Here is a 144,179-nt window from a genome sequence, read left to right as displayed (position 1 = left end):
GAAGACAATTAAGCTCAATTTCATCTTCTTTTAATACTTCACTTCAAGTGTCACAAGATTGTGCTTCTTCAATGTCATCTGTAATATTTGACTGATACTTGTGTACAATTTCAGCACGGAAGTCAATTGAAGAATGTGCTGTGTGATTTCTAGACCTAGATGCAAAGGTTCCTTTAACATTTGTCTCATAATGACAGTCTTTGAAGACACAGCGCACAGTTTCCTTTTTTTTTTAAAAGATGAACTCCAAGATGTTGGAAATAATCCTTCTCGTTGGAAAGAGTAGAACTGCAATATTCACACTTGAAACAAATGCCTTCGGTAGTTGACTTGTTGAATGTTTCCTTGACAAGTGTAACTTGAGGGCACCCCAGGTTTTGAAGGAGCAGGGGCAATCACATTGTAAACAGTAGTGATGCGCGGATCGACCCGGTGCCCCCACCCGCCAACCCGCCCGCACGCGGGTGGGTGGGTCGAGGTTTTCAGACTCAATTGGCGGGCGGCGGGCGGGCGGGTTATACCACTCTCATGTGCAAAAAATAAATACGAATAATCTCCTGTTCTTATTTGCCTTTTATTCTTAATAAGAGTAGGCCTATAAGAATAAGAATAGGCTACAACGTTTGAATACGAGCACGAGCGAGTGAGTTTTAAAATGCGCCAGAGAGGAGCGAGGTTTCTCCTCCGCTCCTTGGTGCGAAGACCGTCCCAATTCCGCTCCTTTTGGGACCGCGAACCACAGTTTGCCAACATTTTACACAACGTGAGGTCGTGAGCACAGCAGAGAAGATGCACAAACAATTCAGCGTGTGTCGCTGATCAGGATTTCACTTATATGTCTCTGTCATCCACATAAGTCCGTTTATAAATACTTTGTGTCGGTTAAGTTATATAACCAGCCAGTCAACGGATACGATTTGAAACACAACTTTCGCATATGAGATGGATTTTTTGACTGCACGCTCACCTCGAGACTCCAGTCGCTCCCATGCATCTCTCCAATCTGGTGATTAATCAATAACCAACAGGATTTAATATTGTCCGTCTTTTGCTGTCTGTTTAAGTGCGAGGCGCTGTATAAATATGATTGACATGAAACCTGAAACGCCATTCTTACCCCGACGATGCCCCAGAGAGAATGAACGTCTTTGAATGAATGTCTTATAGGCTAAACCCCAATTTGAACACCACGTTTGTTTATTTAATTTAGCCCATGACAATATTGTGCTACTGTAAAAGTTTCTGTAAAGCGACTTTGGGTACTTAGAAGAGCCATATATAAAGATGAGCTATTGTGGAGATGATATACCATCTTTTTTTTAAATGCGGGTTGCGGGGCGGGCGGATTTGTTGATTTATATATTGTCCTGCGGGGCGGGCGCGGGCGGGTTACGTTCCGTGCGGGCTGTGGGTCGTGCGGGTTATGAAAAAAACATGACCCGCGCATCACTAGTAAACAGTGAAGAACTTCACTGTGGCTGTGTCTTAATCTATACTGCTTATAAGTTCCTTTGCTTCTGGCCCAACAAAAGAACATAAACTAAAAATGTTACATTTAAGGGAAAATAGATGTTGAAATGTTGGAACTAGCCCTGAGGGCTAGCCTCCATGAAACAATTAGGCCCTACTGACCTTTAGAACACTTATATATATTTGTAACCAGCCCTGAGGGCTGGCCTAGTCCTTTAATTTTGGACTTAAATCATACACCTACACAGTCTTCTTTGCATCCAGCTCCAGAAATATCTTCTGGAAGACCTCGAATATGAACTTCAACGGGTTCGGGTAACTGAGTTCCAACGAGTACATGAGGCCCATCAGGCATGTGCACACCGTAGTTCCAACATTTCAACATCTATTTTCACTTAAATGTACAATTTTTAGTTGTGTAATATGAAATGTACAATTTTTTGTTGTGTAATATGAAATGTACAATTTTTTGTTGTGTAATATGAAATGAAGCTCTGCACTGTAGCTGTCCTGAAGATTCAATGACGAATAAATGTTATTAAACCTGACTCATGCTGGTGGTGTTCATAGGACAATATAAGCATTTACAGTATTTTCAGAAATGGCATATAATTACAATTTAAAAAATAAGTTATTCTTTAAAATGTATATTAATATTTATTACATTAATTAATTTTATTATACTTGTAGATTTTACGGGACAATTATTGTAGATTTTATGAATGCAGACTTTACTTAAAATGTGTTGTATATTTTACTGTGACAAACATTGTAGAATTTACTTGATAATTCTAATAGATTTTATTGCCTTAGATGTACTGCCGTAGATTTTAGTGGAGAAGATAAGTTGACCACTTAAACAAATTAAGTATTTGATACAAGACATATTCTAGTATAATTTACATAATTCAGTGATGCAATTGGTTGCATGGATTTTTTTTTTTGTAAATGGGAAGAGAAATGTTTCTCAGTGTTCCCATCACAAAGGGTTAATAATTATAACATTGTACATCCCACCTGCACAATCTGCACTTTTGTGTTATTTGGGTGTGTACCTCCTCTTCCACATGCTCTTTTATTTTCACTGCTTCTGTGTGACTCTGTAATGTACACAGGAGGTTTCTATAGGAACTTGATTGGCCTTGAATATGTCTTAATGGCTCTGCTTGAATAACAAGGTGAGGACATTGATAGTTGTTTAACATGCAGGGCATGCATAATGAGTAACAATGACCTTTACAGAGTTAAAGCCAGGGTGAAGTTGTCCCCCATTACTCTTTAAGATCTCCAAGTCCACACTGTGACATTAAAATTGTACTTCTAATCTTGTAGTCAAGTTATTTCACCTTTAGTCATACGATGGTTACAAAAAAAAGGCTTCAGTAGACTAGACTCTCACTGTCCATGTTAGATAATACCTATACCTGGTTTCATTCCCACCACAAAGGGTTAATAATTATAATAATTAGAACATTGTACATCCAATCGTATCTGCACTATTGTGTTCTTTGGGGTTGCAGACTCCCACACACATTTAGCTGTAGATAGGATCTCAACATTATTTAATCTCAACCTGAAAATGGTGTTTTAAAACAGCTTAGTAGCTCAAATGCTTTATAGTTTTTCTTTATTTTTTATAAGTTTATAAGCTGGCAGCCAGGGTGATGGAGAAAGTCTGTATGTGTACTTTGCTGGTGTAAGATGTGATGAGGATGTGAAACATTAAACAATCTGCATTCTTGTATATAAGAAAATAAACAAGAAAGCATATGCAATAGTATAAACGTGTGAACATGGCTGACTAACGTGTATCACAAAGTGGGAAACATGTACATACATAAAACAATCGTTATAAAAGAATATAGGTCTACATTGTGTAAGGGTCAAAACTCAGCAAATCAATATTTTATATTTAAAATGAGCTACCTCAGAGCAGGTGTGAAAACCTTCCTAGATCCTCAGGTCACCTCTCCTAATCTCCTACCCCAGCACTAAAGCTCAACAGTAAAATAATATTCACATTATTGATGTGCATAGTGTATACCCATACATGTATTAATTGGATATTAATTGGAAGTCATTATTATAGATAGATTAGTATATTGAAACTAACATACATTTAAGTTATTTAATTCTTTATTTTTCTCAGAGATTGTTATTTTATTTTGTTGCCACTGTATTTGTAGAAGGTTGGATGGAGCATGCATGGGGGAGGAGGGAGGGGTGGAGCACATTATGTTAAACTGTGATTGGTGGAGAGATGGTTCTATTGTTGTCGTTGGCCAATCATTCATAGCAGTCAGTGTTTTCACCCCAGACTCTCTAGTATAAGAAGAGTTGGTCTGTGTCATTTCTCCACAAGTCTTCCAGGATATCCATCATTGCTGATCAGATCTTACTGTGGACTCCAGACTTCAGGGGAAGATGAACTCTCTCAACTCTGCCGAACAGGAGGAAAATAAAGACTTTGGTATGTTACTTACTTTTTTTCTTCAAAAGTCTGAATATGATATCCATTCGAGAGTGCAATTGATTTTAGCACAACTTAACCACTCAATACCTATAGTTTGTGTCAAGCTATGTATTACGTTGAAGGTAATGTCTACACCTCAATGATTTTTCCTTTGTCTTTGTTTCCAATACAGTGTTGCATCATCAGCTCGTCCTACCAGAGGTGAATGAAAACAGGCGATTGGTTAAGCAAACACAACATTGCTGTGATCAGTGTGGAAAACACTTCCTTGGCATCTCCAAACTTGATATACACCAGAGAATTCACACTGGAGAGAAGCCATATGGTTGTGATCAGTGTGGACAACACTTCTCTTGCATGTCCAGCCTTAAAAGACACCAGATAATTCACACCGGAGAGAAACCATATGGTTGTGATCAGTGTGGACAACACTTCTCTCACATGTCCAGCCTTAAAGGCCACCGGAGAATTCACACAGGAGAAAAACCATATGGTTGTGATCAGTGTGGACAACACTTCTCTCAAATGTCCAGCCTTGAAAGCCACCAGAGAATTCACACTGGAGATAAACCATATGGTTGTGATCAGTGTGGACAACACTTCTCTCAAATGTCCAGCCTTAAAAGCCACCAGAGAATTCACACTGGAGAGAAACCCTATGGGTGTGATGATTGTGGACAACACTTCTCTCAAATGGCACACCTTAAACGCCACCAGATAATTCACACCGGAGAGAAACCATATGGTTGTGATCAGTGTGGACAACGCTTCACTCAAATGACAAATCTTAAAAACCACCAGATAATTCACACTGGAGAGAAACCATATGGTTGTGATCAGTGTGGAAAACACTTCTCTGGAACGAAGACCCTTAAAAACCACCAGAGAATTCACACTGGGGAGAAACCATATGGGTGTGATCAGTGTGGACAACACTTCTCTCAAATGTCCAGCCTTAAAAGCCACCAGAGAATTCACACTGGTGAGAAACCATATGGTTGTGATCAGTGTGGACAACACTTCTCTCAAATGTCTAGCCTTAAACGCCACCAGATAATTCATACCAGAGAGAGGCATGAAAGATAAAACTGATTGGTGTGAACAGACTAGAGCTTCACTATAGAGGACGAAACATAAGCCCATTCATATACCAAGTGTAGCATTATGATCATTTTTTCCATCAATACAGCGAAATTGTTATACACACATTATACGTATATACTGTATGCATCTTTTTTTGTGGAACATGTCCCTCAGACATGTTGCTGTATATAGAAATAAACACATCTCAACCTTATTTTCCTTCTCAATGGCATTTCTTTGTTTCTGTGTAATGACCTGTAGCTTAGTACCTCAAATGTTTTGTTGTTTTTCTTTCTATACAGTCTTATGTCAAACTAACATAAAGTTTGGCATATAGAGGGTATCTGCACATTTCTAAAGCTTACTAAAGTTCACCTTTAGTAATACAATGGTTACAAAACAAAGGCTTCAGTCGACTAGACGTTCACTGTCCATGTCAGATATTACCTTGACCTGGTTCATTCCCATCACAAAGGGTTAATAATTATAACATATTATATCCATATTATATCCATTCGAGAGTGCAATTGATTTTAGTATGACTTAACCACTCAATACCTATAGTTTGTGTCATGCTATGTATTACGTTGAAGGTAATGTCTACATCTCAATGATTTTTCCTTTGTATTTGTTTCCAAATGCATCATCAGCTCATCCTACCAGAGGTGAATGAAAACAGACGATTGGCTAAGCAAACACAACATTGCTGTGATCAGTGTGGAAAACACTTCCTTAGCATCTCCAAACTTGAAATACACCAGAGAGTGCACACTGGTGCACATTATATGTACTGTGTATATATATGAGGATTGATATAGAGAAGCATGCTTTGGGAACCTGTCTGCAAACGTTATCTGTCTATGAAAAGTATGAGCAATTCATGGATATGCATGCCTTATTGTGCAATGATGTGCTGTCACATGATTATGATATCCACTGTGTCCAACGGTGGTTTGTAAAGGTAAATATTTCTTCTGTTATACCTGCAACATTTTTTTTGCAACAAAGGTTCATATTTTAGGTTGTAATTAGAACAAAATAAAAGAAGAGCGTTAAAATGTTTTCATTAAAAAATGCTCAAAATTCATCCAAACATGTTGATGAATTTTGTGGCTAGGGGCATGCGTACAAGTGGCCCTTAGTCTGATCTGTCCTATCTGCTGCATCCTAGCTCCTACAGGAAGTAGAATCCTGTAGGTGGTCTAGAAACTTTAATGGCCTTGAATAACAAGATGGGGATGAGAGACTCTTTCACACGTGAGGTTATTGATAGTTGTTTAACATGTGAATGCAGGGCATGCATAATGAGTAGTAATGAACTGTATAGAGTTAAAGCCAGTGTGAAGTTGTACCCATTACCTTACATTAAATTTGTACTTCTAAACCTGTAGTCAACTTATCTAAGTTATTTCACCTTTAGTAATATAATGGTTACAAAACAAAGGCTTTGGTCGAGTAGACTTTCACTGTCCATGTCAGATATTACCTAGATCTGGTTTCATTCCCATCACAAAGGGTTAATAATTATAACATTGTACATACCACCTTGTCTGCACTATTGTGTTCTTTGGATGTGTACCTCCTCTTCCACATGCTCTTTTATGTTCACTGCTTCACAAAGGGTTAATAATTATAACATTGTACATACCACCTTGTCTGCACTATTGTGTTCTTTGGGTGTGTACCTCCTCTTCCACATGCTCTTTTATGTTCACTGCTTCTGTGTGACGCTGTAATGTACACAGGAGGTTTCTATAGGAACTTGAATGGCCTTGAATGTGTCTTAATGGCTCTGCTTGAATAACAAGGTGAGGACATTGATAGTTGTTTAACATGCAGGGCATGCATAATGAGTAACATTTCTGAACCTGTGGGCCAGGGTGCTTCATCATCAGAGCGAGGAGCTGTGGGAGTCGAGAGCGTCTGACTGTTGCCAGAGCAAGGACTGCACGAGCTGAGGGCGTCTGATTGATGTTCACGATGGCAGACAGCGAGAGGAAGAAGCTGATTTGGACCGTCAAGAAGAAGCTGTTCCACCTTTCTTCAGATGAACTGCTACAGCTTGCCACGGTCATCTCACAAGAGCCTGCTCAAGCTAAGTTGGTCAACCAGGATGAAGAGAGCTGTATTGATTATTTGTGTTCATACATGGAGAGCAGCGATATGCTATTATTGGATGATTGTGGCATGTCAAAGTTAATTGATATGCTGAAGGTTATTGAAGAAATCATTGCTAAACGTAATAAGAGTGATGTTACTACAGGGGCTAGTGCAGATGTTGTATTTGATGCTTTTTCTGATGCTAATGTTTCATCACACTTACCTGAGGGTGTTCACACTAACACAAACGTTACTGAGGGTGTTCACACTAACACACATGTTACCACACATGTTCTAGAAACACACTCTGACACCGCATCAGTTGATTTGGTTGCTCAAACTGAGGCCCTTGAATTGCAAATAAGTAAGCTAATGTCCACTTATGATGCTTTGCGCCAAAAGGTTAAACAGGGTGGGGCTCCACTTACTCCAGACTAGAGATTCACTATAGAGGACGAGAAACTTCAGACCAATAATATAACCAAGTGTAGCATTATGGTCATTTGTTTTAATTAAGACATTAAGACAGCAAAACTGTTATACGCTCATTATACATACTGTATATGTCTCTGTGTTTTGTGGAACATGTCCCTCAGACATGTTGCTGTGTATAGAAATAATGAGCACAGACATTCAAGGTATATAATCAATCAAATTGTTGTTGTGATTTTATTTTGTTTTTTATACCATACTAATGTTTGTTTTATATTCCAAACCTCTTTAGATTAGATCAGATTGATTTTAGTGTCAGTGTTTATTTATTTTGATTATTTGAGCCAGTTCTTATTCATTGATGTTTTCTGGTTATATTGAGCCTGACAGTCCAGTGTTGAGTCCAGTGGTGCAGCTGACTTGCTACAGGGGCTTCAATATAGGTTTCACTGTAGTCCACTTTAAAGGTTTGTTTTTACTGTGTGATAGTGTGAACCTCTCTTCACTGTGGCACCTTTTATATTAGCTGCATGCTTTGTGTAATTTCTTCTGTGTGATTATAGTTCTAGATTGGGCATAAAGAGAAACCTGACTTTTATCCTTTAGCTTAATGGCCCCTGTGCAGTGTTAAGCCGCCCACTATTTGACTCTGGTCGTACCTTTTAGTGCATCCATCACTTTATGTTACCTGGGGTTTTATGAACTGTATAGACAACACTTCTCTCAAATGGCACACCTTAATCGCCACCAGAGAATTCACACTCGAGAGAAACCATATGGTTGTGATCAGTGTGTACAACACTTCTCTCAAATGTCCAGCCTTAAAAGCCACCAGATATTCATACGAGAGAGACATGAAAGATAAAACTGATTGGTGAAGAGACTAGAGCTTCACTATAGAGGAGGAAACATCAGCCCATTCATATAACCAAGTGTAGCATTATGATCATTTTTCTATTAAGACAGTGCAACTGTTATACCCTCATTATACGTATTGTATATGCATCTGTTTTTTTGTTTGGGAGCATGTCCCACAGACATGTTGCTGCATATAGAAATAAACACATCTCAACAATATGTTCCTTCTCAATCGCATTGCTTTGTTTCTGTGTAATGACTTGTAGCTTAGTTCAAATATTGTTGTTTTTTATCTTTTTTTCTATACAATCTTATGTGAATAAGGCAAAGTAAGTAAACAAAACAAAATTGTTTTCTCTCAACAGTAAACAAACTAATATAAAGTTTAAGTTTGGCATATAGAGGGTATCTGCAGCTTTCTAAAGCGACAATTTAACCTCTAATGACACATTTTTCATTGGCAAAGACTGTCATGACACGCTTAAACTAAAAACACACACAAGGGCTCATACACGCGAAAAGCCCTTTGCGCGTAAAGTTTGTGCAACGGCTGTAGTCAAAAGGGTAATCTAAAGACACATGAGTACTCATACAGGGAAAAGACCCTTTACTTTTATACTTTGTGGCAAAGGCCATATCTACTGAATATACACATGAGGAGTCATACGTAGGGGGAAACAATAAATCTCTAGATATATGAGGATTGATATAGAGAAGCATGCTTTGGGAACCTGTCTGCAAACGTTGTCTGTCTATGAAAAGTATGAGCAATTCATGGATATGCATGCCATATTGTGCAATGATGTGCTGTCACATGATTATGATATCCACTGTGTCCAATTGTACTTCTAAACCTGTAGTCAACTTATCTAAGTTATTTCACCTTTAGTAATACAATGGTTACAAAACAAAGGCTTCGGTCGAGTAGACTTTCACTGTCCATGTCAGATATTACCTAGACCTGTTTTCATTCCCATCACAAAGGGTTAATAATTATAACATTGTACATCCCACCTGCACAATCTGCACTTTTGTGTTATTTGGGTGTGTACCTCCTCTTCCACATGCTCTTTTATTTTCACTGCTTCTGTGTGACTCTGTAATGTACACAGGAGGTTTCTATAGGAACTTGATTGGCCTTGAATATGTCTTAATGGCTCTGCTTGAATAACAAGGTGAGGACATTGATAGTTGTTTAACATGCAGGGCATGCATAATGAGTAACAATGACCTTTACAGAGTTAAAGCCAGGGTGAAGTTGTCCCCCATTACTCTTTAAGATCTCCAAGTCCACACTGTGACATTAAAATTGTACTTCTAATCTTGTAGTCAAGTTATTTCACCTTTAGTCATACGATGGTTACAAAAAAAAGGCTTCAGTAGACTAGACTCTCACTGTCCATGTTAGATAATACCTATACCTGGTTTCATTCCCACCACAAAGGGTTAATAATTATAATAATTAGAACATTGTACATCCAATCGTATCTGCACTATTGTGTTCTTTGGGGTTGCAGACTCCCACACACATTTAGCTGTAGATAGGATCTCAACATTATTTAATCTCAACCTGAAAATGGTGTTTTAAAACAGCTTAGTAGCTCAAATGCTTTATAGTTTTTCTTTATTTTTTATAAGTTTATAAGCTGGCAGCCAGGGTGATGGAGAAAGTCTGTATGTGTACTTTGCTGGTGTAAGATGTGATGAGGATGTGAAACATTAAACAATCTGCATTCTTGTATATAAGAAAATAAACAAGAAAGCATATGCAATAGTATAAACGTGTGAACATGGCTGACTAACGTGTATCACAAAGTGGGAAACATGTACATACATAAAACAATCGTTATAAAAGAATATAGGTCTACATTGTGTAAGGGTCAAAACTCAGCAAATCAATATTTTATATTTAAAATGAGCTACCTCAGAGCAGGTGTGAAAACCTTCCTAGATCCTCAGGTCACCTCTCCTAATCTCCTACCCCAGCACTAAAGCTCAACAGTAAAATAATATTCACATTATTGATGTGCATAGTGTATACCCATACATGTATTAATTGGATATTAATTGGAAGTCATTATTATAGATAGATTAGTATATTGAAACTAACATACATTTAAGTTATTTAATTCTTTATTTTTCTCAGAGATTGTTATTTTATTTTGTTGCCACTGTATTTGTAGAAGGTTGGATGGAGCATGCATGGGGGAGGAGGGAGGGGTGGAGCACATTATGTTAAACTGTGATTGGTGGAGAGATGGTTCTATTGTTGTCGTTGGCCAATCATTCATAGCAGTCAGTGTTTTCACCCCAGACTCTCTAGTATAAGAAGAGTTGGTCTGTGTCATTTCTCCACAAGTCTTCCAGGATATCCATCATTGCTGATCAGATCTTACTGTGGACTCCAGACTTCAGGGGAAGATGAACTCTCTCAACTCTGCCGAACAGGAGGAAAATAAAGACTTTGGTATGTTACTTACTTTTTTTCTTCAAAAGTCTGAATATGATATCCATTCGAGAGTGCAATTGATTTTAGCACAACTTAACCACTCAATACCTATAGTTTGTGTCAAGCTATGTATTACGTTGAAGGTAATGTCTACACCTCAATGATTTTTCCTTTGTCTTTGTTTCCAATACAGTGTTGCATCATCAGCTCGTCCTACCAGAGGTGAATGAAAACAGGCGATTGGTTAAGCAAACACAACATTGCTGTGATCAGTGTGGAAAACACTTCCTTGGCATCTCCAAACTTGATATACACCAGAGAATTCACACTGGAGAGAAGCCATATGGTTGTGATCAGTGTGGACAACACTTCTCTTGCATGTCCAGCCTTAAAAGACACCAGCTAATTCACACCGGAGAGAAACCATATGGTTGTGATCAGTGTGGACAACACTTCTCTCACATGTCCAGCCTTAAAGGCCACCGGAGAATTCACACAGGAGAAAAACCATATGGTTGTGATCAGTGTGGACAACACTTCTCTCAAATGTCCAGCCTTGAAAGCCACCAGAGAATTCACACTGGAGATAAACCATATGGTTGTGATCAGTGTGGACAACACTTCTCTCAAATGTCCAGCCTTAAAAGCCACCAGAGAATTCACACTGGAGAGAAACCCTATGGGTGTGATGATTGTGGACAACACTTCTCTCAAATGGCACACCTTAAACGCCACCAGATAATTCACACCGGAGAGAAACCATATGGTTGTGATCAGTGTGGACAACGCTTCACTCAAATGACAAATCTTAAAAACCACCAGATAATTCACACTGGAGAGAAACCATATGGTTGTGATCAGTGTGGAAAACACTTCTCTGGAACGAAGACCCTTAAAAACCACCAGAGAATTCACACTGGGGAGAAACCATATGGGTGTGATCAGTGTGGACAACACTTCTCTCAAATGTCCAGCCTTAAAAGCCACCAGAGAATTCACACTGGTGAGAAACCATATGGTTGTGATCAGTGTGGACAACACTTCTCTCAAATGTCTAGCCTTAAACGCCACCAGATAATTCATACCAGAGAGAGGCATGAAAGATAAAACTGATTGGTGTGAACAGACTAGAGCTTCACTATAGAGGACGAAACATAAGCCCATTCATATACCAAGTGTAGCATTATGATCATTTTTTCCATCAATACAGCGAAATTGTTATACACACATTATACGTATATACTGTATGCATCTTTTTTTGTGGAACATGTCCCTCAGACATGTTGCTGTATATAGAAATAAACACATCTCAACCTTATTTTCCTTCTCAATGGCATTTCTTTGTTTCTGTGTAATGACCTGTAGCTTAGTACCTCAAATGTTTTGTTGTTTTTCTTTCTATACAGTCTTATGTCAAACTAACATAAAGTTTGGCATATAGAGGGTATCTGCACATTTCTAAAGCTTACTAAAGTTCACCTTTAGTAATACAATGGTTACAAAACAAAGGCTTCAGTCGACTAGACGTTCACTGTCCATGTCAGATATTACCTTGACCTGGTTCATTCCCATCACAAAGGGTTAATAATTATAACATATTATATCCATATTATATCCATTCGAGAGTGCAATTGATTTTAGTATGACTTAACCACTCAATACCTATAGTTTGTGTCATGCTATGTATTATGTTGAAGGTAATGTCTACATCTCAATGATTTTTCCTTTGTATTTGTTTCCAAATGCATCATCAGCTCATCCTACCAGAGGTGAATGAAAACAGACGATTGGCTAAGCAAACACAACATTGCTGTGATCAGTGTGGAAAACACTTCCTTAGCATCTCCAAACTTGAAATACACCAGAGAGTGCACACTGGTGCACATTATATGTACTGTGTATATATATGAGGATTGATATAGAGAAGCATGCTTTGGGAACCTGTCTGCAAACGTTATCTGTCTATGAAAAGTATGAGCAATTCATGGATATGCATGCCTTATTGTGCAATGATGTGCTGTCACATGATTATGATATCCACTGTGTCCAACGGTGGTTTGTAAAGGTAAATATTTCTTCTGTTATACCTGCAACATTTTTTTTGCAACAAAGGTTCATATTTTAGGTTGTAATTAGAACAAAATAAAAGAAGAGCGTTAAAATGTTTTCATTAAAAAATGCTCAAAATTCATCCAAACATGTTGATGAATTTTGTGGCTAGGGGCATGCGTACAAGTGGCCCTTAGTCTGATCTGTCCTATCTGCTGCATCCTAGCTCCTACAGGAAGTAGAATCCTGTAGGTGGTCTAGAAACTTTAATGGCCTTGAATAACAAGATGGGGATGAGAGACTCTTTCACACGTGAGGTTATTGATAGTTGTTTAACATGTGAATGCAGGGCATGCATAATGAGTAGTAATGAACTGTATAGAGTTAAAGCCAGTGTGAAGTTGTACCCATTACCTTACATTAAATTTGTACTTCTAAACCTGTAGTCAACTTATCTAAGTTATTTCACCTTTAGTAATATAATGGTTACAAAACAAAGGCTTTGGTCGAGTAGACTTTCACTGTCCATGTCAGATATTACCTAGATCTGGTTTCATTCCCATCACAAAGGGTTAATAATTATAACATTGTACATACCACCTTGTCTGCACTATTGTGTTCTTTGGATGTGTACCTCCTCTTCCACATGCTCTTTTATGTTCACTGCTTCACAAAGGGTTAATAATTATAACATTGTACATACCACCTTGTCTGCACTATTGTGTTCTTTGGGTGTGTACCTCCTCTTCCACATGCTCTTTTATGTTCACTGCTTCTGTGTGACGCTGTAATGTACACAGGAGGTTTCTATAGGAACTTGAATGGCCTTGAATGTGTCTTAATGGCTCTGCTTGAATAACAAGGTGAGGACATTGATAGTTGTTTAACATGCAGGGCATGCATAATGAGTAACATTTCTGAACCTGTGGGCCAGGGTGCTTCATCATCAGAGCGAGGAGCTGTGGGAGTCGAGAGCGTCTGACTGTTGCCAGAGCAAGGACTGCACGAGCTGAGGGCGTCTGATTGATGTTCACGATGGCAGACAGCGAGAGGAAGAAGCTGATTTGGACCGTCAAGAAGAAGCTGTTCCACCTTTCTTCAGATGAACTGCTACAGCTTGCCACGGTCATCTCACAAGAGCCTGCTCAAGCTAAGTTGGTCAACCAGGATGAAGAGAGCTGTATTGATTATTTGTGTTCATACATGGAGAGCAGCGATATGCTATTATTGGATGATTGTGGCATGTCAAAGTTAATTGATATGCTGAAGGTTATTGAAGAAATCATTGCTAAACGTAATAAGAGTGATGTTACTACAGGGGCTAGTGCAGATGTTGTATTTGATGCTTTTTCTGATGCTAATGTTTCATCACACTTACCTGAGGGTGTTCACACTAACACAAACGTTACTGAGGGTGTTCACACTAACACACATGTTACCACACATGTTCTAGAAACACACTCTGACACCGCATCAGTTGATTTGGTTGCTCAAACTGAGGCCCTTGAATTGCAAATAAGTAAGCTAATGTCCACTTATGATGCTTTGCGCCAAAAGGTTAAACAGGGTGGGGCTCCACTTACTCCAGACTAGAGATTCACTATAGAGGACGAGAAACTTCAGACCAATAATATAACCAAGTGTAGCATTATGGTCATTTGTTTTAATTAAGACATTAAGACAGCAAAACTGTTATACGCTCATTATACATACTGTATATGTCTCTGTGTTTTGTGGAACATGTCCCTCAGACATGTTGCTGTGTATAGAAATAATGAGCACAGACATTCAAGGTATATAATCAATCAAATTGTTGTTGTGATTTTATTTTGTTTTTTATACCATACTAATGTTTGTTTTATATTCCAAACCTCTTTAGATTAGATCAGATTGATTTTAGTGTCAGTGTTTATTTATTTTGATTATTTGAGCCAGTTCTTATTCATTGATGTTTTCTGGTTATATTGAGCCTGACAGTCCAGTGTTGAGTCCAGTGGTGCAGCTGACTTGCTACAGGGGCTTCAATATAGGTTTCACTGTAGTCCACTTTAAAGGTTTGTTTTTACTGTGTGATAGTGTGAACCTCTCTTCACTGTGGCACCTTTTATATTAGCTGCATGCTTTGTGTAATTTCTTCTGTGTGATTATAGTTCTAGATTGGGCATAAAGAGAAACCTGACTTTTATCCTTTAGCTTAATGGCCCCTGTGCAGTGTTAAGCCGCCCACTATTTGACTCTGGTCGTACCTTTTAGTGCATCCATCACTTTATGTTACCTGGGGTTTTATGAACTGTATAGACAACACTTCTCTCAAATGGCACACCTTAATCGCCACCAGAGAATTCACACTCGAGAGAAACCATATGGTTGTGATCAGTGTGTACAACACTTCTCTCAAATGTCCAGCCTTAAAAGCCACCAGATATTCATACGAGAGAGACATGAAAGATAAAACTGATTGGTGAAGAGACTAGAGCTTCACTATAGAGGAGGAAACATCAGCCCATTCATATAACCAAGTGTAGCATTATGATCATTTTTCTATTAAGACAGTGCAACTGTTATACCCTCATTATACGTATTGTATATGCATCTGTTTTTTTGTTTGGGAGCATGTCCCACAGACATGTTGCTGCATATAGAAATAAACACATCTCAACAATATGTTCCTTCTCAATCGCATTGCTTTGTTTCTGTGTAATGACTTGTAGCTTAGTTCAAATATTGTTGTTTTTTATCTTTTTTTCTATACAATCTTATGTGAATAAGGCAAAGTAAGTAAACAAAACAAAATTGTTTTCTCTCAACAGTAAACAAACTAATATAAAGTTTAAGTTTGGCATATAGAGGGTATCTGCAGCTTTCTAAAGCGACAATTTAACCTCTAATGACACATTTTTCATTGGCAAAGACTGTCATGACACGCTTAAACTAAAAACACACACAAGGGCTCATACACGCGAAAAGCCCTTTGCGCGTAAAGTTTGTGCAACGGCTGTAGTCAAAAGGGTAATCTAAAGACACATGAGTACTCATACAGGGAAAAGACCCTTTACTTTTATACTTTGTGGCAAAGGCCATATCTACTGAATATACACATGAGGAGTCATACGTAGGGGGAAACAATAAATCTCTAGATATATGAGGATTGATATAGAGAAGCATGCTTTGGGAACCTGTCTGCAAACGTTGTCTGTCTATGAAAAGTATGAGCAATTCATGGATATGCATGCCATATTGTGCAATGATGTGCTGTCACATGATTATGATATCCACTGTGTCCAATTGTACTTCTAAACCTGTAGTCAACTTATCTAAGTTATTTCACCTTTAGTAATACAATGGTTACAAAACAAAGGCTTCGGTCGAGTAGACTTTCACTGTCCATGTCAGATATTACCTAGACCTGTTTTCATTCCCATCACAAAGGGTTAATAATTATAACATTGTACATCCCACCTGCACAATCTGCACTTTTGTGTTATTTGGGTGTGTACCTCCTCTTCCACATGCTCTTTTATTTTCACTGCTTCTGTGTGACTCTGTAATGTACACAGGAGGTTTCTATAGGAACTTGATTGGCCTTGAATATGTCTTAATGGCTCTGCTTGAATAACAAGGTGAGGACATTGATAGTTGTTTAACATGCAGGGCATGCATAATGAGTAACAATGACCTTTACAGAGTTAAAGCCAGGGTGAAGTTGTCCCCCATTACTCTTTAAGATCTCCAAGTCCACACTGTGACATTAAAATTGTACTTCTAATCTTGTAGTCAAGTTATTTCACCTTTAGTCATACGATGGTTACAAAAAAAAGGCTTCAGTAGACTAGACTCTCACTGTCCATGTTAGATAATACCTATACCTGGTTTCATTCCCACCACAAAGGGTTAATAATTATAATAATTAGAACATTGTACATCCAATCGTATCTGCACTATTGTGTTCTTTGGGGTTGCAGACTCCCACACACATTTAGCTGTAGATAGGATCTCAACATTATTTAATCTCAACCTGAAAATGGTGTTTTAAAACAGCTTAGTAGCTCAAATGCTTTATAGTTTTTCTTTATTTTTTATAAGTTTATAAGCTGGCAGCCAGGGTGATGGAGAAAGTCTGTATGTGTACTTTGCTGGTGTAAGATGTGATGAGGATGTGAAACATTAAACAATCTGCATTCTTGTATATAAGAAAATAAACAAGAAAGCATATGCAATAGTATAAACGTGTGAACATGGCTGACTAACGTGTATCACAAAGTGGGAAACATGTACATACATAAAACAATCGTTATAAAAGAATATAGGTCTACATTGTGTAAGGGTCAAAACTCAGCAAATCAATATTTTATATTTAAAATGAGCTACCTCAGAGCAGGTGTGAAAACCTTCCTAGATCCTCAGGTCACCTCTCCTAATCTCCTACCCCAGCACTAAAGCTCAACAGTAAAATAATATTCACATTATTGATGTGCATAGTGTATACCCATACATGTATTAATTGGATATTAATTGGAAGTCATTATTATAGATAGATTAGTATATTGAAACTAACATACATTTAAGTTATTTAATTCTTTATTTTTCTCAGAGATTGTTATTTTATTTTGTTGCCACTGTATTTGTAGAAGGTTGGATGGAGCATGCATGGGGGAGGAGGGAGGGGTGGAGCACATTATGTTAAACTGTGATTGGTGGAGAGATGGTTCTATTGTTGTCGTTGGCCAATCATTCATAGCAGTCAGTGTTTTCACCCCAGACTCTCTAGTATAAGAAGAGTTGGTCTGTGTCATTTCTCCACAAGTCTTCCAGGATATCCATCATTGCTGATCAGATCTTACTGTGGACTCCAGACTTCAGGGGAAGATGAACTCTCTCAACTCTGCCGAACAGGAGGAAAATAAAGACTTTGGTATGTTACTTACTTTTTTTCTTCAAAAGTCTGAATATGATATCCATTCGAGAGTGCAATTGATTTTAGCACAACTTAACCACTCAATACCTATAGTTTGTGTCAAGCTATGTATTACGTTGAAGGTAATGTCTACACCTCAATGATTTTTCCTTTGTCTTTGTTTCCAATACAGTGTTGCATCATCAGCTCGTCCTACCAGAGGTGAATGAAAACAGGCGATTGGTTAAGCAAACACAACATTGCTGTGATCAGTGTGGAAAACACTTCCTTGGCATCTCCAAACTTGATATACACCAGAGAATTCACACTGGAGAGAAGCCATATGGTTGTGATCAGTGTGGACAACACTTCTCTTGCATGTCCAGCCTTAAAAGACACCAGCTAATTCACACCGGAGAGAAACCATATGGTTGTGATCAGTGTGGACAACACTTCTCTCACATGTCCAGCCTTAAAGGCCACCGGAGAATTCACACAGGAGAAAAACCATATGGTTGTGATCAGTGTGGACAACACTTCTCTCAAATGTCCAGCCTTGAAAGCCACCAGAGAATTCACACTGGAGATAAACCATATGGTTGTGATCAGTGTGGACAACACTTCTCTCAAATGTCCAGCCTTAAAAGCCACCAGAGAATTCACACTAGAGAGAAACCCTATGGGTGTGATGATTGTGGACAACACTTCTCTCAAATGGCACACCTTAAACGCCACCAGATAATTCACACCGGAGAGAAACCATATGGTTGTGATCAGTGTGGACAACGCTTCACTCAAATGACAAATCTTAAAAACCACCAGATAATTCACACTGGAGAGAAACCATATGGTTGTGATCAGTGTGGAAAACACTTCTCTGGAACGAAGACCCTTAAAAACCACCAGAGAATTCACACTGGGGAGAAACCATATGGGTGTGATCAGTGTGGACAACACTTCTCTCAAATGTCCAGCCTTAAAAGCCACCAGAGAATTCACACTGGTGAGAAACCATATGGTTGTGATCAGTGTGGACAACACTTCTCTCAAATGTCTAGCCTTAAACGCCACCAGATAATTCATACCAGAGAGAGGCATGAAAGATAAAACTGATTGGTGTGAACAGACTAGAGCTTCACTATAGAGGACGAAACATAAGCCCATTCATATACCAAGTGTAGCATTATGATCATTTTTTCCATCAATACAGCGAAATTGTTATACACACATTATACGTATATACTGTATGCATCTTTTTTTGTGGAACATGTCCCTCAGACATGTTGCTGTATATAGAAATAAACACATCTCAACCTTATTTTCCTTCTCAATGGCATTTCTTTGTTTCTGTGTAATGACCTGTAGCTTAGTACCTCAAATGTTTTGTTGTTTTTCTTTCTATACAGTCTTATGTCAAACTAACATAAAGTTTGGCATATAGAGGGTATCTGCACATTTCTAAAGCTTACTAAAGTTCACCTTTAGTAATACAATGGTTACAAAACAAAGGCTTCAGTCGACTAGACGTTCACTGTCCATGTCAGATATTACCTTGACCTGGTTCATTCCCATCACAAAGGGTTAATAATTATAACATATTATATCCATATTATATCCATTCGAGAGTGCAATTGATTTTAGTATGACTTAACCACTCAATACCTATAGTTTGTGTCATGCTATGTATTATGTTGAAGGTAATGTCTACATCTCAATGATTTTTCCTTTGTATTTGTTTCCAAATGCATCATCAGCTCATCCTACCAGAGGTGAATGAAAACAGACGATTGGCTAAGCAAACACAACATTGCTGTGATCAGTGTGGAAAACACTTCCTTAGCATCTCCAAACTTGAAATACACCAGAGAGTGCACACTGGTGCACATTATATGTACTGTGTATATATATGAGGATTGATATAGAGAAGCATGCTTTGGGAACCTGTCTGCAAACGTTATCTGTCTATGAAAAGTATGAGCAATTCATGGATATGCATGCCTTATTGTGCAATGATGTGCTGTCACATGATTATGATATCCACTGTGTCCAACGGTGGTTTGTAAAGGTAAATATTTCTTCTGTTATACCTGCAACATTTTTTTACAACAAAGGTTCATATTTTAGGTTGTAATTAGAAAAAAAATAAAAGAAGAGCGTTAAAATGTTTTCATTAAAAATGCTCAAAATTCATCCAAACATGTTGATGAATTTTGTGGCTAGGGGCATGCGTACAAGTGGCCCTTAGTCTGATCTGTCCTATCTGCTGCATCCTAGCTCCTACAGGAAGTAGAATCCTGTAGGTGGTCTAGAAACTTTAATGGCCTTGAATAACAAGATGGGGATGAGAGACTCTTTCACACGTGAGGTTATTGATAGTTGTTTAACATGTGAATGCAGGGCATGCATAATGAGTAGTAATGAACTGTATAGAGTTAAAGCCAGTGTGAAGTTGTACCCATTACCTTACATTAAATTTGTACTTCTAAACCTGTAGTCAACTTATCTAAGTTATTTCACCTTTAGTAATATAATGGTTACAAAACAAAGGCTTCGGTCGAGTAGACTTTCACTGTCCATGTCAGATATTACCTAGACCTGGTTTCATTCCCATCACAAAGGGTTCATAATTATAACATTGTACATACCACCGTGTCTGCACTATTGTGTTCTTTGGGTGTGTACCTCCTCTTCCACATGCTCTTTTATGTTCACTGCTTCTGTGTGACGCTGTAATGTACACAGGAGGTTTCTATAGGAACTTGAATGGCCTTGAATGTGTCTTAATGGCTCTGCTTGAATAACAAGATGAGGACATTGATAGTTGTTTAACATGCAGGGCATGCATAATGAGTAGCAATGACCTTTACAGAGTTAACGCCAGTGTGAAGTTGTCCCCCATTACTCTTTAAGATCTCCAAGTCCACACTGTGACATTAAAATTGTACTTCTAATCTTGTAGTCAGTAGACTAGACTTTCACTGCCCATGTTAGATATTACCTAGACCTGGTTTCATTCCCACCACAAAGGCTTAATAATTATAATAATTAGAACATTGTACATCCAACCGTATCTGCACTATTGTGTTTTTTGGGGTTGCAGACTCCCACACACATTTAGCTGTAGATATAATTAACACATCTCAACATTATTTAATCTCAACCTGAAAATTGTGTTTTAAAACAGCTTAGTAGCTCAAATGCTTTATTGTTTTTCTTTATTTTTTATAAGTTTATAAGCTGGCAGCCAGGGTGATGGAGAAAGTCTGTATGTGTACTTTGCTGGTGTAGGATGTGATGAGGATGTGAAACATTAAACAATCTGCATTCTTGTATATATGAAAATAAACAAGAAAGCATATGCAATATTATAAACGTCTAAACATGGCTGAATAACATGTATCACAAATTGGCAAACATGTACCTACATAAAAAAAATCGTTATAAAATAATATATGTCTACATTGTGTAAGGGTCAAAACTCAGCAAATCAATATTTTATATTTAAAATGAGCTACTTCAGAGCAGGTATGAAAACCTCCCTAGATCCTCAGGTCACCTCTCCTAATCTCCTACCCCAGCACTAAAGCTCAACAATAAAAGAATATTCACGTTATTGATGTGCCATAGTCTATACCCATACATGTATTACTGAATTTCACCCTTGGGATATTAAAGGTATCTATCTTTCTGTCTATTAATTGGATATGTTAGTATATTGAAACTAACATACATTTAAGTTATTTAATTATTTATTTTCTCAAAGATTGTTATTTTATTTTGTTGCCACTGTATTTGTAGAAGGTTGGATGGAGCATGCATGGGGGAGGATGGAGGGGTGGAGCACATTATGTTAAACTGTGATTGGTGGAGAGATGGTTCTATTGTTGTCGATGGCCAATCATTCACAGCAGTCAGTGTTTTCACCCCAGACTCTCTAGTATAAGAAGAGTTGGTCTGTGTCATTTCTCCTCAAGTCTTCCAGGATATCCATCATTGCTGATCAGATCTTACTGTGGACTCCAGACTTCAGGGGAAGATGAACTCTCTCAACCTCAACTCTGCCGAAAAGGAGGAAAATAAAGACTTTGGTATGTTACTTACTTTTTTCTTCTTCAAAAGTCTGAATATTATATCCATTCGAGAGTCCAAGTGATTTTAGTATTACTTCACCACTCAATGCCTATAGTTTGTTAAAAATGCTGGGTCAAATGTTCAATCTTTTTGCTGGGTTGACACTGTTGGGTCAAAGGTTGGGTCAGTTTGACCAAACAATGGATTAAAAATACTTAAAATTAGTAAACCATCTGTTGGGCTATGGATGGCCCGCCCACATCATCAGATAAAATGCATTGAGTTCATAACCCAAGTGTTGGTATAGGCTTTTGAATTCGAGTTTACCCATCACATGGTTCACTGCATTGCACCAACTTGGGTTAAAATAGATTTAGTTTGTGAATTGCACCACTATTGGGTTAAACTAAGTGGGTGGGTAGTTACCCAGCATGCAACCGTGCTTTACAAACTTTTCCATTATTTTATGGTTTTAGATAGAGAAAACAACATTGTATTGTAGATGATCGCAGTGGATGTAGCCCAGTCATAATCCCTAATTAAAAAAAATATATAAAAAAACATAGTTGCTTACAGAAACAGAAACCATGACTAAGATGGTCCAGACTGACACATACGAACAGGTGTGCTGTTCATTAAAGTGAAGCACCACATAATCTGTTGTGTTCAAAGTTATGACATATTGCCATGACTAAATGCATAATTTACTCAGCATGCATTCTTCCTTGAGTAGATTAAGCATGAAAAATGTCATTGAAGAAAATGATGTAAAAAAAAAAAAAAAGAATAGATTTAATGTGATTGGGCGTACAACCCCAACCCAACAACAATGTCACTTTTAAGCCATTTTTTGGGTGTAAGATTCCAACCCATCAGCAGTATCACATTAACCCAACAGCAAAGTCACTTTTAACCCATTACTTGGTTGTACAATCCCAACCCAACATGCAGGGTCACAGCCTTAACCCAACCCTGCTGGTTATCAATAGCCCATGCTGGGCTGGTCCAAAACAGCGTTGCGCGTTGGGTTACCTAAATAAACCAACTTGGGTTGTTGACCCAGCATTTTTAAGAGTGATGCTATGTATTACGTTTTGAAGGTAATGTCTACATCTCAATGATTTTTCCTTTGTCTTTGTTTCCAATACAGTGTTGCATCATCAGCTCGTCCTACCAGAGGTGAATGAAAACAGACGATTGGCTAAGCAAACACAACATTGCTGTGATCAGTGTGGAAAACACTTCCTTAGCATCTCCAAACTTGAAATACACAAGAGAATTCACACTGGAGAGAAACCCTATGAGTGTGATCAGTGTGGGAAACGCTTCACTCAAATGGCACATCTTAAAGGCCACCAGAGAATGCACACTGGAGAGAAACCACATGGTTGTGATCAGTGTGGACAGCACTTCTCTCAAATATCCGGCCTTAAAATACACCAGAGAATTCACACTGGAGAGAAACCATATGGTTGTGATCAGTGTGGAAAACACTTCTCTGAATTAAAGACCCTTAGAACACACCAGAGAATTCACACTGGAGAGAAACCATATGGTTGTGATCAGTGTGGACAACACTTCTCTCACATGCCCAGCCTTAAAAGCCACCAGAGAATTCACACTGGAGAGAAACCGTATGGTTGTGATCAGTGTGGACAACACTTCTCTCAAATGTCCAGCCTTAAAAGTCACCAGATAATTCATACCAGAGAGAGACATGAAAGATAAAACTGGTGTGAACAGACTAGAGCTTCACTATAGAGGACGAAACATCAGCCCATTCATATAACCAAGTGTAGCATTATGATCATTTTTTCTATTAAGACAGTGCAACTGTTATACACTCATTATACGTATTGTATATGCATCTGTTTGTTTGTTTTTTGTTTTGGAACATGTCCCACAGACATGTTGCTGTATATAGAAATAAACACATCTCAACACTATTTTCCTTCTCAATTTGCTTTGTTTCTGTGTAATGACTTGTAGCTTAGTAACTCAAATGTTTTGTTGTTTTTCTTTCTATGCAATCTTGTGTGAATAAGGCAAAGTAAGTAAACAAAACAACATTGTTTTCTCTCAACAGTAAACAAACTAATATAAAGTTTAAGTTTGGCATATAGAGGGTATCTGAACATGCAGAACACATGCAGCTTTTGAACTTTTGAATGGCCAACTTTTGAACTTGGGCCAAATATGCCTTACAAATAACCTGAAAAGTGTCAGATTTGACTGACTGCCAAAGCCATGGGGGTTCTTTGAAGAAACAGTGGTACAAACAAAGAAGTAGCAAAAAGTAATTTTAGCACATGTGGAAATTCCATTCGATTTTTCTCAGAAAGAAACTGAATGCATACGGAATAATACTAATATTTGTCAATGAAATGAATGAAACCTATATATATATATATTTTTTTTAATATTTCTCCATAAACCCATTAAGACCGTGAAAACATGTGTCGTTTTCTTGTATAGCAAATTTTACAGGAGTGCCAAGACATTTGTATAATCAGCATCAGGTCTGATACGGTTTTTTATCACGTTTTATCGTTTACCGATAGGGAAAGGAAGGGATCATCATCAAATGGTTCATTCCATGATGCTACCACATATGGGTCCATGGTGACTGCATCCAATCCCTGTTAAGTTGTAATATCTTTTCAAAAGATTTAAATTAAATTATATCTTAACAGAATCACAACTTACTTGGTAAATGGTAAATGGTGCATTTATATAGCGCTTTTAATCCAAAGCGCTTTACATAGATTGTGCATTACATTCACCCATTCACACACACATTCATACACCGGTGGCGGAGGAAGCCATGCAAGGCACCAACCTACTCACCGGAGGCAATTAGGGGTTCAGAGTCTTGCCCAAGGACCCTTCGACATTAACTCAGGGGGAGCCCGGATTCGAACTGGGAACCCTTCGGGATTCATACTAGTAAGGGGATTTTATAACATATTTGACCAATCTGCGAAGTAAATCGTTACCAAGAAATTTCTTCACCAATGTGTTTCTAAAGGTTGTGTAATAATATGTACTAAAAGGTTGAAATTCAACTCCCGGGGGAAATCTCATAAAACAACTGATTTGTGTTTGTGTCCCATTAATTTACTATACAGGATAAAATACAAAAAATAAATCTGCTTTAAGTAACATGTGAGGGGTCAAACTAGGGTTTTTTCATGATGCTGAATCCATTGCAAGCATTTGTTTTGCACGAAAAACATTCCTTGGGCTAAAATCGGACCCACAAAACGATGGTTTAGTGATGAATCATCACTTTTCACCGTTTTGTGCGGGCCATTTGTCGCCCATGGAATGTTTTTCGTGCAAAACAAATGCTTGCAATGGATTCAGCATCATGAAAAACCCCTAGTTTGACCCCTCACATGTTACTTAAAGCAGATTTATTTTGTGTAGTTTTTCCTGTATAGTTAAGTTAATGGGACACAAACACAAATCATTTTTTTTATGAGGTTTCCCCCGGGAGTTGAATTTCAACCTTTTAGTACATATTATTACACACCTTTAGAAACACATTGGTGAAGAAATTTCTTGGTAACGATTTACTTAGCAGATTTTCTTATGTTCCCCTTACTATACCCTTCGTGCTCTAATACCAGTTTCTCTACCCCTGAGCTATGCCGCCCCACTTGACATCTGGCAATGTCCACAATCATTGTGAGACAGCATTTGAGAATCTGTAACGTTGCATGAAGCATAATTTGGGTTTAAGAAAAAACGCATTATCTGATCTCAGCCCCCTATCTTCTGAGATCATCATATAGTTCTTACCGTGGCTTCAACCTCCCTCTCCAACCCCAAAGTCTGGAAATCTGAGCGCTTCAGGGTTATGTTACCAACATCAACAATTTCCTCTTCAGAAGGTCGTTGCTCATCCAGAACATAGTCAAGCTTCAAAGTAAAGGAAAGAAATTAAATACATTATGGTTGCAATCAAACATCATATCTTATGGATTACTGTAATTTCAGTCTTTTTACCAGTTTCTGCTGTCCCTCATGTATTGTGCATTTCCAGCTTGTTGCACGGATGTGTTCCAGTGCTGTCAGAGATAATAATAATAATAAATTGTATTTGTAACGAACTTTACATTTGAAAACAAATCTCAAAGTGCTACATTAAAATGGAAAAACATTAAGATCCAAGCTAAGAAATAAAACGAGAACAAAGAAGTGAATAAAATCAGAACAATGTTCACCTATTTTACACAGCTAAGAAAAAGGATTAAAAGCACATAAAGCAACCATAAGACTGTCTAGGCAAACGCCTTGTTAAAAAGACATGACACTTGAGCATGTCTTGTCTTGAGATTGGCAGCCCTCACCACAAACTGACATAAGATAAAAGAGAAAAAACAGGCATCAGCCATAGAAAAAAAAAAAGCATGCCTAAACACATACATGTGTTACCGGGTTACACACGGTACGAGTCAGGCTCCATTGCCACAGGATGACCCATCTCCCAGGCGCCTTGGTCTTGTCCAGGGGATGCTCGAGTGTCTTGTCCATTAGAGGACGTTGCCAGACAGTCTTGATCAGAGGACACGATACGAGATGGAATTGCACATTTAACAAGCTTAATAGTTTCAAAGATATGAATAACATTTAACCCGTTTACACATTTATTTTCAAGAGAAAAAGAGGTACCCATGACTGCCTGGTTGTATTCATTTTAGTGAACAGCTTGTCCAAAGGTGTTCTCGATGTGTTTGGTGGTCTCTTTGTTCAGCATGGAGTTTCGGTGATGTAACATATTTCTCAACATGAACACGTACGTTGCTGGTGCTGTGTTGTTGAGGAAGTAGTTAGCTTTTCTCATATGAGAGAAAAACTGTTCCACTATTTGAGTGTTGAGAAGCCAGCTGTGGCACCAGACCCACACATCGCCGAAGATCCTTAGGATCTGTGGAATTTCCCTCATGAAATTTGTCATTCAGGGCATAATGGTCATTGGACCCTGTATATGGATGATACTGAACATCTGGTGGATTTTTCCTTTCCGATAGCCATGGAAGATGGACATCGAGTGTACCCTCCACAGCATCTCAGAGGTTTTCTGGAGTTGGATCCAAGAGCAGGCCCTCGTGTGGACTGATAGGTAACCGATTCCCATGTTACACATAATCACAAGGGTGTGATGATTGTGGACAACACTTCTCTCAAATTGCACACCTTAAAATCCACCATAGAATTCACACTGGAGAGAAACCATATGGTTGTGATCAGTGTGGACAACACTTCTCTCACATGTCCAGCCTTAAAAGCCACCAGAGAATTCATATCGGAGAGTGACATGAAAGATAAAACTGATTGGTGTGAACAGACTAGAGTTTCACTATAGAGGATGAGAAACTTCAGCCCATTCATATAACCAAGTGTAGCATTATGATCCATTTTTCCATTAAGACATAGAAATAAACACATCTCAACATTATTTTCCTTCTCAATGGCATTTCTTTGTTTCTGTGTAATGACCTGTACCAAATGTTTTTTCTTCTTCTATACAGCCTTATGTCAAACAAAGTTGGATCTTCACATTTCTAAAGTGACAATTTAACCTCTATAATGTCAAATTATTCATTGGCAAAGGCTGTCGTGACGCGAGTAAACTAAACACACACATGAGGGCTCATACACGCGAAAAGTCCTTAACGCGTACAGTTTGTGGCAACAGCTCTAGCCAAAAGGGTAATCTAAAGACACACAGGGGAAACAGGGGAAAGACCCTTTACTTGCACACTTAGTGGAAAAGGCCATATTAACACAAGTAATCTAAAAATAGATATACATGGGGAGTCATACATAGGGGGAAACAATAAACCTCTAGAGATATGAGGATATAGAGAAGCAGGGAACCTGTCTGCAAACCCTGCCAAATACAAACGTTGTCTGTCTATGAAAAATACGAGCAATTCATGGATATGCATGCCATATTGTGCAATGATGTGCTGTCACATGATTATGATATCCACTGTGTCCAACGGTGGTTTGTAAAGGCAAACATTTCTTCTGTTATACCTGCAACATTTTTACAACAAAGGTTCATATTTTAGGTTGTAATTAAACAATAATAACAATAATAAGAGCATTAAAACGTTTTCATTTTGATGAATGATTTTGATTTCAGTGTCCAGGGACATGCGTACAAGTGGCCCTTATTCTGATCTGTGCCATCTTCTGCATCCTAGCTCCTACAGGAAGTAGAATCCTGTAGGAGGTCTCTATAGAAACTTGAATGGCCTTGAATAACAAGATGGGGATGAGAGACTCTCTTTCACACGTGAGGTTATTGATAGTTGTTTAACATGTGAATGCAGGGCATGCATAATGAGTTGTAATGACCTGTATAGAGTTAAAGCCAGTGTGAAGTTGTCCCCCATTACCCTTTAAGATCTCCAAGTCCATAAAGTGAGTTTTACCATGTGTCAAAGAGAAATTAAAATTGTACTTCTAAACTTGTAGTCAACTTATTTAAGTTATTTCACCTTTAGTAATACTATGGTTACAAAACAAAGGATTCAGTCGACTAGACGTTCACTGTCCATGTCAGATATTACCTAGACCTGGTTTCATTCCCATCACAAAGGGTTAATAATTATAACATTGTACATCCCACCTTATCTGCACTATTGTGTTCTTTGGGTGTGTACCTCCTCTAACACATGCTCTTTATTTTCACTGCTTCTGTGTGACTCTGTAATGTACACAGGAGGTTTCTATAGGAACTTGAATGGCATTTAATGTGTCTTAATGGCTCTGCTGGAATAACAAGATGCGGACATTGATAGTTGTTTAACCTGCACGTCTAATCAGGCTAGGGGAGTTAACTCAAATCAATATGTAACCAATTCCCATGTTACACATAATCACAAGTGTCACACGGTCACAGGGCTTTATTGCCCATCACAACACTATAGAGGAATTAGTAATGTTACTGTAACGTTACACTTTTAATCATCAAGATGTATGCATTTTTGATTGTTGTTAATATCAAGCTAATTATTTGAGTTGAATTCTAATGGAAGAGTTCCTTAACTTTATCCACACATTTTCTATTAAGCTCTGTTTACTGTGTAGGTAGGCCTATTTCAAATACCTTTTCCACCATTGATGTTCATGTAATTAAACACATGAAATTAATGATTGTGAGTGGGTTCACAAAACCCATGCTTCAATGGTATGTAGGCTACCTGTATTTGATACAATGGGTCTATCTGAGTATCGTCTCGCTTGTTATTCAAGCACAAGCGGAGTCAATGAGATAGATAGACCAGTCCCTATAGAAATCCTGTTTGTGCACAATTGCTGCACATTCCTTCAGAACAATAGAAGCTAGTCAATGATACTGTGTTTATAACATACACCACAGTATCTAATCTGGCACAATGTTACAGTGTGGGTGCACCATAGCATGTGACTGTAGTGTACACCACAGCATCTATTTAATCTGACACAAATTGATTGACTGAAGACTTTATTGGAAGTTTGAATAGGAAAAGGTACAGTTTCATGACAGTATACAGAATATAGACAGTATATAGTGTACTGCTACAAGGTCAACTAAAATGATACCTAAAAAGGCTCTTCTATTGTGAATATTAATGAAATAAAAAGCAAAACATGAAGTCGGCTAATTAGGACTCACTTAATAAAAACAAATGAAAAGGCTGCCTATTTGATTGAACCGAATTCCATGTTGTTTACACCCATAGTGTTTCTCACCATTGTGAATTATCTGGTGTTTGTTTAAGTCTGATTTTGTCACAAACTTGCCCCCACACTGGTCACAGTGGTATGTTTTTTTTCCAGTGTGGAGAAAACCAAATGTGTCTCTCTGGTGTCTTTTAAGGTGGGACAGTGTTTCCACTGGTCACAGCTGTGATGTTTTGGTTTAGCCAAGCTCCTTCTTTTCTGTACTGCTGGTATGACTTTCCACCCGGCATTATCCACGCTGCTGTTTACACTCGTGTCTTTGTGTATGCATCGTTACCTGCGGCGGAAGAATCAGATCTTCAAGTTTACAATCCATCGCAATGTAACGTGGACTTGTAGATCTGTGTTATTCCCGCAGGACAGGGGCAGGCACTGCAGGCAGCTTATGTACTGTTCACATTCACAGTTTCCACACTGGTCACAGCTGTGATGTTTTGGTTTAGCCAAGCTCCTTCTTCTCTTTACTGCTGGTAGGACTGGTCGTAAGTTATTTTTAATAAAACAGTGCCGTGATTACCTTTGCTCTCGGCAACTTGAGGGGATGTTCTGACTGGTGTAATATTCGTGTAAAATCCAGACTTAAGATGGTATCCTACGCCTTAATAGTTTCCACCCGGCATTATCCACGCTAAATGCTAAAATCCAGTGAACCAATTCATAACTTTAGGACCGAACCATCGACCGATTCAGGCACTATTATGACCAATCCAGATATACGTGCATCAATGTACTCGCATCTTTAATGTTAAAAATCGATTCATATCGATATTTTTTACACCCCCAATACATACATACAAATATACATACATGCTACACCACACATGAACAAACACAGCATCAGACAATATCATTTAAACATCTGTATCTTTCAATCAAATGTAAAACGACCCAGACATAAATGGTCTTTCCGCTGTATGAGTCCGCATGTGTCTGTTTAAATCACGCATGTCCCTGCAGCCTTTGCCACACTCTTTACAATTAACGCTTTTCTTCCTAGTTTGACTAGTTGGTTTTGTTGGTTTCAGCTTTTTTATCAAATTAATTATCTGTCCTCCCAAATTATTTCTGTGCGATTTTAATGCTGACTCACCTTCCCCTTTCTCCCAGTCATCACTGTCTTCAATATCAGATTCAGAACAATGTGAAGGAGGGAGCTGATCATCACTAGTTGGTTGTGATGTTTCTTCTACATGAGCTTGTGTTTTCATGTGTTCCGTGCTGTTCAGAGGCCCTGCCTTTAAATGTTCATAACTTTTCACTGCTAGCAATGTCTCTGTTGACCCATCAGCCTCCTCTTGTCTTTGAAGTAGCCTCCCCTGTTCCTCTTTAATCTGTGGAGGCTCTGGTTCCTCCTGGACCAGACTGGAGCTCCTCTCTTGCTGTTCCTCTTTAATCTGTGGAGGCTCTGGTTCCTCCTGGACCAGACTGGAGCTCCTCTCTTGCTGTTCCTCTTTAATCTGTGGAGGCTCTGGTTCCTCCTGGACCAGACTCCAAATCCCCTCCTGTTGTTCACATGCAGGGAGGAGCCAGGTGTCTAGGAAATAATAATAAAGTGTTACATCTTTGATATTTGCTCATGAAGTGTCACCTCTGTTTTGTATGTGTTGTGGTTGGAAATTCTGATGTTGGAACTAGATGTTTAAAATTGTTTTGGTGAATCTTTTGAATCTTACAATGTCATATACAAATATCTAAATATGAATATATACCCAGGGGGCAAACCAGCCTTTTTTTTAGGAAACCTGCATTTGCCCCGACATAAAAGGTTGTCCACCAGAAATATTATCTATGACCCAGTAGGATCACAACCTATATGGACAACCCGGTCAATTTGTACAACAAAGTCCAATATGGCCGCCTCAATATTAGCCCCTATTAGTTTTAATGGGGGGTGAATAGGGCAAAGTTTTAAACTGAGGAATATTTCCACAAAACTTCACAGGTTGATCAATGGTATACATATGAACATTTTTTGTATTGCAAGTTTCCATGAAATCCAATATGGCCGCCACAATATGGCCGCCATAATGTAAGGACCCAGAAAATAGGTTTTGCCTCTAACTTCTGAACCAGATGAGCTAGAAACGCAAACTTGGTGTCTATTTCATGGTGTCTGACCATGGGAGACTCAATGGAATAGCTAATTTTATTATTGGGTGTGTCTGGACCTTTATTGTGCATATTTGCAAGATGGTGGATTCCCAAAATAGAGCTTTAACATAATTTCTACCATGATTGTTGACTGCTTTTGCAAATACAAGCAATATGAATCCATTTGCTAAGATGTATGGCACAGAAGGGACTTATACCTGTATTATTCTTGAGTTATTATATGAGTTATTATATTTCCTGTCCGATTCTACTGTATGTAGTTGTAGCAATGACTTCAGATAAAATCAGAGACCAAAACAATGTATCTTAGAAATTATTCTTTTATTAAAAAAAAATAAAAAAAGAGAGAGATTATCTCAATGAAATGAATGCAACTGCCTTTTTGGGTCTTTCACACATAGACATGCACATGCTTTCCAACAACTTCAGCTTCAGGGAAATTATAATGAACACATGATTAAAACAGGCTGCATTATAATGCAAATAATTGCTAGTCACTATCACTGTCATGTGTACCTACCCTGCTGCATCTTGTCTCCAGTCCTTGGCAATGGCAACGACACCCCAAGTAGCATGCAATTCCCTTCTTCGCACATGAACAGTTTTTCTGGCAGCCTTTGATACAGCTACATGATATTGCCTTGTCCATTGATATAGGCCAGGCTGGCTCTGTAGATGGACAGGGGACTGCCTTCCCATGGCGGCAGCATGATATAGGCATCTATATCATGCTGCCACCCACCTCCTAGACCTTCCAGAGCTGTGGGTGAGAACAGAGCAGGATGCATATCTTCCTATCCATCACATGGTCTCAGCCCTTGGACTCGCACAGTGTCGTGCCCTGCCCTTTATTCACAGCCTGAGTGGCAGAGATACCACCAGCTATCCCTTTTTCACTGGAAAGAAGGCATGGTTCAAGACCAGCATGGGTCTAGATCTCCCTGCACTTCAGGAGTTTGTTGAAAATTCCTCTTATTCCCTCTCAGAGGATGTCAAGAATTAGGCTAGAGACCTCACAATAGCTGTATATGCATCAAAAGCTGACCATTCGGAGGACTTTGACCTGGCGAAGCTGAGAGTGTACAAGTTCCTAAATAACCGATCAACCCTGTTGAAGCTGCTGCCACCTACAGAAAATGCCTTTGGCCTGCACCTGAAAAGAGCTGCTCTTGCAGCCATAATAGATAAAACTGCACGCATCGCGAAGCCAGACATCCCTTGCTTCACTGAATATGGATGGTCTCTCAGTAATGGGAAGGCAGTCCCCTGTACATCTACAGAGCCAGCCTGGCCTATATCAATGGACAAGGCAATATCATGTAGCTGTATCAAAGGCTGCCAGAAAAACTGTTCATGTGCCATCCATCCATCCATCTTCAACCGCTTATCCGGAATCGGGTCGCGGGGGTAACAGTTCCAACTGAGACTTCCAGATTTCCTTATCCTGCGCAACTTCCTCCACTCCCTCTGGGAGTATACCGAGGCGTTCCCAGGCCAGTCTGGAGATATAATCCTTCCATCTGGTCTTAGGTCTGCCACGGGGTCTCCTCCCAGTGGGACGTGCATCGAGGACCTTCCTAGGAAGGCGCTCGGGGGGCATCCGTACTAGATGCCCGAACCACCTAAGCTGACTCCTTTCCAAGTGAAGGAGCAGCGGTTCTACTCCAAGTCTCTCTCGGGTGATTGAACTTCATGTGCGAAGAAGGGAATTGCATGCTACTTGGGGTGTCGTTGCCAAGGACTGGAGACAAGATGCAGCAGGATAGGTACACATGACAGTGATAGTGACTAGCAATTATTTGCATTATAATGCAGCCTGTTTTAATCATGTGTTCATTATAATTTCCCTGAAGCTGAAGTTGTTGGAAAGCATGTGCATGTCTATGTGTGAAAGACCCAAAAAGGCAGTTGCATTCATTTCATTGAGATAATCTCTCTCTTTTTTTCTTTTTTTTTTAAATAAAAAAATAATTTCTAAGATACATTGTTTTGGTCTCTGATTTTATCTGAAGTCATTGCTACAACTACATACAGTAGAATCGGACAGGAAATATAATATCTCGTTTACAGCCATTTTGACAACATGCAAACTCAAGAATAATACAGGTATAAGTCCCTTCTGTGCCATAAATCTTAGCAAATGGATTCATATTGCTTGTATTTGCAAAAGCAGTCAACAATCATGGTAGAAATTATGTTAAAGCTCTATTTTGGGAGTCCACCATCTTGCAAATATGCACAATAAAGGTCCAGACACACCCAATAATAAAATTAGCTATTCCATTGAGTCTCCCATGGTCAGACACCATGAAATAGACACCAAGTTTGCGTTTCTAGCTCATCTGGTTCAGAAGTTAGAGGCAAAACCTATTTTCTGGGTCCTTACATTATGGCGGCCATATTGTGGCGGCCATATTGGATTTCATGGAAACTTGCAATACAAAAAATGTTCATATGTATACCATTGATCAACCTGTGAAGTTTCGTGGAAATATCCCTCAGTTTAAAACTTTGCCCTATTCACCCCCCATTACAACTAATAGGGGCTAATATTGAGGCGGCCATATTGGACTTTGTTGTACAAATTGACCGGGTTGTCCATATAGGTTGTGATCCTACTGGGTCATAGATAATATTTCTGGTGGACAACTTTTTATGTCGGGGCAAATGCAGCACACCTTCCTTTGCCCCCTGGGTAATATATTTTAACCACAATCCTTATTAATTGATATGTTTTCAGCAAGAGTGATTACACTTAAGTTGTATTGTGGAACCTGAACACTAAATATGCACACACTAGTCAGAATGGTGGTCACTAGGATGCATTGATTATAATACTTACATACAGTTATGCTGTTTACATCCAGACCTAATCTCCACAGAACTCCCTCATAGACATTACAACCACAATGGAATCTTACCATTAAAGAACCACAGATCTTCTTGACTCTGACACTCATTTCTGCATTACAATATGAATTAATTTAAATGTATTTCCACTAACCTGCTCTGTGTAATTTACCGCACGGTTTCAAAATCCTATCCAGGAGGTTGCGTTTGTGGTCAATTTCTCGCTTCAGAGAAAGAGCTTCGTCCTCATACTCTGTCAGAATTCTTCCAACGGTCCAGAGTATCTCTTCAGCAGCTGCAGATAGTCGCTCATTGAGCAAGGACTTCAGTGTTAGTAAGGAAGCCATTTCTCAAAACACCCCTGTGTTCTTGTGACAAATAGACCAATAAGAAAGTCCAAAATCAACTCCCTCCTCAAGTCAAGGACAGATAATGATCAGAACGCTGCTTACTTCACCTATAGTCCAGAAGAGAGTTCATGCAGCCTCAACAACTTGCACAGATGTCATGGAACTAAACAGAGCTCTGTTAAATACACACAAGCAGTCTGATGGACCAATCAGAATGATGGGGGGAGGGGCTCCAACAATAGACAGAAACTGGATAATGGTTGGCTGAGCGGCTCCACTTAACCCTTCAAGTCCCTGCAAGTGTGTGTGTGTGTGTGGTGTGCATGTGTGTGTGTGTGTGTGTGTGTGTGTGTGTGTGTGTGTGTGTGTGTGTGTGTGTGGGGGGGGGGGGGGGGGGGGGGGGTCCAACAATAGACAGAAACTGGATAATGGTTGGTCGACTGCCCCCACCGTTCCCTGCTAACAAACATTATAACAATATTACTACTACTATTACATATTTATTATATGAAGATGTGGCTGCATTTGAATGGTCAGCTTGAACATCCACTAGGGTTGTGGATTTAGAACAAGGTGTGTGTTTACAAGCTTCCTGTTTTTACCCTAAAAGGGACCATGACTGAAGTCTTCAACAGTATCCATAGCTGTAAAAAGAACATAATTGCAACCGAAGCTTTTTGTGCCGAAGGTCTCAGTTTACCATGAGAAACGTCACAGCTTGTCCGCGTCTGTGTAGACGTGTACAGTACAGTAGGCTCTGATGTCACTGTGATGTCAGGCGAACCACTCTACCATAATGGGTTGCCACTCTGACATCACGCTCTGGCTTCACTGTGATGTCACACTAACAGAATCCCTTTTTTGCCCATATATGGAGTTCCCTGATGTCATCAATATCAATGATGCCGTTAGAGAGATCCCTGTGATTTCAGGGGGAACAAATCCCTTTTATGCCCATATATGGAGATATGGAGATCCCAGTGATGCCAGGGGAACACATCCCTTTTATTCCCATATATGGAGATCCCTGATGTCCACATACCTGATGTCCACATCACTGTGGTGCGACCTCGCCACTTGTCGCCCTGAGGCGTCTTACTAGTACTATGAGAAACGGCACAGCTTGTTGATCTGTGTGGACGTGTACACTTTTTTACAGTCTATGGGTTTCTCGCTCTGACATCATGCTCTGATGTCACTGTGATGTCAGGGTAACCACTTTGCCGCTCTGACATCACGCTCTGGCTTCACTGTGATGTCACACTAACATAATCCCTTTTCTGCCCATATATGGAGTTCCCTGATTTCATCAATATTAAGCCCATATCTAACAGGACTTGATATGCGATTGCCCATGTATGGAGGCCACATCGGCCACATACCACACTAACATAATCCATATGGCCAACACAGCCCATATCTGTGTGGCTGGTTCTACAGACAGGGATCTCCATGTATGGGCATAACAGGGTATGATGTCAGATAACGAATAACTGAGTAAGCATGTTTGGGATAGCATATCTCCATATACAGTACACGGATCTCCATATATGGGTACCAGGGGTCTCCCTATATGGGTAACTGGTCCGATATAGATCACTGGCGCGAACTCGCTCTCATGTCGCCCTGAGTCATCATACTAGTGTATATTATATTGCAGAAAAACACTTACAATAGCAGTCATAGTAACAGTAATGGTAGTCCCAGCAACAACCGTACAATAAGTCTATTATGAAAATGTCTGAACCACGGCCATAATAACCTATTGTTGTGTGTAAAATACAGAAAGGGTAAATAATAATGATAATTACACACACACACACACACACACACACACACACACACACACACACACACACACACACACACACACACACAAAATGTTTTGCTACTCGAGGCCCATTAATGCCAGGCTTGGCATCTGCATACAGACCCGTAAGGGTCCGTGTGGTTCCATTTGTACACACTCAGACTTACAGATCCGTAAAGTTCCATTCGATTACATTGGTTCCAAACCTGTAAGGGTTCATTTGGTTCCAGTTGGAACCTCTCAGAGTTAGAGACACATAAGGGTCCACAGTCAAAGGGTCAAACTCGTTCTTCTGCTATACCACCAAAATGTGGAGGAGTGTGGATCCCTAGCATCTTTTAAAATCGCCCTGAAAAACCAGTTACAGGCGGCAGCCGTTCGCAACTGGCAATAACAAACCTAACGCAGCCTTACCCTCCCCTGACCCTTAGTTGTTTTTTACCTACTGTATATATATTTTTTTTGCACTGTTTTTTTTTTTTTTTTTTTTTTTTTACTATATCTACTGCATAGTACTGTGTTCTATCCGTCTGTCATTCAATGTTATGAGATACTTCAATGGTTTCCTAGATGTGCAAATAAGCCAAGTGCTTTTCTAGGATCTCCGTTTAGTTGACCATGCACCAGTGAACTGTACCTTTTCCTATGCAAACTTCTAATAAAGTCTTCAATCAATCAATCAATCCATTGGTTCCATTTGTACACTCTCAGAGTTAAAGACCCATAAGGCTCCATTTGGACCGCTTTTGGTCCCCGGACCAGACGTTGAGAACCAGTGGTCTATGTCAGTGGTTCTCAACCAGTGGTTGACTAACTTAAAGTGCAGTTTTCTGGTGACATAAGCAGGAAACAGGCATTTTTAGGGCCCGAGCACACACAGTGTGAGGACCCTATTGTATTTGCAAAGATTATTATTATTCTTCCGCCGAATGAATCGTGTTTTTGAGCCGCAAAACGTACTCCAAAAGTTGCGCAACTTTGCACACACATCACAAGTGGCGAAAAATTTCGTATTTAAAAAAATAAATAAAGGGGGCGTGGCCTAATGGCTCAATAGCGCCCCCTACAAAACTTCGTGCCTCAAGCCCCACCATACGGTTTCACCTACACGTACGAAAATCGCTACACACCTGTATCATGTCCGGACTCACAAAAAAGTCTCTTCCAAAACCAAACAGGAAGTCAGCCATTTTGACTAATTAGTGGCGTTTTGGTGCATTTTTGGCCGTTTTCACGTGTCGCACTTTAACGAACTCCTCCTAGGGGGTTAATTGGATCAACTTCAAGTTCGCTCGGCATACTCAAGACACCTTAACGATGAAAAGTTGTGCGAATCGTGAGTTTTCGTAAAACGGCGTGCCCGTGGCGAAGGGTCAAACTTCCTTCACCAAACAGGAAGTGCCCCTCTTCTGATTGGTCCATACTTGATTGTTCCTTTTTTTGGCTGTTACTCATCAACCGTTTATCGTACAGAGTTGTGGCTGGTATCGTATGACTTGCCTAAGTGTCCTTCACCTTAATTGGTTTAACTAAGCCCCGCCCCCTCTTCTGATTGGCCGAAACTTGATTGTTCCTTTTTTGGCTGTTACTCATCAACCGTTTATCGTACAGAGTTGTGGCTGGTATCATATGACTTGATTAAGAGTCCTTAACCTTAACTCATTGACTGCCAAGGCACGAGTTTCACGAGTTATTACAGTAGTCCCAGGCTGCCACAGCCCGAGTTTCCCGAGTTGGAAGCCATTTTGAAAAAAAAAAATTTTTTTTTTATAAAAAAAATTTCTAAAAATGCCTCAAATGTATTAGGCATGATCGCAATTGCGAAATTGCATGTTTAGCCCCATAACAAACACATCTTTCAAAATGTCAAAAATGGCTGTTTTGTCTGACTTTGAAGGCTTGTATCTCATGAATGCCTGAACGGATTTCCAAGCGGATTTTTTTGTTTGAAAGCTGTTAAAAAGTACTACACATATGGTGCATGATCTAGGCATGGGCGTGCACGATCCGTGCACTAAAAATGTATCCGTGCACTAGAAATTTAGGAAGGTGGCAGTGTTGTTTTGTCTGACTTTGAAGGCTTGTAACTCATGAATGCCTGAACGGATTTCCAAGCGGATTTTTTTGTTTGAAAGCTGTTAAAAAGTACTACACATATGATGCATATATGGTGCATGGGCGTGCACGATCCGTGCACTAAAGATTGATCCGTGCACTAGAAATCTAGGATAGTGGCAGTCTGGTACTTGGGGGCCATCTTGAAATGGCATTCAATGAGTTAATTGAAGCTTCCTTCGCCAAACAGGAAGTGCCCTTCACCAAACAGGAAGTGCCTCTATACCTCATGAACCGTTTGTCGTACAGACTCGTGGCTGATGTCATATGACTTGATTAAGAGTCCTTAACCTTAATTGACGCTTCCTTCGCCAAACAGGAAGTGCCCTTCACCAAACAGGAAGTGCCTCTATAACTCATGAACCGTTTGTCGTACAGACTCGTGGCTGATGTCATATGACTTGATTAAGAGTCCTTAACCATAATTGGCACTTCCTTCGCCAAACAGGAAGTGCCCTTCACCAAACAGGAAGTGCCTCTATATCTCATGAACCGTTTGTCGTAATAATGCTAATAAATGTTAATGCTAATGCTAACACATGCTAATGCTAATGCTAACACATGCTAATGCTAATGCTAACACATGCTAATGCTAACACATGCTAATGCTAACACATGCTAATGCTAAAATGCTAATGCTAACATGCTAATGTTAATGCTAACACATGCTAATGCTAATGCGAACACATGCTAATGCTAATGCTTACAAATGCTAATGATAACACATGCTAATGCTAACAAATGCTAACATGCTAATGCTAATGCTAACACATGCTAATGCTAATGCTAACATGCTAATGCTAACATGCTAATGTTAATGCTAACACATGCTAATGCTAATGCTAACAAATGCTAATGCTAATGCTAACACATGCTAATATTAACCAACTAATGCTAACATGCCTAATGATAATGCTAACACATGCTAATGCTAAGAAATGCTAATGCTAACACATGCTAATGCTAAGAAATGCTAATGCTAACAAATGCTAATACTAATGTTAACAAATGCTAATGCTAATGCTAACACATGATAATGCTAACAAATGCTAATTCTAAAAATGCAAATGCTAACAAATGCTAATGCTAACTAATGCTAACAAATGCTAATGCTAACAAATGCTAATGCTGAATCTAAAATACGAACGCTAATTGGCTGCTACCCCTTGTGACGTGGATAGAGCTCCGAGGGCCCGGTCATTGCTGCTTGCAGCTTTAATTATTTTTATTTTTTCAGATGGCTAACCATGCTTCCTAAAGAAATGTTGTCTCTGTGACACTTCCTGGGGCCACAATCTGCCTCCAAAACTATTATTTTTATCTGTGATAATTCTGTCATTGGTCTGCCAAATAAGCAAACCAATCAGGACCGCCGCTTGTTTTTGTTCGGATTGGTTGACCTGTCTGTCAATCCTTTTAGCCCCGGTCGGTTGGTTCATGCACCAATGAGCTGCTAGTGACAGAGCTTCTTACAAATAAAATACTAGTTTTGGAGGCAGACTGCTGCTCCTAGAAGCGCCACAGAGACTAGATTTTTTTAGGGAGCATTGTTAGCCGCCTGAATATAATAAAATAAAATAAAAAAATAAGCAATTGCCTGTGTCCTGCTTATGTCAGCAGACAACTGCTTATAGCAACTTTAATGTGCAGCGTTGTTTTCTCTCTCTCAACAGTAAACAAACCATCATAAAGTTTAAGTGTATAGAGGGTATATGCACATTTCTAAAGTGACAATTTAAGGACTTTTTACTACCTCTAAAATGACAAATTAAACATTGGCCAAATTGTCAAATATTAGAGGCTGGAATTGTGAAAATAGCCGATCTACATGCTCACAACGCCTCACAACGCGAGGCGTTGTGAGCATGTAGATCTGCTATTTTAATAATAGAACCGTGTTATGCAAAATGTAATGCCTCAACTCTTGCTGCTCATCAGGGTGGGGGGTCCCCAGTTAAAATATGATTATTTTGGGGGTCACGGCCTTAAAAGGTTGAGAACCACTGGTGTATGTTACATAACACCATGTTAGTGGGGTCATTCATCTCTGTGCTGAGGAGGAGGGACTACGAGGCTCAAATCCACAGTGCTTTATACAGAGCTTCAGCATTCCGCTGTTTAATGTGGATCAAAGATGCACGTGATCATACAAAGCTGTTTCCTATCATGGCTGATTACCACTCTGAGATCAGTGAGTGCTGAAGGTAAGATCATTTTCATAGATTAAATCATGTATTTAGGACTTTAAAGACTTGTAGGCCTATTTGTTTGTTTTGAAAATAAATAATGGATGTAACATTGGCATACCAATTGCACATTTTCTTTGCATTTTTTTCCCCGCCTTTTCTTTTTTTCTTCTTTTTTTGTTAATGCAGCGGATTCCAAGGAATCCTTTATGGCAGGGGTCCTCAACAGGGGGTCTGGGACCCATCAAAGTTACTGTAGGGGGTCCTCCAAATCTTTCTGTGAAAGAAACCTTTTTTTCTCCTTTTTTATATTAAGCACTTGAACCATAGTGTCCAAATTCTGAGAACTTTGGCCAAAAATAGCAGATCTACAAGCTCACTGAGCTTGTAGATCGGCTATTTTCAGCAAAGAGGTTTGGTGTAGAGGGGAAAAAGAGCAGACTAAGTACAGAGTGAAAGGTCAAGTTTATTAAATATTGACGGTTCAGCATGGTTAAATATCTGAAAACACAAATTGACATGAATCTAAAATACACTGATGATTGTGCTGTCAAATGATGAAACTATATGAAATCTATGAACAGACAGTGGGGTCCCTGCTTCATCTCTCTCTAACTAAGGGGTCCTTGGCCTGAAAACGTTGAAAACCCCTGCTTTATGGGGGTCTAAATTGACCCATAAAGTCTGTAACTCTAAAAGTATACAAATGGAATCAAATGGGTTCCATTTGTATACTGTCAGAGTAAAGGGGAGACCTTGAAATGTAAAAGTTTGAGAACCACTGGGTTAATGGGTTAACCAGTCTCTATTACGACTACAATGTCAACATCACTGGTCTGGCAGACTCCTCTCTCCCCCTGGAAAACACTCTGACCCCCAGGTGGGGACTTATGTTGACGTTGTTGGAAGTTTTAAATCAGTGGTTCTCAACCTGCGGGGCAAGGGCCCACTGACGGGCTGCGAGTGTATCGCAAGAGAGCCTCCAAATAAATGCCAAAAACCCAATAATTTGAGTGATATTATAACATTAACATGAACACTAAGTCATGGTGTTGTTTTCAAGTATAGCTACTATGTTACTTCCATTAATCCTAAATGGAACATGATTGATTGATTGATTGATTGATTGATTGATTGATTGATTGGTTGATTGATTGATTGGTTGATTGGTTGATTGATTGATTGATTGATTGATTGATTGATCATTAAAATGAACATGCTCGCACCCATCGGAAGAGGTATCTAGATTTTTATATCTGTGGTTCAAATAGCTGATCTACAAGCTCACAACATGTCGATTTTTATTTTTTTAAATAGTTAAAAATGGCAAAGAAGTTTAGGGGTAAGGGGCGAAAATATAACTGATTATCTATGGAGGTGGGTGAATACATACAGTAGTATCTTAATCTGTACAAAACGTTTGGATAATTATGACTTTCTTTCCACTACATTACAAAGACAAATATTGCACGTTAAATTATTTTTAGGAAGGAAAAAGTATTATGGAGTAACCCTATTTACCCTATTTCATATGTATTGATTATAGCAGATCTACATGCTATAGGTATATATTTTAAGTAAGCACTTTAAGTACACATATGACATGTCACTTGTAGCTGAGTAATACTTAACAGCAGGAGTATCTGAACTTTGACTCAAGTACTGAGGTAGAGTGTCCGCCGCTGGCTATCTGTTGATTGTGCCAAGTGTGACAGTGAGTCATGTGATGATGTGCTCCTCTGTGGAAGGGTAAACAAGACTATAGGGTCAGTAGGAACAGCTTCAGAACTGTGTCACATATCCGTCTGTTCAAAATGCATTGTGATTTAAAGGAGTAGTTCACCCCCTAAATGGTACTGCAGAAAAATATTTTTTTGTTTCCTATTGATGGGGTGAACTACTCCTTTAACCCTGCAAGGCCCAGCGTTGCTTTTTGGCAACATTTTTTAAATCATTTTTAAAAAAAATGTTATAATTAGTTTTCCTGTTCTTTTTTCACATTAACATCACCATTACATCCTATATTGTTTAGTATTACAATGCCATTGGCCACGATATTTGCATATAAATACCCCCCACAGGGGCTGACATTCACACCTCCCAGAGAAGTTGAAATTCCAGCGTCTTGACGAACAACATCTCACTTTTTAACAGAAGCTATTCCTCACTAAAACATAAGTAAAATGCCTGTAATATTTTTTTTTCCGTGATCATTAGAATGTCTAGAACACGTGCATATATTAATATTGTGAAAAATATCTCCAAAATGCAAATTAGAGCATGATTTATGATTTATGATTTATGGCTATAAAACCTTACAAAAACATTGTACATTTTTTAACATTACATTTTCCTGTGATTAGGACTCCTACAACACCATCGGATTTTTTTTTTTCTTTTTTTGGCCAGTAGAAATTACTTTAACAGGGTTAAAGGCGCATACCACTCATTTTCAACATTGAACTATGTCATTAATATACAATGTACCTTAGAGTGTGAAAATTAGAAAAAGGTCCTGAGAGAACTGGAGGAGTGATTGTGGGATCAGTGACATCATGAACAAAGGTAGTCAGTTAACATTTTGCATCATGATGTATAACTTAGGCATTTAAAGATTTACAAGGTAAACACAAGGTGTAGTGTAGTGCCTCAGTAATCTAGGATCATAGGTAATCCAAGCAGTTATGGGCAAGCTACTTGGAAAATGTAGTAAGCTAAGCTACAAGCTACTCTCGATGAAATATAGCTTAAGCTACAGCGAAGCTATCCACAGAGAAATGTAGCAAAGCAAGCTACAAGCTACATCAACTTCATGATCAAGTACAACTTTCCACCAAACAAATAGGCTGGCAAAAAATGCTCAGTTTGTTTGATTATTATAAAACTGGAAACAAGCCCTCGTGTCTGACTTTTTGTGTCATCCTTTCATTTACTTTTTAAATTAAATGTGTACCTTTTTAGGCTGTGACCCCCCAAAAAAATCATATTTGAACTGGGGACCCCACCCTGACAATCAATTGGAGTTGGGGCATTACATTTAGTTTCACTCTGTTCCATCGATAAATATTGTGAAAATAGAAGATCTACAAGCTCACAACGCCTCGGAACACAAGGCGTTTCGAGCTTGTAGATCTGCCATTTTCAAAATGTGTGCCTCTTTTACTATATTGTCAATTTGGCAAATGTTTCACCAGTTTTTATAGTTGTTTTTATATATTTTTGTAGGTATTAAAATGTCTAAAAGGTCCTTAAATTGCCACTTCACTGTCATTAGTTAGCTGTGGACAAAAGAGTGCACTGACTCGTGAGCTGTCGAAACAGCTGATAAGCTGCAGCCAGCGGTGGACAGTAACTGAGTAAATGTACTTGAGTACTTTTACTTTTATTTGTACTTTAAGTAGCCTATCTTTAAAAGCATGTACCGGTATGTACTCTTGAATACTTAAGTACATTTAAAAGCAAGTACTTTTTTTACTCTTACTTGTAACATTTTGACTGAGCTACTTTTACTGTGGACTGCATGGAGTAAATGTGACCAGGCGTACTCTGTACTCTTACTCAAGTACTCGGGTCGAGTACTGTCCATCTCTGGCTGCAGCGCCCCAGGCCTGATTCATGCTCTGCCCCACGAGATCTACAAGCTCACAAAGTTAGCATTTGCAACGCGATGTCAGTTGTTCTCAGACGTTCGCTGAACACTTCACCATGTCCTTGCGGGGTGAAGTGTCTCGCTTCTATAACACACAGAGGAGGTTCGTTGAAAGAAGTGAAAGCAGTGCTGTACAGAACAACATGTTTGGGGATCTTTTGGGAATTCTTTTCCTCACAAACTTTATTTAGCAGTCAATTTTCGCCGGGATAGTAACGTGTAGCGTTTGTTGGACACTGCGTCACTACTGGGGTCTTAAAATAGCTATGCTACAGAAAAAGCTATTTGGTTCAAAAGGAGCAGCGCTACTGAGAAATGTAGTTAAGCTATGTATAGTTGCTACTTGTAGCTCGCTACTGCCCATCACTGAATCCAAGAGCCTATCGTCAGTCATTATAATATCAATAATTGTGTTTTGTCGAGTCGAGTTTTAGTCGACAAAATTAACCCTGATTTGGGCACGTCTGGGCTTGCTGCATGAAATGTGCCATATAGTAATGCATTTCATTTGACTGCCAACGTTGTTTTCCGACTAAGTGTGTTCCCTGCCACGCTTCGTGAGAGGCCTCAAAAGATGCGCACAGGTGTCCTGGTATTGGAAAATAATCGCGACAATCCACTCCAAAGATATAAGTCAAGGGTTAAGATGTTGGAGTTTCACATGGGAGACCAGGGTTCACATCCTGGGCGTTACATGTTCATTTATTTCCTGTCCAGATCCTGTCAGGCTGGTAGGCCTGCGAGGCGCAGGGCGCTGTGCTGGCGTGCTGGAGATGAAACACCAGAGGAAGTGGAGGCCGGTGATCGCCAAGTCCGGGTGGAGCCTGAAGCCGTCGGACGCGGTGTGCAGACGGCTGAACTGCGGCTCCGCCGTTTCCACCAGACGCATCCCCGACGTCCCGTATTACGAAGCCTGGTCCGTCTGCGTCGGCTCCGAGGCTGCACTGATGGCGTGTGGAAGCCCAGACACCACCTATTATTCCATGACCAAACTGGAGGTGATCTGTTCTGGTAAGATCGACAATCTGTGGTTTCTCAAAGCAGGGTTGGGGTTAGTCCCGCTTTGAAAACTTTTTTTATTTTTTTATTATTATTTTGTAACCCATTTTCACCCAGTGCCAATGGCCTATGTAATCCTGGGCTCTGCTCTCCCTCTATTGTGCCTGGGGAGACACCGGACTGACCTCATGCTTCCTTCAATGCATGAGTAGTCCAAGTTGCTTCTTTTCACCTGACAGGGGGGGAAGATTTCCCTGGGATGGACGTAGCGTGTGGAAGGAACACGTTATTCCAACCCGTTCCTTTCCCCTCCATCAGGCGCCCCGGCTGCATGTTTTTGTGAGGGTATCTACCCTAGGAGACACGGGGAGATTTCTTTTTTTTCTTTTTCAGTTTACTTGATTTATGAACTTGACAATTAAACTTGATGTAAAAGTTGAAACTAGAACTGCACTCTGTCGAGGTGCCAACTTGCGTCTCATGTACAAGAAGGCCACACATGCAGCGGCGTCAGTTCAGAAAAAGCTAAGGTATGGCAACATGACTGGTGTCTTGCACTCACCAATCATGTTGCCATACCTTAGCTTTTTCTGAACTGACGCCAGGCACGATTACAGTACATTTTATTATTTCCCCCTGTAGCCAAGGTATGGCAGCTGCCATAGCTTGCCATACCCAATTGACGCCTCTGAACACATGGCCTACTTGTGCGCAAGTAGAGCGCGCCATGAGGTGTGCACTGCTGGCCTCATTGGATGTTAAAGACGAAATGAAACTCACTCGCTCCACTTCCTTATAGTGACGCAGTTCCCCCTGAAACGCTCCAGAAAGGAGGGACATCGCGCTGGAATTTGATTTGACGGTCAAAAAGTAGGCAGGCCATAATTCACTGAACACACAGCTCCCCTTGTCTGTCTTATAGACATACTAAAATAAACTCTGACATACAGTGCTACTATAGTCTGTCCCAGAACTTTGGTTGACAGAAAAGACAATTAGCCTAAATGAAAACAAGATGTGCATAAACTCACCCAAAAAAGGTGAATCTCGCATTACGTCTTCAGACTAGGATTTACCACCGCTCACAAAGGGGGACATCTACATACATACCCAGCCGATTACAGTACTTGCGCGCTTGCTTGCACAAGTTATTAGTGAAATTATACAAGAAGTGCACTCTGTTAAGGTGTCAACTTGCGTCTTGTAGGCCATGTATGGCCTACTTGTGGCATCACCAGGAATGCTGGTCCCTCATCCTCACTGGCTGTTAATGATGACATTGCCAGAAATGCTGGTCCCTAATTGAGCTACGGGCTTAAATAAAGAAGGACACCGACATACACACATACGCAACACCGAACGCAGTACTTGCAAGCTCTGCTGGCGCAAGTAATGACTTCTCTCTCTCTCTCTGTCCAGAGTCTGTGAGGTTGGTGAATGGGACCAGTTTGTGTTCAGGCAGAGTGGAGGTGAAGTCTGATCAGTTGTGGCTCTCAGTGTGTGAAGGTGACTTTGACCAGCAGGATGCAGAGGTGGTCTGTAGGGAGCTTGGCTGTGGTGCTCCTTCAGTCCTCCAGGGGGCGCTCTATAGTGAGGGGAAGGCCACGATGGGGACGAAAGACTTCCAGTGTGAAGGCAGCGAGTCTGTTCTCCTTGACTGTAGAACCTCAGACTCAACCAGAAACACCTGCTCACCTGACAAGACTGTTGGGCTCACCTGCTCAGGTAAAACACAAACTACACTTGCAAAGGCTTTTGATTATCATTTTTAAATATATAAGTGTAGTAATAAAACTTTATTTATATAGCACCTTTTAAAACAATGTTACAAAGTGCTTAACAACATCAAAATAACATCAACAGTGAATCATAATCATAACAATTTCAGCAACAATAAAATAAATATAAAAACAACATACAGCAATGGTGTCAGTGAGAATAGATGCACTTTGCAGTTAGTAGGTTAAAAAGGCCTTTCAATAAAAATAGGTCTTAAGTTGAGATTTAAAAACAGTTATAGAGCAAGCAAATCAGAGGGCCACTGGGAGGCTTTTCCAGAGTGTGGGGGCCCTGACTGCAAAGGCCCTGTCGCCCTTGGTAACCTGGTTTGAGCTGGGAACCTCCAGAGGAGCCAAACCAGAGGAACTCAAACTGCGGGCAGGCACATATGGTTCCAACATATCTACTAAATACTGAGGTGCTAGGCTATTACGAGCTTTAAAAGTCAACAATAAAATCTTAAAATCAATTCTGAATGATACAGGCAGCCAATGTAATGCAGTCAGTACCGGGTTATATGTTCTGACCTCCTAGTCCCAGTTATGAGCCTGGCGGCCGCATTTTGTACTAACTGTAGGCGATGCATGGCTCCCTTGTTGATACCTGAATATAGTGAGTTACAGTACAGTAGTCCAGACGTGATGAGATGAGGGCATTTATAACTTTATGGAGATTAGGGGTGGAAAGGACAGCTCGAATTCTGTAGATGTTTCTTAGTTGGAAAAAGCAATTCCGAACCACTGTTTTTACTTGGGCCTCCAAAGGAGGTCAGAGTTTTTAAAGGAAATATGTATTGTTTCTTTTCAGGGCCTGATGATGTCAGGTTGGCGGGAGGAAGCAGTCACTGTACTGGTATACTGGAGATGAAACACGAAGGAGAGTGGAGACCAGTGCTTGGTTGGTCTGACTGGCACCTGAAGACATCAGTCGTACTGTGTAAACAGCTGAAATGTGGCGCTGCTATTTCAACAGAAAGGTGGTCCGGTGATAAAGACAAACTGGGGTGGAAGTTTAGATCATCCTGTGATGGGTCTGAGTCATCACTAAGGGAGTGTGGAACAAAGCAGACCGATACTTCCACTTATATACTGGATGTTGTCTGCTCAGGTAACACGATGACTTCTGTCCGTCAGCGGACGGTCAGTCTGTGCGTCCGTCAGTCTGTCTATCATTCAATGCCTGGCATTAGGAGTGCAGTGAACAGGGAAATTGAACGTTTCCAGAGGAACAGTGGCGTGGGTTTTCCTTGTTGGCGTGTTTAGTATGCCGTCGACTTTGTGAGCTTCTAAACACCATATAGAATGAATGCAACGTTTGAACAAGATACATCTTGTATAGGGGTCCCTGGCACATTCCAGATATATAGAATGTCCATAGGCTATATGCACAGCAGCCATTTTGAAGGGAAGTTGGGTCTCTTCTCACTGCTCTGTTCCTTTCTGGTCAAACAGAGTCAGGGTGCTGATATTGTGCATGTTGGCTCACATGGAAACACTCTGATATACACCAGTGGGTCCCAAAGTGTGGTTCAGGGTAACTTGGGGGTTCCAAATTACCCCTTAAAAGGTGTGTAAGGGTAAGGGTCCATTTGGTTCCATTTGTATGCTCTCAGAGTTATGGGGACCTTGAAATATAAGGTTTAAGAATGAGAAGCACTGTGCCGCATGAAATGGAACAGAGCCTTCATTAGAATCATTGGTAACACCTTTGAAGGAAGTGAGAAGAGACCCAACTTCTCTCCAATATGGCTGCTGTGCATTTAGCCTATTTGGGTTCCCAAACAAAACACTTGAGAACCCTTTATTTATAGAGCACAGTTCCGAAAGCACTTTAAAGCTATACTGTGTGACTTTTTCAATTAAACAAATCTTAAATTTGATCTAACTATTAAATCTAAAGCTAAAGTTTTAGAACACCCACTCTGCTAATTTCAGCCCTGAAAGGCTTCGAAAAATGTATTTTCTATGAGTCCGGATTTCGCTGCAAAATTCATCTGCATCCTTCCGTATACCCTACGTTGTCTCCCGGATCATACACTACCGGCCAATTACAGCGCGGATCATACACTACCGGCCAATCACAGCGCGTCTTGCCGTCTTATCAGGAAGTAGCTTGAGTAAGCCTGTCTACGCGAGGCTACAACAACAGAGTTTACTCTGGAGTCTGAATGTTATTCTGGAGGAGTCGTAGCATAACAGGGATGGCAGCTGAGTCGGTCATCACCCTTGCAGCCCCCCGCGCCCCCACCTTTGCGCTCAGGGTCATTGTGAAAACCGCAGTCACGTAGCAGACTAGCAGTAGTCGTTTTACAAAGGGAGCTGCAGCTTCATGCCCGGTCGCTGTGTGTCCACAAGTCCCCCACTGGACCAACTTACTCTACCATGTAAGTTGCTCAACTACTGACCAGTAGTTGAACAACTTACATGGTAGAGGTTTAACTTCTTACACAAATGCAAAAAAGTTGATATCTCTCTCTATCTCTCTCTCTCTCCAGAGTCAGTGAGGTTGGTGAATGGCGATAATTTGTGTTCAGGCAGAGTGGAGGTGAAGTCCAATCAGTCGTGGGTCTCAGTGTGCGAAGGTGACTTTGACCAGCAGGATGCAGAGGTGGTCTGTAGGGAGCTTGGCTGTGGGGCTCCTTCAGTCCTCCAGGGGGCGCTCTATGGGGAAGTAAAGGCTCCCATGTGGACCAAAGAGATCCAGTGTGAAGGCAGTGAGTCTCTTTTCCAGGACTGTGTAACCTCAGATTCAACTAGAAACACCTGCTCACCTGATAAGACTGTTGGACTCACCTGCTCAGGTAAAATACAAGTTATAGTTGTGTTCTGGATATCATGTTATAATTAACTCTGCAAGACCCAAATTAATTTCTACTCGCCAAAACAAATTAATAAAAAAAATCTGATGGTGTTGTAGGAGTCCTAATCAGAGGAAAGGTAATGTAAAAAAAAAGTTTTTGTAAGGTTTTATAGTAGGGATGGTCCGATCAGGTTTTTTGGAACCGATCACCGAGCACCGATCACAAAAGTTTGATCACCCGATACCGATCAATCACAGATCCGATCAAGTTATTATTTATATATTATTTATATTTTCTAAATGTTAATGTTTTAACTTTAATTAATTAATTCACTCATGAATTCATTTATATATTTGCCTTATAGTTATTTACCAGCATTACTATGTATTTATTATCTCTCCCCCTGCCACAGAATTCCTGGACATTTTAAATTTATTTAACATTACCCAGCACGTTGATTTTCCAACTCATATAAAAGGACACACCCTGGATCTGATCTGCACTACCGGAAACACCATCAATAATCTCACCACCTCCGGCAACACTCTCAAACACATCTCTGACCATCTGGCCCTCACCATGGATATTGACATTCCCACCCCCGTCACCAAGCTGAAACGCTCCATCACATTCCGCAACCTCAAATCTATCCAACCCTCCTCTCTCTCCTCCCTCCTGATTGATACCCTTCCGGACTCCTCATTCACTCTCAATGCCTCCCCCACTGAACTTGTCAACAACTACAATAACTCACTCTCCACATGCCTCAATCAGCTTGCTCCCACCATAAACAAATCAGTCTCCTACACCCACTCTGCCCCCTGGTACACTGACCATCTCCGCCAGCTTAAAAAGAAGGGCCGCCAGCTTGAGCGGCTTGCCAATAAAACTGGTCTAACTGTCCATTCCGAAACCTACAACTCTCACCAGCAGCAATATAAACAAGCCCTCAGCAGTGCACGTACTTCCCACCATTCCTCCATCATCCAGTCCGGTAGCAATAACCCCAAAACACTGTTCTCCACTGTCAACAAACTGCTCAAACCTATGGACACCACCACCTCTTCATTTGACAACAGTAAATGTGAATCTTTCTTAACATTTTTTCAGTCCAAAATTGACACCATTCACTCCGAACTGGCCACCCCCTCCACCGACCCCTCAGACCCCGAACCTGTCCCCCCGCTGTTCTCTGGTGAGCCCCTCAGCACCTTCACCACAATCACCACCACTGATCTCTCCTCCATAACCTCTGGCATGAAAACATCCACCTGCATCCTCGATCCAATACCCTCTTCCCTAGTCATAGCATGTCTCCCTACGCTCTCTCCATACATCACCAACATCATCAACACCTCGCTGTCCACCGGTCTCATCCCACCTGCCCTTAAACTGGCTGCCGTTACCCCCATTCTCAAAAAACCTGGACTTGACCCTGACACCCCTAACAACTACCGGCCCATCTCAAATCTCCCCTTCATCTCCAAAATCCTGGAAAGAGCTGTTGCCTCCCAACTGAAATTACACCTGGACTCAAATAACCTTTTCGAAACATTTCAATCCGGCTTCCGCACAAATCACAGTACTGAAACGGCTCTCCTCAAAGTTACCAATGACATCCTCCTCTCCGCTGACAATGGCTTCCTCTCCATCCTCATCCTCCTTGACCTCTCTGCCGCCTTCGACACCATCAACCACTCCATCCTCATTTCCCGCCTCAAGTCCTCCCTCGGAATAACCGACACTGCCCTCTCCTGGTTAACATCTTACCTTTCCGACCGTCACCAGTTTGTCTCCATTAACAACTGCCACTCTTCCACTGCCCCAGTCACACACGGTGTCCCCCAGGGCTCTGTACTTGGTCCCCTCCTCTTCATCATTTACATACTTCCACTTGGTCAGATCCTCCGCCACCACAATCTCCAATTTCACTGTTATGCCGATGATACTCAACTCTACCTCTCCACCAAAACTGTCACCGCTGCCACCCTCTCCACCCTCACCACCTGCCTTACAGACCTCAAAACATGGATGCAAAAAAACTTTCTCAAACTTAATGGCAATAAATCAGAAATCCTCATCATCGGCCCAGATTCCCTCACCCGCTCCACCCAGAACTTCACTCTCAGCATCGATGGCTCCACTGTATCTACCTCCACTCACATCCGTAACCTTGGTGTCATTTTTGATCCCACCCTCTCATTCCGCCCCCACATAAACCAGATCACTAAAACTGCCTTCTTTCACCTCAACAATATTGCCCGCCTCCGTCCCTCACTGACATTCACAGCTGCCGAAACACTCATCCACGCATTTGTTACATCCCGGATAGACTACTGCAATAGCATCCTTAACGGTACCACTGCCACAATCCTCAACAAATTACAACACGTTCAAAACTCCGCCGCCCGCCTCCTTACCAGTACCCGCTCCAGAGACCATATCACCCCTGTTCTTCACGACCTGCACTGGCTCCCTGTCAAACAAAGAATACACTACAAAATCCTGCTAACCACCTTCAAGGCACTCAATAACCTGGCTCCCTCCTACCTTTCTGATCTCATCCACCCCTACATCCCAACCCGATCCCTCAGGTCCAGTGAAGCCAACCTCCTGGAGGCCCGCACAGCCAAGTACCGCACCTGGGGGGACAGGGCTTTCTCCGTCTCTGCCCCCACCCTCTGGAACGCTCTCCCCAACCACCTCAGAAGCGCTCCCTCCCTCCCCTCATTCAAAGCTTCACTAAAAACTCACCTTTTCAAAATAGCATATCCCAGCTGAGGTCTGGCAAACTATGCCTCCCTAGTACTTGCTCTACTTTTAACTCTTTTGTATTTGTATTTGTTGTTTTTAAAGTTTTTCCTAATAAAGTTGTTGTTCTTTCTGTTGTAAAGCGCTTTGGGTATTTAGAAAAGCGCTATATAAATCCAAGCTATTATTATTATTATTATTATTATCATAGCAGTAACTAATTATTCCTTCAGCACTGTGGAAATCAATACCCCAAAATGGCCTCAAGTGGGCATACTGAACGGCTGGTTGATCGGATGCACCGATCGGATCGGATCGGTGAATTTACCTTTTGATCTAAACCACCGATTATCGCCGATCACGCTTTGATCGGCCCGATCCGATCCATTGCCGATTGATCGGTAACATCTCTATTTTATAGCCATAAATCAGAAATCATGCTCTAATTTCCATTTTGGGGACATTTTTCACAATAATAACATATATGTACATGTTGTTTGTCAGCCTCTGTGGGGGGTATTTATAAGCAAATATCGTGGCCAATGGCATTGTAATACTAAACAATAGGATTTAATGGTGATGTTAATGTGAAAAAAAGAACAGGAAAACTAATTATAACATTTTAATGATTTAAAAAATGTTGCCAAAAAGCAACACTGGGCCTTGCAGGGTTAAGTCATGTTTCTTGTTTACTGCATACTCTCTTGTCTCTGTTCAGTACCTGATGATGTCAGGTTGGTGGGAGGAACCAGTCACTGCAATGGGATACTGGAGACTAAACACCACAGACAGTGGAGACCTGTGTCCACTCCCTACACAAGAGCTTACATACCATCTGAGTGGAACCTTCAGTCATCAGCTGTACTGTGTAGACAGCTGGGCTGTGGTTCTGTTGTTTCAACAGAAAGGACGTATGGTTTCACATCTCAGTCTGTGTGGAGATTTAGATCTCTTTGTGATGGTTCTGAGTCTTCACTCAGGGAATGTGGAACAAAGATGTCTGACAAATCCACTGAGAGACGGAAGGTGATCTGTTCAGGTAAAAACAAACCATGACTTAAACACTGTGTTCTTTAGTTATATATCTGTCAATCTATCTGTCCGTCTGTCTGTCTGTCTCTCTACTCTTTTGAGTTTGTATTTTATGTCTTTGTGGGAGCTTTCACATTTTGGGACGGACACACTTGCATGAGGCACACAATACCTAAACTGAAAAAGGAACCACTCTGAGGCATTGTACATTGTCTTTTTGTTATTGTTTTGAACCATTATTGGTCCAAGTTGGTTTCTTTCACCACTGAAAAATACATGTTATTTCAAGAGGAAGAAATTAACCTCAAATATTGCAATGATCTCGAAAGAACCCAACAAGCAGCATAACATACTGTATATAGTAAACCAATAAGACACCCTAAGGGCGAGAAGATATGGGAGTGTGCTCATGGGCGTGTGCACATGGGTGCGTGCAAGCATCCGCCTGGGTGACAGCAGAGTGCTGGGTGAGTGCTGGAGCTTTGGCATGGGATCACCTTTGACCAAAACATTTCACAGACCAGGTTGGCTGTTTAAGTTGGACACAATGTGGCCAAAATGTAGCCTCTGGGCCATTCATTTGCATCATTGTGATGTCAGAACAGGTCAGTGAAAATTAATTCTGGGCCATTCATCTGCAACATCATTGTGATGTCAGAAGAGCATGAGGTGTGACAGAAAGACGGACAGACGGACATGAGGTTTTCATACTAAATGGCGACCTACAGTCGCAACGATAAACCATGTCCATTCTATTCACATTGCTTTGCTCATGAACTTTAACAACTTAAGATAGAATCCATTCCAATCCTTCCCTATTGCAGTGGTGTAAAGTAACTAAGTACATTTACTTAAATAAAGGAGTAGTTCACCACTTTTCAACCTGTCTTCATATAATAGGTCCTCACTAATGTTCATGATAAAATAGCACAATTCTTTTCTATTCAGTCTGGGTCTCATAGGAGAGCTGTCAAATCCTTCCTACCGGTGACATCATCGTTTGACAAAAAATGAAATAAATAATATTTTTGAAAAAGAAAAAATAGATTTTTATTATCACGAGAACAATGGCTTCCACTTTAACATTGCAAATTTTTCAGGAATAGAAAGCCTGCAGTTTCTATTAGCTTGCATTTCCCATTGATGATGTCACCGGTAGGAAGGATTTGACCCACCCACAGCTCTCCTATGAGACCCAAACTGAGTAGATTTTTTTTTTTTGATATTTTATCATGAACATAAGTGAGGACCTATTATATGAAGATAGGTTGAAAAGTGGTGGAGTGCCCCTACGTACTGTACTTTTTAAAATTTTGAGGTATTTGTACTTTACTTGAGTATTTCAAATTACCAAAACGTTTACTTCTACTCCACACATCTTGGATCCAAATATTGTATTTTACTCCACTACATTTATTTTAAAACTTTAGTTACTTGTTACTTTGCAGATATAAATTATAATATTATAAAACATCCATTAGCCACTTTATCCCTATTTTATACCTTGGCTATTTGAAAATAACGTGATGCAACACGTGAACTTGTAGATCTGCCAATACCTTTGTACTTTTACTCGAGTACATTTTGAATTCCGGACTTTTACTTGTAACAGAGTATTTCTACATTGCAGTATTGATACTTTTACTTAAGTATAAAATGTGAGTACTTTTTCCATCACTGCCCTTTTGTTCATGCTGAACTACGTTGTCTCTGTGGCCTAGGGCATTAACGACTTGTGATTTTTGCAAGTCGACTCGACTCAGTAAAAAGTTGAGTTGAATTTTATCGTTTGATGACGTCATCACATCACACACTACCCCCCGATTATTTTGGGGGGTCCCCAGATGATTAACTTAATGTGCAACATTGTTTTCTCACTCAACGGTAAACAAACCAACATAACGTTATAGAGGGTATCTGCACATTTCTAAAGTGCCAATTTAAGGACTTTTTAATACCTCTAAAATGGCAAATTAAACATTGTCCAAATTGGCAAATTAAACATTGTCCAAATTGTGAAATATTAGAGGCAGAAATTGTGAAAATAGCCGATCTACATGCTCACAACGCTGACAACTACTGTGTTAGGCCAGGGGGACAATACTGTATGTCCAATGATAATCTCTCGGTGGAATCTTCCTCTCTCTCTCTCATTGTGTTCAAACATCACAGGTTTGTCGGTTTACAGGTGTACGAAAGTGGGTGAAACAATTTGTCATACAATCTCCCATCATTTGCAGCTTTCAAGAATCTGACCTTTGAGATTCATTTATTCATTTATTCATTTGTTCATTTATTTATTTATTTCAGAATCAGTTAACTTGATCAAATCTTGATGATCATGATGATTCCTATGGCCATCTTGCCGATATTTTAATATGTAGAATTATGTTATAATGACAGAGGCTTGCAAAAGGCCATGTTGTGAATATTTGCAACCAATACACTATGCTAAAGTAAAGTAGAGTCAGTCACTCTCCAGACCATCTATCAGATAGACGATAGTCTATCAGATAGATTCTCAACCTTTTCAGGCCGCGACCCCCAAAATAATCATATTTTAACTGGGGACCCCCACACCCTGCCAAGCACTAAGAGTTGAACTACATTTTGTATATCACGGTTCTATTGTGAAAATAGCAGATCTACATGCTCACAACGGTGTGAGCATGTAGAACGGCTATTTTCACAATTTCTGCCTCTAATATTTGACAATTTGTCCAATGTTCACACTGTCATTTTAGAGGTATTAAAGAGTCCTTAAATTGTCACTTTAAAAATGTGCAGACAGCCTCTATACACTTAAACTTTACGTAGGTTTGTTTACTGTTGAGTGAGAAAACAATGTTGCACATTAAGTTAATCATCTGGGGAGCTGTAAATTGCCCTGTCATTCATATTGATTCCCCCATCTTCAAACTATGGCACAAAGTGTGTCCCGTATCAGTTACAGTTTCTTTCCAAGCCAGTGCCAGCTAACACAAAATCCCAAGTCACCCAGAAGTGTGTAGAATTCTGCTGCATCATTCCAAATGGTGGCTGGAGGAGGATTTCTTACTTTTTAGTGCGGTGTGTGTTTGTGTTCTCGACTTCTTCTGGGTTTGTTTTTTATCAGAGCAAATAGATTAAAGGGTGTCAGGCTTCAGGCCGGGCTCAGGCTGTAAATAAAGGCACCCATCGGGCCTGGGGCCGGGCTGGCCCTTAATTCCATGGGCCAGGGCCCACATTTTAGGCCTGTGCAGGGCTCTAGCATTGATCACAAAGTTGTCCCAAATCAACATAATGTGGGCATTCTGATGAAGGATGTCTGAGATCCGCGTTTAACCGCGTGTCCAAAAGGACGATTGAAGCATAGCCACTATATTCTGACCAGATTCACACCTCCTTCCTTTGACCAGGCTAAACTAACAGGTAAACAGAGAATCGTTATATATTGTCTTGTAATGAATCTAATATGCCTTCTTCTTCTTGCATCTCAGGAGTGGTAGTGTGATGGGGGACTGCCCATAAGTCCTACGTCTCATAAGTCCTACATCTCATTATCCTACTTTGGTTAGGGTTAGGTTTTAGGGTTAAGTTTAGGCATAGTTTTAATGAGGTTAAGGTTAGGGTTTGGGTTAGGTTTAGGCATAGTTTTACTGAGGTTAGGGTTAGGTTTAGGTTTAGCCATAGTCTGTGGTTAACATCACACATCACCAGATTTAGACTAATGGGATGTAGGAACAATGAGATGTCGGACCAATGCCATGGCACCATGTGATGTTTTATGGAGAAAAAGAAAATATGATGATGATGATGATGATGATCTCTCTCTCTCTCTCTCTCTCTCTCTCTCTCTCTCTCTGTGTCTTTGTTTCTCTCTTCAGAGTCTGTGAGGTTTGTGAATGGGAATAATTTGTGTTCAGGCAGAGTGGAGGTGAAGTCTGATCAGTCGTGGGTCTCAGTGTGTGAAGGTGACTTTGACCAGCAGGATGCAGAGGTGGTCTGTAGGGAGCTTTCGTGTGGGGCTCCTTCAGTCCTCCAGGGGGCGCTCTATGGAGAAGGAAAGGCTCCAATGTCGACCAAAGCGTTCCAGTGTGATGGTAATGAGTCTGTTCTCCTGGACTGCGGAACCTCAGATTCAACTAGAGACACGTGCTTGCCTGACAAGTCTGTTGGACTCACGTGCTCAGGTAAAAGACAAGCTACACTTTAGATTAGAATGTTGTAAAAAAAAAGAATGTTGTAATGGCATAACATTAGGGTTTTACTCCTTATTCTCTTGTCCTTGTACAGGGTCCTCTGTCAGGTTGGTGGGAGGAACCAGTCACTGCACCGGTACACTTGAGATGAAACATCTGGATGAGTGGAGACCAGTGGGTAATGACAAGTGGAACCTGAGGTCATCGGCTGTAGTGTGTAGAGAGATGGACTGTGGCTCTGTTGTTTCAACAGGAAGGAGTTATGGTTACACGTCTGAACCTTCATGGCAGATGTCATCTGTCTGCGACGGGTCCGAGTCTTCACTAAGTGGATGCGGGGAAAAGGATTCTTTCTCTACCAGTTACAGAGTGGAGGTGATGTGTTCAGGTAATACAAACAATGACTTCAGCAATGACAGTGATCTTTTGGTATACAGACCGTCATCGGTTCATTTGCTTTCCTAAATTACCGTATGTATGCATTCTTTAAAAAATATATTTTATTTGTATTCACAGTGCAAACATTATTGTTAGCCTTCTGGTTGGTCACTGACTGACCAACCAGGAGGCTCTATCTGCCTTGTCCCGCTCTGGTTCCGCCTTTTTTATGTTGAATTTGCTAAAACATAATTTTTGGAGAAATAAAAAGATTTAAAAACATGCTGAGTCACTATACTGCCACCGAGCAGCTCCATTTTACTGAAACCAAGTTTGAAATTAGAATTGAACACACAGAATAACAATACGAAGCAACTGAATTAAAATGGTGGTGGATGGAATGTCCCACAGAGTGTCCCACCAAGACACAATGGGTGTGAAGAGGGGCGGGACAACGGGCGGGACTTGACAAAGGGTGTATTGTTAAACATTTAAAAATCCCAGGACACTTTTTACCCTTTGAGCTGCCAGCAGGCACAACAACAAATATCACACAGGACTGAGGTTGGGGACAAAGCCACAATTAGAACAGACTTAGAGCCCAATAGCAGTTAGACACATGGAGCACAAATTAATTGAAGATTAGGAAGGATATCAACATTCAAATTTCAAAAATGATTTGTCACATTGGCAACTGCAAAGTTCTATCCAATTCCAGTGTGCCTTCTTGCAGGAGCACCTTGCTCCACAACCACTTCTACAACCACATTTCATCTTTTTGCTTTTGATGCCATGGGTAGAGTGCTCCACACAAGAAGCCAGACCTGGTTGTCGACATCCAGTGTCCATTCCCATCCTTCTGGACTGGGTGTCGGCTGCTGGGCCAGTTCAGACATGGCCTAGATCCCAGACTGGTAGGCAACTCGCCTCACATGCTGCTGCAGTGAATTTTGCGTTGGTGGAATGTGTTCCATTGTTTTACCCTGATTTCAGACTCAGCGCTGGAGTTCGAGTCTGACATTGTCCCATTGACAAGAGATTTCAAAGGGGAGGGGATTGGTGGGAAGGGTTGGTGTTTGACTGACTGCTGCGTGCGAGTCCGCACAGCACTGTTCAGAGTGATTGTGTACATAATGTACTGTTGTTCTTAAGATTAAATACAAAAACAAACATTTAAAAGTACACGGACATGCCTGTGCATGCTTGTTTGAGCAGTGCGTACATGCGAGAATGAGTGCTCGCGTCGCGTTGCGTATTGATCAAACACCATTCACATCAGCCGTTTCAGACGAGGAACTATATCAAAGATTAAAATAACGGCCGAGTGTTAACTGGACCATTACACACAAATTAACCTATGAATCAGACTGAATTTGACTCTCTCTCTCTCTCTCTCTCTCTCTCTCTCTCTCTCTCTCTCTCTCTCTCTCTCTCTCTCCAGAGTCAGTGAGGTTGGTGAATGGGACCAGTTTGTGTTCAGGCAGAGTGGAGGTGATGTCTAATCAGTCGTGGGTCTCAGTGTGTGAAGGTGACTTTGACCAGCAGGATGCAGAGGTGGTCTGTAGGCAGCTTGGCTGTGGGCCTCCTTCACTCCTCCTCGGCTCGCTCTATGGAGAAGTGAAGGCTCCAATGTTGACCAAAGAGTTCCAGTGTGAAGGTACAGTATATTAGATACTGTAGGTAGATGTTCCAGTTTCAGCGTATGATTGGCAGCAATGAATGCGCCGGTACCAAAGGATGGTTCCAGGGATTATGCCCACAATGTGTAACAGTGGACTCTGATTGTCTCATGTCTTTCGCACGCTGTGGACCAACCAGGAAGCCGTTTCACCTCTAACCTCCCGTAGGCCTACTTATGATCTTAGTGGAGACTGTGCATTGTGTTCTTTGGTTTATTTGGTTTAACTGTGACCAGAGGGTAGAACGTGGGGTCTTTGATGTACAGTATATACACACTCAATAAGGTGTACCATTTCATTTTTGAAGCTGTGAAAGCCGCTTCCAAGGAGTGGCTTTGTGTGTCCATATATGGTCATTCCAGTCCAGAATGAACAGGTTTTATCTGTCCCGTATATCCAGAATATGTGTGTCCCGCCCGTCCCGGTCTGATGATTGGATGATTAAAAATGTCCAATGGGACCATACTTTGAAGCTCTAGAACACATAGAATAAAAGTTCACCGCTTCACTTCGAACCAAGGTTTGATTTTTCACTTTATGTTTTGGTAGAACACCCTGGTGTCAGGGAAGCCGTACGACTGAAGAAGGAGTCCTATCGGGATATTTTATCCCAAGGGACTCCGGAGGCAGTTGCAAGGTACCGACAGGCCCGAAGGGCAGCAGCCACAGCTGTGTCTGAGGCTAAGCAACGGGTGTGGGAGGAGTTCGGGGAGTCCATGGAGAAGGACTTTTGGGCAGCACCAAAGTTGTTCTGGAAGACCAAACGACACCTCAGGAGGGGAAAGCGAGGAACCATCCAAGCTGTGTACAGCAAGGATGGGGATCTGCTAACTTCAAATGAGGAAGTCGTAGGGCGGTGGAAGGAACACTTTGAGGAACTCCTAAACCCAATCACACCAGACCCATCCTCCCTGACAGGAGCAGAGCCTGAGGATGATGGAGGGTTGACGTCAATCTCCCGGAAGGCAGTCACGGAGGTAGTTAAACAACTCCACAGTGGCAAAGCTCCGGGGGTGTTGAGGGGCTGTCTTGGTTGATGGGTCTTTTCAACATTGCGTGGAAGTCTGGTACAGTGCCGAGGGAGTGGCAGACAACTTACCAGCTTTTTACTCTGACAGGGATCCTGGAGAAGGCCTGGGAGTATGCATATCCGGTCTACATGTGTTTTGTAGATTTGGAGAAGGCATATGACCGGGTCCCCCGAGAGGTTCTGTGGGAGGTGTTGCGGGAATATGGAGTGAGGGGGACCTTGTTGAGGGCCATCCAATCTCTGTACGCCCAAAGTGAGAGCTGTGTCCGTGTGCTCTGTAATAAGTCAGATTCTTTTCCGGTGGGGGTTGGCCTCCGCCAGGGCTGCGCCTTGTCACCTATCCTGTTTGTGATTTTCATGGACAGGATCTCGAGGCGAAGTGGTGGTGGAGAAGGTATAAGGCTTGGTGAGCTAAAGGTTGAGTCACTGCTTTTTGCGGATGACTTGGTCCTGATGGCACCATAGGTCCAAGACCTTCAGCTCTCACTGGATCGGTTCGTGGCCGAGTGTACAGCGGCCGGAATGAGGATGAGCATCTTAAAGTCTGAGGCCATGGTTCTCAGCAGGGAACCGATGGATTGTGCCGTCCAAGTAGGGAATGAGACATTACCCCCAGGTGAAGGAGTTAAAGTATCTCGGGGTCTTGTTCACAAGTGAGAGAAAAGGGAAGACGGAGAAGGAGATCAGCCGGAGAATCGGAGCAGCAGGAGCGGTTTTGCAGTCGCTGAATCGCACTGTTGTGAAGACAAAAGAGTTGAGCCGTAAGGCAAAGCTCTCTGTCTTTCGAGCAATCTTCGTTCCCACTCTCACCTATGGTCATGAAGTGTGGGTTATGACCGAAAGTATAAGGTCTCGGGTACAAGCGGCCGAAATGAGTTTTCTCAGAAGGGTGGCTGGTATCTCCCTTAGAGATAGGGTGAGAAGTTCGATCACTCGAGAGAGACTTGGAGTAGAACCGCTGCTCCTTCACTTGGAAAGGAGTCAGCTTAGGTGGTTCAGGCATCTAGTACGGATGCCCCCCGAGTGCCTTCCTAGGAAGGTCCTCGATGCACGTCCCACTGGGAGGAGACCCCGTGGCAGACCAAAGACCAGATGGAAGGATTATATCTCCAGACTGGCCTGGGAACGCCTCGGTATACTCCCAGAGGGAGTGGAGGAAGTTGCGCAGGATAAGGAAATCTGGAAGTCTCAGTTGGAACTGTTACCCCCGCGACCCGATTCCGGATAAGCTGTTGAAGATGGATGGATGGATGGATAGATAGATTAGTGGTAAAGGTCGAGAACCTAGGACCTTGTTGTGTTTATTTTAGCTATGTTTTATTTTTGCTATGAGGAACACATTAGTTTAGCATCCTTTTGATGTGATTCAATGTTGGAAGATTTGCCCTTTTTGTGCACTGTGTGCATCACATCACATCACATCACATCACATCACATCACATCACATCACATCACGTCTATAAACCATTTCTGCAGAATTTACACCTGTGCTTTGTTACTTTCCATCCGCTAGGAGACCAAACTGAAAGCAGTGAGTCTGTTCTCCAGCACTGTGAAACCTCCTCTACAAACACCTGCTCACCAAACAAGATGGTTCGACTCTCCTGCTCAGGTAAACAACAAACTTTTGGTTGAATTATATTATAATGAAGTCATATTATTTATTGCTTACTCTCTTGTCTCAGAGCCTGAGGATATCAGGTTGGTGGGAGGAACCAGTCACTGCACTGGTATACTGGAGATGAAACACCAGGGAGAGTGGAGGCCAGCGTTTGGTACTGGCTGGAACCTGAAGACAAAGTCTGTAGTGTGTAGGCAGCTGGGCTGTGGTTCTGCTGTTCCAACAGAAAGGACGTCTACTTCTACACGTCAACCTGTATGGTGGATTAGATCAAACTGTGATGGGTCTGAGTATTCACTGAGGGAGTGCGTATCAAAAGATGGCAGTGATGGCATTGCTTTCAGACTCGTGGCGATCTGTTCAGGTAACACAAACAGTGACTTCAACTATATGATCTTTAGTCTGTCTGTCTGTCAAACACATGTCTAATCTTGGGGAAATTAGACTTGCTTATGGAATTGGTGTTACTCTGTATGCTTCTGTGAGATCACAATGGTAACAATCGTGCAAGGAAATCTTAGTCGTTTATAATGATATGTGTCCCAATCTCATTGAGAGCCAGTCATCTCGGCAAGTACAGCTGTAGACAGGGACTGAAAATACTTTTTTTTTTCTCACTAAAATGTGATAAAGCCACTAAAGCATTTCATAAATTTCAGGCTACATTTCACTTAAACGCCAGAGCTTAACTCTGCATGTAAATTAATTAATTTTTAATTAATGTGAGAGATCGGTACATAATTCTGTTAGTCCTCCCAGTTGATATTAGCTAAAATGCTAACTAATGCTAACAAAATATGCCTTTGTTAGCCGTTTGTAGCCAAATGCGGTAATATCGGGACTCCATTACTTAGCGATGCAACCCACAGTATTTATCCCATTAATTTAATGCCACGTGTGTTCCAAATGAACAATTATTAACCACATAATGTTGTTATAATGATTTAGTGTATTATTTTATTTATTATTTTTCCGCCGTTCACTTCCGCTGTTTCTTCTTCTACGTGGGTGAAAATGATCTGTTCCTGCCTGGAGGCGTCTGTGACGTATGCGTTTGTCTTCCGTGAAGCCTTCCTTTGTCACTGAGTTAGCTTAGCATTGAATAGAAAAGTGTCGTCTTAAAGTTTTAACGTTCAGAGCGTTTGTTTTTTTGGACAATAAATTGACAGCCAAGAAAACATGGATGGAATGCAGTCGTTCACTCGCCGTCGGAAAGTTGACTTTAGAGTAGACTATTCTGGTTGACTGGCTATGAGTGGCTAACGGCTAACGCTAGCTAGCGTTAGCTAGCGCTAGCTGCAGGCTAATGCAGGCATCGTATAAACAAATAAAACGTGACCCAACTCTATTGTTGCTCTCTTCTACAAGCTCACAACGCGAGGCGGTTAAGCCTGTAGATTGTGTTTTATTATCAGGTCAGATTATCCTTCTGACTGAAGTTACACAAACACTCATGTAACATGAAGCACTTAGTTAGCTATTAGCAATTAGCATAGCTACAGTTATCTATTGTTAGATGTTAGATGTATAACAACATTACGTGGTTAATAATTGTTCATTTGGAACACACGTGGCATTGAATGAACAGGATAAATACTGTGGTTTGCATCGCTAAGTAATGGAGTTCCGATATTACCGCATTTGGCTACAAAGGGCTACGGTTACGAAATAATTCACACACAGTAACCAGTGGTGGAAAAAATAGCCGATCTACATGCTCACAACGCGTCGCATCGCGACGCGTTTTGAGCTTGTAGATCTGCTATTTTCAAATTACCAAGGTATAAAATAGGGCTAAAGTGGTCCGTGCATGTTTTATAATATTATAATTTATATCTGCAAAGTAATTAGTAACTAAAGTTTTCAAAAATTGTAGTGGAGTAAAAGTACAATATTTGGAACCGAGATGTAGTGGAGTAGAAGTAAAAGTATTGGAAATTGGATTTACCAAAGTAAAGTAGAAATAGCCAAGTTCTCTAAGTTAGAGTGTATGTAAACGTTTGTGTTCTCATGCCAATAAAGCTTTTTGAATTGAATTGTGCCTCTCTACTTCCCCATGTGGCGGAGTCACGTCATTGCAGGTTAGAATTATATTTAAAAGGTAAATATCTCAGAAGTAGTATTTTAGCATGGCATCATTCTATAAGCCATATCTTCAAAACTGTTGGGTCAATCTCCACAACCAATATATCATTGTGTACCTATGATCCCCAGCTTTCAAATGAAATGAAAAATGAAAATGAAAAAAATTGCAATGACTGGCTCTCAGTGAGATTGGGACACATTTATGGTTATATACTGTATGATAGATTCGGTTTCACAAGCCATGGCACTTGTAGATAACATAACTCAATTGGAAAATGATCTAACAATTATAATAGTTATTATAATATTCAAGTTGTGATGTTTTCACTGGAAGTGAGATTCCCCATTCTAGTAGTATAATAATGACTTAAATGAGCAGCATCCCCGTTTGACACATTAATAGCGTCAGAAACACCCGTAAATTCAAACCCACCCATTGTTTACAATGACTGCAGCCACACTGCAAGCATCAGGCACACGAGTCAAAACCTGTTGACACGTCTCAGAGCATAGTTCAAATATTGGTGTGTCAACGCGTGGCACAGCACCAAAACTCAACTGTTCCAAGTTCTCGATCACTTTGTTGGTTGACAGTGTGCACGTGGAACAGAGCGAGAGAGAAATAATGTCCCTCCATACTCATTGATGGAGATATATGTGTCAAATTTAGAACCCCCTATCTATAAACCTTATATTTGTTTCTCACATAAGCTGCCATATAATTCAGTGTGTATGAAGGCATGTCCTAATAACCAAAAATAACCAACCGGATGCAAGGCATGTTTCATACCTTTATTTATGTTCCATCATGCTGTTCATGCTAGCAGCAGAATTTGTGACACTGGGTTTACATCCACGGAACTTGTTGTTTCCTATCACTTTTTGGAGCTGTGTGAAACACAGGCTCCCTATACGTGGCTGTGTGGGTCTGTCTGTGTGTCTGTGTGTATGTAGCCTGAACTTCCTAAACTTCGGCACGCTACTAGTCCCACAGTTTTGCCACCACACACTCGCGCCATATGTCAAATCGACCGGCTTACTCGGGAATGGTGGGCTAGTAACTTGCTAAGAGAAAGGTTCAATAGTTTAATTGATATTAATTTATTAGTGAATTAATTTTCCCCATTGACTTATAATGGGAATCGCAAAAACTCACATTCAATTATTTGTCTCTCGCAAACCATAGGGGCTACAGTTTCAAGACTTGGAGAGGAGGTTCATAATGATTTCAAGGATTAAATAAAAAATAATTGTGTCATTTGGCCTCATGGTGGCGCTATAACAGCCCAGTTTACGTTTTGGCCTATAACTGTTGAACCGTAGGTCGGAAAATTAAAATTATTTTTACCCTGGATTCCCTGGGTCAAGACGCATCTCCCGATATAGGCCACGCCCATTTGCGCCAGGATAGATTTTCCGCCATTTTGAATTTTCTCCAAAACACACTTTTTGTTCCTTTTCCTACATATTTTCTTCAAATGTCTTAAAAACCGGTACACATGATCTATGAACCTATGCAATGAACATACTCAAGGGATATTGCGATAGTCCATTCCGTTCGTTCGTAACGGGCTTCCAAAGTTAGCGGGAGGGGCCCGTTTTGCAAACAATAGCCATAAATCACAAACAAAAGGTCCAGTCAACACTGAATTTCAACCACAGGTCGGGGGTGGCATACTCAACGAATCCCCAAAAGCATTTCCACTCTGCCTCATGGTGGCGCTATAACGGCCTACTTGTCTCGTAACTCTTGAACCGTAGGTCGAAAAATTAAAATTATTTTTTCCCTGGATTCCTTGGGTCAAGACGCATCTCCCCATATAGGCCACGCCCATTTGCGTCAGGATAGATTTTCCGCCATCTTGAATTTTCTCCAAAACACACTTTTTGCTCCTTTTCCTACATATTTTCGTCAAATGTCACAAAAATCGGTACACATGATCCTGGGTGACCAGAGAGGTGCCCTTGAGTCTAGCCTGCCCTGAGCATCAACTGCAATACACACACACACACACACACACACACACACACACACACACACACACACACACACACACACACACACAGCTCCACTTCACACGGGTGTGATTTTTTACTATGAGCAAGAAGTTGCCAAACAACTGAAATCAAAACAGAACAGGGTGGTGTGACCGAAGCATTGGCGATATTAGGAAGACGTTCGATATTCAATAAAATTGTCGAATACCTTGATATCGATATTACTCCCGATATTAGTAAAAACAATTGCATAATATAGTCTTTAATGTTTTTTTTTCTACTTTAGGTCCACTACCTAACCCAGATAATGAATAGCATATCCATGCATGCACACTGCACAGTACACATAGAATAAATAAATTAAATACCTTATTTCCATTACCCAACTGCTTGTTTGCATGTGCTACATGCATGCATAGTGTATACCTTGCATGTTGATTCCTCGATATCGATACTTTTTTGATATATTGCCCAGCCTTAGTATTTAGTAACTTTCGTTTGATCTGTCTACTCTGTTTACATATGCTGTTTCAGTCAATCACCTCTGTCTTGTTACAGATCTGCTGTTTAAGCCAAAGATCAACGTCTTCCCCTCCAGAAATGGGGCTTCTGAGGGCCAGCAGCAGGGGGTGCAGGTGTTCAAAGGTTCTAGCTACATCATCAGCTGCTCCATCCAGCCACAGTACCCAGGAGGCTCCTTCCACCTCACCTTTATTGGATCCAACACGACACACAACCACTCCCAGCCAGCTGTCAATTACTATGCCAACTTCCTGTTTGGCATAGCAAACCACACCCAGGAAGGGAAATACAGCTGTGTTTATCGCATCAATGTTTTTGAACACGACTTCTACTCTGAGAGCGAGTTCCTCTCTCTTGCTGTCACAGGTAACCTGAATGACTTTGCAATTACTATTATATACTAGTTTGCCCTTGCACACAAATATATTATTTTGATTATTGTTATCAGTCCATTAGTTACCACAACAAGGTGGAAGTGGTGGCACAAATAAGAGAATAACATTTTGGAGTGCTGCCACTCCCACCTTGGTGTGGTAACCTTTTGTAGATGTATATTTTGGGTTGTATCATATTCCTTTATGGTGAGTGAAAAATCCAATAAGGGGGAATAGAGTAGTAGTAGAATAGTAAAAATCTTTATCAGACATTGTTTAATGGACTCCAGAACATGACTCCAAGTACAATCCTTAGTGTATTTTATGCAGAAAATAATAATAAATAAAAATCTTTTAAGTTATTTAACAACCCACGTCCCAGGGGGTTATGGGTGGCGGGAAGTTTGGGATGGGGGATAGCTCGGGATGAGGGGTGATGCAATTAGAACGTTCAAAAGTCAGATAGAAGTTACAATGCTAGCTGAAGCTCTTTAGGTGAAAGGTGTGGCTCGGTATTGTGTCCTAAGGGCAGGAGGTTGTTGTGGATGTGGAGGGTGTGTGTCTTCAATTATATTTGAATGCCCTTTACTCTGTGTTTCTTGTGGATACTACTGAGTGTCCCCTGGTCCGACACCCATCATCAGAAGACAAGTACCGTGGATGTGAACCCAAATAAAAATCATAACAGGATGGTTGAACTGGTAGCAGGAAAGGTCGACCTAATACAAAGTTGACCTCAATCGCGGAAAACCCACCCGTCTAGGAAATCTCACCCTCGAAATTTGACTCATGAAACGTCCATTACCAGTTATTACATGATTACATTGATTGTTGGCAGTTCATATTTTGGGTGTCCGTCCTCTCAACTTTCATATTTCGAACCGTAAAATATCTGATAATGGTTCAATATGTCTACTCTGTTTACAGAGCTGCTGTTTAAGCCAAACATCAACGTGTTCCCCTTCAGAACCGGGGTTTCTGGGGGCCACCAGCAGGGGCTGCAGGTGGGGAAGGGTTCTGACATCACCATCAGCTGCTCCATCCAGCCACAGTACCCAGGAGGCTCCTTCCACCTCACCTTCACTGGATCCAACACAACACACAGCCACATCAAGCCAGCTGTCAATCATTTTGCCAACTTCCTGTTAACTGCAGCAGACCACACCCACCAAGGGAGCTACAGTTGTGTTTATCACATCAATGTTTTTGATCATAACTTCTTCTCTGAGAGTGAGTCGCTCTCTCTCGCTGTCACAGGTAACTTGAATGACTTCATGAGATTGCAATTACTATTAAATACTATGTTGGCCATTGCACATTATATTATTTTGATTATTGGTATCAGTCATTGTCAGTAATTCCCCTGCATATTGAATTTATATGCCATATCTGTCCTTTGGCTTAAACACAAATCCATCCATCCATCCATCCATCCATCCATCCATCCATCTTCAACCGCTTATCCGGAGTCAGGTTGCGGGGGCAGCATTTCCAGCTGAGAGCTCCAGAGCAACATTAGCAACTTCCTCCTGGGGGATCCCAAGGCTTTTCCCAGTTTGGAGATGTAATCCCTCCTTCTGGCCCTCGGTCTCCCCTGGGGTCCCTTCCCAGTGGGACATGCAGCAAGGACCTCCCTAGTTAGACACTCGAGAGGCATTCCGTACTAGATGTTCTACTCCGAGTCTCTCACGGATGACTGAACTTCTCACCTATCTCTAAGGGAGATGCCAGCCACCCGTCTGAGAAAACTCATTTCAGCTGATTGTATCCACAATCTTATTATTTCCATTGTGAACCACACTTCATGACTATAGGTGAGAGTAGGAACAAAGATGGCATGGTAGACAGAGAGTTTTGCCTTCTGGCTCAGCTCTCTTTTTGCCACAACAGTGCAGTACAATGACTGCAATACCGCTCCTCCTGCCCCGATTCTCCAGCTGATCTCCTGCTCCACTCCCCCCTCACTTGTGAACAAGACACCCCGAGATACTTAAACTCCTTCACCTTCACCTGGGGTAGTCTCATTACTTACCTGGACTGTACAAGTGCACAATCCATCGTTTTCCTGCTGAGAACCATGGCTTCAGATTTGGAGATGCTAATCCTCATCCCAGCCGCTGTACACTCGGCTGCGAACCGATCCAGTGAGAGCTGAAGGTCCTGGACCGATGGTGCCATCAGGACCACATCATCTGCAATAAGCAGTGAAGCAACCCTTAGCTCCAACGGAACACTTACTTTAAAAAAAGAAGAAAAAAAAAGAAAACAGAAACGTATATTTTAATTAAATTATTAATCACTTCATGACTATTACTTGTCTTTTGAAATGCCATGATTGTTATTTCATTGTGACTTTGGTAGCTTGTTCATCATAGTGAGAAAGCAAAGCACCTAACAGGATGGTGTGACCAAACCCTTAAATATGTGATCACTTCGGTTCAATCCGTCTGCTATGTTTACGTATCTGCTGTTTCAGCCAATCGCCCGTGTCTTATTACTGATACATGCTTAAATATAATTTACATACAATGAAGTACATAAATTACACGCAGTACATGCATATATACTACAAACTATCAACAGACCTACACACAACCAAATACACATTTGGGTTCTAGGCCTACTACATTTTAGCTATGAGCCGTCATTACTTTACCTTGGTCTATCTACACTCTTTACAATACATATCTTCTGTTTCAGCCAATCACCTCTTGTCTTGTTACAGATCTGCTGTTTAGGCCAAACATCAACGTCTTCCCTTCCAGAAACAGGGTTTCTGAGGGCCACCAGCAGGGGCTGCAGGTTTCCAATGGTATCAACTTCACCGTCAGCTGCTCCATTCAGCCACAGTACCCAGGAGGCTCCTTCCAACTCACCTTCACCGGATCCAACACCACACACAACCACACCCAGCCAGCTGTCAATCACTATGCCAACTTCTTGTTTCTGGGAGCAGACCACACCCACCAAGGGAACTACAGCTGTGTTTATCACATCAATGTTTTTAACCATAACTTCTCCTCGGAGAGTGAGACACTCTCTCTCACTGTTACAGATGGCCTGAATGAAATGGACTTCATGACATAGCATGAATCTCTCTGCGAAAAGAAGTGGCTGGTGGCACCATATGTAGGCTATCGGAGGTGTGTGTGTGTGTGTGTGTGTGTGTGTGTGTGTGTGTGTGTGTGTGCGTGCGTGCGTGCGTGCGTGCGTGCGTGCGTGCGTGCGTGCGTGCGTGCGTGCGTGCGTGCGTGTGCGTGCGTGCACGGCTGTGCGCGCATGTTAGTTCTTGGCTCCATATGAATCATAATTTGTGTCATGTTATTATCCTTCTGTCTTAGTCCTTTCTCAATAAACTAAACCAACTTACATTTGAATGTAACTCGTCATTGGTTTTGATATTAAGTATTATTGTGACCGTAGGTCGCAGTTAACTATGAGAACCGACACATCGTGTCAGTACGTCCTTCCTTCCTTCCTTCTGTAATGTCAGTATCGCTTTGATTTTGTTGACATTGTGACATCACGTGACATCACATGACATCACCCAGATCAAACCCTTGATATCCATACATGGAGATCATCACCTAGATCTCCATATATGGAGCTGACCTCTACATCTGATTACCACACTAATGGAATTCTGGACTAAGAGACAGATACTGACACACACAGATAGACTCATCTCTGGGGTCTCACAGCACACGGTTGGTTCTACAGACAGGGATCTCCATATATGGGCATAAAAGGGATTGTATGTATGATGCCAGACGTCATATACGTCATTGGACTTTCACATAACAAGTAACCAAGTAACCATGTATGGGGTCTCACAGCACACGGTTGGTTGTTCAGACAATTGCACACGGATAGCTCAGATTTTGCCTATGTTCTTAGCTGCTTTCCCTGCCGTTACTGTACTTGCACAATGTACAAAATTCGTATGAAACAACATTCTTTGTAGAACCTTCCATCCAACCAATATGCCCATATCTCTGTATACATAAATATCCATAGACTATATGGGTATCAGGGATCTCCATATATGGGTAACTGGTCTGTAGAGGTGGAAATAGTACTGAAACATCCTACTTAAATTAAAGTAAGAGTATTGTTTAAAAACTACTCTTTGAGCAAAAAATAAAGGTATTTTCTTTCTTTCTTTCTTTCTTTCTTTCTTTCTTACAGTAATAACATCATGAGAACATGTAAGCAGATATCTCTACCATCCAGAATTCCGTCCTGCACAACCTCACCCTCTGCGCGACCTTGCCCTTTAGAGGCAAGGGTGAGGTCGCTTTTCGCCCTTATACTGGTCTGGTATTACATGTCTGGTATTGTTTTTAAGGGAACACATTAAGCTTTAATTCAAGCCCTTTTGTGAATATGATAAGTAGGCTACGGTGGTCACTGGAGCTCTTCAAACACATCTCTTTCCACAATAACCCTTTCAAGATGAAGATTCAGTGAGTCATCATCAGGTGGAAGACGGAATGCCAAGGATGTGCCTGCCCACACACACGCACGCACGCACGCACGCACGCACGCACACACACACACACACACACACACACACACACACACACACACACACACACACACACACACACACACACATATATGTCACCATTCTATAAATGTCTCCTATGGTGCTCAAACCTTTTCATGACTACGGACCCCCATCTCAAAATATTTAGTTCCAGGGACACCCAGAAGCAGAATTTGAGTTACAAATGTTCACTTTAAAAATGCATTTTCACAGCTTTTCAATTTAGCAGATTTACCAGCTCGCAGCGGTGCACTCGGTGCCGTGCTGTGAGCTTATAAGGTAAATTCTTCCTTGAAAATGAGAGATATATAATGTTTCTTTTATCTGAACATGAAATATAACAATATTTAATATTTCATTTTCATTCATGCTTCTAAATGAATGAATGTAGAAGAGTACAGCAACGTGCAATGGGCCTCGTTTTCAAGATATGGAACAGTGCCCGTGTACTGTAGTACCACCTGCCAACAAAAAGGGTGACCCTCCTTCAACCCACCTATTTATTTTTCTTTATTATTATTTTTCTTTATGTATTTTTTATTTATGTTTACTGCTCCTATATTGATGATTTAATGTATACTATTGTCTTTAAATGCCTTGCTAAATTGAATTCACAGGACCACAATGGAAACAAGCTTTTTGTGTTATCCTTTTAGCATTATTGTATAACTGTACCTGCACATTTTGCAAACTTGTTAAAGTATTCAATTAATCAGTCAATCAAAGAGTCTTCCCAAATGATTGGCTAATGAATGTAACAAAAAACAAATGCATATAGGCCTATTCATGAATTCAAGTGTCCATGGGGTGAGTAAAATCAATTGGAAAATAAATAAAAAAATGGGGGAAAACGATCCATTTAATCCATTTAACTATAGACAGCTGCCGTGTAGGCAACTGTGGTCAAGCGGTAATGCTTGACAGAGGACACCTCCGTTATGAATGCCTACACGGCAGCACTCTTGCAGATTCTCATCATCTGCTGTATCTAACCTAATAGTTACACAGCATATCCAGCAGGTGGCGAAAGGTTACCGTGCATAGATCTGCGTCCATCCTTGGCTCCACGTTGACCCGGAAGCGGAAGTAATTCTGAGACGCATCGTGTTGTTTATTTCTATGAAATCAGCGTAATGGTGGAAACAGTGGCATTTGGATGCTCAGCATAGCTATTATTAAAGAGCTTGGTAAAATCCCATAAAGGAGGTAAAATGAGTCAAATGGAGTGTGTACGGCTGTTGATAAATGAACACATGACGTCGGTGGGAGAGGAGATATTGTGTGTTATGGAAAAACAGCGTGGTGTTGATGTTTGTAGTGTGAAGCTTAATGTCAGAGTGTTTGTGTTGGAGCGCCTCAGTTTGGCTGCTCAGTTCATGTGCAACCTCTTCCAGAGAGAGATGGAGACACTAGAAACTCTGCTGGAGAGACAAAACAAACTGCTGGACGTGGACGTGAGATACAGCATACTACACCAAGCAGGTGAGTTCATGCTTCATGTCAAAGACGCGCTTTACGTTTCAACAGCGTCGGCAGCCTGGATTAGGTTTAGGCAAAAGGTTAGGGTTAGGTTTAGGAATAGTTTTACTGAGGTTAAGGTTAGGGTAGGGGTTAGGTTTAGGCATAGTTTTTCTGAGGTTAGGAGTAAGGTTAGGTTTAGGTGGTCCTCCCACCCGGCACCTCCGCACGGTGCAAAAGAAGCGCTCCCTAGCTCCGGTTCAGCCAATCAAAAGCTTCCGTGGGCGGGGTTTTCGCGTCAAAGACAAGTTTAGGGGCTGTTAAGTATGACATCATTTTGTAGGCAGAGGAGAATTTCTGCCCCCAGTTTCCGTGAATCTTTTTACTATTTTTACTATTCACACATTTTTCTTCTCTTTGTTGTTGAAAGGAAAGTGTTAGAATTATACTTTAGTCGTTGGGTTAGCCTAACCCTAACCCGCCGTAGTCATGTTATGATGAGTTATATCTAAAATAAATCCAAGTTTTTTTTTCTAAGTGTTGAACTTTGGAAGCAAAGCGCTCGTCTTCTATAACGCCATGTCCCGTTTTTTTCCGTTACCGACAATTAACGATTTGCATTGACGTTGAACCTCCTCCTTTCTTTCACCAGTAAATCCAAAAATAGTGTGAATTCTTCCACAGCCTTACTAAAAGGCAACCTCTCTGTCTCTCTCAAGCCCTGCCATGCACGACTGTAAATTATATGTAAACAATACACGAGCATTCCACTTAATACAGTATCTGGCTTAAAGTCCTGTTCGCAATTTGGTGTTAGGGGAGTTTCTCACCTGAACTGAGTCAGTGGGTCCCTAGACATGAAAAATCACCGAGGTGCTCGTCCGCCATAGTGCCACGAATGGCGCAATGGCCAAATCAAATATGGCTGCCATCGGCTATGATGAAAATCCAACCTTTCTGTTTCTGGGTGTATATGCACATGTAATACCTCTATTTGGACTAATTGTGGTGTGGGGAATTCATTTATGATATTGTTTTGACCATTTCGGGTGATTTGGACCTCAAAAGGTCATGGTCAAGGTCATTTTGCTATTCCGAAGACCGTGGGCCATAACTTGGCCAAAAACAGGTGCAGTAGGTCTAAATCAACTAATGCTGACATGTATAATTCATTTCTGACATTGTTTTGACCATTAAGGATCATCTTGTCTTTGAAATATCAACGTCAATGCCATTTTTCAAAAACGATTTTGTTCATTACTTGCACTTTTATAGTATTTTTTGTAAGTTTGTTACTATTTTATAGTAAGTTTGTTTTGTTTATAACAAAAAACATACTAATGAGAAATACAACAAGTAATCATCCACATTTAACTTTAAAGGGGGGTTTTAAATGGGTGTTTAAATGAGCAAATAAGACTATTTACGAATAAAAGTGACAAATAAATTTTTACGAATAAAAGTGACAAATAAAATCACACAACAAAAGCACACAAAATTAAATAACAATTTCCCTCAAAGTGCACCATATTGTGATTGTGTGCATCCAAGTTAGTATGATGTGTTTTTACAGGATGTATTTGCCATTGTTCCATGGCAAAATATGATGCACCGATATCCATCAGCAAGGCCGCCATATCCTCGAGAGTCGAAGTGTTCCTTGCATCCATCCATGTTCCATTGGTTCTAGTCTTTCCTCAGGTTCCTTGGCTGTTGCAAGCAGGTGGCAAGACATGCACTAGAAAGGTGCCTTGTTGGTCTCAGCAGTTGTACTTCTCTGCTACCAATGCTGTGTCTTGTTCTGTCAAGGTCTTTGCCTCTCCAAAGTTTGTTAGATATTGTATTCGGTCAGAAGCCATAGCTGCATGCTGAGTCTCCCCCTGGCCCATGCAGTCATCTCCAGTTTCCAAGGCATATGTCCCCTGATCACTGTCTTGGCTAGTGGTGCTCCAAGATGAGAGACTGCTTGATGCTGTAGAAGCATGTGCCGCTGCACACCTAGTGCCATACTGCTACCAGATCTACTTAATCCCCAGTGCTTGGAAGTATCACTACGACAACTCTCTGGGGTCCACTCATAATCCTGACGACCCATTATTCCTTCCCTTAGGTTAGGGTTATGGGTAGGTTTAGTTATAATAGGGCCAGTTGACTCCACATGCAGCAGCAGCTTGGTGACAGCCTCCTCAATCTAGTTCAAGCTTTGGGATCTCTTCACCTCCAGCCCCTTTTGCAGGGAGCCACTCATCATCATCAGAGATAACAGAGTCGACAGACGCACCCATCCCTCATCAACGTAACAAATTCTGGGTGTCTGAGGAGAACAAACAGCTCTCCAGCTGTGTGTTCGGAATATGGTGTCCTTTCAAGCTTGTGGCGATGTAGGTAGAACGGCTGCCTTGGAATCTGAAGGTTCCAGGGTCGATTTCTGGCTCCTCCTGCTTATTTGTCGAAGTGTCCTTAAGCAAGACACTGAACCCCTAACTGCTCCCGATGAGCACCTTGCATGGTTTCATGGTGTGAATGTATGTGTGAATGTGTGTGTTAATGGGCGAATGTGAAATACATTGTACAGCGCTTTGGAGAAGAGCGCTATATACTGTAAATGCAGTCCATTTACCATTATCAGCTCTGTTGTCTCTGTTGATGATGTCGCTAGTGGAGAAGAGAACCCAGACATTTTGAATAAGATTGAGGAGGCTGACACCTGGTGCATGTACAGCCTCCATTATAACTAAGCCTATCCCTAACCTTCACTAACCTAATGGTCAGAATAATGGGATGTCGGAACTATGAGCGGACCCCAGAGAGTTGTTGACTGGGGATGAAGGAGATCTGGCAGCAGTATGGCACTGGTGAGACTCACTTCCACTGCATCCAGCAGTCTCATCTTGGAGCACCGCTAGCCAAGACAGTGATCAAGGCACATATGCCTTGGAGACAGGAGATGACTGCATGGGCCAGGTGAGGATTAAACATGTAGTTATGGCTTCTGACCGAGTACAATATTTAACAAACTTTGGAGAGGCAAAGACCTTGACCGAACAAGACACAGTATTGGTAGCAGAGAAGTACAACTGCTGAGACCAACAAGGCACCTTTCTAGCACATTTCTTGCCACCTGCTTGCAACAGCCAAGGAACCTGAGGAAAGACTAGAACCAATGGAACATGGAACAGGGCATGACATAAAGGCTTGTCCTGTTGTCCGGGACAAGTGCCCATACTATGGAGTGGAGGGAGCAAAGGGGGGTCATTAGCCGTGCTTTTGTTATTATTTCAATGTATGACATTTTTATCCGGACAAGTGACTTTTGTCCCCGGACAAGTGAATGGGAAAAATACTTGTCCAAAGGACAACTGCCTCAAAAAGTCAATGTCAAGCTCTGATGGTTGGAAGGAGCACTTTGACTTTAGTACACTCCTGCCATGTCTGAAGCAAGACACTCGACACTGATGGAATTGTGCATCATATTTTGCCATGGAACAATGACAAATCCATCCTGTAAAAACACCTCATACTAACTTGCATGCACACAATCACAATATGGTGCACTTTGAGGGAAATTGTTATTTAACTTTGTGTGTGATTTTGTTGTGTCATTTTATTTGTCACTTTTATTCGTAAATAGTCGTATTTGCTCATTTAAACACCCATTTTAAACCCCCCTTTAAAGTTAAATGTGGATGTTTACTTGTTGTGTTTCTCATTAGTATGGTTTTTGTTATAAACAAAACAAACTTACTATAACATATTAACAAACTTACAAAAAATACTATAAAAGTGCAAGTAATGAACAAAATCGTTTTTGAAAAATGGCATTGACATTGATGATCCTTAATGGTCAAAACAATGTCAGAAATGAATTATACATGTCAGCATTAGTTGATTTAGACCTACTGCACCTGTTTTTACTTACTAACAATTACTAACAATGGCCAGGTTATGGCCCACGGTCTTCGGAATAGCAAAATGACCTTGACCATGACCTTTTGAGGTCCAAATCACCCGAAATGGTCAAAACAATATCAGAAATGAATTCCCCACACCGCAATTAGTCCAAATAGAGGTATTACATGTGCATATACACCCAGAAACAGAAAAGTTGGATTTTCATCATAGCCGATGGCAGCCATATTTGATTTGGCCATTGCGCCATTCGTGGCACTATGGCGGACGAGCACCTCGGTGATTTTTCATGTCTAGGGACCCACTGACTCAGTTCAGGTGAGAAACTCCCCTAACACCAAATTGCGAACAGGACTTTAAGCCAGATACTGTATTAACTCTTCCTGCTCACTTCACAGAGCTGCCGCTGGCCACCCTGTGTTACACCAGAACTGGCAACCTATATAAAACTGTAGACTGACTACACAACCACCACAGACTGCAACATATTTCTGGTCGGTCATCTTTTTTAACAGTCAGTGGCGAGTGGGACGGACCTGTGCTTGTCTCCTTTGACAGAGAGAATGAGGAGCGCACAGAAAGGACAGGGAAATATAGGTCTTAAATGTAACTAAATAACGCCGTTATTTTTTGGAAAATGTAACTGGGTAACGATCCTGCTATATTGTAAATGTAACTCGTTAGGTTACTCCATTACAGCAAAACTAACGTCGTTACGTAGCACCATTAGTTATAACGCCGCTACACCCAACACTGGTGACATTTAGAACCAGCTGGTACACAGGACCGCTGAGTGACTTCCCACTTAGTGACTCCAGCACTTAGAAAAAAAAAATAATCACCTGAACTGAATTTCTTGACAGAAAGTAGCTTATAACATGTCTACTGTGGGTTTTTATGAAACAAACACTTTGCAGATAGAAAGAGGGATACTCCAAGCTTTCCATACAGGCCCAATATTGGTGAGTTTGACGTTGTTTAATACAATCGGATAGCAAAAACTGTTTTGATGCATCGGCTGCCTATAGACCAACACGGAGCTAGAAAGGAACGCCCATAAACGTCACATCCGCTTTGAGCGTGGGGGAAAACAAACCGCCTTTCCCCATTGAGTTAATACAGCGTATACAGTACACTATCGTTTTAATCACGTTCAGAGCGATTTTTTTGGACGATAAAACACTCGACAGCCAAGAAAAATCCATCAGAAGGACTTCTGGAACGCAATCGCTCACTTGCCATAGGAAAGTTCACTTATTATTAAGATAACAAGCCTATTATGGATGGCTGGCTAACGCACTGCTGTGCTGCACCGGCTGCACGGAGCTAATATACCTCGCCACCTCATCTAAACTATCCTGCCTCTTCAAAACCTCTGGAATAAAACGGGAGTCGGGACCCAACTTTTCTTTAAGCAATATTACACGAGAGGGTGTGCATTTAGCTACTGTGTCCCTGAACGTCACACGAAAACCGCTAGCCAGCCGCCTAGCATAGTGTGGGGAGAGAGGAGCGCTTGCTGTCTTTCATGACCAACGCAGCTGATTTCTTTATTTGATGAGAGACAGTGCATCTGTGCTCGTTATATGCACGGTTGGAGAGCCTGTTTTCCATTGAGAGCCTGACTACCTGTTGTATAACTTTACTTTTACCACATATTCAGTTTACACTACACCAAATCTATTTTTGACAATCTATGCAGTCATTGCAGTGCCAACAATCTGATAGGATAGAATTCGGAGTTCAAGTGTTTTGTATCAGAGTCAGATTTATATTCCCCGCAAATTACACAAGCACTGACTGAGATGGAGATCTGTCGTTTCTGTAGGCTCTCTCTCTCAATCTACTCTACTCCCTGTGTTACAAAAACATGTTTGCATACAGTGTTCAATCCTGGTAGAGACACTAATATTATGAGATATGATCAATTAAACGTGCCACAATATAAAACGTCATTAGTCGTCAATAGATTTGCTAAATACACTTCCAAACTATGGCACCCTTCTCCTGTGTCCTTGGATTCACTAAAACGTGTTCCATGAACATCATTGCTGAATTAATAGCCTTTGTTTTTTGATATTGTGATAAGTGTAATTGATCATGTTCATGGAAATGTGAAAGTGTGTTTCTTACCAGGCGATTAAATCAGTCAGATAACCATGGCATTGATCCGACCAGTTGATAATTAATCCCGATGCTAATGCAGAGAGTTTTTTTTGTCCATTGGCAGTAAGGAATCGATGTAATTAAGTGGTTTATAATCAGACTCAGATTATCCCCCATGCATGCGTCAAAGTTGCACAATATAAAGCACCCGTGGGTCCCCCTCTTCCCTCTATGCTACAAAACCTGTTTACATTATGTCTTTAATCAAGTGGTAGAGACACAATTACAAGATATGATCAATTAAATTTACTATAATATCAAAAACCTACAGTCGTTAAGTCGTCAATGATGTTTAGAACATGTCGTAGTGAATTCAAGTAGGATAGAGACCTGATCTTTGAATATATGGCAGGATCGACGCCAGTTTAAAAGTATTTTCTGCAGGTTTGAAACTAGGATAGGATTGTGTTGTGTTGCGTCGTGTCAGTGTGTAAATCCTTGCATGATAACAAGCTGTTAATGGCTGTAGACTACTGGAATTCAATTAATGTGCTCTATAACCATCATTGATTAATTAATGCTTTTCGTTTTTTGATATGATAAAGATTAATTTATCATATAGAAAATGTAACGGTGTCTAATACCAGACGGATATATCAGATAACCCATGGTCTTTCATGATGCGACCAGTCCTTAATAATATGTGTCCCAGCACCCCCAGCAGCTAGTCATCTCGGGGACTGTCATTATTCCCTGTAGCCAAAATGTTTTTTTTTTTTTTTTTTGCTCTTTTTTTTTTTATGCCACAACAGCATCTCATAATATCTAGGCTACATTTCACTTAAACGCCAGAGCTTAACTCTGCATGTAAATAAGACTTTTTTTAATTAATGTGAGAGATCGGTACATAATTCTGTTAGTCCTCCCAGTTTATATTAGCTAAAATGCTAACTAGCCAGCCTTTGTTAGCCGTTTGTAGCCAAATGCGGTAATATCGGGACTCCATTACTTAGCGAAGCAACCCACAGTATTTATCCCATTAATTTAATGCCACGTGTGTTCCAAATGAACAATTATTAACCACGTAATGTATGATTTTGTGTATTATTATTTATTATTCTTCCGCCGTTCTTGACTTCCGCTGTTTCTTCTTCTACGCTGGTGAAATGATCCTGGAGCGGCCTGGAGACGTCTGTGACGTATGCTCCGGTGCGGAAGCTTCCTTTGTCACTGAGTTAGCTTAGCATTGAATAGATCAGTGTCGTCCTAAACTATCTAATTCTAACGTTCAGGGTGTTTGTTTTTTTGGACAATAAATTGACAGCCAAGAAAACATGGATGGAATGCAATCGTTCACTCGCCGTCGGAAAGTTGACTTTAGAGTAGACTATTCTGGTTGACTGGCTATGAGTGGCTAACGGCTAACGCTAGCTAGCGTTAGCTAGCGCTAGCTGCAGCGCTAGCTGCAGGCTATAAACAAATAAAACGTGACCCAACTCTATTGTTGCTCTCTTCTACAAGCTCACAACGCGAGGCGGTTAAGCCTGTAGATTGTGTTTTATTATCAGGTCAAATAATCCTTCTGGCTGAAGTTACACAAACACTGATTATGCTACATTTAGCACAGTTAGCCCTGTTGCACACGTAATAGGTTCACTTCAACCTCGTGTTGAGCAGTTAATCCTATTTGCTACGTACGTCTACAAAAACCTTCATATTTCAAAGATAACGTGCTTACTGAAGTCTCACAGATGTCACAGTATGGTACGCTCAAGCAGAATTACCCGTATCTTTCGTATTGTTTAATAAACTGCATTTTAATCCGATCAGATGCCATTTTCTGTTGTTTTTCAGCCATGCGACCCCATCGGTTGCGAGGTGTACTGCACTTAGATACATTAATACCTTTTTAAGGAAACGACGACCGATCGGATTAAAATGCTCCTCATTAAATAATACGATCATTACGGGACATTCTGCTGGAGCGTACCCTATGGTGACATCTGTGAGCCTTCACTAAGCAATTTATCTTTGTAATCTGACCGTTTGTGTAGACGTATGTAGCAAATTGGTTAAACTGCTTCACGGTTGGCGCACTGTAGCGTCTTTACATTTAGCCCAATAATGCTTGAGATGCTGTTGTGGCATTATCTTTTTAGAGAGCAATAACTAAAGTTTAAAACATACATAAACCACTTTAGCCCTATGTTATACCAAGGCTATTTGAAAATAGACGATCTACAAGCTCACAACGCATTGCGGTGCGACGCGTTGTGAGCTTGTAGATCTGCTATTTTCAAACATTTTGTACTTTTACTTTTGGTACTTTAAGTACATTTGGATACCAATACTTTTGTACTTTTACTCAAGTACATTTTTTATTCTGGACTTTTACTTGTAACAGAGTGATTCTACATTGCAGAATTGATACTTTACTTTATTATAAAATGTTGGTACTTTTTCCACCACTGTGTAAACGTTTGTGTTCTCATGCCAATAAAGCTTCTTTGAATTGAAGATTGAATTGAAGATTGCTCCCCATGTGGCGGAGTCAGGTCATTGCAGGTTAGAAATTTATTTAAAACTTGAATATCTCAAAAGTACTATTTCAGCATGGCATCATTCTATAAGCCATATCTTCAAAACTGTTGGGTCAATCTCCACAACCAATATATCATTTTGTAGCTATGATCCCCAGCTTTCAAATGAAATGAAAAAATGAAAATGAAAAAAATTGCAATGACTGGCTCCTGGGGAGATTGGGACACATATAAGACAATTTAATCCCAATGCTGTTTAATTTTAAATGCATCATTTTTTGTCCATTGGCAACCAAGGAATCAATGTAAGACATTGCAATTAATTAAAACATCGCTATACTATTAGAAAATCAGATTTGAAAAACACGGAAATACCCATTCTACTAATGGGGGTAGGTGTAAATTTCCCCCACGCTTGACTCCGCCCCCAGCTATGACGCGCTGATGACAGAACGCCGTGTTAGAAAGGAACGCCCATAAACGTCACATCCGCTTTGAGCGTGGGGGAAAATAGAGTGCCTTTCCCCATTGACTTAATACAGCGTATACAGTATACTATCGTTTAAATCACGTTCAGAGCGATTTTTTTGGACGATAAAACACTCGACAGCCAAGAAAAATCCATCAGAAGGACTTCTGGAACGCAATCGTTCACTAACTGGTTCACTTTCCGTCGGAAAGTTCACTTATTATTAAGATAACAAGCCTATTATGAATGACTGGCTAACGCACCGCTGTGCTCTACGGAGCTAATGTAGCTCGCCACCTCGTCTAAACTACTCCTGCCTCTTCAAAACCTCTGAACGGGACCCAATTTTACCCTTTACGTTGACCACAGTCGGAAAGTTCACTTATTAAGATAACAAGCCTATTATGAATGACTGGCTAACGCACCGATGTGCTCTACGGAGCTACTGTAGCTCGCCACCTCGTCTAAACTACTCCTCCTGCCTCTTCAAAACCTCTGGAATAAAACGGGACCCAATTTTACTCTTTACGTTGACCACATATTCAGTCTACGACACCAAATTGCCAATCTATGCAGTGCCAAAAATCAACAAGCTTGCAATTGGGTTATGTTCTCCCTGGCATATAGGACATAGAAGTCGGAGTAAAGTGGTTTGTAATCAGAGTCAGATTAATATATTCCCCGCAAATTACACAAGCACTGACTGAGATGGGGAGATCTGTCCGTTTTTGTAGGCTATCTCCAAGTTACACAAGCATGAGATAAGATCGGAGATCTGTTTTTCTCTCCTTCTACTCTACTCCCTGTGTTACAAAAACATGTTTGCACATGCAGTGTTCAATAGAGACACTAATATTAATATGAGATATGATCAATTAAACGTGCCACAATATTAAACCATTCCCATTGCCTAATACACTTAGAATGGCATCCTCCTCCTGTGTCCTTCCCGTGTTCCATGAACATCATTGCTGAATTAATGGCCTTTGTTTTTTGATATCGAATCATGTTCATGAAAATGTGAAAGTGTGTCTCTTACCAGGTGATTAAATCAGTCAGATAACCATGGCATTGATCCGACCAGTCCTATAAGGACAATAATTAATCCCGATGCTACTGCAGATAGTTTTTTGCCCATTTGCAGTAAGGAATCAATGTAATTAAGTGGTTTATAATCAGACTCAGATTATCCCCCGTGCATGCGTCAAAGTTGCACAATATAGCACCCTGTCTATGCTACAAAACCTGTTTACATTATGTCTTTAACCTGGTAGAGACACAATTACAATATATGATCAATTAAACTTACTATAATATCAAAAAACAACGGTCGTTAAGTCGTCAATGATGTTTATAGAACACGTCGTAGTGAGTAGGATAGAGACCTGATCTTTGAATGGCAGGATCGACGCCAGTTTAAAAGTATTTTCTGCAGGTTTGAAACTAGGATAGGATTGTGTTGCGTCGTGTCAGTGTGTAAATCCTTGCACGATAACAAGCTGTTAATGGCTGTAGACAACTGGAATTCATTTAATGTGCTCTATAACCATCATTGAATAATTGTGCTTTTCGTTTTTTGATATGATAGGTTTAATTTATCATGTAGAAAATGTAACAGTGTCTAATACCAGACGGATAGTCTAGATAACCCATGGTCTTTGATGATGCGACCAGTCCTTAATAATATCAGACAATATTTAATCCCAATGCTGTTTAATTTTAAATGCATCATTTTTTGTCCATTGGCAACCAAGGAATCAATGTAAGACATTGCAATTAATTAAAACATCGCTATACTATTAAAAAATCGGATTTGAAAAACACGGAAAACCCCATTCTACTAATGAGGGTTGTTAAATATTTCCCCCACGCTTGACTCCGCCCCCAGCTATGACGCGCTGATGACAAAGCTCCGTGTTGGTGTATGGGAGGTATTGCAACCCTAGATTCATCCTATAAAATAAAATAAAGAAATCTAGTGTTGCAATTTGCGGCTAGCACTTATCTATGCCTCACTGCCAGAATGTCCTGGGTTTGATTCACGCTGGCGGCGTGTTCTCTCTGGGGTTGGCGAAAAGGCCTTTCTGTGTAGTTTTCATATTCTCCCCGCGCCCCCTAGGGTAGGTACTAGGTAGTGGTAGGCTACCGCAAATTGAAACACTAGATTCGGATGAATCTAGGGTTGCCAATGCATCAAAACAGTTTTTTTCTGATTGTAACGTCAAACTCACCAATATTGCGGCTCTATTGAAAGCTTGCATTATCCTCTTTCTATATGCAATGTGTTTGTTGCAGAAAAATCCACTGTAGATATGTTATGAGCTACTTTCTGTCAAATCCGAGCAGACATGTTTTTTTATTTTTTTATTACTTTTTTAAGTGTTGAACTTTGGAAGCGCTCGTCTTCAATAATGTAACGTCCCGCTGCCTCCTACAGAATGTGACATTTAGAACCAGGTGATACACAGGACCGCTGAGTGATTTCCCACAAGCGCTTCCAAACTCCAGCATTTAGAAAAAATCAAACCTCGGTTCGAAGTGGAGCAGTGAATCTGACCAGCTATACCCTGTGTGTGTGTGTGTGTGTGTGTGTGTGTGTGTGTGTGTGTGTGTGTGTGTGTGTGTGTGTGTGTGTGTGTGTGTGTGTGTGTGTGTGTGTGTGTGTGTGTGTGTCTAGTCAGCATATTCCACAACAGTGCCCTTTAATCTGTTCCTGTCTGTCAGTACAGTACAATACTGGTGTGGCTAGGCTGCACAGGTTATTTAAAGGATGAATCGATGAATCAGATAATGGCACTTTCATTCCATAGCTCACAACACATTGCATCACACCTTGTAGATCGCCTATTTTTAAATAGGCAAGGTATAAAAAGGGCTAAAGTGCTTTGTGTATGTTTTATAATATTATTTCTGCAAAATAACTACTTTACTGTACTGTATTGTACCTTACTGTACTGTACCAGACCTGCCAACCTGCACGCATTTTGCGTACAAAGCACGCATTTTTAGGTCTCTGTACGCAGGTAGCCAGGTACGCAAACTCCTTTAGCGGCTACGCATTTTGTGAGGCAAATATTTTTCCTCCGTGTCGTGTAGTTCCTCCCAGGCACCACATGCATGGTGTGTGAATGGGGTGCATGGGGCTGGGGAACGGAAGCAATGCTCGTTTTGTCGGCAGAAGAAGAATGGGGAGTCTGTTTTGTTTTGGTTTAGTTTCAGCATGCACCCATCTCACAGCGACGAGTTATATTTTACATAACAGCGATATTAATCAGTTTAAGAAGTGGGCTGCCTGTTCCACTTTCACTCTAAATGAGTATGAATGAATGAATTAGGCCCAAGTGTATTGTCAAATGTGAACAAATTATTTATCACCTGTGAATAAGACATTGGTCTATCAACAATGAGTAGCCTGTAGCCTATATGAATGGATATACAGACGTGTGTGGATATACAGACGTGTATGTGATCTATACACAATGTAGGCATATAGGCCTACGGTATATCAATTAATGAATGGAATAGAAACCGATATGAATTGAATACTTTCAACTTCTTGCAAATCATGCACAGAAATGTGGTTTTATTTAGGCTGCTCAACTAACAAAGACATGTTTATGTAAAGAGCCTACTTGACAATGAAAAGCTATTTTGTAATTTGAATAACATGATTATATTGATATATGTTCATTCATAAAGTCACTGGTGATAGACTGTTTTGCTAGTCTAATGTTAACTAACTCTGAGCAAGTGCAGCTAGTATATAACAATATTGCCAATGCCACATTACTGTATTGCCTGGTAATACTAGCCTACTTTTTCTCCAGACCAAATGACATTTTTATTTAAAAGGTTGTTGTTATAACATCTTGCCTCCATTAATAAGTCAAGACATGCAATGTGCTACATTTCTGGTGTGAAATTTATTTAACATAACTGTAAAGGTCCCACCCAAGATATACGCTCTTCTGTGCGGGAAAACCGCAAAAGTTGCACTGCGGGTGCTGGGTGGGTGCTGCACGGGCGCTGCGGGCACCGCACTGGCACTTCGTGCCCACGAATGTGTACAAAAAAAAGGGATGGCAGGTCTGCTGTACCGTACTGTACCGTACCGTAACGTACCGTACTGTAGCATACTGTACTGTACCGTACTGTACCGTACTATACTGTAGCTTACTGTACTGTACGTTACTGTATTGTACTGTACCTTACTGTACTGTACTTACGTACTCTACTGTATCTTACTGTACAAGTAAATTGTTTTGTTGTGGGATTTCTGTCTAGATCTATGAATTCTATGTGTTCTAGATCTATGTTATTGATTCTATGTCTTCTAGATCGGTTTTTGATTTTTTTGTTCTAGATCTATATTTTACATTCTATGTGTTCTAGATCTATGTGTGTGTGCATGTGTGTGTGTGTGTGTGTGTGTGTGTGTGTGTGTGTGTGTGTGTGTGTGTGTGTGTGTGTGTGTGTGTGTGTGTGTGTGTGTGTGTGTGTGTGAGAGAGTGTGTGAGAGAGTGTTGAGTGTGCCTGGCCTGCTCAACAGCGCCCCTCCTTTAGTGTGTGTGGCGACTAGAGGTATTGTCAGGCTACAGACATACAGTACGCAAGTATTCCTACCATAGGAGATGCGGTTGCATAAATTAGAAGGCGCGGCTTGTGATTGGCTGGAGCGGAGGTCTGGAGCGCTCGGCTGTCCAGTTGATATGTTGATCAGGGATGTTGAGGCTGTTGTGAATGGGTTGGTCTCTACTGCTGCCATGACCTTGACTATCATCTCTGCATCCCTGGTGACACGACTCCAACCATATTCATGGTGTGGCATGGAGGAATGGAGGTGCAGCAGCTCTGCAGAGAAAGCTGCAGTGATTGGTTTTGTGTAGACCCACTTCATCCGGGCAGCAGGATTGAGGGTAATGCCATCCAGAACTCTCGCCTCCTTGTCATCTGCATTATAAGTCTGCTCCAGAAGCATGTCAGGAGAGACCCCATTGTGGTTGCCATATGCCCTTCTCCCAGTGCTTCATGTACCTCTGGGGCTGTGCCTGGCAGTTCCTTCATCTCTGCCAAATACAGATACAGAGGCAACATGCATCAACAAGGCATCAACTGAAAGCTTATTTTGTGCTATTTCAATCGGTGTGCTGACTGTCTTTTTAGTAGTGTAGTAGTGTCTCTCCACGTCTTAAGGTTGGAACTGGCATCCATCGAGTTACAAATTTTGATTATTGAGTGAATTGATTTTTTGCCCACCCCTACTGTCAATGCTTGTTGCAATTTAGAAGCACATGGCGTCTTAAGTTGCTTCAAGTGTCTTCTCTCTGTGTGTAAAGTTTCCCCTGAACATGAGGTGGAGAGGATCCCCAGTCTGGTCCAGGAGGAACCACAACCTCCACAACATGAGGAGAGGAGCTCCAGTCTGGTCCAAGAGGAACCACAACCTCTACAGATTAAAATCTTAGGTACAAAATAAAATAAATACACAATAACGATGCTAATATTTTTTGCGACCGAAGGTCGCATTATACCCTGAGAAATCTCGTAGCTTGTCTGACTGTCAGTATTGTCTTACTGTCAGTACAGGAAGTGGTGTCACGTAGGGCTGTCACGATATGACATTTTACATGACGATTAATTGTCACTCAAATAATTGGCGATTAACGATTTAATTGTGTTTTTGTCGTTGATAATTACATTTCTATTTGGCTTTTAGGCTTTGAAGTTGCATATGGCATATATGACACATAACCTAAACACACAATAAATTACTGACATATTTGACAACTTACTACTTAAAAAATAACATTGATAGTGGAAATAGCCGATCTACAAGCTCACAACGCGTCGCGATGCGACGCGCTGTGAGCTTGTAGATCTGCTATTTCCACTATTTCTGACATTTTTCAACATTCACGATTATGACGATTATGACAAAATAATTGCGATAATGTCAAATAATCACGATTAGACGATTATGTAATAATTGTGACAGCCCTAGTGTCACGTGATGTCAGTGAGTCACAGTGATCTGGTACAGAATTACTCATATATGGGCATAAAAAGGATGTCACGTGACATCACTTCCTGTACTGACAGTCAGACAAGCTACGAGATTTCTCAGGGTATAAAGGTCCATATAATAGTCATTCCCAGAAAAAAGAAAAAAAAACTTTTATGCCCATACATGGAGATTTCTGATGTCATAAATCCCAGGCAGAAAATGAGAATGTTAGGGTACCCCCTTATGCCCATATATGGAGATCCACAGGCATCAAACCAAGGCCCTAACTCATCAAGGCCCTGCTTGCCATTACTTACGTACGTTTTATGCCCATATATGGAGATTTGTATATTGCCAATATTAAGGACATTATTAAGGATATTATGTCATCAATATTAAGGACATATATGGGAATGCCCATATTTGGTAATCCATATATGGGCATGTGTTGACATAACATAACCATCATGAAGGGGTCTCCATATATGAGTAACTGGTCCCAAATACATCACTGGTCAGATGGCCAAGAATTGGTGCGACCGTCCCATTTCACCCTGAGGTTGCAAGTCACCCTGAGGTGTCTTACTAGTAATAACCAGTTATAGGCCCTAAGGGCGAAAAGCGACCTGAGGTCACACACGTAAGTGCGTGACCTCAGGTCCCGTTGGGTCGAACAGCGTCAGCAGGTTACTGAGGTTAGGGTTATGGTGAGGGTTAGGTTTTAGTGGTCGATCCAATGGGTGTTCGACCTAATGACATGTTACCGTCGAGCTTGCACCCAGTCCCATTCCCCATTTTCTTTTTTTTGGTGCTCATCACCATGTCAGCTGACCTTCCGGTTACCCGAAAATAATTGGTGACCCATAAGCTAGCGAACAGAGAAGAGTAAAAAAAAAAGAAAAAGAAAAAGACATGCAATTGTTGTAAAACCTTGACCATGCACAGTGACAGTTTTCAATTCCCACCATAAAGTGTATCTGTGAAGTTGAATGATTGCAGACAATACCAAATATCTTAGATAAGTGAGGATTGCTCTATGGTTTAGAAATATAGCATCTATTCACAGCTACTCCGACTACCACACCTACGAAACAGAGGTGCACTTAATAATTTGGTTGCTTTCGTTGTATCTTTTCCCCAGGCGTCATTCAGGCGCCTGTGTGTAAAGAGGTTTCCCCTGAAGCAGAGAGGAGCCCCAGTCTGGTCCAGGAGGAACCAGAGCCTCCACACTTTAAAGAGGAGCAGGAGGAGATACACACCAAAGATGAACAGGAGGAGATGCACATTAAAGATGAGCAGCAGGAGCTACACATACCAGTAGCAGTGGAACGTGAAGGTGATGGTGGTGCACACCTCAACTGAACGCAGAAAAAAACAAGCTTATCTAGCGTACTCGGTACAGTTCACAACCAACTAGTGATGACCATCTCGGCTCTAGACACTGTTCTGAATCTGACATCATTGAAGACCGTGATGAGTTGGAGACCATTGTAGAACAATCACAGTGTGTGTCTTTGAGCAACAAGATGTCCCAGGACCTGAAATTATCTAAATAAACTCCATGCAGAGTCACACAGGGAAGAAAAGTTTTAATAGTACAATATGTTGCAAAGGCTTTAGTCAGATGAGTCATACAAAAATAAAATAAACATATGAGGAACTTTAGTCGCAGTTGTGAACTTTTAGATCAGCTTTATTCACTATTTTTGTGCGATACTCTAGGGCAGTGTTTCTCAGCCTTTTCAGGCTGTGACTCACCAAAATAATCATTTGATCTGGGGACCCCCCACCCTGACAAACATATTTGTGGCATTCAATTTAGTTTGACTCTGTACCACAGATAAATATTATGAACATAACAGATATCATAAGTTTATCCTTATACTTGACCTTGCACCAGTTAACTGTACAGTCATGAAACTGTACCTTTTCCTATGCAAACATCTAATAAAGTCTTCAATCAATTATGGATCGACCAATATGGGATTTTCATGTGAAGAGGCCGATAACCGATATTAATAAAAAGACTAAACGTCTTTTTATTAATGTGGTTATAAACAATCTCATAAACTATCAATTATGGCCCACAATGCCCAGTTTGTCTCTATTCTCAGATCATAGCCTTTGAACTGGAACCGGAAGTGCCGATCGGTTTCGAGTCAATGTTGTTGTTGTTTTGTATTCATTTCTGTCATAAACATGCAGGCCTCCAACTCCTCAACCGTTTGTCCAAAATGAACAGGGTAAAGAGTGTGACAGAGTGTAGAACGTCCGGAAGTAGCACACTTTCGTAGCAAGATCGCGCATGCACGTGCATGTTCGCCGACGTTGATTGCTTAGGGAAGAATTGCTATATGAAAGCTAATCCTACTGTAGCTGGCCAGGGGAGGGGGGCGGGTGATGGAGGGCTGAATGAGTGCTCTGGATGATTCAAATAGGCACAGACACGCCGACCTCTGGTGGTTAAATGGCGATCGGCACCTTTTTATTCTCTAGATTGAAGTATATTCATATAGATTTATTGGTCAAAAGGCATATTTAGTGATTGCTCTTTGAAGCCAATAAGTAAATAATGGAGCATGACACACACTTACAACTTACTTGGTTGGAAAGAGGAGGAGGATATCTTTATTCTTATTATACATGTATAAATATTTTATATTTATACATGTAGGTGAAAGTGCAACAAAATTATTAAGAAAGTTAAAGATATTGAAAATGGCTGGCACCAGTTTGATAGACCTCAAATAAAGTCTGGCAGTCAGTGTTAAGAACCGATATGCATTTTAAGTACGAAAACAATTATAATAATAGTCCTCTCAGCAGAGGTGCGTCTTTAAAAACTTCCATTGACTGTCATCAGGACATTGAGTGAGCCTCCAGAGACTGGTAGCTGCACCAGTTTTGCACATTCATGGATAGATCTCATTATCACACATGGGGAAATAATCAGTTACCAAGAGGCACAAATAGTAAAAAAATGAAATCAAACCTTTTTTAACATATTTATTTTTTCTCTATCGATATTTTTCGATAATATATTTTATGAATATTGAATTCAATAATTGCCCGTTTCCATAAACGGCCGGTCCTTACAATCAATATGCTTAACTCAAGTTGCGTAGTGCTCCGCTGTAGTATGCAAATTAGCCATGTGCATGACATATAAATTTGCGTTCAGTGTTCAAAGGACTACCCATGTGCCATGACATGTATCTAAGATTTTTTGTAATGTAACATTATTGTCTGGGTATTATTACAGCAAAGATGACCAGGAGGATGAGGAGGAGAAAGACTCCACATCAGGATGCTGTGAGTTAAGCTTCTCATTCTCATTTTTCTTATTTTATTTTTTATTTTTTATATTTATTTCTGAGTAATTGTGTTGGTTAACTCTTTTACAGCCAACTTAGAAATGCTTGTGCGCTTATAATGCCAGAAATATTGGTAATTTTTCATTTACTTACTTACTGTACATTTACAGCCTGCACTGGTTTTAATAGACCACTAGAGAGCGCCATCTATAAGGCCATCACATCTCTGAACAGTGTTTGCTCTGGCGTAGATGAGGATGCAGCTGAGTCAACTGCCTCATTGATTTACATGGGGCGAGATCTCCGAAACAGCGTGGGACTAACTGGGAGTGTGGGCGCCCCACGTGGTCGCGCGATCGGGCAATCAACCTATCGACTGGGCAGCTGGGACCGCATGTACACGCCACAGCCACCTTTTTCTGGATCTAAATCCGACAAACTGAAGCGAAGATATGGTTTAGTTTTGGTTGGATGCTATGGCTAAACAGGGCCATGCTAATGCTGAAGCATTTCTCCATTAACGGGTTACGTCATAGACGTCAGATCTTACGCAATCTCATGTAACAGGGTCCAATATGATAGACTCGACCGTTTTTGTCCCCCCAAAAAATCCAAAAACTACAGAATGTGATGGAAAATGATCAAAAAGGCGATGTAAGGTGATCTGGCTGACTGGGATGTCCTAGAAATGAAGATAAAATCATATATTGTTGCGAATTACGTCGCCATGGTAACGCAGATCATAAAGAAAAGTATTGGCACCCAATTCCTGGCCGAGCCGCACGTTCTGATGTATATATTGTGGGGGTGGCATAAATTGTGCGGCAGTTAGTACGTGCCGAAATTTGCAAGAACATTAATGGCTTCACTAACTAGAAAATTAGCAATTTGTGAAATTGCGAGTGTGGTTGCCCGCCCCACCCCAGCACAAGTCGCTGGGATGTGCCGCCAGGACCCCGAGGAAAACATCGGGGCTCGAGGGAGACGACGTCGAGTATACCACCCGCGACGTGTGGTTAAAATTTGGTGTTAACTGGATGTTTCGTTTGTGATTTGGGCCCCTCCCGCTAACTTTGGAAGTCTGTTACGGGCGAACGGTATGGACTATCGAAATATCGCTTGAATATGTTTATCGCATGGGTCCAGGATCCTGTGTACCGATTTGTGTGACATTTGGAGAAAATATGTGGGAAAGGAGCAAAAAGTGTGTTTTGAAGAAAATTCTAAATGGCGGAAGATATTTCCTGACGCAAACAGGCAGGGCCTATATGGGGAGATGCAAGGAATCCAGGGAAAAGGGAATTTTCCGACCTTCGGTTCAAGAGTTATAGGTCAAAAGGTCAAGTGGGCTGATAGCGCCACCATGAGGCCGACTGATGTAAAAAAAAAAATGATTAATTCTTAAAATGATTATGAATCTCCTCCCCAAGTTTTGAAACAGTAGCCCCTATGGTTTGCAAGAGAAAAAAATAATTGAATGCGGGTGTATTAGTGTATTAGTGTAGAAATTGTTATTGTTGTTTGCCCTAAACATTCAACAACTTCATCTAAAATTGTGAGGCGCCGCTCCTGTGTTTGACTGACTGTAATATCAGTAAAGTTCTGCCAATCATTCCATCTGCATGTCAGTGACACTGGGCATGAATTAAATACGACTTCAACGGAATGGTGGGTTCAAGCTAGGCGGCATAGCTCAGGGGTAGAGAAACCGTCATTAGAACACGGATGGTTCTCGAAGGGTTCCTGGTTCAAATCCGTGCTCCCCCTGAGTTAATGTCAAAGAGTCCTTGAGCAAGACTCTGAACCCCTATTTGCTCCCGGTGAGTAGGTTGGTGCCTTGCATGGTTTCCTCCACCATCGGTGTATGAATGTGTGTGTGTGTGTGCGTGTGTGTGAATGGGTGAATGTAATGCACAATCTTTGTAAAGCGCCTTTGATTAAAGCGCTATATAAATGCACTTCAGGAGCTATTCAGGAGTGACAGATCCGGCAACTTATCCCATTACCGCCAGGAGGTTACAGTGGGCAGTTCTTACAATCAGACAGTGATCTACTCAGGGCAGTTGCCTACATCATTCCCATTCAAGAGCGGCTGAGGCCATACATGTCACAGGGGCTGTCGGTTGATGAAGAATTGTTAATGTTCATATTTGACCAGAGACCATGTATAACACAACATTTGATCACCACATGTTGATTGTGATTCACAACTACCCTATGATCATAGTATACTGTATCATTAGTGTAGAAATTGTTATTGTTGTACATTTTTTTTCAATGTGTGGTTTGTAATACTTGTGTTTCACTCAGGTTGTCAAGGAGCTTTGCAGGAAGTGCCAGCAGCAGGTTCCACTGCAGTGTTTGGAAGAACACTTGCAGGACTGTGGACCTGGGTAATTCTAACTTTTACATTTGTTTGCAAAGCTTTGCAATAAGTATGTCTATAGAAGTGTATAATTGTATTTCTTTGTTCTGTTGTACAGTTCATCAGCGGATACTGGAGCTCAGGAAACGCCTTCTGCTGTCCCATCTCTGTATGTATACAATGTTGGTGTGCATAATATCATTAAACATTTTATTTTGAGCTTTTAAATACCAATAGAGTAATGAACATTATGGTTTTGCAATGACCTCTGAATGACATCATGTTTGCCTTTAATATTTGTTGTGCCCCAAGTCAGCTGGTAATTAACATATGAAATGCAGACAAAAATGGCACTAGGGATTTCTGATTGAAAGAGGCTGGGTTGTAAGACTAGCTGATAAACTTTTATAATTCCTGTATTTACAACTTAACTGTTTTTCAAGTTTCCCGAGTTTTGGCCGCACATGTCTGCCCTCCAAAACGAGTTTCCTGAGTTCCGCCATTAAAATAATAATAAATATAGCTGCAAGCAGCGATAAAGTGTCCAAGCCATAAAAAGCAGGAAAGCAAAAAAGCATCAAGGGAAAGCAAAGAAGAAATCAAAGAAAAACTAGAAGCAGTGTTCTTCCGAATAGGTCTCTGGCAGGTCAGGTGGTTTTTTTGGCCTACTGGTGACTCTATAATAGGCCAAAGTGAAAAGCCTGCCATGCGTTCTTGGGCCTTTCAGGCAATCGGACGCTACATGCAGGATTTCAGGCATTTCATTCCAAAAATGTGTTTAGCAAAAGTTGACCTGCTGGTGGCGCAATAACAGGCCAATGTGAGAAGGGTGGCATCTGTTCCTTGACCTAGTGGGAATGTGTGTGCGAAATCTCACACATATAGCAGGCTGCGTTCATGATTTGAGACATTTTGTTCAAAAAGGAGCAATCCTGCAAACCTTGGAACTCTGTTAGCCAATTATGATATCGGACAAATCTGTCATGATTACATCACTGTAGAGATACTGTGTACTGATTTGTGTGATTTTCGGATAAAATCTGAAGGAGTAATATCAAAGAATGTGTTTTACATACTGTAAGTCGGCCTTCTGGTGGCGCTATAAATGGCATATGTGAAAAATGCAGGGCACAGGTTTTTCTTTGGCCTCTGGGAAGTGTGCATACAATGTTTTACACGGTGGAGTTATAGGTAAAAGCACAAATTGGCTTCTACACAACATATATGCAAAAGACTGTATACCTGTATGCAACAGACATAAAATGATGTGATACTATTCACCTGGACATTTTATGATACTGTACATAGTAAGTAAGTAAGCCTTGCCGAGTCATGAGGCCCATATGACTCGGTCGAGCCATGAGTCTCATAGGGCAGGAGCTATCTTCTGTTTCTGTAGTGTGAGGTAGCTTGATGTACAAGTACACCCCCTGGACATGACGTTAGTATGTCGCAGGGAATTACTCCCAATCCAACTCTTGATGCTGAGTGCCAAGCAGGGAGGCACTGGGTCCTATTTTTTAGTCTTTGGTATGACCCAACCGGGGTTTAACCCGGATCTCCCAGTCTCAGGGCAGACACTCAAACCACTAGGCCACTGAGCTGGTACATGATATCATTCCAATCCTTGGCCATCACAACATAGGTGTAGACATCACAGTTTGTATTATAATTCTTGGTTCAGGAATTATGATGCAAAATACATTATTTAGTAATGGCCGATATTGAAATATGCATCAAGGAGGGGCATTTTTGGGAAGGCACCATATTAAACATTGTTCAAGGACCCAAACTGTACACGTGTACCAAATTTCATGGTTTTTTACTTCAACCCCAGTCGGGATTCGATCCAACGACCTTCTGCATGAAAGGCATATGCCCTGACCACTACACTAGACAGCCATAGATTCTGTTAATCCTGTTTGTTAAAAAAGATTTTGGAGGCTTGGGGTGAAATCAATCTGAGTAAATGTAATCTGAGTATTTCTGAAATTTTCAAGTGATCATATTTTCTTTCACTCCGAACAGAAAAATAACGGCCGGTAGAGAAGGGCTCATTTTAAACATGAACGTGATCTGGAGTTAGATCAGACGTGTCAACATTAAAGAGTTTGACATAAGCAAAAGCCATGGGCATCCAGGATGTTAACATCAATTCAACCTGACGTGGGGTTTGAACTCACAATCTTCCGTATATCAGGCACAGGGACTAACCACTACACTATGGCAGTCACACATAATTGACCAGTCATTTAAACAAAAAAGGATTCATGTAATGTACTTGACACACTGAGTGCCCTCTTTCAAAATGATAAAGCGTCCCCCTTTGGCCAATTGGGGTAAGATTGGTTTCAGTGATATTTGGGCTAACCCTCTACAGTAGTTCATCATGAAAATTTGATGAACTAATGTTTTAGAGGCAGAAGAATAATTTGCATAAAACTGCAATATTCATTGAATTATTAAAAAAAGAATGTTTCAATTTAAAACAAATCTGATCCGACAGATCTTTAGATATTGGTCCAATGTTCATGTAAAAAAGGTTCTGTGCATGTGACGCAAAGTTTCCGGAATAAAAGTGTGTTTCAAACTGCTCAAAATGGCGGAAAATCTAAGGGCAGAGCTTACTTAACAAAGACACAGACGGCTTCCGCTTGAGTAAAGGCACGCGTGCAAGCAAGTTGCATGTCTTTAAACGAAACGAGGCATGACTTATGCCTATTTAAATTTTCAAATGCTTCGTATAGCGCCCCCCCCCCCCCCTTTGACCAATTGGAATAAGATTGGTTTCAGTAATATTTGGACTAACCCTCTACATCTTTGCCAAATGCCATGAACGTGTCACTTTGCATGTATGATTTAGAGGCAGAAGAATAATTTGAATAAAATTGCAATATTCAGTGAATTATTACAAAAATAATGTTTCACTTTAAAAGAAATCCACCGAGACAGATCTGACCGTATTGGTCCAAAGTTTGTGTAAAAAATGTTTTGCGCTTGTGACACGAAAATCCAAGGAGGAGATAGATTTTTACTGTTTTTCATATAATTCAAAATGGTGGGAGAACTAAAGGTCAGAGGTCAAAAGTCAGAGTGTAAAAGTTGTTCGGCATGAGGAGACGCATAAGTGTATACAGGTTTCATGGCTGTACCTCAAACAGAGCATGTGCTATACCTGTTCAAAGTTTGCATTTTCCAAAGGCTTCCTACAGCGCCACCCTTTGGCCGATTGTTGCGAGCTTCGTGTTTTAGCCGTTTGGCATGGTCCTCTGCCATACTGCCGAGTTTCGTAAAAAGCGACTGCACGGTCAAGCCACTAGAGAAAAAGTGGCGGAAGAATAATAATAGTAACGATGAAGTACAATGTCAACTAGAAAAATATTGTTCCTTCGAAACAATTGTGGGCTCGCTTCAAGCCAGAAAACAATGGCTATAAAAGTACAAAATGTCAAGATCGCAGGCAGTGCTCTCTTTGACGTTACTGACGTCAAAGATTGGTCCATTTTGTTCCAAAAATGTGTTGTGCAAAAGTTGACCCGCTGGTGGCGCTATAACAGGCCAATGTAAGAAGGGTGGTATCTGTTCCTTGACCTATTGGGAATGTGCTTGCAAGATTTCACGCACATTGCAGGCTGTGTTCATGATTTGAGGTGTTTTTGGCTTTGGCCACTTTATCGCTGCTTGCAGCTATATTCATTTTTTTTTTATTTTTTGTGTGTGTGCACTTCATAGGCATATTAGATAAAGGTCCTTAGATTGTGTGTAGAATGTTTCATGCAAATTGCAAAAAGAAATCCTAACGGGTTTAAGCGTTTCACAAACTGCTCAAAATGATATAGCGCCCCCCTTTGGCCAATTGGGGTAAGATTGGTTTTAGTGATATTTGGACTAACACTCTACATCTTTGCCAAATGCCATGAACATGTTACTTTGCATGTATGATTTAGAGGCAGAAGAATAATTTGCATAAAACTGCAATATTCATTGAATTTATTTTAAAAAGCATGTTTCAATTTTAAAGAAATCCGATCTGACAGATCTTTAGATATCGGTCCAAAGTTCACGTAAAAAAAGTTTTGTCCACGTGGAGCGAAAATTCCAGAATAAAAGCGGGTTTACGCGTTTTACAAACTGCTCAAAATGGCGGAAAATCGAAGGGCGGAGCTTACTTAACTCTTTGAGTGCCCCCTTTTTCACCACTAGAGGGCCCCAATGACCAGAGAATTCTACTTGGACAGTGCTGGTATATGCACAAGCCCTGCAGCCATGACATGCCTGAACACTTTCCTTTGTGCATGTACAGGAAGAGGATGAAGTTAGCTTGAAGTTAGCTATTGGCTACCAAGCATTTTAGAAGATCTATTTTCTGCAATTTAGCCACGATTAAACCTTGCACACCTCATGCATGGGAAAAAACAGAGAAGAATGAGCTCTAAAAAATCCAATGCAATCCTGGATTGCATTGGAGTGGATTTGTGCAGTTTGTTCACAGCTTTCAAACAAAAAAATCCGATTGGAAATCCGTTCAGGCATTCTTGAGATAATAGCCATTATGTTTTACATGTTATGTAAACAAAAATGGCTGCCCTGTATGTTAGATGGGGTTGTATGGGGGTGGAACATGCAAAATCGCGATTGAAATCATGTTCACCAGATTTGATGGGGTCCAAAAAAAAAAAATCAATTTTTTTTTTTTCAAAATTATTATTTTTTTTTTCTTTTTTTTAAAGCCGAACTAGTTCGGGATCGGCACTCTGCGATACGCTAATAAAGCCGAACTAGTTCGGGATTGGCACTCAATGAGTTAACAACAACACAGATGTCTTCCGCTTGAGTCAAAGCACGCGTGTAACAAGTTGCATGTCTTCAAACGAAACGAGTCATGACTTATGCCCGTTTGAAGTTTGAATTTTCAAACGCTTCGTATAGCGCCCCCCTTTGGCCGATTGGAATAAAATTGGTTTCAGTGATACTTTGACTAACCCTCCACATCTTTGCCAAATGCCATGAACGTGTAACTTTGCATGTATGATTTAGAGGCCGAAGAATAATTTGCATAAAACCGCAATATTGATTGAATTATTAAAAAATTATATTTCACTTTAAAAGAAATCCGCCGAGACTAGTTTGACCGTATTGGTCCAAAGTTAGTGTGAAAAAGGTTTTGTGCGCATTATGCAAAAATCCCAGGAGGAGATAGATTTTTACTGTTTTTCATATAATTCCAAATTCTGGGGGATCTAAAGGTCAGAGGTCAAAAGTCAGAGGGTAAAAGTTGTTCGGCATGAGGAGACGCATACGTGTATACAGGTTTCATGGCTGGACCTCAAACACAGCATGAGCTATACCTGTTCAAAGTTCGCACTTTCGAAGGCTTCCTACAGCGCCACCATTTGGCCGATTGCTGTAAAAAGTAATAGCACACTTCGCCACAGTAAGCTGAACACATTGATGTTTTTATTTTCATTTTCTCACTAAGTATGTAGGAGTTGAAAGGAACCGAAGTTCCCGTCTACTGACTGCCTGCCTGCCTGCCTGCCTGCCTGCCTGATAGATAAATAATGACAATATCTAAAGTGTGCTCGCCTTATAGGCGAGCCCACAATGAATGGCCTTTGCCACTGCGTGGCTTGGCCACTAATAATAATATTAATAATAGTTTATTTTTAATTTTTTCTTGCACTTCCTACTTCCAAGATCGCTATGGCAAAATGCATGTTTGACTCCCAGAACAACTCTATCTTTCAAACATGGCAGCCATGTTTGTTTACATTTTAAGAAAACATTATGGCCTCTATCTCATGAATGCCTGAAAAGATTTCCAAGTGGATCTTTTTTGTTTGAAAGCTGTGAACGGCCTGCACATGCATGGTGCATGTTCCGTGCATTATCCGTGCACCATTGTGCACGTTAAAAGGCAACAGATTCTAATTTTATTCATTTGGAGCCGAACAGACTAATTGACAAATTGTTTATATGGCTGTTTATCACAGTAAACATATGTTTTCACTCTTCGCAGCACCAAAGTAAAACTGCGAGTTGGACTCATCATGGACCCAGGGCTGAAAACGTATTCGACAAAAAACGGTATTGTAAACTATTTTAACCCCAATACATTAATTCTAATTTATTTCCTTTACTCTAATGTATTACCTTTACGACTAAAACAAAATCTTATTTTAAATAACACATTTGCATTTTGCATTACTGTATAATCTTGACTAATTGTAAAATTACAAAAATAATACTCATTTCAGCCTTAAAAGTACAGACAGTGGAGGTGGAACTGACCCGCGACAATTCAACTTTAATGGCAGCGATACGGAGAGCCTTCCCGGTCATTGGTGACAAGACATTTGTTCTTGCGACTGTTGACAGCCGCAAGAACATTAACGTCATTGGACAGGAATCATGGTCATCTGAGGGCCTGCTGACAATGAGTCAGAATAAACGGTCCGCTGTTTACATTATACCTAAGGTACAGTATGCTAGATGCCATGCCGTTAGATTATGGATTGCAGGCAGAAAGTTGCCACTAATAGAACTTGCATAACAAAAAAATGAAGGTGTGTTTTCTTGTGCTTCCTCCACAGGATAAAATCACTCGTCCTGAAGATGTGCCAGAGGAGATCCTGACATCTGACCAATCAGATGGGGAGTCCGAAGGCAGCAGGGGTGGAATCTTGGTAGATTCTAATTCTGTAAGACATCACAAACTACTGCTGCTACTGTGTTGCACAAAACAATGTCTGCATATCAATCTAGCTGCATGTCATTTAAGCAGTGTTGGGAAAGTTCACTTTCAAAATGAACTAGTTCAAGTTCAAGTTCAAAACTTCTAAAATGAACTAGTTCATTTCATAGTTCATAATTCTACATTTTGAACTAAAGTTCATGGTTCCCCAAAATGAACTAACTTAGTTCTTTTTCATTCTTTTTTTTACCATCATATTTTTATACTTTTGGCTATTCAAATGTATTTTTTTTAGACATTGCTCCAAGCTATTATTTGTCAAAATTATTGACACAGCCCATATAGAACCACAAACGGCAATTATTTCATCCAACTTAACATTGAAGTGCCCACAATATTTAGGTGCCCACTAGTGCCCAGTCTTCCTGCATTGTGAAGCCAGAGGTTTCTAAACGTCGCGCACATCTGCACGTTTCCGCATTGGTTAAAATAGCTGATCTACAAGCTCACGTTTTGTCTCGTGGATGCGACACGTTGTGAGCTTGCAGATCAGCTATTTTCGGCATGCAACACACGTCATAGGCCTACGATGAAGTATAGACAGGCTTTACTTGCGAGACGTAACGAGGTGGAAACTCACAAACTGACACACAACGCTTGATGTGAAGAGAAGCACCCTCACATATCAACTTTCGCGAGGTTTGCGAGGCTGCAGTTGGGTTATATTGGGGCATGTGAATGAAAAGAAAGATGTGAGGACAGACCCGCATGAACGAGCCGACGAGCGCCGTTCATGGACGTCAGAATGAACGCATTCGACAATAGTGTTCATCAAGCGGAAAACAAAGAACGTTCAGTTCACGTCCGCCCAAAATATGAACGTGTTCATGAACGATCGTTCATTGAACGCGTTCGGGTACAACACTGCATTTAAGCACAATCGTTTGCATTGCCTTCATACTAGTAATCTGTCTTTCTGTTGATAATGCAGGACAAGAATGACACAGATGTGGACCATGATACTTCTGAAGAAATGGTAAGTGAGGTGCAGCTCATATTTTACTCAGATAAGTGATATTGCAAGCTCTGTATCTCTTTCTGCTACCTGTTAGTGATGCTGCACATGGAATTGCATGTATTGATTGATATTCAACACAATCTGTGTTTTGCAGGATGATGATTCCCAGGGTGCTGAGGCTGACAGCAACAGCTTACCTGCCTTTGAGCAGTTGGTAAGAATCCATACAGCAATGTGCAGCTGCTGTGTTTCACATAATATCTACGTTGTAACTACATGTGTTACTGGACATCAATTAAAGTCATTACATATGCTTGTCAATGTTTCAGTATGATCTATTATTTGGCTTAATTCCCTTATAACCAACCCGACTCTAATTTTGAAGGCAACATGGAGAGCCCAACTGAGAGGCTCAATGAGAGGAGCCATGACATTGATGATGTCCATATGGATGTTCATCTGAATGGTGCTTAAATATTAACAGCCACAGGTGCCATTGTTTATATGCTATATTACACAAAAGCATGATTCAGTCATGTGGTATCAAATCACTCTTCATTTGAGGTGCCGCTTCTGCGTTTGACTCACTGCAATATCAGTAAAGTTCTGCAGATCATTCCATCTGCATGACAGTGACACTGGACATGAATTAAATACCACCACTACAGAATGGTGGAGGGTTCAAGCTATTCAGGAGTCACAGATCCGGCCACTTAGTGGAAATCCCATTACCGCCAGGAGGTTACAGTGGGCAGTTCTTACGATCACACAGTGATCTCCACAGGGCAGTTGCCAAGGATGGCTGAGGCCGTACGTGTCACAGGGGCTGTCGGTTGATGATGAATTGGCCGTGTTTATATTTGACCAAAAAGCGTACAGTATGACACAACATTTGATAACCCCACGTTGATTGTAGGCAATCATAGTATACTGTAATTATTAGTGTAGAAATTGTTATTGTTGTAACCGTTTGACTCTCGATGTCAGGTTGTCAAGGAGCTTTGGAGTAAGTGCCAGCAGCAGGTTCCACTGGATTTGGAAGATCACTTGCAGGCCTGTGGACCTGGGTAATTCTAACTTTTACATTTGTGTGCTAAGTTGTGCAATAAGTATGTCTAAGTGTATCATTTGATTTACAGTATTTGGTCTGTTGTACAGATCATCAGCGGATACTGGAGCTCAGGAAACGCCTTCTGCTGTCCCATCTCTGTATGTATACAATGTCGGGTGTGCATAATATCATTTAACATTTTATTTTGAGCTTTTGACTACCAATAGAGTAGTGAACATTATGGCTTTGTAATGACCTCTGGAGGACATCATATTTGCCTTTAATATTTGTTGTGCCCCAAGTCAGCTGGTAACTAACATATTAAAAGCAGTCAACAAGAGCACAAGGGATTTGTGACAGAAAGAGGCTTGGTTGACTTAACTTATTATTGTTTTTTTAATCAGCAGATTAAAATTTTATTAATTTGGAGCTGAACAGACTTGTTTTTGGTTGACAAATTGGTTATATGGCTGTTTATCACAGTAAAGGTATGTTTTCACAGCACCAAAGTAAAACTGCGAGTTGGACTCATCATGGACCCAGAGCTGAAAACGTATTCGAAAAAGCACGGTATTGTAATCTATTTTAAACCCAATACATTAACTCTAATGTATTACCTTTATAACTAAAACAAAATCAGATTTTAAATATCACGTTTACGTTTTGCATTATAATCTCAACTACATTGCAATACTGTGTAAATTACAAAAATAATACTCATTTCAGCCTTAAAAGTACAGACGGTGGAGATGGAACTGACCCGTGACAATTCAACTTTAATGGCAGCGATACGGAGAGCCTTCCCGGTCATTGGTGACCAGACATTTGTTCTTGCGACTGTTGACAGTCGCAAGAACATTAATGTCATTGGACAAGAATCATGGTCATCTGAGGGCCTGCGGACATTGAGTCAGAATACAAGGTCGGCTGTCTACATTATACCTAAGGTACAGTATGCTAGATACCATGCCCGTGAGATTATGGATTGCAGGCAAAAACTTGATACAAATAGAACTTGCATAATAAAATGAAGGTGTGTTTTCTTCCTCCACAGGATAAAATCACTCGTCCTGAAGATGTGCCAGAGGAGTTCCTGACATCTGACCAATCAGATGGGGAGTCCGAAGGCAGCAGGGGTGGAATCTTGGTAGAATCTGATTCTGTAAGACATCACAAACTACTGCTGCTACTGTGTTGCACAAAACAATGTCTGCATATCAATCTAGCTGCATGTCATTTAAGCACAATCGTTTACATTGCCTTCATGCTAGTCTTTTGAGATGTAATCTGTCTTTCTGTTGATAATGCAGGACAAGAATGATACAGATTGATAAATAAGAAATTCACTCTGAATATAAATAAAATAAATATAGAACCTTAAGTAAAATGTAAAAGAATTTGGGATCCGAGAAGATGATGATGTAGAAGTTTCCAGCATTTATTTAGGCAGGCGTCACAGAACAAGTCCAAAAGATAGCATACAGTCAAGTAGGAGAGAGAGCACGCAGGCCTGACCTCACCTCAGCGGTGCAGGGACTGCAGAATACTGTGTCTTCATGTCAATATACAGAGAGTTATATAGGCCTACAGTTCCCTACAGTTCATATGACACCTTGACAGACAACAGCTGCCCATGCAGGACACCACAACACAATACACATTGATCAATCAAAGCATCAGAGGACAGGAAGAATCAACAGGTCTGATCCAATCAGACAATCGTTATGGCCTAAGGACACCTCATAGCCTGAAGCAGTGACTGCTAGCCTACCAGCTGTGTAAATGCAACCTCAGGAAACACAGAGGGTGATGCTGTGACGTGGTCAGGCTATATGGAGATTAGACATTTGAGTTCATTATACATTTTAAGATTACCTTGATATTAAACAAAATATTACATTTTTAAACAAAGAAATCCTATTTATCACAGATGTGGACCATGATACTTTTGAAGAAATGGTAAGTGAGGTGCAGCTCATGTTTTATTCAGATAAGTGATATTGCAAGCGCTGTATCTCTTTCTACTACCTGTTAGTGATGCTGCACATGGAATTGCATGTATCGATTGATATTCGACAGAGCAGTTGCCTACATCGTTCCCATTCAAGTGCGGCTGAGGCCGTACGTGTCACAGGGGCTGTCGGTTGATGAAGAATCTGTTATGTTTATATTTGACCAAAGAGCATGTATACATTTGATCACCACACGTTGATTGTGATTCACAACTACCCTACAATCATATTGTAATTATTAGTGTAGAAAATGTTGTTGGTGTTCGCCCTAAACTGTTGCTCTGAACCGTTTGACTTTCGATGTGTGGTTTGTAATACTTTTCTTTCACTCAGGTTGTCAAGGAGCTTTGCAGGAAGTGCCAGCAGCAGGTTCCACTGCAGTATTTGGAAGGACACTTGCAGGCCTGTGGAACTGGGTAATTCTAACTTTTACATTTGTGTGCTAAGCTGTAGGGTTGTTCGATATGGCCAAAAAATAAAATCTCGGTTATTTTCTCTGAAATCTCGATTTTCGATTTCGATTTCGATTTTTTGTTAAAAGAATAATACATTGTTTCAACTATTTTGTTTTCATTTAAAAAATGCAAGGAAATGATTTTTTTTGTCATTATTGTTTCATTTTTTGTTTTTTTTATATAGCCAAATAGCAAAATGCAATAAAACAATAAGGGTATTAATAATAATAACTTTAGTTGCGCAACAATCACATACAGAAGTTAACTTAGCGTCCTTAGTGTTTCATTATCAATAGTGAGTGACAAAACAGCCAAAACAAGCCAGCTCTTGGAGGCTGGTGAAACGGGTGAAAAAATAGCTAAGGCCGCCCCTGCACTGCTCATGCACGGAGATGCTGATTGATTTTAAACGGAGGCGAAGCGCTTCGCTTCCCGACGCAAAATTAACACAGTGACAGGGACAGTAGGAGTAGACTACAGTAGGTGGGTAACACAGAATTAATAAGCTTCTTTCAAACTACAACAAGAAGTAAGTTTACCAGCTCAGCAGCGTTTTGTTCTGTTTGCTGCCTGAACCATCGCGAGTGAGCGCAGTGCGGTGGTGAACTCTGCTCAGTCTAAACTCAGGCTAAACGCGCATCAACTGTAAGCCACAAAGTAGTCTTTTTTATTCTGTTAAATTGTTAATGCACGCCCCCCTCATTTTGTTCAATTGTCTGTTTTAATGTTAGCTGCTCCCTTTGTCTGCTGAATATTGCTTGTAAGGACTTATATTGTTGTTCCACAAACTGTTAAGATGTGTTGTTTTTTCCACTTTTTATTCAAGTATTATGTCTTATAATTCCTATTATATTTGAGTTAAATACAAAAAATCTAATTCAACAAAATGAGGGGGGAGTGCATTAAGAATTGAAGAGATTAAAAACCTCTAGTTTGTGGTTTATAGTCTGGAAAATCAAAAAAAAATGTCTATATTCAATATGGACTTGAGACAGCTATTCATCTCAGGTACTCAATTGTATTCATTTGGAGCCAAACAGGCATGTTTGTGGTTGACACATTGGTTATATGGCTGTTTATCACAGTAAAGGTATGTTTTCACAGCACCAAAGTAAAACTGCAAGTTGGACTCATCATGGACCCAAGGCTGAAAACGTATTCGAAAAAGCACGGTATTGTAATCCCTCTTAACCCCAATACATTAACTCTAATTATGTGCCTGCCATGCAATGGCAAAACACTTGTTGTTATCCGCCATATGTTCTTGCAAATTTCGGCACGCAATATATAGAGTACATCAAAACGTGTGGCTTGGCGGGAATGGGGTGTTATTAATTTTTCTTGCCTAGCAACGTGATTTAAACTTTAAAACGCTCACACGACTTTGGACCTTTTCCGGCCAATAGGGACGAGCTGTAATTGTTTAAGCCCCGCCCCTTATGTATTCCTATTGGCTGGGCTTTAAACATCCATAACTCCAGTTCACAGCATGGTACCGTCTTGATACTTGGTGTCTGGGCTTAAAGGCCAATAGGGACTTATTAATTAAGCCCCGCCCCTCTTAAGCCCTGCCCCTATCTTCCTATTGGCTGAGCTTTAAACAGCTAACTCCAGTTTGCAGCATGGTACCGTCTCGAAACTCGCTGTGTGCACTTAGACAGCCAATAGGAATGAGCTGTAATTGCTGAAGCCCCACCCTCTCTCTTCTTATTGGCTGAGCTTTAAACATCCATAACTCCAGTTTGCAGCATTGCACTGTCTCGGAATTTGGCGTGTGTACTTACACGGCCAATAGGAATGATCTGTAATTGCTTAAGCCCCGCCCCCTCTGCCTTTCTATTGGCTGGGCTTCAAACTGCCATAACTCCACTTCCCAACACGTTACTGGTCTCAAACTCTGAGTGGTCCACCGTCCCAACAGCTAACCTCTAATGCTAATCGCTACTTCTGCAAATGCTAAGCTTTAAATGCTAACGTTAAAAATGCTAATGCTAACAAATGTTAATGCTTACACCAACCGTTACACAAGGTTGCACACACTTACCGAGCTGCAGGCACACTTAAAATTTTGTAGAAGCTTTCTTTTCTAGTAACTATTTGTTGTCAAATTGTTCCTGATTAACATGCAAAAATCACAATACAGTACGTTAATATGATGGCAAAGCAAGCACTAGCCTGCACAGAAACTGTAGCAAGTCTTTGCACAGACTAATCAGAGTCTATCTTTTTTTTACTTCTCTGTAACTTTGTAAATAACTGTATACTGCTGTGCTACAACTGGACAATTAAATTTCCCCCTTGGGATAATAAAGGTATCTATCTATCTATCTAGTAACATTGCAACTAAACTACCATGAATATTGTGGATGTGGATTCTTTTGAATCCTTTTGGGGATGTTGATTTTGAAGAACATAACTCATATTTTGGGATCATCGCTCTATAGAGCAGTGAAGTCATGACGTGACTCGCTCAGCCCCCAGTTTAAGGAAGTAATTTCTCTATGGAACATTGGGTCATCTTAAAATCGTCTCATATAAGCATTGTGGTCCAAAAATAAACAAACGGTTTGCACAATATTGTCGGGGAGATGGCTCTGTATGGTATATGATAGTCATTCACTCATATTTGATAAAGGCTGTTTTTAGCGAGAATGTAACTAATTTGGGGACAGTAACATTAGCGTTTTCTCGCCATCAGTTGATTCTTCATATCCATATGAGTCAAACCACTTGGATAATTTGTTTGTTTGGACTACAGTTCTTATATGCCGTTATATGAAAAAAGGTCTATGGGAATTCAGAATGGGGGGACAAAAACATGAACCAGGTAGGATGGATAAATGAAGTCAGACTTCACTGCTTTATTGATGTGGTCATGTGATCCAAGATGGCCGCGATGTGATTAAGGTCTATCGAGCAGTGCTCCTGTATGGAGCCAACCGCTTCTACATCTGGCTTTGTCCGTTTGTCCCGGACTGTTTGTACTCCCAGGGTCACATTGGCCAAGCTTCGCGTCATGCTTGAAGGAGTAGTTATAACAACACCAATAATATTAATAATAATACTGTACCATTCTTATGCCAATGGTGTTTTCCACAGACCGCCACAGGGAGAGGTCTACTGTATCTGTAAAGATGGCCTCCAAAAAATATTCAACATTGCCAGAGGAACAGCGAGAGATGGTCAAGAGACATGGACTGTTGGATGCACGTCTGAAACCTGTAGTGAAGTTGTGCAGGATAGGTATGTACCGTTTAATCTCCTCCTAGTTTCCACTGACTACTGCTGATCGAGGACTGTGTTAAAGGAGAATTTTGGGCCAAACGGCTATCTTACCTTTAACACTTGGGGAGCCAAACTCGTTCAGGGACGAGTTAAGGCCACTAGGTGTCCCCCTGCCACAGGACGTTATATCGTTCAGGGACGAGGCAACAAACAGTTAACTTTTTGAGACTGCAGCTGCCCTTTGCATGACCTGAATCCATTACGTCACCCAGCCAGTGCAGGAAGCCCCTCTGTCTCTCCCCTAACGGAAGGACTTAACATGGCTTTAGATTCTACTTTGAAACATAAGAACGGCTTTATCTTAGAATGAGATGAAAACAGCCCCATGGAACCAGAGAGCTGATTGTTTTCACGGCGACACTTTACCGCGATTTTACCTTTCTGATTGGTCGATTATTGATAGTTCCTATTTGCTATCTTTTCAATGGTTTGTAATAAGTGCAATAGTGTAACTGTGTCTAGGTGTAATAACTGTAATAGCGCAATAAGTGTAATAGTGTAATAAGCGTAATAGTGTAATAAGTGTAATAGTGTAATAAGTGTAATAGTGTAATAGTACAATAAGTGTAATAGTGTAATAAGTGTAAATCTGTAATAGTGTAATAGTACAATAAGTGTAATAGTGTAATAAGTGTAATACTTTAATAGCGTAATGAGTTTAATAGTGCAATAAGTGCAATAGTGTAATAGCGTAATAAGTGTAATAGTATCAAAGTGTAATAGTGTAATAGCGCAATAGTCTAATAAGTGTAATAGGGAAATAGTGTAATAATTGTAATAGTGTAATAGCACAATAAGTGTAATAGTGTAATAAGTGTAATATGTGTAATAGTGTAATAAGTGTAATAGTGTAATAAGTGCAATAGTGTAATAAGTGCATTAGTGGGGGTCGGTTCTCCATTCCGAAACCCCCCGTTTTCGAAACCCCCCCTTTTCGAATTTTAATTTTCGGAAAGAGGGGGTTTCGGAATTGCGGTCGGGACCTCGCCATTCCGAAATTCCCAGAACGGCCGGAACCCCCGTCAACACTAGGGCTTTGCACATAAAGAGTGCTGCTGCATTATATCCTATATTAACTCTTCCCATGCCACAGACGAATATTGACGAGAATTACCGCTTTGCCCTCTGTGCCAATGACGAAGATTGACGAGAATTAAAAAAAAAAAAAAAGTGAAAAAAAAATTATCAAAATCAAAAAATATCAAAATAACATACAAAATCCTGGCACAGGGTCCTTGGGGCCATTTTGGCCTGGCATGGGAAGTGTTAATTATATTGACCTATAATTGCAACACGTTGTTAATAAAGTGAATAATATGAATGCCATATAGGCCTATTAATTATATGGACGTATAATATGCATGACGCACTGTGCGTCCTGTGCGTCTGGGAACACATTGCCAAAGGGCACCAACACATTTTTTTTTAAAAAGAAGAAAAGGCCAAGCCGATCATCATCATAGATTCAGAGCCTAATAACTAATATATAGGCCTACCGGTATTTTCTCCGCCTAAAAATAAACACGGAATGCATGCCAAAATGTTGCGTGATGCCTGATCAATGGTTGTTGTGATAATCGATTTGGGTGCACAGTGGTCGCCCGCAGTGAGTGCACCTGCAGGCTGGCTGTGCATGCATTCATTATCATTATTCATTACTATCTGAAAAGTCATCCAATAAACTGAATAAAGACTATGTGAATTGTGAATAACCCTTTACCTACTGTCGCTGCCGGCCTGCCGATGTGATGTGATGTGATGAGATGAGATGCATTTTGAAGGTCCATGAAGAAGTAATCCGTTATTTGGGGTGACCAGAATGCAGAATAGACTATCAATAGTTGGCTGACTGAGAATGTAATACCACAATGGTTTAAATTATCTAATGTAACTTTGAGAAGCGCAGAGCTGGTCAGAGTCCATTCAGACCAGCTGCGGGACTGGTTGACTCGTTGACCCTATAGGCCTACTTGCGCTATTCGGTTTATAATTGAAAAATGGAAATGCAATGACAGTAGGCCTCAGGGCTCCAGGGTGCGACCTATTAACTCGCATATGCGACTTAATTTCATAAAGTGCAAGTTAAAATGTAACCAGGTCGCGCTGGTGCGAGTTGGAAAAAAAGAGGGGACAAAAAGAAAATCCTCAATCGAAGATCGCCTGACGCCTCTCTCTCTCTCTCTCGCTCCGTCTCTCTCTCTCCCTGGCTGCCTGCCTGCAGAGGCTATGCTCGGCCCCTCCCCTTCTCTTTCTCTTTCACTCACATACAGTACACACACACTTTATCGTTGGTCCGGTGGTGGTGGCTGGTGGGTCACACACGCAGACAGACAGACAGACAGACAGACAGACAGACAGACAGACAGACTCTCTCTCTCTCTCGCTCACATTGGATAGATATCACATATATACTAACCTTTCTTTGTATAACCGTGCTTTTTTCTGTTGTCATCTCTATTGATTAGCAATCGCTCGTGGATGTTTCCACCGTTGGTTACATTAACCTACTGTTACGTTAAAACAGCTGTGTGACTCGTTAAGTTCCTCAGTGCCCAAAATGCGCTTCTCACTTCATAGCCAATTAGCTCAAATGAACGGCAGCTGTAAACTTTTTTGCCTTTTGTGTGTGTGTGTGTGTGTGTGTGTGTGTGTGTGTGTGTGTGTGTGTGTGTGTGTGTGTGTGTGTGTGTGTGTGTGTGTCTTTGGTGTAGCGTGTGTGTGTGTGTGTGTGTGTGTGTGTGTGTGTGTGTGTGTGTGCGCGTGTGTGCGTGCGTGTGTCCAAGTGAACGTTTTCTGTTGATATCAAGCAGCTTACTTCCCAGTATCTCACTCTAAAACCATAAGGACAATTTTATTTTTCCATCCTGCATGAAAGCAGGCCTATTGCATTTAGTCTACGTTGTGCAAGTTTAAAGTCATAGTTCTATATTGCGTTTGTTAGCCGAGATATTCGTAAATCTTTCTTGAATTAATGTCTTTAGTTTGCAAATATTAACTTGAAGCAAAAATCCATAAAAACTAGGCTACAGCTTTTTTTTTTTTACTTATCATGAGACATATTGTTATCGGGGTCTTCAACAACATTATATCAAATATCAAAGGCTTTCCTAATATCACACAGCCTTAGTGCTGACCTATTTTTACTGCTGCTCATGCAGAGAAACCTAAAGTTCAGATTAAAATATTTAGCAAATATCAAGTTAGGGTCATTGTCAATCTTTACATCAAGGCAAATTGAAATGGCTTATGGTATGGAAATGAACACAACTGTCATCAGTATAATAAGGCTATGTATTAATACCACGCTAATACGCTATACAAAGAAAAATTTGGTGCTACCTAATTTCTGATTGTGCTATTTAATTAAAACGTAGGTGGCACCAGTGCTACCTGTGAAAAAGTTAGTCTGGAGCCCTGGTAGGCCTATTAATTCATTTATAGACAGACAGACAGACAGATTGATAATTTTCCCATTGCACACGAGAACGTCAAGTCAGTCAGTTCAGCACCGCAGGCAGCCCCTCATCACAGACAGCGTGTTAAAAGTGGTTGCACTTAAGTATATGAGACAGAAATGGGCCTCTAATATTTGACAATTTGGCCAATGTTTAACTCATTCCCTGCCAGGCCCGATAGTCCCGAGATTATTCCAATGTCTTTCCCCGCCAGGCCCGATAGTCCCGAGAATTAAAAAAAAAAAAAAAAAACCCAAAAAACCCCAAAAAATTGAGTAGGCATGATAGCAATCGCGAAATTGCATGTTTAACCCCCATAGCAACCCCATCTTTCAAGCATGGCAGCCATTTTGGCAGCCATCTTTGTTAAACATAGTGGCTGTTATCTCATGAATGCCTGAACGGATTTCCATTCGGATTTTTTTGTTTGAAAGCTGTGAGCAATGTGGACACACGTGGTGCATTATCTAGGCATGGGTGTGCATGATCCGTGCACACCCAATTACATGGAAGTCTATGGAGACGAATGGCAGGTGGGAGTACGGAGGTATGTTAAAATGGCGGTCAATGTGTTAATTTGTCACATTAGAAATGTTCAGATACTGCTCTATAGACGTAGACTTTGTTGGTTTGTTTACTGTTGAGTGAGAAAATGGTGCATATTAAGTTAATAATTTGGGTCCCAACCCACAGGTTGAGAACCACTGGTATAGCTTCCAGTTACCAATGGATCAATTAGTGCGGTCATTATTTGCTTTCAAGGAAAAACAAACAATAGATGTGTGAATTGCGCCGGTCATTAGCTCCTGCTGTGACATCAAATGAATATGGTCCACCAATTAACGATCAAAGCAAAGGCAATTGTGGTGATCGAGGATTTCGGTGTCTGGAGGTTTAAATCCCCCTCCCGACCGTCCGCTCCCATTATAGATTTCTGACCTACGGCCCATGGCCGCCCCCTCAGTAAATTATTTCATTTCCTCGATCGTGCATAGTTTATTTTGTGAGGAGTTGCTCACAGTCAGATAAAAGGAAAGTGCCACTGGAGTGAGGAGAAATATTGTATGCCTAAAATACAGTGTTGTATAAAGTACTGGAAACCCATACTTAAGTAAAAGTACAGATATTCCACTTGAAAGTTAATCAAGTAAAAGTAAAAGTCACCGATAATAAAAATAAAAAAAAGTACAAGTAAAGGTACAAAAAATATTTTCAAAATGCCTACAAAAAATGTAGACCAAAAATTGACAATTCTCAAAGTGTTTTATTATTAATAGTTTGGAACATTCAGTGACCCCTGGATACCAGGGGCACAAGCACACACCTACAGTAAGAACAACACATTTTGATCCTACTATGCAAAGGTTCTAATAGCACTGGGGCACCAAGTTCCCCAAAGCTATTTGAGATGTTTATAGATTAGAATCTTTACACACCTGCTTCCGATTAATTAATTATATAATTCCAGTTCACTGCGCATATTGGTGACAGGTCATTTCAATTGAGCTCTCACTCCAGTCTGCTGACTGAAAAGAGTCGAGCAGGAGCAGTTCCCTATAGTTTAAACTAGGCTATAAAATTACACAATAGGCAGGCTATAGAATGGATATTCAGACAAGAAGTTAATTGTGAATGAAAACGTAGGCCTGTGCTTTCTTATCCTCACCTCAAAGTAAACGCTGGATTATTATTTCTTCAAATTGACTGGATTCAACCTGGATGCACGTAATGAGGGAACATCCATGTCTTTATCCACCATGCTTTCACATCAAACAAAGACGTTATCTCAAACCTATGTGTGAGTGTGAGTGACCAAGTTTAACATCTTAAACATCACATGCTAAACGCGTCGCGGTATCCTCAGTCAGCCACCTCTCCTCCTTTCTCTTGTGTGTGTGTGTGTGTGTGTGTGTGTGTGTGTGTGTGTGTGTGTGTGTGTGTGTGTGTGTGTGTGTGTGTGTGTGTGTGTGTGTGTGTGTGTGTGTGTGTGTGTCTCCGCTCTCATAGGCTACTAAATTGAACAGCGCTGAGGCAGCGCAGCGGAGGCAGTGCTGCCTGCAGCTGTGTATTCCTCTGTACTAATCAAACAGTATGAGACAGACTGCTATGATATTAACACATTGGCCGCCATTTTAACATACCTCCGTACTCCCACCTGCCATTCGTCTCCATAGACTTCCATGTAATTCATAGTGCACGGATAATGCACACCCATGCCTAGATAATGCACCACGTGTGTCCACATTGCTCACAGCTTTCAAACAAAAAATCCGAATGGAAATCCGTTCAGGCATTCATGAGATAACAGCCACTATGTTTAACAAAGATGGCTGCCAAAATGGCTGCCATGCTTGAAAGATGGGGTTGCTATGGGGGTTAAACATGCAATTTCGCGATTGCTATCATGCCAACTCCATTTTTTGGGGTCAAAATGTTTTTTTTTTTTTTTTTAAATTGAAAAAATAATAAAAAATAATAAAAAAAAAATTCTCTGGACTATCGGGCCTGGCGGGGAAAGACATTGGAATAATCTCGGGACTATCGGGCCTGGCAGGGAATGAGTTAAGATTTTCGATTTGTAGCGAGTAACGAGGTGTCCAATTTGAATGTAGTGGAGTAAAAGTACGATTTTTTCCTTTTAAATGTAACGGAGTAAAAGTAAAAGTTCAGGGTTGAAAAAATATAAATAAAAGTACAAATTCTCAAAATTTGTACTTAAGTACAGTAACGAAGTACTTGTACTTCGTTACTTTACAAAACTGCTAAAATAGAATATTGCCATAGGCCAAATCGTTGTTATACTTACATTTTGATGTTAATAATCATTCATAATTCCATTGTTTTATTTGCTTTTTTTTGCCGTGGAGTAAATCTCGTGTCTACTTTGAAATAAATATGCCAGTTCAGCTGTGAAAGATCACATTTTAAGCCTGGGCTTTGTTTAATTTGGAGAGAGAGAGAGAGAGAGAGAGAGTGAGGCCGCCGCTGCAACCCATTTTGTGCCCGACTGCGCACTTTTTCAATGCACCACCCACATATCAAATTAATTAAACAGAGCAGGCATCACAACCATTGATCTGGCATCACGCATGCTTGCATGCATGCATGCATGCAGTGATTATTTTTAGGCGGCGCAAATATGAGTTATTATGATGATCATGATTCTTTTTTCTTTTTCTCTCATTGGTGCACTTTGGCAGCGATGCCCGACGCACAGTGCGTGCACGTTAAGAGAGAGAGAGAGAGAGAGAGATAGAGAGATAGAGAGAGTTATAGGCTATTCGGAATGGAGGGGTGCTATAGAAAAATAAATAACATCGCCATTACGAATAATGGAAATCAATGTTCGAAAAGGCGGTGCTGTTTCCTTTCGGAATGGCAAGGCTTATATAACATTTGGACGCACCGCCATTTCGAAGAATGGAAGTCAATGTTCGGAATAGCGGGATTTCGGAAAGGCAACGTGCACCCGCAATAGTGTCAGGGGTAGACATTAAGGGAAATTTACTACTGGCCCTCAGGGCCAGTGGATTTTGATGATCACTGGCCCTGACACGCGTGTGCGCGCAAAACTTGCGTCCTCGTTCATCGTTGATACCAGCGTCTTTTTTTCTTTTTGCTTTTTTTAATGAATTGAGTACATAGGACCCCAATGCCAAACAAGCCATTGAGCTTTCTGTGGTTTAAATCCTTTCTGTAAAAGTTGTATCATTGTAACTGTACTGTCCTGTCCCTTTTGCCATTCAAAATATCATTACCCATAAAAATAACTAATTTGATTCAATAACATGTAGGCCTACTCCTAACACCAGCTGTAGCCTGTTTAACTGGTGAGGGCACCAGCTCAGATTGACAGCTGTCTGTCTGCCTTCCCAGGATCTCCTAATTTGGGGTTAATTAGCCTAGGATCAAGGCTATCAAAGCTGTATTTTATAGATGATATAACAATGTAAATAAAATACATAGGACAGCAATTATAGAAATATTAGACCTTAATTGTGGAATGTTCAATCATTCCACATTTTTTTAACAATAAATAGATATATTACAGTAGTTATCTCGGGAGGAGAATGTTTTGCTCTTACAGTGTTGATTTCGTCGACTAAAACTATGACGAAAAATGTTCGTCGACTACTTTTTTTCACTGACGAAAACTAAAGAGACAAGAAATTAAAACTAAGCAATGATGACTAAAACTATGACTAAATATATCATCAGTCATTTTAAGTTTGGTTGCACTCAGGTCTTGCACTCGGAAAATAGCCGATCTACAAGCTCACAATGCATCGCAGCACGACGCGTTGTGAGCTTGTAGATCGCCTATTTTCAGATGCAACAAAATGTGTAAAATCAGCCAAAAAGACACCATGAAGGCCCGCCAAAAAATGTTTTGTCAACAAACAACTAAAACGTTTCAGATGACTAAAATATGACTATAAAACTAAATCGCATTTTATTCAAAAGACTACAACTAAATCAAAAATGTGCTGCCAAAATCAACACTTCTTACAAGGAGGATGCTGGCTAAAACAAAACTAACTCTCTCTCTCTCTCTCTCTCTCTCTCTCTCTCTCAGATGTCTCCAGTATGACGGTTCAACCTCAGAAGCGTGGCCGTGGCCGTCCCAGGAAGAACCCTGTCTGTCTGCCCTCCCCTGCGCTGCAGTGTGTGGTGAACCAACCTCAGAAGCGCAAACCTGGCCTTCCCAGAAAGCATCAATGTGGCGGTGAGTCACAATTCTAAATAATTCTCAGCCCTGATTTACCGTTGGCGCGTAGCGCACTCACAACCAGCAGATTGTTTGATCTACAAGGTCATATCGGGATCACGCAACGCTATATTTTAGCGGTAATTACGAGACGATTTCACCTAAATTATCATAAAACAGTACCACAGGGAAATGAGAATACATGTAAAATTAGAAAAAAAAAACGTTTTTACTTGTTTTATTTTCAAGGCATTAAATTTACTGGTCCAAACGGGCAAGTCCCTGGTGAGTCCTGGTGGCCCTGTCACTCTAAAAAGAACATCCGGGCCAGCGGGCCATTTATAATGTCGACCCCTGAGTGTAATAGTGTTATAAGTGTAATAGTGTAATAGCGCAATAAGTGTAATAGCGTAATAAGTGTAATAGTGTAATATTGTAATAGCGTAATATTGTAATAAGTGTAATAGTGTAATAGCACAATAAGTGTAATAGTGTAATAAGTGTAATATTGTAATGAGTGTAATAGTGTAATAGCGCAATAAGTGTAATAGTGCAATAGTGTAATAGTGTAATAAGTGCAATAGTGTAATAAGTGTAATAGTGTAATAGTACAATAAGTGTAATAGTGTAATAAGTGTAATAGTGTAATAGCGTAATAAGCGTAATAGTATCAAAGTGTAATAAGTGTAATAGTGCAATAAGTGTAAGTGTAATAAGTGTAATAGTGTAATAGTACAATAAGTGTAATAACGTAATAAGTTTAATAGTGTCCAAGTCTAATAGTGCAATAAGTGTAATAGTGTAATAAGTGTAATAGTGCAAAAAGTGTAATAGTGAAATAAGTTTAATAGTGTAATAGGGCAATAAGTGTAATAGTGAAACCGCTGCCCCTTGTGACGTGGGTAGAGCTGCGAGGGCCCGGTCATCCCTGCTTGAAGCTTTAATTGTATTTGTGTTTGTTGTCTTTTGTTTAAATTCGAAAATGAGTGCAGAAACATAATTGCCTTGATGTATATAACATTAACAAGGGTCACACTTCAGCTAGACAGACACACACACACACACACACACACACACACACACACACACACACACACACACACACACACACACACCATACCTGTAACTTTCACTAGGCAAAAAAAGGTGAACAAAAAAGAATAATAATTCTGTTTTTAGATTAATTGTTAACATCCCTAATCAATACACGATTTTCTTTATACATAAAAAAATATTATATTTATGCATGTAGAATACATTTGACAATTTCCGTGACGTTAGTTATCGCCATTCATGGAGTTTTGTGCCATTACGGACACTCATACACATGGACCTACACAAAAAGCCAGGCGTAGGAGCGGTTAGCATCGCTCAAAAGTACAGTAAAGATTACATTATCCCACCCCAAAGCACAAGCAAAACATACGTCAACTGTATCAATCATATCTGACCCAAAGCTATAACACAGAGGAAAATGTGTATGGAACATTTTAAAGATCTATCCTCAAATGTTTTTTTTTGTTTGTCTCTAATGCGTCTTTTTCCTAGATTTCCTGCACCTCCCTGAGTGTAAAGAGGCGGTTGCCCCTGAACAACAGGCGAGGAGACAGGAAGAATCCGATCTTCCACTGAGTAAAGAACAGGAGGAGCTACTTCAAAGATCAGAGGAGGCTGATGGGTCAATTATGACATTACTAGAAGTGGAAAGTGAAGATGATGAAAACAGAGAGACAGAGCCTGTAGCCAGCACCTCAGCTGAACACATGGAAACACAGGCTGAAGCAGAGGACTGTGGAACATCACAACCAACTGCTGATGACCAGCTCTCTTCACACTGCTCTGAATCTGACTCTGAAGCTATCGATGAGGATTGGGAGAAATCCAGGGAAGGCCGTTTAGCTTTAAACATACTGGAATCACAAGAGACACACAATGTGGACGCACAAAGATTGTCTTTGAGCAAGAAACCGTCCCAGGACCTAAAATCGTCAAAACAAACTCAGTCAGTCACACAGGGAAGTCACACAGGGAAGAAAACCTTTACGTGTGAGGTTTGTGGAAATGTATCTGGTCGGAAGGTTGATCTACAAAGACACATGAGAGGGGTTCATAAAAAGCCCTTTACTTGTCGGGTTTGTGGAAAGGCATTTAATGAGAAGTCTGATTTACAAAAACACAGGAAAAGTCACACAGGGAAGAAGACCTTTACGTGTGAGGTTTGTGGAAAGGTATATGGTCAGAAAAATTATCTACGATACCACATGAGGGTTCATACAGGGGAAAAACCCTTTACTTGTGAGGTTTGTGGAAAGGCATTTCATATGAAGTCTAGTCTACAAAAACACATGAAGGTTCATACAGGGGAAAAGCCCTTTACTTGTGAGGTTTGTGGATATGCATGTAATATAAAGTCTAATCTACTAATACACATGAGGGTTCATACAGGGGAAAAGCCCTTTACTTGTACGGTTTGTTGCAAAGGCTTTAGTACTGCAGGCGGTCTACAATTGCACATGAGGATGCATACAGGGGAAAAGCCCTTTACATGTACAGTTTGTGGCAAAGGCTGTAATCACAGGAGTCATCTAAAAAAACACATGATACAAATGCATACAGACACAAGGTCTTGCATTTGTGAAGTTTGTGGCAAAGGGTTTAAATTCATGGGAGATCTGAAATCACACCTGAGGACGCACACAGGGGAAAAGCCCTTTAGTTGTACAGTTTGTGGAAGAGACTTTGGACATAAGAGTGCTTTAAATCAACACATGAGGACTCATACAGGAGAAAAGCCCTATAAGTGTACAACTTGTGGCAATGGTTTTAGTAACGGGGGTTATCTAAAGACACACATGAGGGTTCATACAGGAGAAAAACCTTTTACATGCACAATTTGTGCGGAACGATTTGGGGTAAAAGGACATCTACGAAGACATATGGAGAGGAAACATACTGAGGGGAGGCCATACTCGTGTCCCACCTGCAGTAAATGCTTCAAAACCAGCGCTAATTTAAATCAACACGTGCGCGTGGTAAAACATACAGCGTAGCACCTTTAGTTGCACGTGGTAAAACATAGTGTAGCACCTTTAGTTGCGGTTTGGCAAATGATGTGTTCAAAATGCCCATCTGAAGATGATGTGCATTCATAAAAATAAAACACACACACACACACACACACACACACACACACACACACACACACAAATAAACCATTTTAGCTGATACATGATACAACAGACAAATGGTCCTTATCCTCGCCATTAAAGAGACCCTCTCTGCAATTTGCAACTGGCCAAAGTAAATAACACCCCACTGTGATTTTTTCCCCCTTTTCTTCTGTAAATATACTTTTACTGCTCCTAGTATCAATTAGTATTTTCTTGTATAGTATTTTGTCTTTATATATCCTGATTAATTGAATACATACTGTAGGATCACAGTTATTTGTGTTATTCTTTTAGCATTATAGTGTAACTGTAGCTTTGTGCTTTGTGCAAACTGTTAATAAAGTATCAATGAATTAACTCAAATAACAGGGAATGCATTAGGGGTGTAACGATTCAGGTACCTGACGATTCGATTACGATTCAGAGGGCTACGATTCGATTACATTGCGATTATCGATTATCACGATTCCAATACATGATTTATTTCACCCGTTCAACGACACGCGCTCGTCAGAGCAGCACTACTACAGCTAAGTAGAGTGAGAGAGAGAGAGCAGGGAGAAGAGAGGTTTTATATGCAGATGGAGCCGGTCGAATTCGTCTTTCCGTCATCTTTTCTCCTGTTGTCTCATTTGTTTGTTTTGATTCATTGAGTGCATGTGCGTAGCTGCGTGCCAGACCAGTGTGTTACACCGTAAACAGTCCGGTATGGTGCTGCAGGCGAAGATTAGTTCCACCCGGGAAAAAAATACGTTTTTTTTTTTTTTTAATTTGTGAATCGATTCGATTCGAATCGTGATTAATTGGTGAATAATTTTTCCACCCCTAGAATGCATAGGTGCCTCATGAAGTGGAAATGCATAGGTATCACATGAATTGAACAATGTCCAAAATATGCCATGTCTTTTCTGTATGTTGTTGCTGGAATGGGAAATAAAGGCGAAGAAGACATTTATGTATCATACTGTTTATGTATGTATGTTTATTATAATCATTATTATTGTTTTGCATGTATTATTGCTTTGCATGTAGATCTTTTAACCATTAAATGGTTAAAAAAATGACAAGCCTAATATCATTGCATGTTGGCAATGTGCAATAATTGCAAGCCAATGTTCAGAAGCATTGTCATCATTTTCCTTTCTTTAGTTCCCAATGATTAAACTGTAAGCCAGTGTTTTAGACATAGACCTATTGACGTTTGTTTATACATAATTGTCATTCAGGATGGAGTCATTTGTTAAGAGTTAAGATCTGTTTATTTGACAGGGACCGTGCTCATTAATGGACATGTCAGTTTTCACTTCAATGTAAATGAGCCAGAGTTAGCCCGCCGTGGGCTAATTTTCATCTGTGGTCCCTGGACCCCCATTGGTGGTGATCAACCCCCCCAATCCAACCCTTGATGCTGAGTGCCAAGCAGGGAGGCATTGGGTCCCATTTTTATAGTCTTTGGTATGACCCGGCCGGGGAATTGAACCCCCGACCTCCCAGTCTCAGGGCGGACACTCTAACCACAAGGCCACTGAGCTGGTCAGTCAGACAGACAGACAGACAGACAGACAGACAGACAGACAGGATCCCCATTGGTGGTGGTGATCAACCCCCCCAATCCAACCCTTGATGCTGAGTGCCAAGCAGGGAGGCATTGGGTCCCATTTTTATAGTCTTTGGTATGACCCGGCCGGGGAATTGAACCCCCGACCTCCCAGTCTCAGGGCGGACACTCTAACCACAAGGCCACTGAGCTGGTGTTAAATTCCTTACAAGGAATTTAAGTTTAGCATGAGGGGGAGAGGATCTACCCAGTATCTACAGTACTACTGAGAATGTCTTGATACCCAAGCTACAGGTAAAACATTCAGTTGACAGACATAAACAAGACAGACAAGAAAAGTGTACGTTTGTTACAGCTGCCTAACAATTAGTACTGTTGATTGCCTGTTTGTTACAGCTGCCTAACAATTAGTACTGTTGATTGCCTGTGTGGTCAAATCAGGGTCAGCGAACATTTTATAATGGGGCCCATATGGGTTTATATGGGCAAAGTGGGCATGGGCTGACCCGTGTTTTGAACACGGGCTCCACTTGGGGCTCATGTGTGGCAGCCCACCTAGTCTTACAGGGGTTTCTAACTGGGTATTGGATGGGCACCATGTAGGCAATTTTATATCAGGCCCATGTGGGCACCACCTTTGTTTGCCTGTATAGGCTGGAACTGGGATAAGAATGGGCCTCAAGTGGGTTCTACCTAGGCTTGCCTGAGGTTCCTGCTGTGCCTTTAGAGGGGTCCAAATAGGGAGTTGCATCTCCAACCCATCTATGTCGCACTTGTGTTAGCCCACATTGTTGTCTCCACCAGCCGAAGGCTGAGGGAGAGTATGTTTTCCCCTCCGTCCGTCCGTCCGTCCGTGCGTCCGTGCGTGCGTCCGTCCGTGCGTGCGTCCTCGCAGTTTGTGAACAGCTAATCTCAGTCACCGTTGGCCCGATCGCTGCCAAACTGAGCACACACACTCCCTGGATGCCAATCTAGAACCTCTGCCCCACATTTTTCAAATCAGCCTCATGGTGGCGCTATAACAGGCCGATTTGTGTGGCCTGGTTGTTACCAGCTAATCTCCGGCGCCGTTGGCCCGATCGCTGCCAAACTGAGCACACACACTCCCTGGATGCTAATTCAGAACCTCTGCCCCACATTTTTTAAATCAGCCTCATAATGGCGCTATAACAGGCCGATTTGTGTGGCCTGGTGGAGACCTGTGCTCGGAAGAGCACTGCTTCTAGTTGTAAGTGGGTTATAGCTGGGTACGGAGTGGGATCCATATAGGCTATTGCGTATCAGCCCTAAATGGGTTTGACATAAGATTGCCTATAATACCCCACTTCTGACCTAGTCAGAACCGACTTACAACAATGTGGGCCAACACAAGTGAGGCCTAGATGGTTTGGATATACAACTGCCCATGTAGTCCTCAGCTCTGTTTGCTTGAAGTGGGATCTAGGCCTTGAGTGTAGTCCAACTGGGCAATTTTGACACCCTTGTAGATCCCACTTCCAGCCACCCAGATGAGTTGGTCCTGGAGGGAATTAAATGGGAGAATTTAGCAGTAGATGACCCACATTAGATGGGGTTCCACATTAGTTTCTCCCTGAATCTTCGATCTGGAATCTCACCAGGGAACAAGCTGACTGTCAATCACCGTGTGTAGGCGTGCTACTCAAACCAATCATATTGACGTGACGACATGACATAGTGCCAGCAGAAAGTAAAAAAAAAAAAAAAAAACACAACCACCAGCAAACTAGGGCTGTGAATCTTTGGGTCTTGCAAGATTCGATTCAAGATTGATTATTGGGGTCACGATTCAGGGCTGTGTAGCCTAAGGGTCAATTTAGACCCCTAAAGGAACCCAGAGAGTCCCTGGAATCCATTGAGCAAATGGCAGCTCGGGAGTGGACCGAGACATCATAAAACAAAAATAAAGCGGTCGTTTAAACACATTCAAGTTGTCATACGAATGCAGTGCTTCTCAAACTTTTAAACCCCACGGTCTTTCCCTTGTCTCTGACAGTGTCTAACTAGAAGGAACCAAATACACCCGCCAGGGTCCGTTTGTACACTGTCAGAGTTACAGACGTGTAAATGACCACTTTGCATGAACACCTAACGTTTCTACGTTGATGTGACTCCTCATTACCTTATTTACATTTACTTATAACAGCCGCATCTCTATAAAAGAAAAGCCACGCAAATGGGAAAGTTAAGCTCCTTTCGGAATCCTTGAAGTTCACTACACTCTCTCTGTTTGGTCATGGACTTAACAAAAGTAACATCGCTAAATGTTGCTCAGATGTTTCTAAAGATACAGCCAACATACATTCCCCACTGTGGAAACGGTGCGCGCGAGTGGCGAGACAACTTCACACCTAATAACAAAAGAAGCTGCCTTATGCAAAGTGGTCATTTGGCTCGAATTACTTGTGAATATGGGGGCGCATCATGATCCGCGCGTCCTATTGTGAACGCATGTGCGTTCCGTGCCGTTCTTTGCGCATGCATGTGAAGAAAAAAGAAAAAACAAAACAGTTGGAACAGTTATCCAAGCACGCCTCTCTCTCTCTCTCTCTATCTCTCTCTCTCACTTTGTGTGTGTGTGTGTGTGTGTGTGTGTGTGTGTGTGTGTGTGTGTGTGTGTGTGTGCGCACGTACGTGCATGGACGCAGTCCACAAAGTGGGGTCCTTGAGGGAGTCCCAGGGGGTACCCAGCTAAATGATGGATATTAGGATCCAAATGGACACTTATTTGTTTGTAACTCTGAGAGCATACAAATGGAACAAATGGACCCTTGTACACTTCTCAGAGTTAAATTAACAATGATTTTACTAAAGACACAAACTGGAGTTCCAGAATCAGAAATGCCATTAAATGGGGATCCATATTTAATGCATGTCAAACTTGGGGCCATAGCAATTAAAATGGTTGAGAATCGCTGCTAGAGCCATGGGGGTCCCTGTGGCAATGTGGCTTATCTTTTCAAATGGGGGTCCGCGGGTTAATAAGTGTCAATTTGGCGCTCCTTGGCATGAAAAAGTTTGAGAACCCCTTCCTTTTAGTTCACACTTTAACAAAGTTTACATAGCAGGGGTAGACATTAAGGGAAATTTACTACTGGCCCTCAGGGCCAGTGGATTTTGATGATCACTGGCCCTGACACGCGTGTGTGCGCAAAACTTGCGTCCTCCTTCATCCTCGATACTAGCGTCTTTTTTTAATGAATGGAGTACATAGGACATAGGAGTGAACTGTACTGTCCTGTCCCTTTCACTATTCAAAATATCATTCCCATAAAAACAACTCATTTGATTCAATAACATGTAGGCCTACTCTTAACACCAGCTGTAGCCTGTTTAACTGGTGAGGGCCCCAGCCCAGATTGACAGCCTGCCTTCCCAGGATCTCCTAATGTGGGGTTAATTAGCATAGGATCAAGGCTATCAAAGCTGTATTTTATAGATGATATAAAAATGTAAATAAAATACATCTATGATATTCTTGATCCAAGGCTAATGGTTTATTCTGGCATAATTGCATCATATTTACAAACTGTGCATACATTCCTGCTCCAGCTAGTCGGTTATACAGAAGATAGAAGCATAGGACAGCAATTATAGAATGTTCAATCATGTTCTAATCATGTATGCAACATTTAGGAAAATAATTGCCAAATTTGACATCAAAGTTCCCACTATTCTGTTACATGCTAAGCTGTCTGTCCCTCATCCATCCATCTCTGACACTGAGACACTCAGTCCATTCTCATCAAATGACAAGATGATCTTCTCATTTGATATACATATTCTCAATAGGCTACAGTACACGTTGATTCTAAATATCTACAACAGTTAAAAGAAACAAATTTGCCGAATGTGTTCCACACGCACCACGTGCGTGCGCGCGCGCACACACACACACACACACACACACACACACACACACAGGACCGCCCCCCCTCTCTGGTTCACTAGACACACAGCGACAGCGTCAATCTCTCCTTTCTCTCAGTATAGTAATGGACCTTTCCCCAACTTCAAGAACATAACTTGTCTATTGTACTTTCTGATTCTGACACGCGGTGACATTGGATATACTGAACAGCAGGGCAACAGCGCTCCGCTCCGCTGTCAACAATCTCTAGAAGCTAACGCTGTTTAGTATGGAAGTTTTTATTGGACTTTATTTTTTCGTAAGATTTTTCAGTGTATTCGTAAGGTTTTTCAGTCTACTCGTGCATTTTGTGTGTTTCGTCTTTGAAAATGAAACACTTCGCAAGAAATCACTAAGGTACATGTGCATATTGTGCTTTTCGTCTTCATAAATGAAACACTTCGCAGAAAAAAAACAACCTCACAAAAAGAAAAATAGCATTCGCAGAAAAAATTACAATCTTTGTACGCGTTTGCGTTCCCATTTTTCTACGAAGCATGCCATTTAACTACGACGAATAAAGTCCAATTTTTACCTCTCCTGTCGTCGTAATTACAACTTCGTACACAATCTCGTTGCCTTGTATAAAAAAGATACCTCGCAAGAAATCACGAGGCTACGCGTGCATATTGTGCGTTTCGTCTTCGTAAATGAAACACTTCGCAGAAAAAAAACAATCTCACAAAAGGAAAAATAGCATTTGCAGAAAAAATTCAAATCTTTGTACGTATTTGTGGTTAATTTTTTACAACAGCATCCCCATTTTTTCTACGAAGCATGCAATTTATTTGCAACGAATGAAGTCCCTTTTTTACCTCTCCTAATTGTAATTACTACTTCGTACACAATCTCTATGCCTTGTATAAAAATAATACCTCGCAAGAAATCAGAAGGTCACGTGAATATTGTGGTTTTCGTATTAAAAAAAAAAACACTTTGCAGAAAAAAACAACCTCGCAAAAGGAAAAATAGCATTTGCAGAAAAAATTATAACCTTTGTACGTATTTGTGATTCATTTCTTAACAGTATCCCCATTTTTTCTATGAAGCATGCAATTTATTTGCACACGACCACTGAAAAACACGAAGACGAAGTATTCATTGCGCACACGACCACTGAAAAACACGAAGACGAAGTATTCATTGTGCACACGACCACTGAAAAACACGAAGACGAAGTATTCATTGTGCACACGACCACTGAAAAACACGGAGACGAAGTATTCATTGTGCACACGACCACTGAAAAACACGGAGACGAAGTATTCATTGCACACACGACCACTGAAAAACACAGAGACGAAGTATTCATTGCACACACGACCACTGAAAAACACGGAGACGAAGTATTCATTGCACACACGACCACTGAAAAACACGGAGACGAAGTGTTATAACCAGTAAGACTCCCTAATCGGGAGATAAGCGACCGTTGGTCGCTTATCTCCACAAATATCACAACCTCCACCTCTCACGTCATACGGGTAGCCATAGTTACACCTGGAATGTTGAATCTCCATATATGGAGATAACCTACGCATCACACAAAGTCTGACCTCACCAGCCCATACTTGGGCATGGACGACTTATATCTCCATATACGGAGATGGCCATATATGGAGATACGATGACATCACAGAGTCCACAGCTGATGATGTGGCGTGATGTCATACAATACACAAACAAGCCCTATATAAAGGGGCAATTCTCACCAGGGAAGAGAGCATTGCCTGGAATGTTGAATCTCCATATATGGAGATAACCTACGCATCACACAAAGTCTGACCTCACCAGCCCATACTTGGGCATGGACGACTTATATCTCCATATACGGAGATGGCCATATATGGAGATACGATGACATCACAGAGTCCACAGCTGATGATGTGGCGTGATGTCATACAATAAACAAACAAGCCCTATATACTGATGCGATACGATGACATCACAGAGTCCACAGCTGATGATGTGGCGTGATGTCATACAATAAACAAACAAGCCCTATATACTGATGCGGAGATATGAGCAGGGCAAAGGTGTGACGTGTGACGTGTGACCGACCGACGGACGGACGGCCGGTGGAGGTTTTCATAGTAAACTGCTCCCTGACAGTCGCAATAATGCCAATTGCAGTTATTTACACAATCCAGCAGGTGGCAACATTTCACCATTCCTTCATGACCATCCTATCCATATATTTAGCTAATTCCATCACCAGTCCCTCTCCCTATAGAAGAGATCTACATGCCCATTAGCCGGGGAGCCACTGGGCCAAAATGAGAGAGGACCTGTGATGTCATGACATACTCCAAATTTTTGTTTGTCCAATTAATTTGATCAATAAGGTACACATAATGAGAGGCCTGCTCTGCAGGAAATCCTGCGAAAAAAAGTTTCCCATTGACTTCACTATACTGGAAAAAAACACACCAAAAAAAGTAGCATGTGAGGGGTCAAACTAAGGGTTCTTCATGATTCTGAATCCATTGCAAGCATTTGTTTTGCATGAAAAACATTCCTTGGGCTAGATTTCAGCCTCTCAAACCTGTGAAAAGTGATGAGTCATCACTTTTCACCGTTATTTTGGTCCGTTTTCTAGCCCAAGGAATGTTTTTCATGCAAAACAAATGCTTGCAATGGATTCAGAATCATCAAGAATCCCTAGTTTGACCCCTCACATGCTACTTAAAGCATATTTTTTTGGTGTGTTTCTTTCCTTTATATTGAAGTCGATGGAGTGAATATACAAATGGCCATAACTTTTTTTCGCAGGATTTCCGGCAGAGCAGGCCTCTCATTCTGTGGACCTTGATGACCAAATTAATAGAAAAAACAAAAATTAAAAGTATGTCATGACATCACAGGTAACATCCTATTCTTTGAGCTTTTGGGCCTGTGGCTCCCCGGCTACATCCACATGTTCTATAGATCTATGGAGTCATCCCTATGTTTTACCGATCTAGAGGCCCAACACATGTTCTATATAGTGGGGGAGCCAATCAAGTGATTCTGCTGGTTGTAATTTTGGAATGATAATTGTTGGAGACATGTATATCTTCATTCTTGGGGTTCTCACAATGCCAAAAAAACATGTCTTCAATTTTTCTTTTTGGGTTTAGCATGTGTAATTAGCATAATTAGCCAATTAATTGCCAAAAACGGGAAATGGCAATAACTTTGCTTCTAGGTAACTTATAAAGGTGATCTAAGAGTCTAAGTCCATGTTTGTGAGGTCCAGAAATTCATATGTTACCATTGTGAAGTCATACAACCTTTCATAATTAGCATAATCAGCTTAAATTATGCAAAAACGAGTTGAAAATCAGGAAATCGTTTCATTTTTCACATTTAGCTGACTTTTGAGAGATAATCTGAGACTCTTATTGACTAATTGAGTATGTTTACAAGTCCAGAAATTCCTATCCTGATGTAAGTAAATGCAACCTTTTGTCATTAGTATAATCTGCATACATGATTTATTAATTAGTCTGAAAGTAGGAAATTACCTGTTTCTTTTTCTGTTAGGATATCCATAGATTAATTCTTGTCATAATTAGTCAAGCTTCAGCTGTGAGGGATCACAGCTGATAAAGCTAATCATAGTTATTGAAAACACCTGAATGATGCTGCTTGGACACATCACAATCGCATCATGAAGGTCACTGGAGGCTTTGTGGGCATTACTCAGAATGCTAGTGCTAGGGAAAGGTTCTTCTCTGGTCGCACCAGAGCTGAGTAGACTTGCTGAAGAAGCATGCCAGATGGCTGGCACACAAACAGCTACACAAAAGGAGCACCATGACTTGTCCATTGCTGTCTGGACAAGGCAGGAAAAGAATGTACTTCGATTGAAGCATGTGATCAAGTCGTCTTTGAATCCTCTAACATATGATGGCAAAGACCTACCCAATATCATCACAAAAGTTGTGATGCCACCCCACGTGGAGAAAGATGTATGCAGCCAAGACGAAATTGGCCAGCAGAACTATGTTGCTTTTGTGAAAGCGCGCATTAACAAAAATGAAGTCAGTGTCTGGGCCAGAATGAAAAAGGTTCAACTGAAGATGTGGAAGAGTGCAGGAAAAGTTGTGAAACACATAAGCTCGCTGACCAGGTGGTGGAATTGAAGGATGACAGGTCATTGTTTTCTCGAATGCTGATTGTTGCTCGATCACGGTCAGAGATCAACCTCAAAGAAGCCATTGTCCAGCATGAGTTCACTGCCAAACCACATGCTCTCTTCACAGTGACTGGTGAGCTTCGGCCCTGCACAGACAAGAGCAAGCTCATGACCATTCTCGAGGAGCTGCAGAATGAGAAGAGGACTGGTGACGTTAACTTGGTGTTGATCAGCAACCACAGAGTGCTGCCACTGACAGTTGTCCCCTGCCATCTAAGAGTGTAACTGTCATAGATGGAATGGCATTGGTAGAGGCAATGGGAAAGCCATCATGGATCAAGATATGTTCCCAGTGGGCTGACCACTTCATAGCCATACTGGACAGGAAGACCAAAGAACATAGTGAGACCCATGTAGTATTTGACCGCTATGATATTGCATCTTCACTGAAGGAGGCCACGCGTATGCGACGCCAGGGTGGCAAGCCCCCTACCACTTATCATGTGGAAGACAACACACCGATAGGGAAGGTGTCTGAAAAACAGTTCTTGTCAGGTATCCACACCAAAGATGAGCTGACTGTCTATCTTGCTAAGAAAGCCCACACTTCCAGGGGAAACCCAACGTTTTCATAATCACGTCAAGGCAAGATGTCCACTCAAACTATATCGATGTAAAACATCTCCACAGCTCACAGGAAGAGGCTGACACAAGGATAATCCTGCACAGCCTGGATGCTGTCCGAAGAGAGGCAACACAGCTCTACATTGAGTCCCCGGACACTGATGTCTTTGTTCTTGCAATCCGACGGTACAATCAGCTGGGCAAGGACACCTATTTCATCACCGGTGTGGGAAACAAAAAACATATCATCTCACTGGAGCCAGTAGTGCAGGCATTGGGTGAAACGAGGACTTCGGTCTTACCAGGGTTCCATGCCTTCACTGGAGCTGACCAGACAGGCCATTTTGCTGGAAAGGGAAAGTTAACCTGTTGGCAAGCCCTAAACCGATGTCCTGTGGAGGTGGTATCTGCATTTGCTACTCTAGGTACTTCAAAAAAGCTCAGTTCTGACACAGAAAAAAAGATTGAAGCATGTGTTTGCCAGCTCTACGAGTCCGGTACAAATCTTGTGGATGTTGGTGAACTCAGGTGGAGGTTATTCACAAAGAAACAATTATAAGCAGAGAAGCTGCCACCTACACAAAGAGCATTACATCAAGCCATTGCCCGTGCCATTACCAGGCAATGGTATGGTATCAGGACCACGTACCTAACCCACAGATGCCACCAGCAACTGAATATGGATGGGAGGCTGAGGGAGATCATCTGGTGCCAGTCACAACACGGGATCCCCCAGCTCTCCAGCCACCATTACTCAACTGATCAAATGTGGCTGCAAGAAATCCCAGTGCATGTCACATTGTTCTTGTCGATCTCAAAATTTGAACTGCTCCGAGATGTGCATGTGTGGGGAAGATGAAGAGGTGTGTTGTAATGTAAGCAAGGCACAACTGTTGGGGATTGACGATGACGACGACGAAGATGGAGACCCTTCTATTTAAATGTGTTTACAGAACTTTCTGTACATATTAGTATAAACAATCTGATAATTCTGTGACCATTTCTCATATTGTGCTTTATTTTATATGAGGGATATATAAAGAAATATAGCTATTTCTGGTTTCGGTGTGATTATTACATAATTATTACACAGACAAAAGGTTGCATGATTCATGTATAGGATAATAATAATTCCTGGACTTGTAAACATACATCTTAGAGTCTGTGAGAAGCTTTCAAAGTTGACTAAAACAAAGAAATGCAGCAATTTGCTTATTTTCACCTCGTTTTTGCGTAATGTATGCTAATTATGCTAATTAGGAAAGGTTGTATGACTTCACAATGGTAACAGATGAGTTTCTGGACCTCACAAACATGGACTTAGACTCTTAGATCACCTTTATAAGTTACCCAGAAGCAAAGTTATTGCCATTTACTGTTTTTGGCAATTAATTGGCTAATTATGCTAATTACACATGCTAAACCCAAAAAGAAAAATTGAAGACATGTTTTTTTGGCATTGTGAGAACCCCAAGAATGAAGATATACATGTCTCCAATAATTATCATTCCAAAATGACAAAAATTGATAGGCTCCTCTACTAATAGATCTATGGAGTCATCCCTATGTTTTACCGATCTAGAGGCCCAACACATGTTCTATAGATCTATGGAGTCATCCCTATGTTTTACCGATCTAGAGGCCCAACACCATGTTCTATAGATCTATGGAGTCATCCCTATGTTTTACCGATCTAGAGGCCCAACACCATGTTCTATAGATCTATGGAGTCATCCCTATGTTTTACCGATCTAGAGGCCCAACACATGTTCTATAGATCTATGGAGTCATCCCTATGTTTTACCGATCTAGAGGCCCAACACCATGTTCTATGGATCTATGGAGTCATCCCTATGTTTTACCGATCTAGAGGCCCAACACCATGTTCTATAGATCTATGGAGTCATCCCTATGTTTTACCGATCTAGAGGCCCAACACATGTTCTATAGATCTATGGAGTCATCCCTATGTTTTACCGATCTAGAGGCCCAACACATGTTCTATAGATCTATGGAGTCATGTTTTAAGGATATAGAGGCCCAACACCATGTTCTATAGATCTATGGAGTCTTCTTTATGTTTTGCAGATCTACCTGGCCCAACACCATGTTCTATAGATCTATGGAGTCATCATATGTTTTACAGATATACAGGCCCATCCTTATGTTCTATAGCTCTATTGGGTCATCCATATGTTTTCAGATCTACAGGGCCATCCCCATGTTCTATAGATCTATGGAGTCATCCATGTGTTTTCAGATCTACAGATCCATCCCCATGTTCTATAGAGCCAATCCATGTTTCTAAGGTCCCATCCATATATTTTACAGATCTATGGGCTCATTCCTAGACCATCCCTATATCCTACAGATCTACAGATTTACCCATATATTCTTTAGATCTATGGAGTCTCCCTATGTTTTACAGATCTACATGCCCAACCCCATGTTCTATAGATCTATGGAGTCATCATATGTTTTACAGATTAAAAAGCCCATCCCTGTTTTGCAGATCTAGAGGCGTATCCATATGTTTTACAGATCTATGAGCTCATTCCTAGGAGTCATCCATATGTTTTCAGATTTAGAGGGCCACCCTATGTTCTATAGATCTATGGAGCCATCCATATGTTTTCAGATCTACAGGCCCATCCCCATGTTCTATAGATCTATGGAATGTAATAAGTGTATTAGTGTAATAGTGTAATAGTGTAATAAGTGTAATAGTGTAATAAGTGTAATAATGTTAAAGCGCAATAGTGTAATAGCGCAATAGTGAAATGAGTGTAATAATGCAATAAGTGTAATAGTGTAATAAGTGTAATAGTGTAATAGTGTCATAATTGTAAAAGTGTAATAAGTGTAATAGTGTAATAGGTGTAAATGTGTAATAGTGTAATAAGTGTGATACTTTAATAGGGCAATAAGTGTAATAGTGTAATAGCACAATAAGTGTAATAGTGTAATAAGTGTAATAGTGTAATAGTGTCATAATTGTAATAGTGTAATAATGTAACACATGTAATTGCGACCGTCAGGTCGCAGTTTAGTAGTGTAATATGTGTAATAGTGTAATAGGTGTAAATGTGTAATAGTGTAATAAGTGTGATACTTTAATAGGGCAATAAGTGTAATAGTGTAATAGTGTAATAAGTGTAATAGTCTAATAAGTGTAATAGTTTAATAGGGCAATACGTTTAATAGTGTAATAAGTGAGATAGTGTAATAGTGTAACAAGTGTAATAGTGTAATAGCGCAAAAAGTGTAATATCGTAATAAGTGTAATAGTGTAATAGCACAATGAGTGTAATAGTGTAATAGCGCAAAAGTGTAATATCGTAATAAATGTAATAGTGTAATAGCACAATAAGTGTAATAGCGCAATCATGTAATAAGTGTAATAGCGCAATAAGTGTAATAGTGTAATAAGTGTAATAGTGCAATAGTGTAATAAGTGTAAGGGTGATTCACACTCTAATAGTGAGCCTAACTAATTTCGGTTCGGGAGGGCTCCCCAACCCGAAATTATTTAAGTTCGGGGGGAGTTCATTCATACTTTCTTAACACATACACAGCCATTTACAATATGCTTGTGCGCCTATACTGCCAGGAATATTATTAATTTCCAAGTTATCAGTAGCCGATCCCAGCAGGGATAATATAATTGCAGAATGTAGTACACGTACTATCCACTAGAGTGTGCCCAACGATAAGGTCTTGCAGTCTGTACTCAGCCTAGACAGCATTGTGGACCATAATGGCTTCCTATGGAGCCGCCATTATGGCTCCCGGTCCGCCGAACGGGAGCCATCCTGGAGCGAGTGCACGTCGTGCACACTCCATATACACTCGTTTTTGATCCTGAGTGACCACTCTGTCAGCCTGCCATTTTTTTCCGAATGAAAATCCGTCTACATATGGTAAAGTTTGATAAGAAAAACGTCAGCTTTCAATGCTATGGAAAGGCCCATGCTTTGTTATGGCCGAACGACTTCCGGGTTACGTCATCGATGATGTCATTTCCAGCGCATTTTTATAGCTTAAGCTTATATGAACCTAGAATGGTCATTTATAGCTCAAAAAATGTCAAAAAAATACCAAAAAAATCAGAAAATGATCCCCAAGGCGACGTTTGGCGATCTGGCTCGCTGGGCTTCCTCAAAATGGCGATGGAAGGCGATTTGGCTGGCTAAGAGTCGGCTAGTGCCGAAGTCGCTATGACATGACAACGTTTGTGGCCGATACATGAGCGTTACAGGGCGGATACATATCTGACTGGCCCTCACGCTGCACGCTGAATGACTGGAGGTCCTGTGAGTAGCAGCTCCAGCAGGCAGCACCACCAGTGATGGGGTCTTTTCTCTCTCTCTCTCACTCTCACAAACGATCGAGCATTGTCGAAAACATTTAATCTACAAGCTTACATTATAGACGTGCCGCCTCTCTTGCTGCATGCACACAGTCACAACTCGTCGTGGAAAACCTATCAACATGGAACACTAGCAAGGTTGTGTTAAGCTCTTCTTTTCTCTTTAAAACGGTTGGCGACTAGCGAGACACGCAGCAAAGCTGTGTGTATGTGTGTGTGTGTGTGTGTGTGTGTGTGTGTGTGTGTGTGTGTGTGTGTGTGTGTGTGTGTGTGTGTGTGTGTGTTGCGCGCGTGCCTCCCAGTCCATCACTTTCGTCTCCAGCCAGAGCGAGAACCAGGTCTTACTACCCTGTTACACTATTACACTTATTGCGCTATTATACTATTACACTTTTACACCTACCAGTAAGACTCCCTAATCGGGAGATAAGCGACCGTTGGTCGCTTATCTCCACAAATATAACCGACGAATCTCACTAAGTCTGACCTCACAAGCCCCATATTTGGACACGAACAACATATAACTCCATATATAGAGACATAGCTGCTGACATCAGTATGACATCACACTGCTGACATCAGTATGACATCACACCGTACACAAATGACCCTTATATAAGACCGGCATTATTTATTGCGCTATTACACTTATTACATTATTGCGCTATTACTATAACACTTATTGTGCTATTACACTATTACATTTATTATGATATTACACTTTTTGCGCTATTACACTATTATACTTATTACACTATCTCACTTATTAAACTATTAAACATATTGCCCTATTAAAGGGGAGTTTCGGTCAAAAACGACTTTCCTACCTTTAAAATGTTGATTCAGGAAGCTTCTGGGTTGATCCTGGTTAGTTTTGACCCATAGCAGCATTTTGTTCCATTTTGGATTTTCTCCCCTGCACCCCACGGCTCCAAACGGCACCTCTTGGGTCACTCCATAATCCGGTTATTATTCTCGCTCAAAACTCACTTTTCTCGCTCGGTCTCAGTCCCTGGTAACGTTGTTAGCAAATCCAAGCTACACCAGCTCCTGGTCGCCGCCATGTTTGTTTACTTTTAGCTCAACTCTGAACTCTCAGCCCAGGAGAGAACACTGTGAAATCACGTTTTGTATCGCGTGACTCCCCGACGCGCGACGAACAATAAAACACAAAAATGCTCTTAGCCAAAGAAAAAAGATGTAACTATGTCGACAAAGTCTGCAGAGTGATGTATGGTGTAGCCTCTTGTCTACCTCAACAGGCACAACAGGCTGTGGGGGGAGGGGGGTAGAGCTGTGAGCAGCAGCAGCAGCTCGTGAACGCGCGTTTCCCAACGGGTATGGGATTTCCCAGTGTTTCTCTTGCAGGGCTGAGAGTTCAGAGTTGAGCTTCTTGTAAACAAACATGGCGGCGACCTGGAGCTGTTGTAGCTCGTATATGCTAACAACGTTACCAGGGACTGAGACCGAGCGAGAAAAGTGAGTTTTGAGCGAGAATAATAACCGGATTATGGAGTGACCCAAGAGGTGCCGTTTGGAGCCGTGGGGTGCAGGGGAGAAAATCCAAAATAGAACAAAATGCTGCTATGGGTCAAAACTAACCAGGATCAACCCAGAAGCTTCCTGAATCAACATTTTAAAGGTAGGAAAGTCGTTTTTGACCGAAACTCCCCTTTAAACTATTACACTTATTAGACTATTACACTTATTACACTATTACACTTATTACACTATTACACTATTACACTTATTGCGCTATTACACTTATTGCCCTATTACAGTATTACAGTTATTACACTATTACACATTTACACCTTTTACACTATTACACATATTACACTATTACACTTATTGCCCTATTACAGTATTACACTTATTACACTATTACACATTTACACCTATTACACTATTACACATATTACACTATTACATTTGTTACACTATTATACTATTACAATTATGAAACTATTACACTATTACACTTATTACACTATTACACTTATTAAACTATTACATTTGTTACACTATTACAATTATGACACTATTAAACTTATTACACTATTACACTTATTGCTTTATTGCACTCATTTCACTATTGCGCTATTACACTATTGCGCTGTAACATTATTACACATATTACACTATTACACTTATTGTGCTATTACACTAATACACTTATTACATTCCATAGATCTATAGAACATGGGGATGGGCCTGTAGATCTGAAAACATATGGATGGCTCCATAGATCTTTAGAACATGGGGTGGCCCTCTAAATCTGGATGACTCCTAGGAATGAGCTCATAGATCTGTAAAACATATGGATACGCCTCTAGATCTATAGAACACGGGGTTGGGCATGTAGATCTGTAAAACATAGGGAGACTCCATAGATCTAAAGAATATATGGGTAAATCTGTAGATCTGTAGGATATAAGGATGGTCTAGGAATGAGCCCATAGATCTGTAATATATATGGATGGGACCTTAGAAACATGGATTGGCTCTATAGAACATGGGGATGGATCTGTAGATCTGAAAACACATGGATGACTCCATAAATCTATAGAACATGGGGATGGGCATGTAGATCTGAAAACACATGGATGACTCCATAGATCTATAGAACATGGGGATGGGCATGTAGATCTGAAAACATGGATGACTCCATAGATCTATAGAACATGGGGATGGCCCTGTAGATCTGAAAACATATGGATGACCCAATAGAGCTATAGAACATAAGGATGGGCCTGTATATCTGTAAAACATATGATGACTCCATAGATCTAATAGAACATGGTGTTGGGCCTCTAGATCGGTAAAACATAGGGATGACTCCATAGATCTATAGAACATGGTGTTGGGCCTCTAGATCGGTAAAACATAGGGATGACTCCATAGATCTATAGAACATGGTGTTGGGCCTCTAGATCGGTAAAACATAGGGATGACTCCATAGATCTATAGAACATGTGTTGGGCTTCTAGATCGGTAAAACATAGGGATGACTCCATAGATCTATAGAACATGGTGTTGGGCCAGGTAGATCTGCAAAACATAAGGAAGACTCCATAGATCTATAGAACATGTGGATGGGCATGTAGATCTCTTCTATAGGGAGAGGGACTGGTGATGGAATTAGCTAAATATATGGATAGGATGGTCATGAAGGAATGGTGAAATGTTGCCACCTGCTGGATTGTGTAAATAACTGCAATTGGACATTATTATAACACTTCGTCTTCGTGTTTTTCAGTGGTCGTGTGTGCAATGAATACTTCGTCTCCGTGTTTTTCAGTGGTCGTGTGCACAATGAATACTTCGTCTCCGTGTTTTTCAGTGGTCGTGTGCACGATGAATACTTCGTCTCCGTGTTTTTCAGTGGTCGTGTGTGCAATGAATACTTCGTCTCTGTGTTTTTCAGTGGTCGTGTGCACAATGAATACTTCGTCTTCGTGGTCGTGTGCAAATAAATTGCATGCTTCATAGAAAAAATGGGGATACTGTTGTAAGAAATGAATCACAAATACGTACAAAGGTTATTATTTTTTCTGCAAATGCTATTTTTCCTTTTGCGAGGTTGTTTTTTTCTGCAAAGTGTTTTTTTTTTTACAAATACGAAAACCACAATATGCACGTGACCTTCTGATTTCTTGCGAGGTATTATTTTTATACAAGGCATAGAGATTGTGTACGAAGTAGTAATTACAATGAGGAGAGGTAAAAAAGGGACTTTATTCGTCGCAAATAAATTGCATGCTTCGTAGAAAAAATGGGGATGCTGTTGTAAAAAATTAACCACAAATACGTACAAAGATTTGAATTTTTTCTGCAAATGCTATTTTTTCCTTTTGTGAGAGTGTTTCATTTACGAAGACGAAACGCACAATATGCACGCGTAGCCTCATGATTTCTTGCGAGGTATCTTTTTTATACAAGGCAACGAGATTGTGTACGAAGTTGTAATTACGACGAGAGGAGAGGTAAAAATTGGACTTTATTCGTCGTAGTTAAATGGCATGCTTCGTAGAAAAATGGGAACGCAAACACGTACAAAGATTGTAATTTTTTCTGCGACTGCTATTTTTCTTTTTGTGAGGTTGTTTTTTTTCTGCGAAGTGTTTCATTTATGAAGACGAAAAGCACAATATGCACGTGTACCTTAGTGATTTCTTGCGAAGTGTTTCATTTTCAAAGACGAAACACACAAAATGCACGAGTAGACTGAAAAACCTTACGAATACACAAAAAAATCTTACGAAAAAATAAAGTCCAATAAAAACTTCCATAGTTTAGCAGCATCAGCTACAGTAGCAGTAGAGATGGGATGTATGTCTCTTTGAAGTGAGCCGGATCTCTGGGATCCGTTCCTTTCAAAGAGCCGTTCAAAAGACTGGCTCATTCTAGTTACTATAGCTACGTTCATTTCAAAGAGCCGTTCAAAAGACTCGATTCGTTCACGAACGTCCCATCTCTATGTAGCAGACTGGCTGCTGCACCGCCTTGTGTAACTGTGACTGCAGCTGATGTACACAAGCACGATGCACGCAGAAGGCAACTTTGATCGAGATCACGCAATGTTATATTTTAGCGGTAATTATGAGACGATTTCACCGAAATTATTACAAAACAGTACCACAAGGAATACTGATGTGAAATTAGATAAACGTTTTTTTTTCTTTTTTTCAAGGCATTAAATTCACTGGCCCAACGGGCAAGTCCCTGATGAGTTCTGGTGGCCCTGTCACTCTAAAAAGTACAAACGGGCCAGCGGGCCATTTATAATGTCGAGTGCTGCATAGAGACACCACCACCAGCATTCATTAACATAGGAATGAGATGCTAGTTGCATATCAATTGTACTGCTAAAACTACTGTCTTGAAAACCACTGGGTTCTCAAAGTCCAACAGCACAGCACAGTATAGTACACTACCCTAAGGCAGGGGTTCCCAAAATGTGGGTCGCGATCCCCAAAAGGGCGGTTAGGTGACCACTGGGTTCTCAAAGCACAAGAAACCATACCGTTTGTGACCACTGGGTTCTCAAAGTCCAACAGCACAGTATAGTACACTACCCGAGTCTCTCACGGATGACTGAACTTCTCACCTATCTCTAAGGGAGATGCCAGCCACCCATCTGAGAAAACTCATTTCAGCTGATTGTATCCGCAATCTTATTATTTCCATCGTGACCCACACTTCATGACTATAGGTGAGAGTAGGAACAAAGATGGCATGGTAGACAGAGAGTTTTGCCTTCTGGCTCAGCTCTCTTTTTTGCCACAACAGTGCAGTACAATGACTGCAATACCGCTCCTCCTGCCCCGATTCTCCAGCTGATCTCCTGCTCCACTCCCCCCTCACTTGTGAACAAGACACCCCGAGATACTTAAACTCCTTCACCTTCACCTGGGATAGTCTCATTACTTACCTGGACTTCACAATCCATCGTTTTCCTGCTGGGAACCATGGCTTCAGATTTGGAGATGCTAATCCTCATCCCAGCCGCTCTACACTCTGCTGCGAACCGATCCAGTGAGAGCTGAAGGTCCTGGACCGATGGTGCCATCAGGACCACATCATCTGCAAAAAAGCAGTGAAGCAACCCTTAGCTCCAACTGAACACTTTCCTTAAAAAAAAAAAAAAAATACAAACAGAAACGTATATTTGAATTAAATTATTAATCACTTGACTATTACTTGTCTTTTGAAATGACATGATTTTGACCATCATTTTATTGACATGATTTATAGGCTACCTTAATTTTTATTTCATTTTGACTTTGGTAGCTTGTTTATCATAGTGAGAAAGCAAAGCACCTAACAGGATGGTGTGACCAAACCCTTAAATATGTGATAACTTTGGTTCAATCCGTCTGCTATGGTTATGTCATAGGATGAATAATGCCTTAAGTGTCACAGATAATGCACCGGGCCAATGTTAAGCATTCTGACTTGGTTATTTTATATTGTGAGTTATTATAGTTTGCTGTGATTTTGATTATCATTTATTGATTTCTGTGTGTTATATTTTGACGTGTACTGTGTGCTATGACAGCGATGGACAATTAACTTTTATGCCACAGTATATTCTTTACCTGTCAGGTGTGACGACAGAGCCGTGTGCAGAGAATCAGGCACGGGACAGAAAGCAAGGCATTCATTCGCCAGTGAAAACTCACGCCCAAATAAAAGCAACGTCAGTTCCTACCTCTGGCTCTCTCTCACCACCCAGACAGACTCCTGCTGCCGCTGCCGTCGGTCACACGCTGTGGCCGCCTCTCTTCTCCCTACGTGTTGTAGGCAAGAACTTCTATTCTCCACGCTGTACCAGTGGACCAGACCAAACTTCACTCCTCACCGAGCCGTGGGTCCGACCGTCTCCTCCAGTTCCCATCGCCGATGATATCTGCAGTGTTCAACGCTCTCTATTGTCCAGATAAAGGAAAGTAACTATTTTCCATCTCTGGCGTGTTTAAAAGGCTCTTTATGAGCACTATTGTGGAGAGTGATTCGAGTCCTGTTGTGTGTCCGAGGTGTTGCTGGGCCAGACGAGTGACGTGACGACGGCAGACGGGCAGAGCAGCAGTGGCTGAGATTTATTGATGGGCCTGCATTACTCCTCATAAAGGAAAGTGATCATGCCAGCGTGCATGTGTTTGTACAGCTTAAAAGTCCCGGTTGCTTAAAGGGCTGTCACTCATTGTACTGTTCTCCTCCTCCTCCTACAGCGGAGCGGCTGCGTGCACTGCCGTGCAGGACCGGGGGACGCGGAGGTCCAGCACTGGACTTTACGGATCGGACTGAACTATACTGTGCGCCTCGTCACTGCCGTGGCGAGACTCAAAACGCGGACAGGAGTAATCACCGGACCGGACTGAACTGTCGGTATTCTTGACCTTGCCTTGCCCCTTTCCTCCCACCATTTTATACCAAATGTTGCTTGTTGTTTTATTGTTGTTGCATTGATGAATTGAATAGGTTGCTTACATTTTATTGATTTGAAAAGGGTACCCTTTATTGCATATGAGTTGTTTGTATTTATGATTTAGATATTGTAATAAAAAGGAATATATTTTATACAGTCGTTGTCTGTCATTCACTCTGTATTGGTGCAAAGAGGTGTCCGAACATAGAGTCGTAACAACTCTCCCCTAAAAACCTGTTACATAAGTGGCGTTGTCGGCAGGATACCTCTTTCACACCATACAGAGCAGAATGGAAGATGAAAATGCATTACACCTTGAAGGTGCAGAACTTAATGCACCACCAGAAAATGGGGCCAGGTCGGAAAATATTAATGCAAGCCAGCCATTGATAAATGCAATGATGATGCCATGGTTTATGGGAGTCCCATGGATCCCCAAATTTAATGGTGACCCAAGTAAAATGAGATTTTCAGAATGGAATGGGCAGGTTCGGGCTATGCTGCGGGCACAAGGTTTAAATGAGGAACAGAAAATAGATTTTATTTTTGGGGCACTTGAAGGTGAAGCAAAACGAGAAATACGCTTACTAGCCCCAACCAGACGTGCAACTAGTGCAGCCATCTTACAGGAGCTTGTGAAATTGTATGGACAAGTAACCCCAGTAGCCCAGCTCCGGGCACAGTTCTTTAAATGCCATCAACAGGAAGGAGAAACTGCTGCTGCCTACATTCTCCGGCTGAGGGAGCTATTCTCCATATGGCGAGAGCATGAACCAAATGGCTCAGCTCAAGATGAAATGACCATTCGAGACCAACTTGTCCTAGGTTTGAGGCCAAGCACAGTACAGCAAGAGCTCCAACGGCAGGTGCGTAGAATCCCTACATTATCCTTCAGTGAACTGTGTAGTGAAGCCAGAGCATTGGAAGCTGAACAGAGGATGGAGTCTGCATGCGCAGCACGTGTCTCAGTGCCTCCGCAACAGCAGACTCCAGCAACTTCTAGCTTAGACGAGTGGAGAGAGACTGTAAGAGCTGAACTTAGAAAAGAAATGAAAGATCAAATGTCCGTTCTTACTGAAACTCTGAAAGAGGAAATTAAACGTCAACTTTCCCCACAGAACGCCCCAGAGGAGCACAGGCGCCCAGCTACAAGGGGGAGAGTTCAGGAGGACCGTTACACACCCTCCCCTAGGCGACACCAGCCATTTGAATGGGACCAGCATGGCCAGCCCATCTGTAAAGGCTGTGGACAGGCAGGCCACATCCAGAGGCGCTGCCCACAAGAGAGGAGGTATTTAAACTAATTGCCCCCGCCACTGGGAGCCAAGTGGTTGGGGAGGGGAGTCAGGGAAACAGAGCAGATGAGAACGCTATGATTGGTACATGTCCAGGGGTGGAAATTGTTGTTGCAGGGGTTAAATTGCCCTGCTTGCTCGATACAGGCTCACAAGTAACATTGTTCAGCGAGACTTTCTTTCAGAAATGGTTAAGTGGGGAACAGACACGAGATCCACAAGATCTGTACTGGCTGACTCTGAAAGCCGCCAATGGCCTACAGATCCCCTACACCGGGTACGCCATTTTAGATTTCACAGTGGGAGGGGTCACTGTTTCCGGTAAAGGGGTCATTATCGTCAAAGACGAGTGCCTAAATGCAGAGAAGGGCATTCTAGGAATGAATGTGATCTCACACTTCTGGAAAGAATTGTTCCAGGGAGTCCACCCGGGGATGACAGCGTTTGGTGCCACTATGTCGTCACAAGCCAAAGGAGAGTGGGAACGCGCTTTTGCTGTCTGTCAGAAGGTGTCGCAGGCTGAACCATCAGACGGACAGATTGGAGTGGCCCGGCTGACCCGCCAAGATCCAGTCTACATCCCTCCCAACAGCGAAATGGTGTTATGGACACATCTGTACGGGACCAGAACCAGGTCTAACTTCTGCGCTCTGGTGGAGGGCCCAGAGAGAGATGACGAATGGCAGGTGGCTTGGACCGTTGCCTGGGTGGTGAAAGGACGCCTCCCCATAAGGTTACGCAACTTGAATCCATACCCCATCTTGATACCCCAACGGCGCCCCCTGGCTAACGTCTTCAAGGTCGATGCAAGCCAAGTGCGAGGGGAGAAGGACCTGGTGTTGAAGGCTTCAGACCCAGGTGTAGTTGAA

The 144,179-nt window shown here is 41.0% G+C and overlaps 2 protein-coding genes across 2 annotated transcripts; both read left to right on the top strand.

Annotated features, from left to right (window-relative positions):
• The first annotated feature begins 40,933 nt into the window (after nucleotides 1–40,933).
• Nucleotides 40,934–71,294, top strand: LOC308292066 (scavenger receptor cysteine-rich type 1 protein M130-like). The gene is made up of 14 exons (XM_080734294.1): nucleotides 40,934–41,063; nucleotides 45,412–45,705; nucleotides 47,113–47,418; nucleotides 48,280–48,579; nucleotides 49,967–50,272; nucleotides 53,742–54,062; nucleotides 57,922–58,227; nucleotides 58,331–58,624; nucleotides 60,056–60,271; nucleotides 62,837–62,935; nucleotides 63,009–63,308; nucleotides 67,586–67,915; nucleotides 68,851–69,180; nucleotides 70,649–71,294. Exons 1-14 carry the CDS (start codon nucleotides 40,994–40,996, stop codon nucleotides 71,008–71,010), a joined length of 3,834 nt encoding a protein of 1,277 aa, XP_080590420.1. The 5' UTR covers nucleotides 40,934–40,993; the 3' UTR covers nucleotides 71,011–71,294.
• Nucleotides 71,295–73,683: 2,389 nt separating this feature from the next.
• LOC308291083 (uncharacterized protein) lies at nucleotides 73,684–121,211 on the top strand (the record flags this gene model as incomplete). Its single annotated transcript, XM_080732997.1, has 21 exons — nucleotides 73,684–73,954; nucleotides 88,291–88,419; nucleotides 90,100–90,294; nucleotides 92,221–92,270; nucleotides 94,583–94,665; nucleotides 94,756–94,806; nucleotides 100,657–100,724; nucleotides 100,895–101,115; nucleotides 101,231–101,338; nucleotides 102,323–102,376; nucleotides 102,504–102,563; nucleotides 103,337–103,416; nucleotides 103,508–103,558; nucleotides 103,903–103,970; nucleotides 104,127–104,347; nucleotides 104,455–104,562; nucleotides 105,746–105,828; nucleotides 106,972–107,039; nucleotides 108,967–109,110; nucleotides 117,184–117,333; nucleotides 118,864–121,211. 21 exons carry the CDS (start codon nucleotides 73,684–73,686, stop codon nucleotides 120,363–120,365), a joined length of 3,765 nt encoding a protein of 1,254 aa, XP_080589123.1. The 3' UTR covers nucleotides 120,366–121,211.
• Between the last annotated feature and the right edge of the window lie 22,968 nt (nucleotides 121,212–144,179).

Source organism: Nannobrachium achirus (genome assembly GCF_963921795.1).
Source record: "Nannobrachium achirus genome assembly, chromosome: 9".
NCBI lineage: Eukaryota > Metazoa > Chordata > Actinopteri > Myctophiformes > Myctophidae > Nannobrachium > Nannobrachium achirus.
This window is presented reverse-complemented; position numbering and strand designations above follow the sequence as displayed.

Bases quoted from the DNA above. Each gene is read 5' to 3' on its own strand.
- LOC308292066 (XM_080734294.1), top strand. From the start codon at position 40,994: ATGCACGTGATCATACAAAGCTGTTTCCTATCATGGCTGATTACCACT. The intron at 50,273-53,741 runs GTAAAATACAAG...GTCTCTGTTCAG, and splicing joins TGTTGGACTCACCTGCTCAG to TACCTGATGATGTCAGGTTG. The intron at 67,916-68,850 runs GTAACCTGAATG...CTCTGTTTACAG, and splicing joins CCTCTCTCTTGCTGTCACAG to AGCTGCTGTTTAAGCCAAAC.